At 61.5% G+C, this 140894-nt stretch overlaps 1 protein-coding gene across 1 annotated transcript; it reads right to left on the bottom strand.

Annotated features, from left to right (window-relative positions):
* Positions 1–64610: 64610 nt before the first annotated feature.
* Positions 64611–137059, bottom strand: FGFR2 (fibroblast growth factor receptor 2). Its single transcript, XM_081104822.1, has 18 exons — positions 136929–137059; positions 132034–132296; positions 117081–117347; positions 115473–115547; positions 106378–106547; positions 97658–97781; positions 88347–88537; positions 87010–87157; positions 83211–83407; positions 77095–77246; positions 74512–74633; positions 73157–73267; positions 72383–72573; positions 70710–70832; positions 69924–69994; positions 69000–69137; positions 68117–68222; positions 64611–64915 (listed from the first exon to the last, which is right to left on the bottom strand). Exons 2-18 carry the CDS (start codon positions 132194–132196, stop codon positions 64751–64753), a joined length of 2514 nt encoding a protein of 837 aa, XP_080960948.1. The 5' UTR covers positions 132197–132296; positions 136929–137059; the 3' UTR covers positions 64611–64750.
* Between the last annotated feature and the right edge of the window lie 3835 nt (positions 137060–140894).

Raw genomic sequence — 140894 nt, 5'->3', positions numbered from 1 at the left:
TTGGGGTGAAGGACCAGCCCGGCTCCAGCTCCTGTCATTTCCTGGGGCGGCCTTTGCCGCCTTCGAGAAAACACCTCTGGGGGTTGAGGTCGCCTCCTTGCAGGTTTTCATAGCTGGCCCGCCCCACCTGCCTGCCTGCCCACAGCAGACGCAGACACGGCCGAGATTCCTGTGAAAACATACAAACATGGCACCCCCTCCCCTCCCCCTGCAAAGCCCAGACCTCACGGTGCCCTGCGAGGCCCACGACCAGTGCCGCCCAGTCTCCCCCTTCCACCCCCTCCACCCACTCGATGCTTTTCTGTCTCATCCAGTCTTCCAGGCCTGTCCCTGCCGGGGGACCTCATCCAGGCCCGACCCTCTGAGGGGACCCCTCCAGCCGGGCCCTCTGAGGGGACCTCCTCCAGCCGAACCCTCCGAGGGGGCCCCTCCAGCCGGGCCCTCTGCTGGGAGCGCTGCCCCGAGCTCAGCGCAGGGCTGGGCCCCACCAGTTTGGGTCTCAGCCGGACGTCACCGCCTCTGAGGTGCCGAGCCCTGGGTCGACCAGATGACCGTCCCCAACTCTCCACTCGCGGTAACAGGGCCAGACGTCCGCATTCTTGCCAGGAGTTGGCTCAGTGCCTCTCCCCAAGGCAGAGCAAGGACTTCCCGCCACGGATGTCAGCCACCGCGTGGCTCTGGCCGGTGGAGCCGGGTGGGTGACGGGCCAGGTGTGAGCTGAGGCCTGAGGGCCAGGCCGGTTCCCACCTGCTCTGCTGCGACCCCGTTAGTCTGCTGGGAAGAAGACGCTCAGGCGATCACGGGTCCAAGTGCATGAGGAACCCGTACGTAAGGGAGACGCCACAGAGCCAACCCCTGCTGCTCGTCCGCCCTTCACTGCTGCTCGTCCGCCCGGAAGGTCCCTCGGGAGCAGCCCCCGGCTCAGGGGGGCACTTCGTCCCCATTAGTGTGTCCACTCCTCACGTGGTTGTCATTCACCTGCTTATTCCTCTTCCTTCTGCGACATTAAGCTTCCAGGCGCTGCATCCTGAACCCCTGATCGGCGCCTCCTGCACGTTAGACCCTCGATAAATACTCATTAAATGGAAAAATGAAACCCCAGGGTTGGAAGGATTCGTATGTTTTCCGATCTGAAGACCTAAGCTCTCTAAAGCAATTCTTAAAAATATGTTTTTATTGATTTTAGAGAGAAAGAGGAAAGGAGAGAGAGAAACATCGATGTGAGAGAGACACATCGATTGGTTGCCTCCCCCATGTGCCCCGACTAGGGCCGGGGGATTGAGCCTGCAACCAAGGTACGTGCCCTCAACCCCTCGACCGGAACAGCACCCAGGACCCTTCAGTCCAAGGGCTGATGCTCTACCCACTGAGCCAAACTGGCCAGGGCCAGGAAGCCCATCTTAACCCTAAATAAGCAACAACTGGAAAGTGTTCAGCCATGGAACCCCGTGCCCTGCCTTCTGAGTGGCTGGTCTGCTTGCTGTGTGGTGAGCGAGGAGTGAGGGAAGGTGGTGTCTGGTGGCTTGGACCAGAGTGGTGCTGGCAGATACGGAGACAACACACCATCACTGTTTAGAAGCCAAACTGGGCCTGGTTAGCATGGCTCAGGGGTTGAGCATCGACCCAGGAACCAGGAGGTCAGGGTTCGGTTCCCGGTCAGAGCACAGGCCCGGGTTGCGGGCTTGAACCCCCGTAGTGGGGTGTGCGGGAGGCAGCCGATCCATGATTCTCTCTCATCGTTGATGTTTCTCTCTCTCTCCCCCCCATCCCTTCCTATTTCTCTAAAAATCAATGGAAAACATATTAAAAATTAAAAGAAGCCGAACGGGTGCTGAACTAGATCCGGGTGGAGAGAACAGCGAGCTCCCAGCGCCGGCGCGTGTGCTGAAGTAGAAGCGCTGCTCCCTGAGGTGGGAGCACCAGGAGGACAGGCTCGGGGCGTGGAGATCCGGCGGACCAGCCGCATCTGGGTTTCCTGCGGGGGATCCGGGGAGACGCCACGGGGACACCAGATCCGCGGCTGAAAGGCCGTCTGATGGAAGAAGGGGTGACTCAGAGGCCCAGGTGGCGAGCCTGGCCCAGGGGTGAAGGAGGCGTGACCTTGAGCAGCCATGTGACCTTGGTCTATGTGACCTTGAGCATGCCATGTGACCTTGAGCATGCCATGTGACCTTGGGCAGAGCCATGTGACCTTGAGCACGCCATGTGACCTTGAGCAAACCATGTGACCTTGAGCACACCACGTGACCTTGAGCAGCCATGTGACCTTGAGCAGCCGTGTAACCTTGAGCAGCCGTGTGACCTTGAGCAGCCGTGTGACCTTGAGCAGCCGTGTGACCTTGAGCCAGCTGCTGAACTTCTCTGAGCCCTCGAGCCCTGAGAGTGAGCTGAGGACAGCTTCCCAGGCCAGGCAGCTCCCTCCCAGGCTCCACTGTCTGTTGCTGCATCTCTCACAGCACTGCCCACAGCCTGGACTTGCTTTATTGCTTGTTACCAATTGGATGCCATCTTCCGTATTTCCACGTTGGTGAAGACATGCGTGCAGACAAGTGCTGCCCTACTCTTAAAGCTACAGCCGTGTCAGCCAACTGCACACCGACACGCAGCCTCGGGGCGGGGAGACCGCGGGGAGGGGTGGGGACTGTGGCTCTGGGGGAGCACAGGCTCTGGGAGGCCCACAGCTGCTAGATCTTTGGATATTTCAAGAGAAACTACAAAGCCAAGTTTTTATCTTAAAGATCTTTTTTTCTGTTGACTCAGAAAATATTTAAACAGCAGCTAAACCAAGCAGAGTGCGCACAGGGGAGGTGAGGCCGGCCACACGGGCCACACGGAGAAAGAATTCTAAACGCACTCGTGTTCCGTTCGACGGGAGTCCGAGGACCTGAACCCCCATTCATCCTGAGGCACCCACAGGCAGGGACACCAGTGCCCTCTGACCGCTCACAGGGCGCAGTTCGGGGATCCCTCTCCTCAAACCCCCCGAGGCGCCTGTCCAGGCACAGGCTGCTCCGAGGGAAAGTACAGGAGCGCGTCCGGCGTCTGCGTGTCCGGCTGCAGGCATGCACCTCAGAGGAAGCCCGCTCCCGGAGTCGGCGCTGCAGGCGTCCGCCGGGCCCAGGGGGGACCGCCGGAGGAGTGCCCAGGCCTCGCTGCCCCTCAGGACGGCGGTCGTTCCTCACTGTCCCCGACGGCGGCCGTGAGCTCCGCGAGCAGGCGGTTTCTGTGCGGCTCCCACGCAAACGCTTGTCGTTTCTCAGCGGGAGTTTTGTTTAGATTTAGGTCCCGGAGACCAGCCCGCGAAAGCCCTCCCAGAGGGGGCGGCAGGGGGAGCCCATCAAGGCCGCGGCCGGCCTGGAGAGCAGCAAAGGCCCGTAATGTGTTTTGTTTGGACCCGTCGTCCTCCCCGATAAGGAGGCCCCCGAGGTCCGGGCCCTCACTGCTCCCCTCGGCCCCTCCCCTCGGCGATGCTGAGACAATGCCCCTTTCAGGCCGCACAGCCTGAGTGAGCCACACGCGGCCGCCGGGCCAGGACGGGGCACCAAGCCGCCAGGACACGGCGGGGCTTTGTCGCCCGCTGCCCGCTGCCCGCTGCCCGCGGGAGGCCCGATGGCCAGTTCACTGAGCTCATGTGCCCGCTGTTCTCTGCTCCCAAAGGAGGGGTGCTGCCTGTGGCTGCAGTACCTCTGCACCCCCTCCCCCACCCCCCCACCAGGAACTCTGCAACTTGCAGTTTTGTTTCTGTTAATTCTCACCTGAGGATATTTTTCTTTTCTTTTCTTTTTAATTATTTTTATTGATTTCAGGGAAGAAGGGAGAGGGAGAGCGAGACAGAAACCTCAGTGATGAGAGAATCATGGATCAGCTGCCTCCTGCACGCTCCCTACTGGGGATCGAGCCCGCAACCCGGGCCTGTGCCCTGACCAGGGATCGAACCAGTGACCTCCTGGTTCCTAGGTTGATGCTCAACGACCGAGCCAGGACGGCCGGGCAGCACCCAGTATGTCAATCACGCCTCAGGTCAAAGCACAGCAGGGGCTGGGAGCCCGCTCTGCCCCCAGCTCCCACGTGGCCACACACAGGCACCTGCAAGCCCAGGGCAGGAGTTGCTTCCTGTCAATCCTCACCCGAGGGTATTTTTCCATTGAGTTTTAGAGAGAGTGGAAGGGAGGGAGGGGAAGAGAGAGAAACATCGATGTGACAGAGACACATCAATTGGTTGCCTCCCACATGTGCCCCGACCAGGACCCAGATCGAACCTGCAACCCAGGTACATGCCCTTGACGGGAATCAAACCGGAGACCCTCTGGTGTGCAGGCCGACGCTCTAACCACTGAGCACACGGGCCAGGGCCCGAGCAGACACTTTCCCCAGAACCCTGCGCCCTCCGAGTCTGGGGTTTGGCTGGTTTTTAGTGACTATGTCTTGTCCGTGACCGAGGTCATAGTCAACCCAAGACCCCACTGGGATTGTTTTCCAAGCTGCCTCCAAACACCACTCCTCCTCGGGAAATGCAGCTGGGATTACAAATCTGACGTTAATAAGAGAGAGAAGGATCCCAACAGGAAGACGCCAGGAGCCGCAGGTGTTGGAAGAATCAGCAATCGAGGGGGCGGGAGGTGCCCTGGGCTTATTTTTCTCCGCGACTTTCCCTCCAAATCCCACCTGCTTCGGGCTGTCAGCAAACAAACGTGCTTCCGGGGCCTCAGCGCACCCGGACTCGCTGCTGGGAAGCAGGAAATGGGTCGATGGGGAGCAGACCTCCTGCTCCAGTCGCCGCCCTCGGCGCGTCCCCACTGAGCCCCCGGAAATAGACTTCTATGTCCCCCAGGAAAGACCCGGCACCCACAGTCCTAGGCAAATTCTGAGCAGATCTAAATCAGAATATCCTTTTGAGCCCGGCCGGCATGGCTCAGGGGCGGAGTGCCAACCTAGGACCCAGGAGGTCATGGTTCAACTCCTGGTCAGGGCACAGGCCCGGGTTGGGGGCTCCATCCCCAGTGGGGGGCGTGGGCGATGGGGCAAACAGCAGAGGACGAACGCGCAGGCGCCTCGCGTCCGTGCCGTGGCGGCTGCACTGAGCACGGAGCCGGTGAACTGGCTCCAGGAACACGATCAGGAGGAGAGCGTGGGTCAGAGTGCCCCATGCGGGCGGGTCGAGCACCAGCAGCACCGCCATGAAGGCCATGAAGCCCCCGCCGGGGGAGCCTGTCGGGCGGCCACCTGGACAGCGGCTGGGCCCGAGCCGGCCACCAGGTGGGACTGTTTCTTTCTTTCTCTTAAATATATTTTTATTGATGTCAGAGAAGAAGGGAGAGGGAGACAGAGATAGAAACATCGATGAGAGAGAATCACGGATCGGCTGCCCCCTGCACGCCCCCCATGGGGGATGAGCCCACAACCGGGGCTTGTGCCCCGACCGGGAATCGAACCCTGACCCCCTGGGTCATAGGTTGACGCTCAGCCACAGAGCCACGTGGCCGGGCTGTGTTCTTGGTTGTGGTTTTCCATCTGCTGTTGCCACACTTTACGAGAACCCTCTGTATTGATTCATCTCCTTAAACGCCGGCAAGTCGTCCAGCTAACGTGGCTGCTTCGAGCTCTCCAGTTTCTTACTATTAGTTCCACATTTTTAACTCGCGACAGCCTGGCCCACCAGGCATTCGAATTACGGACGATGAGCACGTGGAACAAACATTTATTTTATCTCTAATTATCCGGGTAGTTGGTGTTCTCCGGGGAGAGGCTGGGGGCGGGGCGGGGCGGGCAGGGGAGGGGGCAGCTGCTGCCGCCAGGGCCCTCACCCCGACAGGGGCTGCCCTGCCCTGAGCTGGCCAGAGCTCTGGGTTCGTTCGGGGGCCGTAACCCGACACGGCTAGTTTCTTCTCACGCGGGAGGGATTGTCACCCTGAGGAGGGCGAGGCGCTGACCCGTGTGATTCGGAGCCGGGAGGGGAGGGGCCGTGGGACGCGCGCTTCGCCCTCCACCCCCAGAGGCTGCAGGCAGGACGGGCCCCGGGCGGAACGAAGACGGCCGTGGGCCTTCTCTGCGGGAGGAATCGTCCTCTCGGGGGGGCGCCGGCTCAGCGGCCGGGCTCCAGGCCGATCCTCTTCTGGGAGACAAATGGGTCTTCCTCTCCCCGGGCGCCTGTGGCCGTCGCTGGGCCCCGTGGGAGGCGGCCCGTGGAGGCCCGCGTGGCTCAGGGGCGGAGTGCCAACCTAGGACCCAGGTGGCCCGTGGAGGGGGAACGTCAGGCGTGTGGGAGCCGCGACTCGGTCCTGGGGACAGGGAGGTGATGGCCTTCGGTCCCGCGGACGCCCCTGTCCGAAGCTGGTGCTGCCCTCGGCGTCGCCAGGAAGAAGCTCCAGAACGTCTCTCCTCCTCGTCTCGTCTCCGCCGTCCTCCGTGCGACCTCGGCCCCTTCCCCAGGTCTCGGTGCAGCTGCCACCCTCGGGGGGGTCAGCCACGCCCAGGCCACAGCCCTGCTCCCGACAGGAGGAGCCGCACGCCCTCTGCCCTCTGCCCTCTGCCCTCTGCCCTCCTGCGGCAACTTCTCCTGGCCACGGGCGCATCCCGGCTCCCAGGCCCGCGTCTGTCAGTGGCCCGGAGCGCGTGCCCTTCCCGCGTCACCGAGGAAACCCCCCAGGAGGCAGCGCAGCTCGGAGCAGACGGGCCTTGGATGCGTGTGTCTCCCTTCTCTCCCGCCGCTGTCATCCAACGAGCTTCTCCCTTTTCCCAATCTCAGTTGTTTTCGTAGCGAAGAGCATGTCCTTTACTCCTTTTCGTGTCCAGCAGGAAGCCCAGGGCACACGATGTCTGAGGAAGGAATTAAAGAATGATAACGAGCTAATGAATTTATTTGGTGAATATTTACTGAGAACCTGCTCTGCACCTAGGAATCGGGGAGACGCGCTGAACGAGACGGCGATGGCGGTGCTCCCAGGGAGCTGAAGCCTGAGGGGGTGGGGGCGGGGGTGGGGGCGGGGGTGGGGGTGGGGGAGGGGCAGCAGGCAGGCCAGCGCACAGGCACGGCCCTGGGTGGCACTGCTTCCTACAGCGGTCAGAGGTGGGCGGGTGGACGGAAGGACGGGTGAAGGAAAGGAGAGCAAATGAGAATTTCTGAAGGAAGTTCTAAAAGGACCCACAAGTCACCCCATTTGGGCCCAAGCCAATAAACCATAAACCTGGATGTCACAGGCTCGCGTCCAGCGATTGCTGACACTGTCACACCGATCGCTGCTTCTCAAGACTCACAGTTCATACCAAAGCCTTTCAGAAGCCACGGACTGGGCCCGCTCTCTCTCTATATATACATGTTCTTATTGATTTCAGAGAAGAAGGGGAGAGAGAGAAGCATCAGTGATGAGAGGGAATCATGGATCGGCTGCCTCCTGCACGCCCCACACTGGGGATGGAGCCCGCAACCCGGGCCGGTGCCCTGACCAGGAATCGAACCCTGACCTCCTGGTTCACAGGTTGATGCTCAGCCCCTGAGCCCCGCCGGCCGGGCAGGGCCTGGTCTTGATGCCGCCTGCTTTGCTGCTCTTCCTGCTGCCACGCTGGTGCCAGCCGCCAGCCGCCCGCTGCTGTGGCCTTTGGCCAGCCTTCCAAGTGCCCTCCTACGCCCCAGACCCTCTCTAAGGCCCCAAAGCCGTTCCCCCACACCAGCCAGTCTGAGCAACGTGGGTAACCCTCCCCTGCCCCCCAAAAAATGCTTTGGAGATGACACTTCCTGGGTGTCAACCGGCTCCCCCACTTGGCGCTGAGTCCTCAGATGATGGAGGGGAAGCCACTGCCAGGGGAGAGCTTACGTCTTACAACTCCCCACGGATCGCAGCCCCGATGACAGGAGAAGAGCTTTGTTTTATTTTTAAATAAAAGAAGTGCCTTTTAAGTCCAGGGTTTCCAAGTGCTCTCAGCACGTGGCCCATTTCAGCCTCCTTGTAAGGGCTTCGTCGGGGAGGACACGTGAGGGCCGGGAGCGGCTGGTGTCCTTGGCGGACCCACGGCAGGACGACCGGCACGCCCACCCCTCCGACCCGTCCGAGGCCAAGGAGCCCACCTGCTTCCTTTCTGCCCGTGACCCTGCGTGGTCCATGCTCAGGGCCTGGCTCATACCCCACGCCCTCGCTCAGGAACCCCAGGGCAGCTAATGCGAGCAGCCGCACCCACACAGGCCACCGTCTCTGCCCACTCACCCGAGGCCCACACTTCGCTGTTTGCCCCCAAAATGCCCTCATTCATCTTTGCCCAGTGAAAGGCCGCCTCCCTGTCTTTCTCCTTTTTTTTCATGTATTTTTATCGATTTCATTGAGAAAAGGAGAGGGAGAGAGAGAAACATCCATGATGACAGAGTCATTGATCAGCTGCCTCCTGCATGTCCCACACGGGCGCTCGAGCCCACAACCCAGGCCTGTGCCCCGACCGGGAATCGAACTGTGACCTCCTGGTTCCTAGGTCGGTGCTCGACCCCTGAGCCCCGCCGGCCGGGCCACCCCTCTCAGTGGCTAGCTCCACGGCCATCCTCGCTACGCGTCTCGACCCCCCCAGTCATGAGCGCGTTGCCCTTGTGCCGGGTTTGTTGTGCTGACGATGCGGCGGATTCCTATCTGCTCTGCAGCGACATCACTCATCCTGTGCCTGCGATTGTCAGTCAGAACCTGTGCCCCGCAGCCTTGGTATCGAGGGAGCTGCGCTTATGCAGGAGGCAGCCAGTCGGCGATCAGTGATGAGTGAATGAATGAGTGAGTGAGTGAATGCATGAGTGAGTGAGTGAATGACTGAGTGAGTGAATGAATGAGTGAGTGAGGGAATGAGTGAGTGAGGGAATGAGTGAGTAAGGGAATGAGTGAGTGAGTGAGTGAGGGAATGAGTGAGTGAGGGAATGAGTGAGTAAGGGAATGAGTGAGTGAGGGAGTGAGTGAGGGAATGAGTGAGTGAGGGAATGAGTGAGTGAGTGAGTGAGGGAATGAGTGAGTGAGGGAATGAGTGAGTGAGTCAGTTTGGGGAGGACTCGTCTTTGACATGAGTTTCCTCTATGCGTAAATCTATGCAGACGAGGAAATTAATTTTTTTCCGTCTGTGGAGTTTAATTGTTCGTCTCCGGAGCCCGGGTTTCTATTAAAGCACCTTTCAGAAGTCCCCAGGCTCAGTTAATAAGACTAACGGAGCTCTGGCCTCCACCATCGCTCTCCTGTAATGGAATGTTCTGAAAGTGCCTTTCTTCCTCCGTCACTTTTCTTCACACAAAATGGCTGGTTTTACTTTAAAAGTTCTTTATATATATATATATATATTAATTGATTTTAGAGAAAGAGAGAGAGAGAGATAGAAACATCAATGATGACAGAGAATCATGGACCAGCTGCCTCCTGCAGGCCCCCCACTGGGCATCGAGCCTGCAACGCGGGCCTGTGCCAGGACCTGCTGGTTCCTAGGTCGATGCTCAGCCCCTGAGCCACGCCGGCCAGGGAACTGCTTTTATTTTCTATCAGTAACTTTAAACACCCGGAACCACTGGCTCTGAGACAAAACCAGACTGTCCTAGCGATCTCCCGTCTCAGAGGCAGGGACCCGCTCTCACGCGGTCGCCTGTAATTAGGAGGTTTCCAGTGAGCTGGCTACTTGGCAGCTGGTAGTGGGAGATGCGAATGTATTTTGCTTCTGAAAATTGAGGCCAGGTGAGCTAATTATTCATTTGCATTCGGGATTCAAGTCCCAGCGGCTCCCCCGGGCCAGCGTCAGAGGCAGTGACGCATTCCTCACAGAAGGAGCAATTAAGGACCAGGGAGCGGTTTCAGAAAGATGAACGCCCACACGCTGGTCCACAGCGCGAGCAGCGGGCATGACACCGCACCTGCCGCCGTATTGAAACAGGGGCGCTCCGGCTGCCCCTACATTGGTTCTGAGGACACAAAATCTTCTCCTACGAAAAAGTCTCTTTGAAAAAAGAAATTAGCCCGGCTGGTGTGGCTCAGTGGTTGAGCGTTGAGCCAGGAGGTCACAGTTCAATTCCCGATCAGGGCACATGCCCAGGTTGCAGGCTCCATCCCATGTGCGGTGTGCAGGAGGCAGCCGATCCATGATCCTCTCTCATCATGGATGTTTCTATCTCTCTCCTCTCTGAAACCAATCTATATATATAAAAGCCTAAGCAGCCGTCCGACCATTGGACCGTCCGACCGGTAGCTATGACGTGCACTGACCACCAGGGGCAGACACTCAACGCAGGAGCCACGGTGACTGGGCAGCTGGGGTTCTCGGGTGACACACCCGGAACCAGAGAGGAGGGAGCCGGGTTCCAGGGTGTGTCACCCGAGAACCACCCTCTCGCAATCCAGGACCCCTGGGGGGATGTCAGAGAGCCGGTTTCGGCCCGATCCCCACAGGCCAGGCCGAGGGACCCCACTGGTGCATGAATCCATGCACTGGGCCTCTAGTAAGAATATATTTTAAGAGAATTTTAAGAAAAAGAAGACACACTTGGCCCACTGTCCCTGGGCATCGGGAACGCCTGCGTGTTGACTGGGAAACGCTGAGACGTGCAGAAGGGCTCGGTGATAATTAACACGCTTTCTAAGTTTCCAAGAGAAACTGTGAGCACACAGCTGGGGTGTCACACACATGTGGACGTTGGCGCAGAAGTGCCCTCCCTGGGGTCTGTTTACTTCCTGGACTTTATGGCGCGCTGGAAGCTCAGTGTGGAGCTGGCCGCGCCCCTGGCGCCCGGGAGGCAGCGCGTGAGGCCGTCCGTGGGGAGGGAGGCCGTCAATGCCCCGATTGTAACTACGGACCCAAGATGGAGGCGGAGCTGCTATTTTTATTATTATTATTTCAGAGAAGGGAGAGGGACAGGAAAATAGAAACAACAAGGATGGGAGAGAATCATGGACTGGCTGCCTCCTGCACGCCCCACCCTGGGGATCGAGCCCGCAACCGGGGCCTGTGCCCCAATGGGGAATTGAACTATGACCTCCTGGTTCCTAGGTCGTTCCCTGGGCCAGGCCGGGCCAGGCTGAGCTCTGAGAAAGCCGGAGGCTGGTTTTAAAGGTTGCATTCTTCATGGACGACTGTGTTTCTAGCCCACTGTGACCACTGGCTCCCTGGTCGATAATCCCGTCACCTCTGCTGCTGGCAGGTCAACATTCCCCCCGATACTGCCCTCGGTGCCAGCCGATCGAACCCAAGGCTTTGCTCTCCGTTCGGTGATTGTCGCCAGTCGCCACAATGGATGCCCACCAACACGTCGGACCCTCTGCGTGGGGAGAGCTTCCAATGGGCTCAGACTCGCAGGCCCTGCCTGAGTAATGCCAGGTTCCCAACAAAAACATCACCCCCCACCCCAGCGGCCTCCTCCTCTCTGAGGGGCACCTCGCCCCCCGAGAAAAAAGAGGACAGAAGAGATCGCTCTGCCGCCAGTCTTTCCAGAGCCGTTCGAAGGCCCCGAGAGGGTGGCACCAGAGGCAGGCCTCGGGTTTCGGGGACAGGCGTGCGCCTCACAGACACGGGTCTCTGCGTCTCGGCTTCTCCCGGGGAAACCGCAATTGCAGGGAAACGGCCCCGCGTTCGCCGAGTTCAATGTGGGAGCAATTACGCGGCTGGCGGCGGAGGAGGGTCTCGAGGCCCGAGGCCCGTGGGTCGGGATTAAGTAAGCGTGTCCGTTGGAGTTACCCTGAGGGCTTGGGCCGCTCTCGGGGCCGCCTGCCCGGTGCTGCCGCGGCTGCGGGACCAGCGTTTCCCGCTGACAAGCCCGGTCCACCCCGGCCACAGGCGCACGGGACACCTTCGGAATAAAGATCTGTTTACAGCCCGGCCGGCGGGGCTCAGGGATTGAGTGTCAACCTGGGAACCAGGAGGTCAGGGCTCGATTCCCGGTCAGGGCACACGCCCGGGTTGCGGGCCTGGTCCCCAGTGGGGGGCGTGCAGGAGGCAGCCGGTCCATGATCCTCTCTCATCATGGATGTTTCTCTCTCTCTCTCCCTCTCCCTTCCTCTCTGAGATCAATAAAAATGGATTTAATACTTTCAACAATAAAGAGTTAAAATCAGTTTACAGAGAGCATTTCCACATACCTGCGCGCGCGCGCACACACATGCACACACACACACACACGCACACATTGCGAAAGCCACTCCGAAGTCATCTCGGACGGGATGATTATGAAATGCTCTCAGGTCTCAGGAAATAACTGGGAAATTGCTTTCCTGTATCACGTTTACGAAGATGGTGCCGTCGCACACGGGGGAGGGAAGGTACGGCGGTGACCTGAGCGAGGACGAACGGCCCCGACCGGCCGAGGCTGCCGCTCCCTTTGGGTCTCATCGGGGCCAGAGAAGGGACAAGACGCCTGGAGCAGGACGAGGCCAGACGGCCATTTTCTTTTCTTTTTTAAAAAAATTGATCTCAGAGAGGAAGCGAGAGAAAGGGCGAGACAGAAACATCAATGATGAGCGAGAATCATGGATCGGCTGCCTCCTGCACACCCCCCACTGGGGATGAGCCTGCCACCTGGGCCTGTGCCCTGACTGGGAATCGAACCCGGGACCCATTAGTGCCCGGGCCGGCGCTCTACCCACTGAGCCACGCCGGCGAGGGCCAGAGGGCCATTTTCAAGAACAATACGTCTATGTTTAAGGTCCTAATTCTCGTGGGAACAGCAGGGATTCCCTCTCTCTAGAGCCCCCACCTGCCCATAATCTAGACCAGGAGCCTCCCAGGCCCACAACATATGAGCAGAAGCATAGATGCCACCCGTCTCCTGCCGCTCCCACTCGGCGGCTCCCGACCTGGGAGGGAGAGGCTGCATGTGATGGACACGGCGGGGGAGCCACGCTGGGAAGGGGCATGCTCCCAGCCTGAGAAACGGCGGGGAAATCAGCCGTTTTCTTCTCATTGGAACCAGCCGCGATACGGAGTTCGGAAATCCACCGATCCCATACGTTCACCCGTGTGTCCCAGGGCCTCAGCCCGCCGGTCTGATGTCACAGTGACCTGTGAGCAGAAGGCCCCCAGGGAAATGGATGCTGTGGCTACAAAGGAGAGCAGTGCGTACAGAGCAGAAAAACGCCTGAGAGCAAGATAATGTCCCAAAAGAGGAAGGTACTTTTTTAGGCAGAGAGAGAGGCAGGTGCGCAGGTGGGTAGATGGTGGCTGGGTGGCTGGGTGAACGATAGAAAGAAAATTACATAGACGACCTACTATCACCTGTTAGAGAGAGAGAGAGAGAGAGAGAGAGAAAGAGAGAGCTGCCCGGCCGGCGGGGCTCAGGGGTTGAGTGTCAACCTACGAACCAGGAGGTCAGGGTTCGATTCCCGGTCAGGGCACGGGCCCGGGTTGCAGGCTCGATGCCCAGTGGAGGGCGTGCAGGAGGCAGCCGGTCCATGATTCTCTCTCATCATTGATGTTTCTCTCTCTTTATTCCTCTCTGAAATCAATAAAAATATATATATTTTTTAAAAAAACAGAGATTTCAGCCTAAAGACAACAAATCAGCTTCCCCTTTTCCCCAAATTCCCTGCTATCCAGCCCTGCAACCCTCCCCCCGAATCTCCCTGAAGCACAGCCTGGAGCGTCCTGGGGTCCCCCCATCCCCACCCCCACCCCGATGGCACCGCGCTGTCCACATTAACACCTCGCTCTGCGTGCAGCTCGGCACTGTAGCAACACCAAAACACTCCAATTCACGCATGAAGTCATTTGAAGACATTTCTTTCCACGGGAGCGTTTAAAAACAGTCGCTGAAAAGCCCTTTTCTCTCTTAAAAGGATCGTCTTCCCCCGCCCACCCCAGGCAGGCGGCTGACTGTCACAGTGTCAGCGACCCCTCGTAGGAGCGTGGCTGAGGCAAGGACTGATTCTCTCCTGAGTCTCGATTTCACTGCGTGCGTAAAACCTGCTATGATTTTTAATAAAATCTCGGGCCACTGTGACCGCAAATGAGTCGTGTCCTATTTCTAAAGGGAGCCCCGTGTGAGGGCCAGTTCTGGGGAATCGTAACAGTGTGACCTCCCGGCCAGCGCGGCTCAGAGGCTGAGAACCGACCTGGGACCCAGGCGGTCAGGGTTCCAGTCCCGGTCAGGGGCCAGGCCCGGGTTATGGGCTGGATCCCCAGTGGGGGGCGTGCGGGAGGCAGCCGATCCATGATTCTCTCATCACCGATGCTTCTATCTCTCTCCCTCTCCCTTCCTCTCTGAAAGGCTGACTCCTTTTAAACTTTATCAGAAAAGCGTTTCAACGTCCTATCCGCCAGGAGTAGAACCTAATTCAGATGCCACTTGGTCGCCGTTCCATCTCATAATTGAGTGACTGTCCATCAGCGAGAGCACGTCCTCCGACCCCAGAAACCACTTCCCGCTGTGCCGCCAGCCAGACCCAGGCCCGACCACAGGACAAAACAGGTGCACTGAGACCCCCGACCCAGGCCTCTTGCCAGTAAGTGGATCAGGAGAGTTGAACGGAGGCGTTTACGTGTCAGGGGACGCCGTTGCGCCAGGACTGATGCTAGAACGTTCCAGGTAGGAGCCAAAGAGCAAGGCGGTCCTTTGCTCCATCGAAAGGAAATGGAGTTCGTTCCTCCCAGCAGATTCATGACAAAGAACTGGCAGCTCCCTGGGCCACGGGCCACTCAGCTCCAAGGGCAGGGCCTGTCCCCCTTCCACTGGCCCCTCCCTTGGTCACTAGTGCTGGGAGGAGAGAGCCTAGCACACGCACAGAAGTGGGTCCACAGACAGACGCGCCCGACAGACTGCCCAGCCTCAGAGGGAAGGCGGGGGTTTGTGGGGGGATCAACCAGCGAACTGGTACTCATACAGGCATCACCCACGGACCAGACAACAGGGTGGTGAAGGCCGAGGGCGGGGGGTAGAGGGGGGTGGGGAGAGGTCAATGGGGGGAGGGGGACATATGTGATACTTCCAACAATAAAGATTTTAAAAGATAAAAGATAAAAGTAAAATACGAGGCTGTGGCTCCCTAAGACCAGCACTGCAGCCGCGGTCCCCATCGGTCCGCGTGACAACACGCACTGCACGTCCTCGGAGGCCCGGGAAACGGGATTGTACCTGGTGCTCAGAGAGAGAGAGAGAGAGAGAGAGAGAGAGAGAGAGAGAGAGAGAGGAGAACAGCTCAAGCAGCCATCGTGTGGGAGTGCAGGCTCCACGCGTGCACCGGGGCGGGCTGCATGTTGCATAACCCCCAGGACAAGAGCACCAGCTGGGACTCCTGGCCTGAGATGTGAGAGGAACCCAAACAAGAAATGCTGAGGTTCAGAACGGGGCCCCCCACTCTCCTCCTGTCACCCTTGAGCCGCTGCTTCCCGTTCTGGCCCAGCCCTGCAGAGCACACCGGGCGCCGTTCCCACAGCCCTGCCCGCCCGCCGCCCGCCTGCCCGCCCGCCCGCCGCCGGGAGCCGGAGAGCCCCTTGTGCAATCCCAGCTCCGTGTGCAAACCCAGAGATCTAGATAAAGGTCAGGTGATGCCTCGGAGCCCGGTGTGACCTGCGGGAGACCTTTCGGGCGCCCCCAGCCCTGTGCCCGGCCTCTGCCCGCTCCCCGCGCAGCGAGGACCTGGACGGGTCTGAGCTGACACCACCCCTTGGACTCCCGCGGGCCCAGCTCACAGGAATTCTCCATTCGCAGGACGTCTGCTCCTACACGGCTCCCGTTCTAGGGGGTGGAGGGGTGTGGGGGTGACAAACAGCATCGGGCTGATAGAGACTCGCGTGTTAGAGCGCTGAGCTCAGGCCCTCACAGCCGGGTCGTCCCCACACGGGGTCGGATTTGACCTCCCACCGCCGGGAGGCTGGGAGGGTCATTATCACCCTGTTACAAAGGAGCAAAGTGAGGCTTGAAGCTGTTAAAAATGATTCACCAACACCCGGCCGGCGTGGCTCAGTGGCTGAGCCATGACCCATGAACCAGGAGGTCAGGGTTCGATTCCCGGGCAGGGCACAGGCCCAGTTGTGGGCTCCATCCCCAGTCGGGGGCGTGCAGGAGGCGGCCGATCAGTGACTCTCTCCTCTCCCTCTCCTTTCCTCTCTCGGAAATCAATAAAAAATACACATTTTTTTAAAAAGAAAGCATAGGCGACAGTAGATGTAAGAAGATGTGAGATAAGCTGTGGGGCAGGACTCCTTTCCCGCCCTGCTGTGTCCTTGCACCTGGAGCCGCCTCCCCTCCCCCTCGCTCACACGCTCACGTCGAGGACTTAGGTCAAAGGCGGGAGCAGTCTGGGGGGCGTCTGGCCTGGGTTCCAATCTTAGCTCTGCCTTTAGCCGTTACGCGATCCGCAGCAAGTCCCCTTCCTGAGACTCAGTTTGCTCACCTATACAATGGGCACAATCACTGTTTCTAAGAATTCAACTAGCAGATCCAAAACCCACTGAGCACACACTGTTCTCCTTCGCAGGGTTCTTTTCCCGCTGAGTTAACAGCCGATGCCCACATCACGCCGCGTGCTGACGGCTGCCTTTATCTTCCTCAGCCGTGGGTTTGCAATTTTGGTCTGGACTCTGCCTTCAGACCGCTCCCCCTCCCCCCTCTCCCTCCCTCTCCCCCTCCCCTTCCCTCCCCCACCCGGGGCAGGTGGCCCTCTCTGCATCAGCAGAGTAAGGCTAATGGGCGGCAGGAGGGACATGAAAGGAAAGAATGCATGAGCGAGGAAAGGAATTAATGAAAGCTTCCGCCCTGACCCCCAGTGCCCGCACACAGTAGGTGCTTAATAAATACTTTCTGTGCTAACGGGATTGACACTGAAATCCCATGGACGAGAGATCCCCGGAGGAGAGGGGGCAGAGCCGTGGGTTCTGAAGGCTGGTGAGCCAACCCCAGCAGAATGGGGGGGGGGGGCGGGGGAGGGCAGGAAGGGCAGGGGCAGAATGGGTTCTGGAAACTTCTTCACACAGGGTAAGGGTGGGTGACGAAAGTGCCTCCAGGGGCCCCACACACGCGTGGTCTGTGCCGTCACGCGGGGCCGCAGCGGCAGGCCCACACCTGGTTCCAGGCCGCGCTGTGGGCACCTGGGAATCCCCGACGCTTCCCCGCCCTCACCCGGGACCGCAGACCCCGCCAGCGGCGCTGACGCTGCAGCAGAGCCGCCCCACGTACCCCATGCGACCCTGGCCCCGGAGGGAGCACGTGCAGCGACGTCATCCTCCGAAATGAAACCACGGCTCTGGGGGCGGGGGAGGGGCCACTGACCAGGGAAGGAAAGCGATCTGGGTCTGATTTTCCCGGGGAGCCCCCTCATGCAGGAATGCGGGGTGCACCGGGCGACAGCCGAGCTCGTCCTGCAAGCCGGGCACATCCCTGCTGGGGGAACAAGCCGCAGGGCTCCTCAGCTGGTGATGTTCCAAGAGCGTTAACAAGAAGCCACCCTCTGGCCAGTTGGCTCAGTGGGTAGGGAGTCGCCCTGAGAACGGAGGGGTCCCGGGCTTGGTTCCGGTCAAAGGCACAGGCCTGGGTTGCAGCTCCATCCCCAGTGGGGTGGGGGGCCTGCAAGAGGCAGCGATGGATTCTTTCTCATCATTGATGTTTCTATCTCCCTCTCCCTCTCCCTTCCTCTTGGGAAGCAATAAGAATAAACAAAAATATTTTTAAAAATATTTGAAGGGTCCCGTTTCAATTCTGGCCAAGGGCACGTACCTCAGGTTTTGGCTCGATCCCTGGTCGGGGCGCATGTGGGAGGCCACCCAGCGAAGTGTCTCTCTCACAGCGACGTCTCTCTCTCGCTCTGTCTCGCCCCCTCCCTTCCACTCGCTCTAAAAATCGATGGGAAAACCCTCGGGGGAGACTGACAGCAACAACAAAAGCCACTGAGGGCCACGCAGAGACCGGGCCCGGAGGAGTTAGCGTCTCCCCGCCGCCCGAGAGGGTTCACGGGAACCAAACACACAGACGACAGCGAGGGGCCGCTCGGCTCGCTGTGTAAACACGGCTGACGTGGCGCCTGGAACTCCCGAAAACCTTACATTTTATGCTCAGAGGGCACCCCCGCCCCCGCCGCGACGGCACACGCTTCCCTTCTCTAAATCAGCAGCGAGGGGCGGCGCGATGAACAGATTCCACCCTCTGTTCAGCTTTTCCACCGCGGCCTCGCGGGCCAGATGGCACCGAGCAATTGCGAGTAAGTCAATACATCTGGCGACATTCCTGACATGACACGTCGGCCGGCGACGGCCAGGCCCACACAAAGCCCCTTTTCAGAGCGTGTTCCCTGGGACTTGTCTGCCATAAGCAGAACCTAATGTGTGAAAACAAAATAAAATAGAGCCTTTCACCGCCCGGCGCTGGGTTCTCGTTTTCGCTGCCCGTGCTCACGCGAGGCTCCCCCGTCCTGCTCGCTCCTGCGCGGACCGAGGCCCGTTCCCGCCCCGCGGGCTCCCCGCCCCGGCACTGGAACCTGGAACCGGGAGGAGCTCAAAGCCCACGACCACGACCCCATTGGTTTTGGGGCCACAAGCTCCAAGCTCATCCAGCAAATTATCTGGAGAAAAGGGCCAGTGGGAGGGGAGAGCCGCGGAAGGACTGGGAGCCGCCCGACGCCGATCTCTCACCAGCAGAGTCTACGAGGTCGGCCCCGTGAGTGACCTCTGACCTGCAATTGGACAAGGACCTGTTAGGGAGCTGCCGGCGAGACCACAGAGACCAAGGGGAGACGGTTAGGGAAACAGGGGTCTGCCTGCACCGAGGGGTTTGCAAAAAATCACCGCCCACAACCGTTCAGGCAGGTCCGCCGGCTCAGCCCGTTCACAGCCCCATCCTCCGTGAGTCCCAGCCTGGCGTGAGAGTGGCCATCTGGTCGACTTCCTCAGCCAACTCTTCGTCATAATTCCACTGAACTGAAATGTGCAGAGTGCCGACCTGGAGACAGAAATAAGATAGCGTCGCTTCTCGTCTCCGCAGCTCACAGTCCAGGAGGAGACAGATGAGAAACAGGAGAACAAAGGAAGAGCCGGCCGGTGTGGCTCAGGGGTTGATCGTAGACCTATGAACCAGGAGGTCAGGGTTCGATTCCCGGTCAGGGCACAGGCCTGGGTTTCAGGCTCCATCCCCAGTGTGGGGCGCGCAGGAGGCAGCTGATCAATGATTCCCTCTCATCATGGATATTTCTCTCTCTCCTCTCCCTCTCTCTAAAAATACACACACACACACACATATAAATGTAAATATATATATATATATATGGAGAGAGAGAGAGAGAGAGAGAGAGCGAGAGAGAGAACTGGCACCTCGTAGGCAGAGTCCCGAAATGCCCTAAACATCCCCCCATGTACAGACAGGTCCCACATGGGGCCCCACATGCCAGCAGAGGCGACCCTCGGGAACCCTGCTGTGAGCGGGAGACGGGGGCATGGAAGATTTCATCGGAGGAGAGAGAGGCTGCAAAAATTCTCGATCGTAACCTAGGATGTGAGACTCCTCACGGGTCACCCCGAAACGCTAGCTCGCCGGGGAGAACATTTGTTCTCCGTCTGGAAGAGACTCGACAGATCTTGGTGCCGCATTCCCACCCCGCCCGTCCCCAAGCACAGCTCCCCCGCCCCCCACCAAGGCCCCACGCCCCGGAGCGGCAGCCAGCGTGGCATCGCCTCCGCTCTCCGCCCCACTGGCGTGTTCCTCTGGCAGACGCGGCTCAGCTTCTCGATTCTAAGTGACATTTGAGTTCCACTCGGGTTGTCAGACTGTTGGAGCTGTGACTGGCAGGGGACGCCTGGCTCTGGGGATGGACCGGGAGGCCCTGGTGGTGAGTCACAGGCAGGAAACCTGTCCCCAGGGTAGAAGGAGTAAAAAATTCTGGCCACCGCCAGGCCCGTCCACTCCGCTCAGAAAAAGAAGGTTAAAGCCGCCCTGGCCAGTGTGGCTCAGCAGATAGAGCGTCAGCCTGAGGACCAAGGGGTCCCGGGTTCGATTCCAGTCAAGGGCACGTTCCTCGGTTGCAGGCTCCTCCCCGTCCCAGGTCCTGATCAGAGCGCCTGCAGGAGGCAGCCCCTCGATGTGTTTCTCTCACACACATGCTTCTCTCTCTCTTCCCCTCTCTCTTCCCCTCTCCCTAAAAAATAAAAAAATAATAATAAATCAATGGAAGAATATCGTCAGGTGAGGACTGAAAACCAAGAGGCCGGAGCCACTCTGAACAGCGTCAGGACCAGCGATGCGCTCTTCCTTCCTTCGGGAACACGCAGGCTTAGGCGCGTCCGGCGCCCGAGACCCGTTCGTCACGGAGGCAACGTGAGCAGCGCCTTTCGCATCCTGCTCGCGAGCCTCCTTCTGCGGCTCTCCACTTCCTCCCGGCCGTCCACGCTCCGCTCTCCGCGGGACCCTCTCCTGCTGACTTCCCGCCGTCACACACAGGGGACGCGTCCTCCTCCTCCTCGCGAAGGCCTTGCTCTGCAGCTGTTGCTTCGTCACTTTACGTCGATGCGCCTACCAACCACAGCCCCGTCATAAAGGCCTTAAAAGAAGCAGGCGTCCCCGGCTGTGTCTCCATCTGGTCACGGCCCCCATTTCATGCCCTTCCCCCCCACACACACACCCCTGTCTGGCTGTGAAAGGGTTAAGCTCTCTGCAGAGCCCAGATTTGTTGTATTAATATGAAGCGCTTCTCTCTTTGAAGTCAAACACTGGAAGAATTTACGAAGGCCTAGTTAGCATCCGAGCGCTAAATGGAAACCATATTCAGGGTCCTCGCCGTCAGGAGTCCTCGCCGTGGGAGACTGGTCCCGGGTCCCGGGTCCCGCACCAGCGACGCTGCGGTGTAAACACAGGGTTGCGGCTCCTCACGTTTAACAAGGAGCCGGGATGCTATTTGAAAGTCAAACGGGCAAGATGTGAAGTGTTTCCGTTTTGATTTTGCTAAACGCACGTTCCCGCCATTCATTCCATCCGTCGTATCGTCCTGGAGGTTGGTTTCGAGGCCGCCGCACACACTCCCAGTCCACAGGGCCAACGGTGGCAGAACTCGCGTGGGGAGCAGCGTGTCCACACCTCTAGCGTGGAGATGTGCGTCCGCACACTCCACGCGCCCAGAGGCCTCCGCCATGGACGGCCTCTCGCATGCCCCGGGGCTCGTCACAGCCGCACGGAACAACCAGACTGTCCCTCGGGGAGCGTTCGGTAAACGAGCTAAATCTCAGTCATATAATTGAATTCCATTCGGCAACTAAAATGAACTCTCTGGATTTACATGCATCGGCGCCTTTCCGATCGAATGTAAAAGCATATGCATGTTCTAACCACTGCTCACGGGTACACCAGGGGTTAGAAACACACAAACAGACATAAGAACAACAATCACCAAGTCCCAGAGGTAGACGGGTGGTCTGGAGGCACTGAGCAATAGTACTGACAATATTAATATCAAAAATAAGTGACATGGCCGGAACCGGTTTGGCTCAGTGGATAGAGCGTCGGCCTGCGGACTAAAGGGTCCCAGGTTCGATCCCGGTCAAGGGCATGTACCTGGGTTTCGGGCACATCCCCAGTGGGAGTGTGCAGGAGGCAGCTGATCGATGTTTCTCTCTCATTGATGTTTCTGACTATCTCTCTCCCTTCCTCTCTGTAAAAAATCAATAAAGTATATTTAAAAAAAAAAATAAAAAAATAAGTGACATGGCCCAGGCTGGTGTGGCCCAGGGGTTAGAGCGTCGGCCCACACACCAAGCGGTCTCAGGTTTAATTCCTGGTCAAGGGCACGTACCTGGGTTGTAGGTTCCATCCCCAGCCCTGGGGCACGTTTGGGAGGCAACCAATCAATGTGTCTCTCACATCAGTGTTTCTCTCTCTCTCTCTCTCTCTCTCTCTCTCTCTCTCTCTCTCTCTCTTTAAAAAAAAAAGAAAAGAAAAAAGAGCAATGGGGAAAGTATCCTGGGGAAGGATTCACACAAAGTGGCATTGACGTCAAGTGTCGACGAAGAGCGGGTGGCGGAGGACTGGCCTCCCCCATGTCTGGTAGGTTCTCTCTTTGAAACGGGTCTGAAGCGAGTTTGGTGGTGCTCACTTTTGATGTTGGTGTGTTCCTAACTGTTTTGTTGTTTTCTGTGCTCTGATATCTTTTAAAGGGAATAATAAAGTTTTCAAGTGTTTGAAAGCTCAAACCACAGCCAAGTTTTGGAAATTAAATGCGGCTCTTATACCAGCTGAGAGCAACAAGAATGTCTCTACTGATGACAACTTCTACTCCCCCAGCCCCCTTGGCCCTAGTCCCCTCCTGCACACCCCTGCCCCCCGCCCCACGCTCACACACACACACACACACACACACACACACGGGATCGAGCCTGCAGCCTGGGTGTGGGCCCTGACTGGGAATCAAACTGTGACCTTCTGGTTCATAGGTCAACGCTCAACCACTGAGCCACCCCAGCTGGGTCCTCCTTTGACTTTTTAAAACCTGAGTGAGCAAAACCCCCTCCGTGGGTGCAGGACTGTGGTCCTGACCTGTGGGCACAGTCCTCGGTGAGCTCAGAAAGAGAATCGTGGATCGGCTGCCTCCTGCAGGCCACACACTAGGGATGGAGTCTACAACCCGGGCCTGTGCCCTGACCGGGAATCGAACTGTGACCTCCTGGTTCATAGGTCGACGCTCAACCACGGAGCCCGCCGGCCGGGCATTCCTGTGCTGTCAGAACCGCAGGGCCCCAAACCCAAGCCCCCTCCAGCCGGAGCGTAAAGGGAAGAGCGGTCACCTGGGGGGGGGGGGGGCGGAGCTGGAGGAAAGGGCTGGACTGCGTTGGTTGAGATGACCCTGAGCCCCAGTGTCTGACTCGATGCAGGTTTTGCCTGTGGACTAACTTTAGAACCTCACCCCCTTCTGAGACGCGGCCCCCCTCTTACCTGAGTGCCCCTCCCCTGGACCTCGGGCCCCTAGCGGACAGGGATGAGTCCTTCGTCTCTAAGTCCCCACGGATCTCAGCCCTTGAAAGTGCCTAACAGCCTCGGTGCCTCCTGCCGAGCAGGGGTCAGACATAAGCCTCTCAGCGAGAGCTGTACCCCACGTAACTCATCAATAGAGACGGCCTACGGGCACTGGATGACAGGCACTCTGATCAGAACAGGACCAATTTCCTAACATTCCCAAGTCCGACATTGCACTTGTTGCCTGTGTCATCCTATCTAGAACTACAACTTCTTTTTTAATTATTACTGACTTTATTTTTAGAGGGGGGGGGAGGAGGAGGAGGAGGAGGAGGAGGAGGGAGGGAGAGAGAGAGAGAGGGAGAGAGGTTGACTTGCTGTTCCGCTTATCGATGCACTCACTGGTTGACTCGTGTGTGCCTTGACCGGGGATCGAACCCACAACCTTGGCCTGTCAGGACGATGCTCTCCCCAGCTGAGCCACCGGGCCAGGCGGAAAGTACAACTTTTGACCAACACCCGAGGAAGCCTGGTGCTGGGGCCTCCTTGGAAGGTTTCAAACCAGGTTCTCACCTCCCTGCCACCGGCCCCTAAAGCCGCGTCCTCAGCTCCAGTTAATTACAAAAGGAAATGAGCTGCCGGCCGTTTCAAAGGACAAAACGGAAAATTGGGAAAGATCGATATCAAGGCGGCAGCGCTGCCACAGCCGTAAATAAAGACGCCTGTCACGGCCCATTAACCATGCGGGTCCCTCGGAACCGGCGTTGTTTGAAGGGGCCTCGTCCTGAGCAGCCAAAGGGCCGCCCTGGACTTTTCACTGTCTGGGCTGCTGGGGGGTCGGGCGGGGGGGTGGGGGGAGCCCTGCCGAGGCCTGAGCAGGTGCCTAGTTGGTCGGAGAGCTCCCGTCCCACCTGCACGTGCAGGTGCCTCGTGGTTAGACTCCCCGACTCCCCGACTGACTCCCCGAGAGAACCGGCTCCACCTGACAGGCCCCGCAGGGGGGGCGCCACAGCCCCAGGCCCCCCCCTACCCCCCCGCACCCCGCCTGGAATTTAGAAAACAAAACACGGGGCGGCGGGGGAGCCTGGCTCCTGGGAAGTCCCGCAGCCTCACCCCCACCATCCGTCCCGCAGCCGAGCCTCAGACCCGCTTCCTGGGCGGGTCCGGCTCGCTGCTCCCAGGGGGTCCGTGGCCGGCCGCATGGGCCTCGCCGGGAGCTGGTGGAAACGCAGGCCCTGCCCAGACCCAGACCCGCTAAGCACGGCCTGCGGGGTGACAGGACTCCGCGTGATCTGCAGACACGTTAGATGGAGAAGCGTGAGCCCCGCCCGTGTTTCCAGTGGACGCCCAGGCTCCAGCCCAAGGCGCCTCCGGGACTCGGGGGAGGTGCAGGCACCGGTTTAAAGACAAACACGCACATATGCTGCCTGGAAGCTGGTCAGTCCGGGCAAGTGTGTGCCGAATGCCTGCACGGACGATGTCCCCGACCACGCCCTCGGTTCCTGACCACGCCCTCAGCCCCTGACTCCACCCTCAGTCCCTAACTCCGCCCTCAGTCCCCGACCACGCCCTCGATTCCTGACCACGCCCTCAGCCCCTGACTCCGCCCTCAGCCCCTGACTCCGCCCTCAGTCCCTGACTCCGCCCTGAGCCCCTGACTCCGCCCTCAGCCCCTGACTCCGCCCTCAGTCCCTGACTCCGCCCTGAGCCCCTGACTCCGCCCTCAGCCCCTGACTCCGCCCTCAGCCCCTGACTCCGCCCTCAGCCCCTGACTCCGCCCTCAGTCCCTAACTCTGCCCTCAGCCCCTGACTCCGCCCTCAGCCCCTGACTCCGCCCTCAGCCCATGACTCCGCCCTCAGCCCCTAACCACGCCCTCAGGCCCCGACTCCGCCTCTGCCTGGTCCCTGATGTCATGGAGGAGGGAGCAGAGGAGGATTAGGAGGCTGAGAAGGGCCTTAACGAGCGGTGGCTTTCAAGGGCGGAGATCGGGTTTCCTTCGCCTTTTTTCCTGTTTAATTCAATGTGTTGGGCTGACATTGGTTAATGTGATCAGCAGGGTGCAGGTGTGGGTTTCTGTTACAAGACCCGTGTGTTGCTGTGGAACATGTGTTCTTAGATCGATTCATAGCCCCGACCTGGGCTGACTGTTCAAAACAAAACCAAACCTCAAGTCCTCCCTGTCTCCCGGGGACTGGGCTGCCCTCTGCCTCAGTTTCTCACCTTGTTGTTCACGCCAAGGCCCTTCCCGCCAAACCGGGGTTTATGCTAATGAGACCTCCTGGTGGGCCCCCCTCCCCCATAGCTTCCCAAGGGGCTGGGGGCCGGAAGAGCCGCCCTGCCCCGAGAGGGGCGAGGACCCCAACCCCCTTGATAACGGTGCTTGAAAAAACAATGTACAACAAAGAGGTACCGTTAACTCGGAAACTGAAGCGACTTGCACTTCTAACGCTAAAATCCTCCCTGTACCTGGTGACTAGCAGCCTTGCTCGGCGATCGCTTTGCTGGGCACAGGAATTCAAAGCGGTGTTGGCAGGCGCTTTGCTGGGTTGGACCACCAGGAGGCGCCGACGCCAACCCGAGACGCAGCGATGAGCTGCTGCTGCTGCCCCGGGGGTGGCCTGCTCCCTCTTCCCTCGGGGTCCCCCCCTTTTATCGACTGTGCATGGTGGCCCATGAGCCTAACCTGACCCTTTTTCCCCTCTTCCTTTATTGATTTTGAGAGAGAGAGAAACATCCATGATGAGAGAGAATCACGGATCAGCTGCCTCCTGCACGCCCCACACTGGGGATGGAGCCCGCAACCCAGGCCTGTGCCCTGACCGGGAATCGAACCCTGACCTCCTGGCTCATAGGTTGATGCTCAACCACTGAGCCACACAGGCCGAGCTTGATTTTTGTTTTTTAAACTCAGAAACTTGAGTGCTCACTGCTCACCTCAGACCTACTAGTGAGTCCGGATCCCCAGGTCTGGGATCGGATGATGAACATTTTTTTAAAAAACTCTACAGATTTTCCAATCACGATGGGATAACAGTGCTGGACTCAGCATCTCACCTGCAGCAACCACAAACCCAGACCAAGTGTACGAAACACAGAGATGGCGACGCCAGGCAGCAGGCCCTGAAGGAAAGCCGCCCCAAGAAGCAGGAAACGCACAGGCTCACCTTGTGATTGCCTGGAGAGAGTTTGCAGGAGGGGACGCCAGGAGGGGAAACTGAGGCAGGGCTTTGTGGACTCTCTGATTGCAGATACGGAGCTGGCAGTGTAGGAAGACCAGACAGACACAGTCTGTAGGACAGAGGGGAGTGAACTGTGCAGAGAAAACGCCCCGAGATCTGCGAGAGCCCCCTCCACAGATCCCGCAGGGCGCCAACCAGTTCACGTGGGGGAGAAACCCCCCCAGGTCAGGGAAAGAAACATTCACAGGATCAGCAAAAACCTGGCCTTCAGCCCGGCCAGCGTGGCTCCGGGATTGGGTGTCAACCTATGAACCAGGAGGTCAGGGTTGGATTCCCGGTCAGGGCACAGGCCTGGTTGCTGGCTCCATCCCCTGTGGGGGGCGTGCAGGAGGCATCCGATCAGTGATTCTCTCTCATCGTTGATGTTTCTAATTCTCTCTCCCTCTCCCTTCCTCTCTGAAATCAAGAAAAACATATTTAAAACACACACACACACACACACACACACAGCCGGCCCTCACGCATCTTGCCGAGTCCTCGGGCCGTCCCCTCAGCCGGGCGGTGCCGAGCCCAGAACAAGCCCCGCTCCGGGCAGCCTCACAGATCGTAACTGCAGCCTCCGGCTCCCTGAACTGCAGCCCAGAGCAGAGCTGGGCATGTTCCTGGAACACAGACACGCAGCACCTAACAAGGTAAAGTCTCCGCGTCTGGCGCCCCATCAAAGGCTACCAGGCGCACCCGGCCCCGGAGGAGGAGGAGAGTCGGGCCGTTGAAACTGACCCAGAACTGACAGAACCCAGAACTGACCTTAAATCAGCTGTTACGGCCTCGCAGACACGGGAGGGAGAGCTCACTAGAGACAGCGAGATCTGTTTGAAAGTCCCCAGTTAAATGTCGACACCGGGCGAGACGGACGGCAGGTTAGACACGGCAGGAGAAAAAAATTAGTAAACTTAAAACATAGCAACAGAAATATCCCAAATAAAACGCACTGAAAAAAAAAAAAAAAAGGAATCAAAGTCACCAGCGCATCACATGCTTCATGAAAACTGGAAGTCCACAACCCAAGGAGGCGAAGGCCACAGAACCCCGCGCAGAAACAAACCACACCGCGTCACCTCCGAGCCAAGTGGCTTAAAATCAGCGGCAGAGAGAAAACCTTAACGCCCGTCCCAGAGGACCTGGCCGTGTGGCCAGTGGCTGGGCATCACGCTGGGCACCAAAGCGCTGCCGGCTGATTCCCGGTCGGGGCACAGGCCCGGGGTGTGGGCTCGGTCCCCGGGGGGGGCGTCAGGAGGCAGCCGACCCCTGATTCTCTCTCATCATCGGTGCTTCTACCTCTCGCTCGCTCCTCCTTCCTCTCTGAAATCAATAAAAATATATTTTTTAATGGGGTGTTTTTATTTTCAAAAAGCGTCCCTGACTGCACATGGCCGGGAGCCCAGAGACACCCCAATACCCTCCCCTGTCCCTCTTGGGGAGCAGCTGGCCTCCTTGGGTGTCCCTCCCCGTCAAACACAGCCCACCCCCAACAGGTAACGCCACAGGGTTCTGGGGCTCAGCAACCCCCCCCAACCCCCCCACCCCCACCCCGGCCCAAGAAAAGCAGGAGGAGTGGGCGTGTTGCCCAAGATTGGAAAGCGCCGCAGATAAGCTCGAGCGAAACAAAGAGGCCCCTGTCCCGGCTGCTGCGTCCCACAGGCTGAAGGTGGGGAGATGCTAGGAGAGGCGGGGTCATCTTACAGGATCGTGCCCTTTCACTTAAGTGGCTCCTGGGACCCGGGCCCGGACGGCGCAGGACCGGCTCTGGGAGGAGAAACACAAAGAGTGACAACCGCTGCCCGCGGCGGCGAGGACTGGAACCTTGTCCCATCGCCTCTCCCGGCTGTGCTGCCAGGCACCTGCCTCGCAACCCGCAGGACCGCCCGACAGGGACGGAGCGACCCCACCCCATGCTCCCGGCTCAAAACCAGGCACACGGAGCCCTGCCAGTGTGGCTCAGTGGATAGAGCGTCGGCCTGTGGACTACAGGGTCCCGGGTTCGATTCCGGTCAAGGGCACAGGCCCGGGTTGCGGGCTCCATCTCCAGTGTGGGGCGTGCAGGAGGCAGCTGATCCATGATTCTCTCTCATCGTTGATGTTTCTCTCTCTCCCTCTCCTTTCCTCTCTGAAATCAATAAAAACATATTTAAAAAAACAAAACACAACAGGCCCATAGATCAGCGGCAGAGCAAGGCCAGAACAAGCGCATGCACAGACGGCCCATCAACTGCGACACAGGAGGCAAGGGCACGCGGGGACACAGGAGGCAAGGGCACGCGGGGACACAGGAGGCAAGGGCACGCGGGGACACAGGAGGCAAGGGCACGCGGGGACACAGCCGCTTCCACGTGCGGTGCCGGGAACGGAGCAGCTGCCCGCGAGGGAACGAACCGGAACCACCTCTTACTCCAAAGGTAAACCCAGCGTGCAGGGAAGGCTGGCGGGTGGGACCTGAGGCCGTGAAACCATTAGAGGAAAACACCGACGCACGTTCTCTGGTGTCAGTCTGAGCGATCGTGTCGTGAACAGTCTCCGCAGACGCGGGCTACAAAAGCAAAAATAAACAAACGGGGCCTCATCAAACTGCAAAGCCTGTGCACAGCGATGGAAACCGCCGACAGCACAGACAGGCAAGCTCCTGGCTGGGCGGAGATCAGGGCCAATTATACATTCATTGGGGATTAAGAGCCAAAATACACCACGGACTCACACAACTCGATGGAGAAACCAGCCCAATTAAAAGACAGGGCAGAGGACTTACCTGAATAGACATTTTCTCCCAACAAGACGGACAGATGGCCAACAGGCCCCTGAAAGACGCTCCACATCACTAAGTATCAGGAGAACGCAGATCAAAGCCCCAGCGAGACATCACCTCACGCCTGTCGGAACGGACGGCCACAAAGGCCATAAACAGCGAGTGTTGGCAACACCGGGGAAAAGGGAGCCCCGTGCGCGGCCGGTGAGAGTGCGGACGGTGCCACCGCGGCGGGAAACAGTGCGGAGGCTCCTCAAGAATTAAAAATAGGACTGCCATCCCCCCCGGCAATCCCAAAGCCAGGCATTTAGCTCCAGAAAATGGAAACACAAATTCAGACAGACACACGCCCACCCATGTTCATCTCGGCTCTGTTTACAACAGCCAGGATCTGGAAGCAGCTAAGTGTCCACCGACAGATGAATAAAGAAGTTGTGGTCAGCCCAGCTGGTGTGGCTCAGTGGTTGAGCATCGACCTATGAACCAGGAGGTCAGGGGTCGATTCCCGGTCAGGGCACAGGCCCGGGTTGTGGGCTCCATCCCCAGTGTGGGGCGTGCAGGAGGCAGCCGATCCGTGATTCTCTCTCATCATTGATGTGTCTATCTCTCTCTCCCCCTCCCTTCCTCTATGAAATCAAGAAAAACACATTTTTTTTTTTTTAAAGGCGCTTGTGGTCATATATTCAATGAAATGTTTCCCAGCCATAAGAAAGAGTGGAATCTTGCCACCTGAACAGAATGGATGCACCGGAGGGTACGGTGCTAAGTGAAGTACGTCAGACCGGGACAGGCCAGCACCCTGTGACGTCACTTAGATCGTCACCGAAAAGTCAAAGCAAACAATCAGCATGGACTCAGAGACACAGGAACAGCCTGGCGGGTACCGGAGGGGGAAGAGTTGGGGGCAAGGGAATAGGGGATTCCGAGGCACAGATTCCATTTTAAAACAATATAGAGAAGCCATGGGGATGTCAGGTACAGCACAGGGAGTATAATCAATAATAACATTGGAATAACTTTGTACGGTGACAGACGGTACCTAGGTGTACCCTGGGGATCGCGCTGTATTGTGCATAAATACTGAGTCCCAACGGGAATGCCTGAAACAAGCAGGGTATTGTATGTCAGTTACGTGCCAACTTAAAAAAAACAAAACACCAACGAATTCTGGCTCCTGGTTTCCGGGAGTTCTAACGGTGCACCCTCCGCAGCCCAGAGCACCCCACCAGCCCACCCCCACCCCCCGATACCCCGTCAGCTCCCCACACCGGCCACAGCCCTCCTGGGGCCGCGTCTGAGCTACGTCTCTGAGGTGTGCTGAGGGGTGTCCTCCCTGGGCAGGGGAGGGGGGCACAGCACAGCCTCCGCCAGGGGAGGGAGCAGATGCAGGGGATGTGGATCCATAAGGGCTCCCTGTCCTGTCCCCGGGAGGACGGCCAGAGTAAGAGTGAAAGCAGGACCCCTTCCCCGAGTATGTGACACCAGCCACAAGCACCAGGAAGGCCTCCAGACAGACTCCCAGCCAAGGGGCCCAGGAAAACCTGAGGCCCACGAGGGGACGAGCGAAGGGGGGGAAGGAGTGGAAAAGAGGCCACAAAGGAGATGAGAGTCATGTGACCTCAGGGAAAGGCTCTTCCTTCAGGGCTGTGGCCCCCAAGCGAGGTCTCTGACACCAGCAGCCAGCAACACCAAGAAACTCCTTAGAAATCGGACCACAGACACCTAACGGGACTGCTGCCATGGATGCCAGGATACGACCAGAAAGTAACTCTAACCCTAACACAAACCTGAATCATAAAACTAAACCTACTTGTAAATATAACCATAACCCTAACCCTAACCCTAACCCTAACCCTAACCCTAACCCTAAACCTAACCTTAACCCTAACCCTAAACCTAACCCTACCCTAACCCTAACCCTAACCCTAACCCTAACCCTAACCCTAAACCTAACCTTAACCCTAACCCTAAACCTAACCCTACCCTAACCCTAACCCTAACCCTAACCCTAACCCTAACCCTACCCTAACCCTAACCCTAACCCTACCCTAAACCTAACCCTACCCTAAACCAAACGCTAACCCTAAACCTAAACCTATCCCTAAACCTAACCATATACCTAAACCTAACACTAGCCCTAACCCTAACCCTAACCCTAGCCCTAGCCCTAGCCCTAAACCAAACCCTAACAGTATCCCTAACTCGAGCCGTAACCCTAACCCTAACACTAAACCTAGGCCTTGCCCTAACCCTAACCCTAGCCCTAGCCCTAACACTAACCCTAACAGTAACCCTAACCCTAAACCTAACCCTAACCCTAGCCCTAAACCAAAACCTAACCCTAAACCTAGCCCTAACCCTAAACCTAACCCTAACCCTAGCCCTAGCCCTAACCCTAACCCTAGCCCTAGCCCTAACACTAACCCTAACACTAACCCTTACCCTAAACCTAACCCTAACCCTAGTCCTAAACCTAAACCTAACCCTAAACCTAGCCCTAACCCTAACCCTAACCCTAACCCTAACCCTAGCCCTAACCCTAACCCTAACCCTAGCCCTAAACCTAAACCTAACCCTAAACCTAGCCCTAACCCTAAACCTAACCCTAACCCTAGCCCTAGCCCTAACCCTAACCCTAGTCCTAGCCCTAACACTAACCCTAACCCTAAACCTAACCCTAACCCTAGTCCTAAACCTAAACCTAACCCTAAACCTAGCCCTAACCCTAACCCTAACCCTAACCCTAACCCTAGCCCTAACCCTAAACCTAGCCCTAAACCTAAACCTAACCCTAAACCTAGCCCTAACCCTAAACCTAACCCTAACCCTAGCCCTAGCCCTAACCCTAACCCTAGCCCTAGCCCTAACACTAACCCTAACACTAACCCTAACCCTAAACCTAACCCTAACCCTAGTCCTAAACCTAAACCAAACCCTAAACCTAGCCCTAACCCTAACCCTAACCCTAACCCTAACCCTAGCCCTAACCCTAACCCTAACCCTAGCCCTAAACCTAAACCTAACCCTAAACCTAGCCCTAACCCTAACCCTAACCCTAACCCTAGCCCTAACACTAACACTAGCCCTAGCCCTAACCCTAGCCCTAACCCTAACCCTAACACTAGCCCTAACCCTAACCCTAAACCTAAGTCTAACCCTAGCCCTAACCCTAACCCTAACCCTAACCCTAACCCTAAACCCTAACCCTAAACCCTAACCCTAACCCTAGCCCAAACCCTAACCCTAACCCTAGCCCTAGCCCTAGACCTAACCCTAGCCCTAAGCCTAACCCTAACCCTAACCCTAACCCTAGCCCTAACCCTAACCCTAACCCTAATCCTAACCCTAACCCTAACCCTAGCCGTAACCCTAACCCTAACCCTAACCCTAACCCTAGCCCAAACCCTAACCCTAACCCTAGCCCTAGCCCTAACCCTAACCCTAACCCTAACCCTAACCCTAACCCTAGCCCTAGCCCTAACCCTAGTGCCCTCTGTGCAAGTCTGAGCAGGGCCCTGGTTCTCGACTGGCCCACACGTTGGAATCACCTGGGGCTTGAAAGCCCAGCCCAGGGATGCCCGGCTCTCCGACTGGAAGGGTCAGGGGTGCGCCCTGGGCATCCTGCCTGGCTCTGTGGCCGGTACAGGAGCTTCTGAGACACGCCCTCGCCGCCTCCCCTGGACGGAAGGAACCAGAACCCCCAGGACTGAGACGGTCGGTTCTAATGAGCACCTTCCGCCCACGTGACCCTAACTTCCTGCCTTGCAGAACCATTACTTTGGAAATTTGCCCAAGAGATCGTTTCTCCGGAGCTTTGCCAAACAGACCTCGCCTCCCCACACGGCTCCCAGCCTTCAGCCAGCATGGCCGTCCTCCATCAGCTCGAAGGCCCTCCCGTGCCCCAGGCGGGTCCCTGGAAACCACAGGAACCGCGAGGGAAGGCAGCGAGACGTCGGCCCGTTTTCAAGGGGGAGCAGGGGGAGGAGGAGGAGAGCTGAGCTGCGTGTGGTTGGGTTTTTACTGCAACGAGGGAGGGAAACCAGGTGAGCGGGAGGGACCTCTGGAAACACGCAGGGAGCCGGCCGGGGAACAGCAAGCCGTTGGCCTTCCCACGCCCCCCCTGGCCCACTTATCCCGGGAGGCTGAGCAAACAGTTTGTTTTGTCTTTGAAAAGGGGTGTAGACATCCATCACCAGGGGAAAGAATGAAGGCGCCCTGAGCCAGCTGAGCCACTTCCAACAACGACCGAGGCCAAAACCCGCGGGCAGGGCAGGCGCCATCCGAGAGCCACGGGGAGGTTAACCTGTGAGTAGCCGCCAGCCCAGCCGGGAGGCAGGGGGACCCCCAGGGGCAGGTGGAGGCGCCTGGAGCGCCGGCTCCCGGACCAGGTGGAAGCCGCCAGCGATGGGAGCCCTCTTCTGGGCGCAGTGCTGGGCCCACCACCTGATAAACAGGAGGCCTTTTTAAAAATACGTTTTCATTCATTTCAGAGAGGAAGGGAGAGGGAGAGAGAGAAACATCAGTGATGAGAGAGAATCACGGATCGGCTGCCTCCTGCACGCCCCCCACTGGGGATGGAGCCTGTAACCCAGGCACCTGCCCTGACCTGTAATCGAACCCTGACCTCCTGGTTCATAGGTCGACCTCAACCCCTGAGCCACACTGGCCGTGCGGTAACCAGGAGTGCTGTCATGACTTGTTTACACGTCGCCCTGTGAGACCACAGGCTCCAGAGGGGCTGGGACTAGGCCCACCTGGCTCCTGGCTCCCAGCATCCGGCCTGGGACCCCCTGGCCGGTGACCCTACAAGGCCGTGTCTGAGGCCTTGTGTGAACAGCCTGCCCTTTCCAGGGGACCCAGGCGGTACCTAACCTTCTGCGTGGGCCTCGGAAACCCAGCTCCGCCCACAGCCACCGGTGGAGTCACGGCGCCTACGAACACCCGTCGGCCAGGAGCCTGGAGCTGGGCCTGGTCTGGAAATCAGGACTTGAGGGAGGAACAAAGGGATGGAGATGAGGTCGTGACCACGCGTCAGCCCTCGCCCCATCAGGGTGTCCTTGTGGGGGACAGAAAAGGCCCCCCAGGGACACAGAGGAGGCCCAGGAAGACGGAAGCAGAGGCTGGGGTGATGCGGCCACAAGCCAACGAGTGCTGGCGGCCCCGGGAGCTGGAGGTGGCGAGGAAGATCCTCCGGAGCCTCCAGAGGGAGCCCGTCCGCCCTGGCCCCGACGGCCGGCTTCCCGCTGCCAGGACTGCGTGCGAATGCATTTCTGTGTGTGAGCCGTCCCGTGGGTGGGATTTGTCACGGCTTCTGGGGTTTAATGCTCCCAGCAACCCCAGTTCACAGGGCAGGGCGGGGGGGGGGGGAGCGAGGAGCGAGGGGTGTCCCTCAAGGTGACACCGGGGCCGGATCCAAGCGTCACTGCCCTCCTACCCCCATGGACTCAATTCCAGACCGTGCAGCCCGGCCGTGTGGCTCAGTGGTGAGCGTCGGCCTAGAAACCGGGAGGTCAGGGTTCGATTCCCAGTCGGGGCCAGGCCCAGGTTGTGAGTTCCATCCCCAGTGGGGGGCCTGCAGGAGGCGGCCGATCGATGGTTCTCTCTCATCATGGATGTTTCTCTCTCTCCCTCTTCCTTCCTCTCTGACATCAATAAAAAAAAATTTTTTTAAAGAGCCCGTGCCACGCAGCAAGACGGCCGATGGCACCCGCCGAGACGGGAGCCCCCCAGACGCCCGGCCGAGCGCGGGCAGGCAAGGACGACGCTAACCCGCGGTGACAGGCCCCCTCCGGCAGCCTGGCCCAGACGCCGCCGCGGACGGGGGCGTTTATCAGGAAAACCTCACCTTCGCAACTACAAAGGCCGGAGAGACAGGCGCGTAATGGGAAGGGGCACATGAAAGGGAGAGACACATGTGCAAACCATAACGTGCTGCTTCTGCCTGGAGGAGAGGGGAAAATCGCCGCATTCTTCTGGAGTCGGCGGCTCCCGGTTCTGTTCCAAGACGAGAGGAGAAGGCTACTTGCACCGACACAGGCGTGTTCAGAGCTTAAGAAGGCGGAACGCAGAGGAGACATAAAGCCCGCCCGCCCCGCCCGCCCTCATCCCGCGGGCACGCTCCCCGCTCCCCGCTCCCCGCTCCCCGCTCCCCGCTCCCCGCTCCCCGAGGAGCGTTTAAAGCCGCGGCGCATCGCGGGAGCCGGGCTCCGTGCTGGGGATTCCTCTTTCCCGTCCCCGGAACAGAACACACTTCACCCACAAACCACAGCCCTCCTGGGCCCTGAGCTTGTCTCTCGGGATCTTAGAGCTCCTGACATTTGATGGAGGAAAAAAGACAAACTAATCGTGGTGGGAAGAGCCCGCCCCTCGGTCCCCCTGTCCGATCACGGACTCGGGGAGCCCCCAGTCAGCATTCGGGATAACGGGGCGGCCGGCCCCCCGCTGCCTCCGCTCAGTCCAGCTCCCGCCACAGGCAACTGGGGAAACGGGTACTTTCAAACGTCTATTTAAACGGCAGCTCCGGCCCCGCCGGTAGCTCAGGGGTTGAACCAGGAGTCACGGTTGGAGTCCCGGTTGGGCACAGCCCGGGTTACAGGCTCCACCCCAGTGGGGGGCGACCAGGAGGCAGCCGGTCCATGGTTCTCGCTCATCGTTGATGTTTCTCTCTCTCTCTCTTTCTCTCTCTTCCTCTCCCTTCCTCTCTGAAATCTATAAAAATGTATTTTTTTTCAAAACAAGGCCGCGGACCCCAGCGCTCGCTGTCCTGCTGCCCAGCCGTCCCCACATGTGGGTGAGTCTCCCCTCGCGGTCACAGGACGGCTGCCGAAGCTCCGAACATCGCACCCTCGAGTGAGCGCCCATCCGCGCAGGAAGGAAAGGGCGGGAGCGGCCGGCTTCCTCCTCTCTGCCTCTTATCAGGAAGGAGCATCCCAATCACACACCAGCTCCCATTAACCCGGGACTGGGGACGCGGCCCCCAGCGCCCTCACCGGCAGAGGGCGGGTCCCACGCGGGCGTGGACTAAGCTTGTCCGGACGGAACGGGGGAGAGGGGCTCTGGGGAGGCCTCTGCCATCGGGGGCTCGTGCGCCCACCTTCGGGAAACAGGACCAACACGCCAGGCGGCGGCTCCCGGCTTCCCCCACGCCCAGCTCAGCGAGCGTCTTGGCCCTTAAATTAAAATAAGATCCGACTAAGCCAGAGGCAAAGGCACGGACGGCAGGAACTATATTGGGATTCCCTGGAGCCGGAGGAGGTGAGCAAAAGCCGGGGCTGGGCCCGGCCGGCGCACAATCTCATCCGCGCCCGTGGCAAGGAATTCTAAAAATACAGCCTTCTGACAGCCCTGTTTAAACAGCAAACTGCACACGTGGAGCCCGCTCCCTCCTGCCACGGAGCCTCCCGGGACGAGAAAGGATTGGCAGCCGCATTGCGTTGGCGGGACCCGGGGCGGAGACCGGGCGGTGCTGGGGTCAGCGTTGCCCAGCCTGGCCTCTGGCCTCAGGTTCCTGTCGGTAACAGGAGGGTATGAGGACGTCGCCCTCAGGGGGAGTGGCCAGCGACGCACGTCAGCTTGGCCGTTCCCCACGATCAGGCTCTTGGGTCACGATCGGGAGCCGCCAGCCATGAGGTGCAGGTGGGCAGGCGGGCGCCTCCCTACGACATCCCCCCAGCCACAGTGAGGACCAGGCCCAGGCTCAGCGCAGCCCCAGACGCCGGTCACAAACGCTGGTCAGCAAACGGCACGAGGCGGCCACACGCCTGCTCCGTAAGCACGAGGACGTCTCAGGGGTCCCCCCCTTCTCAAAGGGGCTACAGTCCCACGGGCATGGACCGTCATGTCACTCAAGGTCGTCACTCCAGGTCAAGGTCACTCCAGGTCGACGTCACGGTGTTCGTGCGTGGGCACAGGCAGCCAGAACCCTCCACAGCACGGCTGGACACGGCGGGTTCGGACCCCGGCCCGGGCACCACTGCCAGGGGCACGGTGTTTGCCCCGTGAGGTGAGGGCAGTGCCCTCGTCGGCTCCAGCCCTGGTTTGCTGGGAGGTAACGGCGGTGAAGCCTGCAGCGCCGCCTGGGAGAGCGCCCTTCACAGCAACATCGCAAATACCAGCCGACCCCCGGGTGTCTCAAGCGGAGCATGGCGGTCCCCAGAGCGTGGCTGTGACTGCCCAGCCCACACACTCACAGACCAGGCCAGCGACGGCGAACCTTTGAGCTCGGCGTGCCGGCGTTTTGAAAAACCCTAACTTCACTCTGGGGCCGTGTCACACATACAAATTTTTTGATCTTTGCAACCATAGTAAAACAAAGACTTATATTTTTGATATTTATTTTATATATTTAAATGCCATTTAACAAAGAAAAACCAACCAAACAAACGAGTTCGCGTGTCACCTCTGACACGCGTGTCATAGGTTCGCCATCACTGGTCTAAACTGTGGCGTTTTATTTATTTATTTTTATTGATTTCAGAGAGGAAGGGAGAGGGAGAGAGAGAGATAGAGAAAGATCAATGATGAGAGAGAATCACGGGTCAGCTGAGGCAGGGAGCAGGTGGGCAGGCTGATCCCACGGGCGCTGAGCTGATGGGCAGGTGGAGAGACACACAAGGCCGCCCCCCCCCAACCCCCCGGAACCGTCAGAAGCTCCAACTGCGTCAGCGCTGAGGCCTGGAAACCGCTGACCCAGCGGCGGCCGCAGCCCTCGATCCGCCTCGTTGGGAACCGGCTTTTCAGCAAAACCTCCCGGACTCACTGGTCTCTGAACAGCGTCCAGCCCCTTTCTCCCTCTTTCCATTCAAAGAATTTCCAACCCATTTCCTTCTGCAAACACCTCTGAACGGGGGCATGTGTGGGTAGCATGCTGGTGGCCATGCTTCTGGGTGGTGTGCGTGTGTGTGTGTGCGTGTGTGTGTGCGCGCGCACGCGTTTAATATGACGCCTGTCCTGTTTCCGTGCTTGAAGCAACCTTTTACGGGCATGAGCACGCAGCCAAGTCCCAGCTGGCAGTCCTGCGAGCAGCCGGCCCCGCGCTGTGCCCGCCGCCAATTCTGCTCCAGCAGAAACACCGCTTTGTACTGCGGCCTGAGCTTTGGGGCGAAAGCAGGAATTTTCTGACCCACAGGCAGCCTCAGAGCCACGGCGCCAAACTGGTTGGTTGTCTTTCTGGGGGAGGGGGAGAGAGAGAGAGAGAGAGAGAGAGAGAGAGAGAGAGAGAGAGAGAGAGAGAGGGAGTTCCGATGGCCAAAAAACAGTCTGGGCCCCAAATACTCGTTGTTAAAAGGACTTAGATAACCAGGGTTCCCGTTGTAACAGCTCTGGCCAGGGCTGTGGAGCCTCTGGCCAGTGGTCGTGCCGAGAATCATTCCAGTTCGAGCTGAGACAGACGGCAGACTCTTAGGACCGCAGTGTGGCCCCTGGGGAGAGAGGGGGGCAGAGAGCAGGAGGGGCCGGAGGGCGCTGGGTGCTGGCGTTCCCCGACTTCTCGACCGGGTGAGCTGACACCACAGCCCAGGGTTCCCTTTGTGGACGGCTGTGTGCTCTGTGCACATTCCTCTGTTATCTGTTTTACTTAAATTTTTTTGAAGTTTCTTTAGACCAGCCAGTGTGGCTCCGGAGTTGAACATCGAGCTATGATCCAGGAGGTCACAGCTCGATTCCTGGTGGCAGAGGGACCGAAACATCAGTGACGAGAGAGAATCACGGATCGGCCGCCTCCCGCACGCCCCCCACTGGGGATCGAGCTCACAACCTGGGCCTGGGCCCCGACCGGGAATCAGGCCGTGACCTCCTGGCTCACAGGTGGACGCTCAACCACAGCCACGCCGGCCGGCCCACGTTGGCCTTTATTTGCACATTAATTCAGCTTTGTTACGGGGCTCCAGTCCCCCAAAACGTCAGGCCAACAGACCCCAGGAGCTCACTCCTGACGCCCACAGAGCCAGGCACCCGGCCCTGACCTGGGCTCCCACACTCACACGCTGGCGGCTGATTCCACGCTCTGCCTTCCTGCCAACGAGACCCACAGCCCTGTCCCGCCGGCCTCGGCCCAGGGGGAAGCTCAGCCGTCCCACCGACCTTTCTCTCGTGGGGGCTCTCAGGGTTAAACCCAAACAGAGCTGCCCGTCCACCTGCCGAGACGTATTATCCATTTAAGTCCACGTCGGCCCGACACCAGGTCGCGAGCAGCCGGTCTCGCCAGACGCCGTGCAGACCCAGACTCGGCGGCTTTGGCAGCGCCGACGGGGAGGAACACCGCTTTCGCCAGTGCTGCCCGGACGAAGCGACCACGGGGCGCCTGCTTCCTACACTCGAGCGGCTGGGGAGTGCGCCGAGAAGCTGGGCCGGCCCCTCGTGGACAGCGAGGAAGCTCGCTCCCCGTCTCGCCTTTCGGGGCAAAGGTAACCTCTGACCAGAGCGCCCGCCCGGCACCACGCCCCGTGGTCCTCGCCACCGAGCGCGTGATGTGCAAGGACGGTGCTTGCAGAGGGGGTGTCGCACGGCAGGCGTGGCTACCGGTCCCACCCGGAAGCCCCCGGCCGTGTCCCACACACAGCCCAGCGACGGGGCCACCTGGATCCCAGCACCCTCTACCCTCCTCCACGCCTGCTGGAGCCGCAGAGGCCGGAACCTAAAACCACGTCCCCAGACTCCCCGGACACGAGGACTCCAGGGGTGATTGAGTCTCAGCCAATCAGATGCAAACAAGTGTGACTGGAAGGTGGAAGCGGGCGAACGTCACTTGTGTGGACTGTCCCTACCCGTCAGCGTGGCCTTGCAGCTGGTCAGCTCCCGGCAACGGGACCGGGGTCAGAAGGCAGAGTGTGGGGCACCGTTTCGCTGCCGTGGAGCTAGTGGAAGCCAGGGCGGCCTCCTGCTCAGGGGGCCTCTGACGGCCCGTGTCTGTGGCTCCTTTGCATGGAAGAACCCGTGTGGCCGGGCCGACGTGGTTCAGTGGTTGGCATGGCTCAGGGGTTGAGCGTCGACCTAGGAACCAGGAGGTCACGGTTCAATTCCCCATCGGGGCACATGCCTGGGGTTGCAGCTCAGTCCCCAGCGGGGCCGTGCAGGAGGCAGGCGATCCATGCATCTCTCTCATCATGGATGTGCCTCTCTCCCTCTCCCTTCCTCTCTGACTTGGTGCCGGCGGGCACTCTGGGGTCTGGGCCTCGTCCCGGATGGTCAGCCTGGATCCTGTTTCCTCCGCCTTCCCGGCGAGTCTGTGAGCCACTTCACACGGAGAAAACCAGAGCAAGGCCCCCGGGTTAAGCGCACGAGTTGATTCTGTTCTCGGCCACGGGAATGGGAGGGTCGCGCTGCGAGGAGGCCTCGCCCGAGTCGCTCGGCTCCACTGCGCCCTCCACCAGCCGGAGACCCAAGCAGCCTGCCCAGAGCCCGGTGCCCTCCCTGCTCAGCGAAGAGGCGGCCGCGGGGACGCAGGGCACGAGGAAGGAGGCGCCAGCGGTCCCTACCCACCGGGCCCTCTGAAACCCGGCCCCAGGAGACCGCCCACTGCTCCCACAGCCCCTCCAGGTGAGCCTGGTCATCGTCCGCACCTGATGCAGCGTTCTCAGCTTCCGGGCTCCCCGGACACCCCTGCCGTCCTCGGGTAAGCAGGCTTCTTCCACCTTTGACCCCGGCCTGTTCCCGTCATGGACAGCCTTCCCACCGCCCTCCCTCCCCCGAGGCCGGTCCCCGGGTGCCCGCCTCCTCGCACCCCTGGCTTCTCCTCGCGTCTGCCTTGTGCTCCACTCCCGTCAGCCACGGCGGCCTTCACCCCAGATTCAGGCTTTTCTCCCTCAGACGGCCGCTGCCCTTCCTTCTCGCTCGCCCGTCCGTGGCCCCAAGGTCTCCATCCACTCGCCCTCTGACCCAGTCACTCCCCGTCCACACACACACACACCCACACACACAGACACACACACACACACACACACACCCCCCCACACACACACACACAGACACACACACACACACACAGACACACACACAGAGACACACACACACACACACCCCCCCACACACACACAGACTCTTTCTCCATCTTCTTCTTTCCCTCCATTTCAACTTGGGTTGCTGAGTTCTTCAAACTCCCTCTATCAGCATGCTACGTTCCTCTCCCACCTCCCAGCTCCCAGCTCCCAGCTCCCAGCTCCCAGCTCCCAGCTCCCAGCTCCCAGCTCCCACCTCCCAGCTCCCAGCTCCCACCTCCCACCTCCCACCTCCCACCTCCCACCTCCCACCTCCCACCTCCCACCTCCCAACCTCCCACCTCCCACCTCCCACCTCCCACCTCCCACCTCCCACCTCCCAGCTCCCAGCTCCCACCTCCCACCTCCCACCTCCCAACCTCCCACCTCCCACCTCCCACCTCCCACCTCCCACCTCCCACCTCCCAGCTCCCAGCTCCCACCTCCCACCTCCCACCTCCCAACCTCCCACCTCCCACCTCCCAACCTCCCACCTCCCACCTCCCAACCTCCCACCTCCCACCTCCCAACCTCCCACCTCCCACCTCCCACCTCCCACCTCCCAACCTCCCACCTCCCAACCTCCCACCTCCCACCTCCCAACCTCCCACCTCCCACCTCCCACCTCCCACCTCCCACCTCCCACCTCCCACGGGTGAGACTTAAATGTTGGCTCCACTCTCCGCCCCACAGCACCCAGGCGACCGCGCGTCTTGGCGTCAGTGGCACGCGGAGCAGGTTGGTGCCACCGTGAAGACACACCCACCAGCACCGCCCAGAGGGTGGGCACAGGGCAGGGAGGCCGGAAGGAGACGGAGGGTCCGGCCTCCCTGGTGAGTGAAAGCCCCGGAACCTGTATGTTCCTGAGATGGATCAGAGAAACGGCATGGAGCCTCTCCCGGCAACAGGAGGGTCCGTGCTCAGCATGGGGCGGGGGGGGGGGGCAGCTCCAACCAAGTCAGCGCTTCACGCTTCACGCTGTGCCCGCCTGGCCCTGGCCCGGGAGAGGGGCGCTGTCTGGGGGAGATAAGGCGGAGCCTGAGAGAGTGGAGATAGAGCAGGAGCAGAGGAGGGAGAGGCTGGAGGGAGAGGCTGGAGGGAGAGGCTGGAGGGAGAGGCTGGGGGGAGAGGCTGGAAGGAGAGGCTGGAGGGGGAGGCTGGAGGGAGAGGCTGGAGGGGGAGGCTGGAGGGGGAGGCTGGAGGGGGAGGCTGGAGGGAGAGGCTGGGGGGAGAGGCTGGAAGGAGAGGCTGGAGGGGGAGGCTGGAGGGAGAGGCTGGAGGGGGAGGCTGGAGGGGGAGGCTGGAGGGGGAGGCTGGAGGGGGAGGCTGGAGGGAGAGGCTGGAGGGGGAGGCTGGAGGGAGAGGCTGGAGGGAGGGCGGCGTGAAGGCCACAAAGGCCAGTCTTACCCCAAACCCAGGGCCTCCGCCCAGGCCGAGGACAGAGCGGACCAGGGGGAGGAGCAGATGCCGGACCCCCCATTGCCAACCTCAGCAGGGTGAGCCTGGCGGGCGTCCCTGAGCGGCAGGAGAAATCGGGGCGGGAATGGGGCCCCCACTCATTGTCACGTGGGCAGGCAACGCGCCCCAGCCTCGGCTTCCTCCCGGTCACTCGTGGGGATGGGCGGTGACGAGAGCGCGACAGGGACAGACGCAGCTTACGGACGGCTCCTCGGGGTTGACGATGTGACTCCGTTTCAGACGCGTGGACCAGGCCCCGCTGCCCCCCCCCCCCCACGCCCCGTCTGGAGAGGCGTCTGTCCGTCCTCCCTCCCAGAGGCGCGGGGCTGAGTGCCACCCAGGCCTGCGCAGCTGCTGCCTTTCCTCCCGGCCCTTTGCTGTCAAACGTCCCCCGCAGGCAGGACGGACACTCAGACACCACCCGTCCCCGAGGCTCCATCGATTACGTGTATTTACCCGAACTCGAACACTGCCCATTTAACCAACAAACAACACAAAGCCGACCTGCAGCGTCCCCGCCGGACAAACCATCCCAGCAATCACCCCCTCTCCTCGGGACACAGCCACACGCGCGGCTCCCGGCAACTCCCACGCGCTGCCGGCGGGGCTGGAGCTCTGGGCCGGCCGCCCCGAGACGAGACGCGGAAAATCCACGAAAAAGCAGGAGCCCGGCCGCCAGCTCCCGGGGAGCAGAGCGGACTGGGCGGCGTATCTGGGGGCCGGCACCCTGCCCCCCGGCTCCCCGCCAACCCCAGTGTCAGCAGACAGCTCCGTGGCGCCTCCTCGGCCTCTCCGGGCTCTTTTCCTCCAATTTTGTTTTGTGTTGGTTTTTAGCAAATTTTTTAGAAACTATATTTTTCTTGATTTCAGAGAGGAAGGGGGAGGGAGAGAGAAACATCAATGATGAGCGAGAATCAGGGGTCGGCTGCCTCCTGCACGGCCCCCCTGGGGATCGAGCCGGTGCCCCAATCGGGAACCGAACCGTGACCTCCTGGCTCATAGGTCAACGCAGCGCTCAACCACTGAGCCACGTGGGCTGGGCGGTTTGCTAGCAATTTTTAAAATTTTATTTAATTTTATTTTTTTTTAACAAACCTGTACTATTCCACTAGGACTTTTTTTTGCAACTGAGGTTTGGCCATTTTTCCTAACGTTCAGAAGCAACTGGAGCAAGAATGCCGACCGCACACGCTGCTGGCAGCCCGGGGTGGATTCCACGGCCTCGCTCGGCTGCCCACGGAGGCTCTGACGCGCCTGACACCCTCTGTTCGCACCAGGGCCCTGCTCCCGGGCTCCCGTGCGGGTCAGGCGGCTGCTTGCCTCCGTGTGTCAGGCTGGATTTCCAGAGCGTCCTCGAAACGGCCCGCCTTGTCTAAAAAGCCTCCAGCGTCGCCATCGACGCCAAAACTGCCGTGAGTGGAAGGGCCGGTTCCTTGGCTATTTCTGAGAAACAAAACGGGGCGACGGAATGAGAACTGGCGCAGGGAAGTTAAAGCGCGTGCTCAGGCCGAGGAAGCCGGAGGCCGAGCTGCCCGCCAGGCCCCAGCGTGAGCATCCTGGTCCTGCCCCGCCCTGCGGGGACCCAGCCCGGAACCCGGCCTCCGGACCACCCTGTGCTGATTGGGTGGCACGGGTTGCTTAGCAACCCACAGGCCCATTACATTTGGCTTTCAAATGCCAACATCTGCACCGCGTTGCAGGTATAATTTTTAATTCAAACTCTTATGGCTTCAGACAGAGGAGAAAATGTCTCTTTTTTTTAATAACACACTAGAGGCCCAGTGCATGAATTCTTGCACCAGTGGGGTCCCTTGGCCTGGCCTGTGGGATCGGCCAAAGCCAGCTCTCTGAGATCCCCTCCGAGGGGTCCTGGATTGCCAGAGGGCACAGGCCAGGCTGAGGGACCCCCCTGGGGCACGATCAAGGCCAGCGAGGGACACGGGAGGGCTCCAGGGCATGTCCGGCCCATCTCGCTCAGTCCCGATTGGCTGGGCCCCAGCAGCAAGCTAACCTACCAGTTGGAGCGTCTGCCCCTTGGTGGTGAGCGCCTTAGCATATCATTAGTATATTAGGCTTTTATTATATTAGATTTTTTATTGTGAGAAATGTTTTTTTAAAGAAATAAAACAATATTTATTGCCTTATATACAATCCCCCTCCCCCAGCCCAGACAATTCATGACTCAGGAGGCTGCCCCTCACAGCTCCGTGTCTAAAGCCCAGCGGAGACGCGGCCTCGCCTCGGTCCAGTTTCTTTTTTGAGGAGAGATGCGTCGAAAAGGGGAAGGAAGGGGACAGTCCTTCAGGGGTCCGGAGGAAAGGCAGGAACCGGGCATTCCATTTTCAGTGTAAGTAGGAAGGCATTAGAACAGAGCAGAAAGTAGTTCAGTCTCCCTTCTGCTGAAAAGACGGGTATTGCGCTTGGATCCAAGTTTCAGCCCAAGTCAGATAAGAACCTGGATGTGTGTCTTTAAACAGAAAAGGCTCCTATTGAATTTTTAGGGAGGGAGGGAGGGAGGGAGAGAGTTAGATGGAAGCATCGATGAGGGAGAAGCAGTGATCGGCCGCCTCCTGCACGCCCCCCACAGGGGATCAAGCCTGCACACCGGGCGTGTGCCCCGACCGGCAGTCAAACGGTGACCTCCTGGCTCATGGGTCGATGTGCAACCACTGAGCCACACCAGCCAGGCAGGAGATGTGTCCTGACAGCGGTCCCAGGATGGGGCCTTGTTCTTCATGAGGCCCTGTCTGCTACATCTGATGAGCCCACCACTGCTACCTTCCCCCCAAAATAACTCACCTGCACCCCCAAACGAAATCAGAGAAGCCAGCCAGCAGAGGAACTCAGGCCCGACACGGACTCAGGAGTTACCGGCGTGACCTCCGCGCGGCCAGCACGCTCTCCGATCGCGGCCTCCGATAGCGGCCTCACGCAGGTGCCGGGCCTGCCTGGGCCTGACAGGCCTTGGCAATTGCCGCTTCCAGCCCTGCCAGGTCCGAGCTGATACCCGGCGTGTTGTTTGTGACGGTGTAACAGGACCCCAGGGAAGTCAGATTTGCAAAGAATGAGGGCAAGTCCAGAACAAGTTTCTTTTAAAAACTCCAAATGCTCTGCAGCCATGCTATCCTCCCCGGCCGGCCGGGGCGAACGCGTGCGCCTGCGCTCCCCGCTGCACTGCGGTCAGGTTACCTGCGGGCAGCAAGGAAGCCCTGATCGCTGCAGCAGGACACAGGGGCCGGGGGGCTGAGCGAGGAGAGGAACGGGGTCTCGGCCAGGGCGGGGTCCCCTTCACGGGCGACGTCTGCAGCTGCGCTGAACCAGGCCTCTGGCAGGAAAAGGGTGCCAGGTGCTCCGACAGGACAAACACACCAGCACACATTCCTGCCCGCCCGCCCGCTCCTGGCTCCGCCGCTGGGGTTCCTGGCCCCTGGTTTTGCCTGGGATCTGATTACTGTTATCTCTGCTTGCATAACTACAAATGTTAGCGTTCCTGCTCAACTGATACGGCTCTGTTTTACCAACACAAAGGGAGGCTGTATGCACACTTGCCCTCTCCCCAGAAGGGCTGCTTAAACGAAGGGAAAAAAGAGAGAGAAGAAAAGAGAGAAGAGAAGGGGGGGCTGGGAACCCGAGGGCAGGCCTGCTGAATGGGCCTTTCAGAAAGAATGATGGGCGAGGTTGTGTGTGCACGTATGCGTGTGTGTGCGCACACATGTGTGCTTGTGTGCTTTGTGTGTGCACGTGTGCGCATGTGCATGTGTGTGCACACGTGTGCTTGTGTGTGTGGGGGGGGCACACGCTTGCTTAACAGGCTGCAAAGCTCAGGATTGAAATCCGTTCACTGGGCATCACCTCAGAACCACGATGATTTATTTTGCTGGTTCTTCTCCAAACACGGGCTTTCTCCTGACTCCCTGCAATTGTCCGGGGCCCCAGCCTTCCACACGGAGGCACAGACTTCTGCCGAGAGCAGGTCTGGTTCAAGACAAACAAGGGCTCGGCCATAAATAAGACAGCGGCATATCCTTGGCCTCCGACGCGCCTCCTCTGCCCAGACGGCAGACATTCTCTCCGTCCAAAACGGAGGGAACAATCCTGCAGCCGCCCCCACCCCAAGCTCATAAGGTGTGGGCATGAGCCCTCCCGGCTCTATCCGCCCCCCCTGTCCCGCCTGGGGGCTGGGTCCCCTGGGGGCTGGGTCCCCTGGGGGAGGCGGAGCACAAGGGGGGAGGCAGGTGGAGGCTCGGCTCACGGTCAGGACAAGCAGTGCTGCTGCTTTATTCTCCGTGCCACCCCAGGCGGAAGCCCCACCTTCCTCCCGATGGCATCAAAGTCCCGAGGCCCCGAGGCCCCGAGGCCGAGGCCGGGGTGGGAGGCAGCCGGGGAGGGGCGGCCCCCTCGGCTCCCCCGAGGGCCTGTGCCTAATGTTCGGAGACGGAACTCACATCCCACAAAATCGAGGGCTTTAGGGTGCGTTTCAGGGTTTAGTCTATTTGTCAAGTTGTGCTGTCACCACCCCCAAGTCCGGCCGGTTTCACCGCCTCCCAGGAGACCGCCTGCACCACCCCTTCGGATTCTGCTTTCTGAGGAAGGTGCCCATCTGTCAGCCTCCAGCTCCACACAAATTACGTTTGCCCCGGTTCCGAGGCCTCCTGCCCAGCGGCTCCCCAGCCCTTCTACCCCAGCCCAGCCCCCAGAGCCCAGCCCCCAGAGCCCAGCCCCCAGAGCCCAGCGCGGGCAGGGGGTGGGGGTGGGGAGGCGGCGCCCCACCTGCCGGGAGGCCCCTGACCCTAATCCCACCTCCTCCCCGGCCTCTCCAGGTCCCAGGGCCCTATCGCTTCATCTGTTTCTCCTTTCAAACTCAAAAGGCAAGAATTCGCTTCCTTTGTTGCCTGAATGGCCTCCCTTCCCTGAGGCCGGGAAGAGAAAGCATCAAAGGTGACAAAACAGAAAATAATCCTCCAGGCTTCCCTCACCCAGTCACACGTCCATAGGCAGCCGCACAGCTGGGGGCTCAGGCGCTTGGGGTCATCGGCCGGGTACCCCTCGGATCGAGGGGGTGCCAGGGCAATGCCAGGTGACCTTGTGCAGGGACCCCCCCAGGAGAGAAAAGGCCTGCCCCCCTCCCCCCACCCCCCCACTGCTGAGGGGCTGAGATGGGAGCCCAGTTTGCATCACCCACGGGTCAGGCCCTGCGTTCTGTCTCCCAGGAAGTCCTGGACTTGGGGTCACCTGTTTACGTTCTCACTCACCCCATGAACCCCCCAGGTCACCAAGCTTCATGCCAACCCTCCCTGGGCTCTAATCGCCCTCCGGGGCTGCCACTCGATGTGTGTTTTTATTTGATTTCATCTGATTAAAAAGGTTAATCCATGGATGGGGCACAAAATTGCCCAGAAGCCCGCCAGGTGGCCGAGGCCGGGCACGGGCACCACGCCTTGCTCCCCGGGAAGGAGCCGGTCCCGGTGGAGGGGCAAAGGTCAGAAAGGGCAGGTGTGCCCTGGCTGGTGTGGCTCAGAGGGTAGCGTGTCGGCCTGTGGACTGAAGGGCCCCGGGTTGTGGGCTTGATCCCATGCGGGGCGGGCAGGAGGCAGCCAATCCATGATTCTCTCTCATCATTGACGCGTCTCTCTCTCTGCCTTCCTCTCTGAAATCAACAAAAATATATTGAAAGAAAGAAAGAAAGAAAGAAAGAAAGAAAGAAAGAAAGAAAGAGCAGCCCTGGGGTTGGAGCCAGCACAGGTGCCCGGTGGCGGCGATGGTGATGGCGGGGACGATGGAGGTGTCTGCCACTTGCTGGCAGTGGCTGTGGAGCGTCCAGACCGGGCTGTGTTTACTTCTTTTTCATTTTTTTTCAATGCCCTGTGGTTCATTTTTATTTATTTATTTGTTTGTTTGTTTATGTTTGATCATCTTTCACCTAAGGATTTTTTCCATTGATTTTTAGCGAGTGAAAGGGAGGGGAAGAGACAGAGAGAAACACATCGACTGGTTGCCTCCCACACGCGCCTGACCAGGGCCAGGGATCCAGCCTGCATCCGCGGTACCTGCCCTCGACGGGAATGAAACCCTGGACCCCTCAGTCCGAGGTCGGGCGCTCTAGCCACTGAGCCACCCCGGCCAGGGCTGTGTTACTCCCCGTCCCCGTTCTATCGGGGAGGCCCTGTTACGATCCCCAGGATGCAGACAAGAATGACCCGTCGGGAGGTTAGGCGTTTGAGCAGGTGCAGCCCCTGCAACCAGGCACGGAGGGAGCAGGGCGTGTGCCTGCCTCTGGCCGAGCGCCTCGCTCTTGACCGCTGCTCTGCATCTCCTCACTCACCCGGAGCCAAGACTGGGCCGCCCTCCGGGTCCCGGGCAGGGAGGCCCTTCCGACCGTGTCTCTCAGCTCAGGACAGAGGTCGGCTGCCTGGTTTTCTTGGGGAGACTGAGGGTTTAGGGCCTCAAAAGCCACCACCTGCAAATCTCGAGGGAAAAGGAACCCTACCTCACACCATATCACCAAACGAATGCCCGCTGGCCAAAGGTGAAGGGATACAGTGGAATAATAAAAGTACCAGGGAAAGAATACGACAGTATTGGAATGGGAACGGCTGTTACAAGCAGCCACCTCACCCCTGAAGCCTTAAGAGGAGAGAGCGAAGCACATCCTGAGTCACGCTGAGCACGTGACAGACGCCATCCTCGCTTGATTTATAAAAACATCTCCAACAGAACAAAACAAGACCAATGATCCAACGGAAATGACAGGCAACGGCTATGAAAAGTCCACAGCAAAGACATCACAAGAGGCTCTGAACACGTTAAAGGGTGCACCACTGCGCTCACAATAAGAACATGCCAAGTGAAAGCTCTCCATGCGGTTGGCAAAGGTCTACGGGACCAGCACGGATGTGGGGACACAGCCCCAGGCAGGGCCGGCGGACGTGCGGCCATCGGCCTCCAGGGAGAGCAGCGGGCCAGTCCATCTTCATCCCGAGATTCCACCTCTAGGAATCTTCCTACAGATAGCGCCCAGACAGGAGGTGTTACATCAAGAACATTCACTGTATTATTGGTTTTGCAGTAAAAGATGGGAAGGGACCCGGACATCGGACTGAAAAACTGGCCAAATCAACTCTAGACCAGAATGCTATGCAGCCATTTATGAGGGTCCGAAAGAATGAAGTTGGCTTATTACTCACACGATCTGCAAAAATTAAACCAGTGGATCAAAGAACTAAATGCAAGAGCTACAACAATTCATCTCTTTTTTTAAAATACGTTTTTATTGATTTTCAGAGCGGAGGGGAAAGGGAGAGAGAAACATCAATGATGAGAATCATGGATCGGCTGCCTCCTGCACGCCCCGCACTGGGGATGGAGCCCGCAACCCGGGCCTGTGCCCTGGCGGGGAACCGAACCGTGACCTCCTGGTTCCTAGGTCGATGCTCAGCCCCTGAGCCACGCCGTCCGGGCAATAATTAACCTCTTAAAAGAAAACACAGGAGTCCATTTTTATTACCTTCGGTTTGGCAATAGGTTCTTAGATATAACGCCAAACGCACACGCAACAAAAGAAAAAAATGGACTTCAACAATATTAAAAGCTTTTGCATCTCAAAGAATATTTATTATCCAGGAAGCGAAGAGACAGCTCCTGGGAGGCGGAGAAGAGACTGCAAGCCCTGTGGTGACGAGGGCGCGGTGTGCAGACACGTGAAGAACTCGCAGGCCGGTTACACACGGCGAGAGGCTGGGCAGCCGGGTCTCCAGAGACACAGACGGCCGACCAGCTCGGCGGGAGCCTCCGCATCATTAGTGGTTAGAGAGGCAAACCAGCGCCGGGGACCCGCCGCCCCAGGGCCGCTCCAGCCGGCACAACGCCGATGCCGAAAGCTGGGGACCCCGCGCGGCTGGTGGGAATGGGGATGCCGGGTGTTGGAGAGCAGGGTGACGGGTCCTGAAAGTGTAAAACAGAGTCGCCGTGTGGCCCAGCGTGCGACTCCTGGTGTACATCGTGTTCAGAATAAACCCTGCAGCCCTGGCCGGTGTGGCTCAGTGGCTAGAGTGTCGGCCTGTGGACTGAAGGGTTCTGGGTTCGATTCCCGGTCAGGGCACAGGCCTGGGTTGGGGGCTGGATCCCCAGTGTGGGGCGAGCAGGAGGCAGCTGGTCCGTGATTCTCTCTCATCATGGATGTTTCTGTCTCTCCCTCTCCCTTCCTCTCTGAAATCAATTTTTAAAAAACAGATTAAATTGTTTCTTTTAAGACATGCATGCGCCAGGTAGAAGATGAGAGAGCTACTCTGACACCCCGTGAAGTCACACCGTCAGCCCAGACAGGACGGGATCAGCGGGAGATCCCCCCCCCCCCCACCCAGCCGGGAGAGCGAGGCTTAAAGCCAGAGGCGCCAAGCAGCCGGGTGGAGGGGGTTGGGGGGGGGGGCCCACAGAGCAGCACCGGCAGGTCTGGTCGGAGAGGCTTCTCTCCTCAATGGTTAACCCAGCCCCGACCCGCAGGAATCCTGGGCGCCTATTGTGCACCTGGGGACTCGCGGCCCTAATGGCTCCTAATCTGGGTTTCAGGGCGCAGCCTCCCAGCTCCACATGCCCCGGCTTATCGGCAGCAGGAGCCTCTGGTTTATGATCTGGAAGCAAAGCCCAGACCGTCTCCAGCTTATCGGAGCCCAAGGGGCGTTGCTCGCCAGCCCGATGCTCCCCTCTGAGCCCTCCCGGCCCCCCTCTCCCCCCACCCCTTCCTCCCTCCCGGCCACAGCGGGGCCTTCCCGCCCAGCCAGGCTCCTGCGGAGATAACACTAGGACTCATTTAGGTCAATGATTAAGTGGAAAGTTATACTATTACCAATTAAGTTTGAGCAAAGAGAGAACAACAACAAAAAACCCCATGCATTCCTCGGGAGGTCAGGGCCGGCCCTGTCCCCACACTCAGCCCCGCACCCCCACCCCCCCACCCCCAAGGCGGAGTCCCAGGGAAGCCCCGAGAACCCCACCCCCTCCTTCGGGGGCTCCGCTTTCAGCCAGAACAAGGGCGCACTGTCTCCGCAGCTTATCTGGGAGCCGCGTGCCCACTGGGCTGTGCAGAGCCCTCCAGGGTCAGCGCATTTCCCAGGACGGGACGCCAGCCCCGGGGCCGGGGGGGGGGGGGGGGGGTGGGGGGGGGGGAGGAGGAGGAGGAGGAGGAGGAGGAGGAGGAGGAGGAGGCCGGAGAGGAGGAGGCGGGAGGAGGTGGCCACACCGAGATCGCTGTTAGTGGCAGCACTCAGGTGCGCAGGCCGGTGACAGCTCTGAAGGTTCCAGCAGCGATGGCGGGAAGGCTTGTCGGGCACCTGGTGCCAAAGGCCTCGCCGGTGCCTCCCCAGGTGGCTCTCTTCTCACCTGAGCCCACCCTGTGCTCCCAGGTCCCCAAGGCCCAAGGAGGCAACCACAGTTCTGTCCTCCCGACCTGGCTTGTTTAAGAGACGATGGGGGCCTGGCTGGTTTGGCTCAGTGGATAGAGCGTCGGCCTGCAGACCGAAGGGTCCCGGGTTCGATTCCGGTCAAGGGCACGTACCTCGGCTGCAGGCTCCTCCCTGCCCAGCCATGGTCAGGGCACGTGCAGGAGGCAACCAATCCATGTGTTTCTCTTACATCATGTTTCTGTCTGTCTTTTCCTCTCTCTTCCACTCTCTCTAAAAATTCAATGGGAAAATATCCTCAGGTGAGGATAAAGGGAGGGAGGGAGGGAGGGAATGAAAGGCTCGGCCCGTGTGGCTCAGGGGTTGAGCATCGACCCAGGAACCCGGAGGTCAGGTTGGATCCCCGTCAGGGCACGTGCCCAGGCTGCGGGCTTGACCCCCAGTGTGGGGCGTGCAGGAGGCAGCCGACATGATTCTCTTTCACCGTTGATGTTTCTATCTCCCCCCATCTCCCTTCCACTCTGAAGTCAATAATAAAAAAAAAATAAGATCTTTAAGAATAAATAAATAAAAGAAGATTGGGGGGGGGCGGTCATTGCAAACCGAAGCTTGGCCGCCTGAGTCCGTGAGGGACTGAGAGTGCGCACCGGGGCCAGCCCCGCCCGCCGGCACCGACGCCCCCTCCCCGTTGGGTCCAGGAAGCCCCAGCGCCTGGAGAGATGGGCCCAGACAGAACCCTCGCTTCCTGCGCGAGGAGCTAATAGGGCCCATTATCCCCGATGCTGGGCGGTGGTTCTCAAGCAATTAAACAGCCGGGAGTCTCTCCAACCGCCTCTAATTACCAGTCTCACGCGGAATTACACCCTCAAATCCCCCTGATGCTACTGTAGACTCGGAGCCGGGGAGACAACGGGAAGGATCCCTAGAGAACGCCTCCGTGGGGCCTGGGGCTGGGGGCGGGGCCTGGAGCTGAGGGCGGGGTCATGGGGCTGAGGGCGGGGCGTGGGGCTGAGGGCGGGGTCATGGGGCTGGGGGCGGGGCGTGGGGCTGAGGGCGGGGGTGTGGGGCGGGGCGTGGGGCAGGGCCTGAGGTTGGGGGCGTGGCCTGGGGCTGAGGGTGGGGCGTGGGGCTGAGAGCAGGGCCTGGGGCCGGGGGCGGGGCCTGGGGCTGGGGGCGGGGCCTGGGGCGGGGGCGGGGCGGGTACAGTTTCCCTGGCATGATCATGGCAGTGCTTCAGGCGTTTCCAGGGGACATCCCAGCCCCAAACCCCGAAGAGCCCTGGCGGAGGCCCAGACCTGCAGGGATGTTTTGTTTCGCTGGAGAGCAGTGTCAGGGCTACAGAGTTACGTGTAACCTTGTCCGTCCCTCTATTATTTCCCCTCCTATCAACACCCGCATCGGTGCGTTCATTTGTTACAACTGATGCACTGATCTGGATACATTGCTGTTATTATTGTAATCCTCACCCCAGGATATTTTTCCTCTGATCTTTTTAGAGGGAGGGGGAGGGTGGGAGCGAAGGGGGAGGGGGAGAGAGAGAGACATCGATTGGTTGCGTTTTACACTCGCCCCAGCAGGGGCCAGGATGAACCTGCACCGAGGTATGTGCCCTTGGCTGGGAATCGAACCCGCAACCCTTCAGACTGCGGGCTGGCAGTCCAACTGCTGAGCCAGACTGCCCAGGGCCGGGTGCATTATGATTCACTGAAGTCCGCTCACATTATAATCCACCCCTGGGAGGTACATTCTGTGAGTCTTAGCAAGTGGATGGCGACATGTGTCCACCATCACAGACTCGCATAAACTGGTCTCACTGCCCGGAGCGTCCCCTGGCCCCACCTACTCACCCCACCTCCCCCAACAGGCAGCATTTGGATTCCCAAGTGCATATTTCTTCTTTTTTCCCCTTGAAAATAAATGGTGGTGACTCCTTCAGGCCATCGGATCACCAGGACGCTGTGTGGGCCAGAGCACAGTCACGCCCGGTGCCGTGGCGTGGACAGCACGAATGCCCACTGGACCGCAGCAGCCTCCGCCAGGAGCCCGCGGCAGAGCCTGCCTCCACGCTGCCCGTGGTCCAGCCCGCACGCTCCCCGACGGCTGATGGGTGGCGGCCGCCTGGGCCCCAGCAGCCCGGGCTTCATCGGAAGGTCTAATGATCACGTTATGCTTTTAGTACACAGACTGGAGGCCCAGCGCGCACGAAATCGTGTGCAGTTCGGGTCCTAGGCCTCGCCTGGCCTCCGTCGCATGGCCTCTGCCACCCTGAGACGCTACATGAAGCTCCCCGCCCAGGATGCCCCGCAAGGCTCACGGCCCCTCGACGGCTCCACAAGGCTCCCCCTGCCCCTCGACGGCTCCATGAAGCTGCTGCCACCCCGCGAAGCTCACCACTGGACGCTCCACGAAATTACCCCGCCCCACCACTGCTCCGTGAGGCTCCCCCCGCCCCGCCACTGCTCCGCAAAACTCACTGCCGCCTGGATGACTGCTCCCTGAGCTCAGGGCCACCCAGCGAAGGAGCCCTCCACCGCCACTCAGCAATCCCCAGTCCTGCCCTGCTGCCAGCCCCCCTCATGGTGAGCGGCTCGGGGGGCCGGGGAGGGGGGGACCGAGAGGTGCTCCATGCACTTCATGGTGACCGGGCGCCCGTTCGGACGTGACGGCACCTAGCTCTTTATATACATTAGGATAGCAGTGGTTCTCAAAGTTTGGCCCAGGCACCCCTGAGGTCCCTGAGACCTTTTCAGGGTCTGGTGGGTTCGAAATGATTTTCGTAACAGGACTAAAAAGTGATTTGCCTTTTCCACTGATTGTCTTAAACGTACACAGCGGAGGTTTCCAGAGCCTCCGTGATCCGTGGTCTCAGACGTGGACGGACCACACAAGCGGACACAGGAATCCAGCGGACGTTAGGCACACAACAGAGAGTTTTGCAAAATGTGAAGCGACGCCACGTCTCTCTATTTTTTTGTTTTGGAAAATCTAGTTAGGTTTTATTTAGAAAGGCAGATGTTTTATATGCAACGGCTTTTTTATTTTCTGTGAAATAAGTCCTTTCATGTTTTTCCCAGTTTTAATTTCTAACATGATGGATATCGATAGACACAACCCACATTAACAAACGCTTGTTGGAGCCCTCCATCATTCTGAAGAACGTAAAGGAGTCCCGAGACCAAAGAGTTGGAGGATTGCTGATTTATAGCCAAAGATTGGAGTCAGACCTGGTTGGAAACCCAAGTCAGCCATTGGGATGAGTTATTTACTGCCCCTCCGCCCCCCGAACCCCCCCCCCAACACATACACAGAGCCTCGCTTCTTTATCTGTGCAACGGTGATGATAATGTTTGCTTTATGAGGTGGTTGCAAAGATTAACGAGCTGGCGTACGAAAGAGCACCCACGTGTCCCTGGCGTGGGCCGAGGGCAGCAGCGGGGGGGGGGGGGGGATTTAACGCTTGGCGCCCACTGGCTCACAGGGTCCTGCTGGGGGGGGAGCAGCAGTGATCACGCGGGCCTCCCCGGGCGGCGGGATATTTTTCCACTGAGTTTATTTACTTTAATTATTATTATTTTTTGTTAACCCTCACCCGAGGATATTTTTCCATTGATTTTTAGGGAGAGTCGGGGAGAGAGGGAGAGACAGAGAGAAACATCGATGTGCGAGAAACACATCGATTTCCTCCTGCACACGCCCCGACCAGCACCCGGGCCAGGGAGGAGCCTGGACCAAGGTATGTGCCCTTGACCGGGATCGAACCTGGGACCCTTCGAAATGCAGGCTGACACTCTATCCACTGAGCCAAACTGGCTAGGGCTTTCTATTGATTTTTAGAGAGCGTGGAAGGGAGGGGGAGACGGAGAGTGAGAGACACAGTGATTGGCTGCCTCCCGCATGTGCCCTCACCGAGGCCAGGGACCGAGCCTGCAATCCAGGCACGTGTCCTTAACTGGAATCGAACCCAGACCCTTTGGTGTGCGGGCCAACTCTCTAACCACTGAGCCAAACCGGCCAGGGCAGGACTATTTTTCAAATGGACCATATCAAGGGGCCATGGGATCATAAGAGCTAGTACCTGCTCAGTATTCTGAGGCTCACCCAGGACTTTTGTACAGAGACTCTTTTATTCAATTCTCAGATCCTTGGAGGGAGACAGGCATCAGAATTCTACCCATTTCACAGATCAGCAAACTGAGTCTTAGGGAAGTTCGGTAGTGGCCCAGTGGGAGAGCTGGGCTGGGACTTCAAGCTCAAACCTAAGTCCTGCCATGGCCGCCCCACTTGCCCCATTCTACCTCCACAAAGCGTAACGCCCACTTCTGATGGTTTTGTGACCCCAGAGTGATAAAGCATTTCTGGCAGGTGCTACGTGAGAGTTCGCCTGGAAACGCCGGGGTCCACTGGAGAGAGGACACATTCGTCATTTATCCCTACTGTGTGCAGGGTGCCTGTGCCGAGCGCTCCCCCCCCCACGCCCCCCCGCCCGCCCCCCCAGCCCTGGGCAGAGCCTCCGGGAGACCGAGCTCCGGTCCTGAGGCCCCTCAGCTGTCGCTGTGGCTGACCCTGCCCCTCTGGACCTCTTTCCTCGTCCCTAAAACAGGCGCGTTTGGGGGCCTGGGGCCCGGGTGGGGGTGGGAATGCACCGAGAGCCCCCAGCACGGGGCCGGGAGCCGGCAGGAGCCTGGGGGCGGGAGGGGGAGGGTCGGTGGCTGTTTCCATGCCTCCAACGAGGACCTCCCTCCCCTCCCTCTCCTCAAGCGAGTCCGCTTCCATCTGATTCTCGCGCCTGAAATCACCGAGGGCTCGGTCGCACGAAACACCACGTCGCCAAGACGCCGTCTGGGCCCCTTTGGAAAAAGCGCTTCTTTTTCTGACTTCAAACAAGGAGCCGTTTGCCAAACCGAAATAGCACGTAAGCCTTCGAACCCACAGATCCGAGTGCATCTAATCCCAGGACACGGGCAGGAGAGCGAGTGTGTGTGGGGGTTGGGGGGGCGGTGAGTCAGAGATTCCACCCCGCGGAGGGGCCCTAATATGGCCGGGGGAGCCGCGGAGGACGGAGCATGCCCGCCGCCAGACTGGAGCCACCGCTCTGGCCGGCAACCAGCGCCCCCACCTGCCCCCACGTACACGGAGCAGGGCCTTGGGGTGCAGCCAACACGCGGAGCCCAGGTCCGAGGGCAGGAGCAGTCGGGAGACCAACAGCTGGACCCCAGGCAGGAGGGCGAGCGCCTTTCTCCCGCTGCCCCGGCCTCGGCCGCGGTGGACCCGCCTTCTCGGAGCCTGGTCCTGGCGACCCCACGGCCCCGCGTGCGAGCACGGCCGACACCGAGTCTGTGACGCGGGACGTGGACACGTGAGGACGAGGCAGGCTCCACCCCCACAGACTCAGACAGAGCCCCGGGCGCCCCCTCTCCCTCCCCGGCGCCCCGTGTGGGCCGGCACAGGCACAGGTGCCGAGACTCAGGGGTCATCAGCCCTCTCTCCTCCCGCTGGCACCTGAGGCAGCGCCCCCCGCCCCCCGAAAGGCCCCCACTTGCAGGCCATGAGACCCAGCGGCCACTCTCAGGTCCTCCCCCCCCCCGCCCCCCCCCGCCCAGGGCTCGCTCCGCCTCAGGCCCGGCGTCCGTCTCCCCACCTGACCCCACGGCTGTGCTTCTGCAGGGCTCCTCAGCCACGCGGCCCCTCCACCCTCCACCCTCCCCCCTCCACAGCCCTCCCAGAGCCAGGCACCTGGAGACGGTCTTCTCTTCCCCTCCGAGGGCTGTTCGCTCCGAGCCGGGCGGCGGGAGGCACAGGCTGGCGATGCTGAGACCCTGCAGGGCTCCCGCCCGCGGGGTGTGCACTGGCCGGGCCAGGACGTGGCCCCGGTGCCCATGGCTCGGCCGTGGCCCTGGGTCTGCGCAGGGGCGGCTGCTTCCTGGCCCAGGCCGGTCCGTTCTGCTCCCGTGCGCTCAGGACCCCGCACACCTGTGCCCGCTTCCCGCCTCCCGGCAGGCCTCGGGGCGGCAGGTGCAGGCAAGAGCCCGAGGGTCGAGGGCCCCGGGGGGAGGCCCAGCTGGTGGAGGTCCGGCTCCTGGACTCCGCGGGGGCTGTGTCCCCACAGGGAGGCAGCGGGAGGCGCCGGCCTGGCCCTGAGCCGTGGCCCTCAGAGGCCCGAGGGCCCGGGAGACGGGGTAGCGCCCAGCCCCGGGTGGTGGTCACTGGGAAAGTCCAGTCCAGTTGGACAACGTGGTGGACACACGACCCGGACAAAGGCCAGAGGGGAGGGAAGGGCCGCGAGGACTCACCGTGTCCCCCAAACTCGGACGGGACCACGTTTACTTAATTTCTAACGTGACGGGTATCGATAGACACAACCCACGTTAACAAAAGCGTTTGGGGGCCTCCATCACCCTGAAGAACGTAAAGGAGCCCTGAGACCAGAGCGGGAGGATTGCGGGTTGACAGCCGAAGGTTGGAGTCCGACCAGCAGCACCGGCGGCCTCACAAGGAGAGGAGAGAGCCGGCCCCATGGCTCTGATTGAACCAGGAACCAGGAACCAGGAGGCCAGGGCTCGAGGGGGGCCGGGCACATGCCGGGTGGCGGGCTCCTTCCCCAGTGCGGGGCGTGCGAGAGGCGTGAGGATGCTGGTGGCCAGGGCTCCGCAATGGAACTGCCCAGGCTCAGGGGGCCCCCGGGCAGTGGTGGGCCAGGGAGGGCAGCGTGGGGGGGCGGACGCTCCGGGTCCAATCTCAGCCCCTCAAATGCAGCCACACGACAGCAGGGCGCTCGCTACACAAAAGCAGCTGGGCGTCCGTTCCCCAAGTCCCACGCACCCCGCCCCCCCCGGCCCACGCCAGAGCCTCGACGCCCCCTCCCCCAGTGGCAGGCGTGCACCTTGCAGGCCCGGAGCAGCTCGGACTCTTTCTGAGAGGCACCTGGTCGCGGGAGAGCTTAAGTAACCAGGAGGCCCTACGGGTGAGGCCGCCAGGAGACTTCTAAATGTTCTTATTGTTCTGAGAGGCGGCGACAGCCGGTCGACAAGGGGCTGTGTGCACACACGCAGCCACAGGCCCTGCCCGCTGCCCGCCGGCTCGGGTTCCCCTGGGCCCACAGGTGCCGTGTAAAGCAGGTCGGCCAACACGCGTCCCTTCCGGGGTCACCACGGCACCCGCCTGCCCCTCCCCCTCCCCGCTCTGGAAAGGGTCTAGGCTCCCCCCTCCCCCCCCCCGCCACCCCCTCCCCCTCACCTGCCAGAGGCTGGGCCGGCCCAGAGCAGCCAGAACGGGTTCCCAGGGTCTGCTTCCTCTCATGTCTCCTGCACTTGACTGAACTCACCTGCTTTCAGGTCAGAAAAATAAGGGTTTCGTGCTTGATGGGCCTGAAACCCCGTCTGGAAGACACGGGAGACGCTGAAACCAGATCCCAGCGTGCTCCTGGGGCCCCGCTCCCCGCGTGCTCACTGCCTGTGCCGTTTTCTCCGGGTCCGTGTGCGGGTGGGGGCGGGACCTGCGTGTGGACTGATGGAGCAGCTGGCCCGGGCCCTGCCAGCCTCCAGCAGCCCGACCCGTGGGGACGATCCCCCTGCAGCTGTTTTGTTGTTGCTTCTCCTCCGAGGATGTCTCCACTGATTCTTAGAGCGTGGGAGGGAGGGCGAGGCAGAGAGAAACGTCCACGTGAGAGAGACACATCGATGGGTTGCCTCCTGCACGCGCCCCAGCCAGGGCTCAGGCCGGTGAGGAGCCTGCAACCGAGGTACGTGCCCTTGACCGGAATCAAACCTGGGACCCTAAAGTCTGCAGGCCTGTGTGCTATCCACTGAGCCACCTGGCCAGGACTGGCTGCCGTTACGATGACGTTAACTCAGTCGCGCAGAGTCCTGTGTCCAGGGGAGACGGCGGCCCCCACGTGCCCTGTCCCGGGACTGCCCACCTTTTCCACGGCACCTCCATGTGTGCAAGACACGGGAGCGACAGGAAATAAAACCGGGCCCGCGTGACCGCGCCACGAGCCCTCTGCCCTGAGCCCGGGCGCCTGCCCACCTGCCCCCAGGCTCGAGGTGCCCGCCCATCTGCCCTGACCCCAGTGTGCCCACCCTGCCAGGCTCAGGAGGGTGACAGTGCGAGGTGCCTCCCCACCCCCTCCACCCCGTCGCTGGGGGAGGTCAGCTTTACTTCCTGCCAAACAAGCACCCCTCAGCTCCGCCTCAGCCGCGCGCCCCCTCCCTCGGGGGAGCCGCGTGTTTGTTCAGCCTCAGCGGGCGGGTCTCTGCGGCAACCTGGTCTGGCAGCGCCGGGCGTGTCGCTACACGGCGTCCCGTCGGGGGAGACACGGCGCCAGGAGGGCCCGTTCAGACACGTCACTGAGAGCATCCTCAAAGGATCAACACCCCACGGGCCCGCGGCACCACCTTCTGTGCCCATCACGCCCGCCGCCTCCCCTGCAGGCACCCACTCCTGACAGCGTCCCCACCTTCAGGGCTTGGGTCTGCGCCTGTCCCCACCCCACGCCACCTGTCGGGGCCTGACCCGGCCGGCACAGGGCCTGACCCCGCTCCCTCAGCCGGGGTCGCCGGCTGCTGGCAAAGGGCAATCGAGTGGGACATTCTCAGCCGTCGTGGGCCAGGCGGTCCCTGTCGCAATCACATAACACAATCCCTGGTGCACAGTGCACAGTGGACGCCGGCCGAGCGCCCAGACACCTTCCCTCATGGCCCCTGAGACCTTCACGGGCCACCAGATGGACCTTTCGTCTTTTCTTTCAACCTTTAAACATGTACAAGCTGCCCGGCCGGCGTGGCTCAGGGGTTGAGCATCGACCTACGAGCCAGGAGGTCACAGTTCGATTCCCGGTCGGGGCACAGGCCCGGGTGGCCGGCTCGATCCCCGGTGTGGGGCCTGCAGGAGGCAGCTGATCCATGATCCTCTCTCATTGACGATTCTCTCCCCCACCCCTTCCTCTCTCTGAAATAATTAGAAATATATTAAATAAATAAATGAAAGTGTTGAATCGTCCCGTAAAGCTTTCACAGGCACCGCCTGGCAGTGTTTACAGGGCAAACCTTGTTTAAAAAGGGGGCGTAACAGGTCGAATGCCATAAACATAACTTTACGGTTTTAAAACACTTTGAGCCTCATTTTCACGGACTTAAAACATAGAAATGCCTTTGGTGTGAGGTGGGGGCGGACGTGACCCCAGTGGGTCTCACGGGGTCTGGCCCCTCCCAGAGCGGAGGACACTGACCTCTATCCGGGTCCCCAGCGCCCGCTGGGCTCCTGAGTGGTCGACACTGACTGTCCCGTGTCCGCTGTCCCCGGCAGCACCTGTGTGACCCCCCCAGGACTGGGGGGCAACTTCAAGGACCCCCACACACCCCCACCCCCGCAACCCCAAGGAAAAGAGGACGCAGAAGGGCCCTTCTAGGTGTCACTCGGGCCGGCAGCTCTGCCTCCCTGCCAGCCGCGTCGCTTCCAGGCTTCCTGGGGACGAGACGCGAGAGAAGAGAAACGTTGCGTTCAGCTCTGAAAACATCCCCACGCGGACGAGGAGGCTCCAAGTGTGAGCACAAGTAACGGCGTTCAGCCCCGCAGCCCGCTCACGCTCACACGCACACTCACACACACGCACACCCATGCACGCTCACACACACGCTCACACACATGCTCACACACGCACACTCACACACTCGCATGCATGCTCACACGCACGCTCACACACGCACACATGCATGTGCTCACACGCACACTCGCATGCATGCTCACACTCTCACACTCACGCACACACACACGCTCGGGCTCACACTCACACACTCGCGCTCACACTCGCGCTCACACTCATGCTCCCCAGGCTTTCTCGGAAGGAAGCTGGGGTGTAGGGTCGGGTCGCGCTCACGCTGCCAGCCAGGAATCGCTCGCCTTCACGTGCCCGGGCTCCGCTCCCTTTTCTCGGCCACGAGGACTGAGACACGGGACCGAGCCCCCCACACGTCGGCTCCATGCGGCTCCGCTGAGCCCCCGGGCTGGCGAGGCCACACGCTAAGAGCCAGCGCCAGGCCCATAACCGCGTGGCGTCTTGTTCTGGGAAATCCCAGTCGGTGGGAGGATGCAGCTTTGATCCAGGGTCCGAATGGCACCTCAGCTACCAAGTCTTAGGCAGACGTTTCACCCCAGAGGACGAGGCTGCGATAAACGCGGACAGCCGGCCACACGGACGGGGACATCGGGACCCCGGCATCGCTGGTGCGTGTCAAGGGTGCCACCGCCGAGGAAAGCAGACCCTCACGAGGTGAAACAGGAACCCGCCGGCCGAGCAGGCCTGCAGGGCGGGGGACAGACCCCCGGGAGGAGGCAAGCTGTGTCCACACACAAACCTGTCCCTGGCCCGGCCGGCGTGGCTCCGTGGGTGAGCGTCGACCTTGGAACCAGGAGGTCAGAGTTTAATTCCGTCGGGGCACAGGCCCGGGTTGCAGGCTTGATCCCCAGTGGGGGGCCTGCAGGAGGCAGCCGATCCATGATTCCCTCTCATCATTGATGTTTCTCTCTCCCTCTCCCCCAAATCAATAAAAATACATTTTTTAAAAAAACTTGCACATGAATGTTCACAGCAGCTCTATCCCTAACGGCCAAGAAGTGGACGCAGCCCAAACGCCCAGCAGCAACAAACGTCCAATCCACACAACGGAGCGCGAATCGGCAGCAGGAGGAAGGAGGTCCTGGGAGAAGTGGCCACGAGGGCAGATCTCAGACACGAGGCCACGTGACAGAAGCCAGACCCAACCCGCGCACGCGACTCCGTCTGCGTAAACGGCAGCCGGGTGGTGGCCAGGGCGGGGGTGGGGGGGTCCTTGGGGTGCTTGCTAACTGGTACAGGGCTCTTTTGGGGTGAAAGGCCCCTGAATCAGGTGGCGGGGATGGTTGCACAGCCTCGTGGGTACACTGAGAACATCATCACAGACGCACATTCGTAAAAGGAAACAGAGAGAACGCCTGCAGCGGAGCCGCCCCTGTGGCCCCCGGGTCCGCCCGAGGTGGTGGAACCGGCTTCAGGGTCGAGAGGAAGGTCCAGACAGATCCACGAGGTGCCACGTCCCAGCGGCAGGAGCTCAACAGTCTGATTCGGCCGCGATCTCGATGGTCGTTTCTCCGGGCGCCGCGATCTCGACGGCCGCCGCCTGGCTGACTCGACGGTTTCCCAGGCAGGGGGCCCGGGGAACCTCAAGCTCCCGCCTGTGAGCGCAGAGCCCTCGCACCACCTGCCCAGGCCCCGCACACGGAGCCGCGAGGAGACCGACCTCTTGTTCCCAGCACTGGAGGCCGGGCCCCGTGTAGCCCCGACCGGCTGCCGAGGGTCCCCCTGCACCCCCAGGTGTCCACTTCCTGTGGGCCCCGACCTTCCCGCAGGAGGGATGCTCCACCCCCCTGCACACCCGCCCCCCTCCTGCAGCTTGAAAAGCCCTGCCCCTCACCACCCCCACCTGGTCCTCGGGGAGCCGGGAGCCCAGGAAGGAGATGGTGTCCTGCAGCCTGTGAGGAACCCACCTCCCTGGGGCCCCCGTGTCCTGGGCACCGGCCCGGGCCACCCCGCCCGCAGGTCCCTGTTTGTAACAAACCCGACCCGCCACGCCGCCTCCTGCCCCAGCGAACCGCACCGGCCCCCCTCCGAGCCCAGGAAACCACCGGGCGAGACACGAGTGTAAAAAAATAAGCTGCGTGACATTTATTTTGTCTTGTTAACGTTAATATCTGTAGAGACATTTTTATTGTCAGTATAAAAATTAACAGGTTTTATTAAATACTTTCCCCAAGGCCCTGGCACATACATGTACAGTCAGTGTATTCTGCATGCGCGGCGACCGCAGCGTGAGGGGCGTTTCGGAAGCAAAACACAGTCCTTTCGCACGGGACCCTCGGCGGGAAGTTCGCTTCCTCTGCCGCCGGAACCGGCCGGACCCGCCAGTGAGGCCCGCCAGGAGCCGCCGGGAGCCACCCCTTAACACGATGGAGGGGACCCCAAACTCTCAGCGGGAGAACCGGCGTCTCCGTTCCCCACGGTGAGTCATGGAGACCCTGAGAGCTGCTCTGCCGCCCACGAACCTGGAGCCGCTACCCAAATCCCCGACGAGAACACAGGCCGATCCGACGACTGCGCCGCGGGCAGGGCCGCCGGGAGGCGAGGCTGGGCGAGGGCAGCTGTTTGAGGAGCTGGTCCCACTGGCCTGGCAGGTGCAGGGAGTGGCCACGGGGACCCATGACCAAGCCGCCCATCAACACCCTCGCCCGAGCCCCGGCTCCAGCAGGCGGTTCGACAGCCCCGACGGCAGAGCTCGCACCCCGAACCTCGCCGCCCCCACCACTCAGATCTGCCATCAGTTCTCTTTTCAAGGGACCCGGCCACCAGCTACGTCGGAGCAGCCAGTCAACTCGCCCGCATAGAAATGCCACTTAAATTAGAAACAAAAAAACTATAAATGATTAATTGTTTTGTATATTACCAATCCATTAATAAATTAATGTTTTATACCATTTTCCCTGAAAGCAAAAGTACCTCCCACCGCTGCTCGGTGAAAATTAGGAAACTCCGGGTAAGAACAGCATTTAGCAAATAGCTATTTTTTTTTTAAAAAAAAAGATAAGACCGATTTTCCAGGTGCACTGCGACATCCATTTAAAATCAATACAAAAAATAATTCCTTGTAAATATATAATATATATTTATACATAATTTGCGTCTATGTACATACACCCAGCACCTCTGTGCCCCCCGTGCCCTGTGCGTGCGCCGCCTCCCCTGCTCCCCTTCTTACAACATTCACCACGAGGCCGGACGCGCGTCTGTCTCCTGAGTCCGGCTGGCCCACAGCCGGCCCGGCGGGTGGCGGGCGGCGGGCGTGCGGTCCCACCGCGGCCGTCCGTGGCCCCGGAAACGTCCCTCTTCCCCTGGCGAAGACGACAGGTTTCCGACGGTGTCACCTTTACACGCCTGCCGCCGGCTCTCCCAACGACGCGCCCTCCGGTCCATATGTACAGTCGGAGACACAGCTCCGGAGGAGGCCCCGCTCCGTGCGGCCAGGCTCCCGCGCCGCCCGCCTGCCGGGAGGGGCGGACACACGCCCGCTCAGGTGTCCACGCTGCCGCTGACAGGCGGGTACTGCGGGAGGCAGGGCTCGTAGGGCATGGGGTCCGGGGAGAAGACGGAGTCGTCCCCCGACGAGCAGGAGCTCCTGGTGTCGGGGTAGCTGGGCGAGTACTGCTCGAGGGGCTGGCTGAGGTCCAGGTACTCCTGAGGGGAGGACAGAGACCTGTTACTTCTGTTGTTGTTTTTAAAGATATTCATACTGATGTCAGAGAGGAAGGGAGAGGGAGAGAGAGAAACATCCATGATGAGAGAGAATCACGGATCGGCTGCCTCCTGCACGCCCCCCACTGGGGATCGAGTCCGCAACCCGGGCCTGTGCCCTTGACCGGGAATCGAACCCGGGACCTTCCAGTCTGCCGGCCGGCGCTCTATCCACTGAGCCACACCAGCCGGGACAAGAGAGTCGTTTATCTCCTCGGGTTGGGTACCCAGTGAGGACGCCGGAGGGGCTGCCCAGGCCCAGGTGCTCCTGAGAGAAGGGACGAGAGGCCTTCTATTCAAACACAGGCTCTCGAGAGGCTGGCCCGGGAGCTGGGACGGGACAGGGCACCCTTGAAGGGATGAGAGCCAGCCGCCAGCCGTGCTCCCTGCCCCACCCCACCCCCGGCTGCACAGCAACCTCCTGGCCGCAGCCCCGTCCCCTCTAGGCTGCCGGCCCTCGACTTTGTGTACAGCCGTCACCGGTAGACGCTGACCCGTGGGGAACGGCGAGCCCAGCTGGGCTGCAGGCGCTCGGCCCAAGGACTTGCTCACTCTCCTCTCTGTCCCCTCTCGGGCGCACGGGGCTCAAATTCTAGCCCAGCCCGGCGTGTGGCTCAGGGGTTGAGCGTCAACCTATGAACCATGAGTTCAGGGTTCGATTCCTGGTCTGGGCACAGGCCCGGGTTGTGGGCTGGATTCCCAGGGCAGGGCGTGCAGGAGGCAGCCGACCCGTGATTCTCGCTCATCATTGATGTTTCTTTCTCTCTCTCTCTCTCTCTCTCTCTCTCTCTCTCTCTCTCTCTCTCTCCTTCTCTGACATAAAAAATTTGAGCCCAGCACAATGACAGGGTATAGATGTGGGTCCCCTCTAAGAGGTCCAGGCCATGCACATTCGCTTAACGAATTTCGTTCTATGCCTGTAGTTTCTGGGATAATGTAGGGGGAGCGTGTCTTCACTCGGGGGGATCTCACAGACGTCACTCATGCGCTCGGACCCTCTCTGCCTTCGAAACGCACACAGGGTCCCCCAGACCTCGGGCGGACGCGTGGACATGACATCCACAATGGACCGTCGAGGACAGCTTAGGAAAACAAGTCCTGAAGGTTTACAACGCAAAAGGCTGGTCGCCCCCTGCGGCCAAGGGCGGGCAGGACCCACCGCGGCCGCGATGGCCGGGGACCTGAGAGCGGTTTTACCATTTTTTAAACGGCGAGAGAAAAAGTAAAATCAACAAAAAGACGAAGAATAGCTCATGGCGTCCTGGCCCGTTTGGCTCAGTGGACAGAGCGTGAGCTGCGGGCTGAAGGGTCCCGGGTTCGATTCTGGTCAAGGGCATGCACCCTGGTTGCAGGCTCCTCCCTGGCCCGGGCCCTGGCGGGGTGTGTGCAGGAGGCAACCAATCAATGAGTCTCTCTCACATCGATGTTTCTCTCTCTCTGTCTCTCCCCATCCCTTCCACTCTCTCTAAAAATCAATGGAAAAATATCCTCAGGTGAGGATTAACCAAAAAAATGTTTTTAAAACATGTCTCACGGCTTTAAAATGATATAAAATGACATGTGAGGGTCCATCCAGCTTCCCCAGAACACGGACACGCGTGTCGATTGACGCGGCGTCTGTGGCTGCTTCTGGGTCCCAGGCAGAGCGGAGCTGTGGCGACAAAGACCACGTGGCCCCATGTGGACTCCTACTGCCCCCTTTCCGCCCTGAAACTAGGGAGAGACCCCTGAACAGGAGCCCCGGGCCCCACTGCCTCCTGGGGCGGCGCATGGGGCGTCGCTCCCACACCCGGAGCCAGGGCCCCCCTCCCCCCGTCCTACGCTGAGAGGCGGCGAGAAGTGCAGACACAGCACAGCAGCCTGTCGGGTTGTCAGAAGGGAGCCCACAGAATGCTGGCGGCTGAACATTGAAAAGACAACCCCCCCCCCCCCCACCGCCAGGGCTGGCGAGAGCGAGTCCCATCCGACCGGGCTGCGGCCGCCCCCACAGCCTCCGGGTAACCACCCGGGGGAAGAAGCCGCCACATCAAGCCCGCGCTTTGCTGACGACAATAAAAGTGAAACTTCGTCTTAAATGGAACCGTTTCCCGGAGCATCTGGCAGTGATTTTCAGACGGGAAGAGACTCGGGTTCTGTAGCCGCAGCTTCACCAGGCGCTGCTGTGGCCTCGGCCCGCACGGCCCACGTGAAATGCAAACATGACACGCAGCCCTGAGCCTGGCCATCCGCTCGCTGAGCTGGAGGCTCCGTGACTTCCCAGCCGTCCACGCGCGGCTCTGAGGGGGAAGCCGCGCGTCCCGATCCCACGCCCGGGGCTGAGGCACTGACACGAAACACCACTTGGGGGAGAAGAGGCCGCCCCGCGGCCCCTGCAGGGCACCCGCCCTCCCTGAAGCGCAGCCTCTCCCCTCCCGGCCAGTCAGACGCCCCGACAAGGTGCTGGCTTGTTTCTTAATCGCTCTGAAGCCATGGCCTGTATTATTCAAACATTTAAATCTATTATTTTCTTTCTCAACTCAGACAATGAGGGGCCATGGGCACCGATTCTACGTATTTTCTAGAAAATAAGTATTTTAGCAAAAGGTGCCGGTTTTCCCTTAAACATCCTAGTGGTCACTCGTTATGACACGGTGTGGACATGTATGTGCACACGGATGAGGCCGCGAGCCACACGCCCCGCCAGGCGGGGTCCGGGAGGGACTGACGGTTCCTGTGTTGTCTGAAGCGGGAAGGGCGGGGCCTCCATGCATCACGCCCATCGGGACCTGAGCATCAGCAGCTCGCACCCCGGTTACCAGAATCCACACACATGCATGCACACACACACACATGCATGCACACACACATGCACACGCACACACATGTATACATGCACACGCACGCACACACGCCCCGGGCCCAGCGCCGGAACACCATGGTGACGGGCGGCTCGTGCAGGGCCCGCAGGCTCTGCTTGTGTGAGTCAGACGCTCACCACGCAGCTGAGCAAAACCAGGACCTGGGAGAGCACAGGTGAACCTGCTGACCCCTGCCTGACCCCTGCCTGACCCCTGGCCTGATGATGGACGGCCGCGCACTCGGACAGGGCAGGTGTGTTTACAGCGCGGAGCGCCAGGCCAGGAGCCGGGCACGAGGGCGCCTCACCTCGTTGGTGGTGAGCGTGAGCACTCGGTCCAGGTCCTCCACCAGCTGCTTGAAGGTCGGCCGCTGCGAGGGCACGGCGTGCCAGCAGTCCCTCATCATCATGTACCTGCGGAGAGGCGCCGCCGCGTGAGCCCCCGAAACGGCGCCCACAGCCCTCAGCCCTCAGCCCTCAGCCCTCAGCCCTCAGGGCCGGTCCGCCCGCTCTCAGCCAATCCCAGGGGAGGGCGGGCCAGACACGTCACAAACACCACCCTGCCCCCGCGTGGACAGGTCTCTCCTGGTTTTACAGCCACATCGAAACGCTAAGGAAGGCTCTGGCCACGTTCAATTCTCTGCACGCCAGTGCGGGTCGAGCCGCAGGCAACTGGAGACGACTAGTTCCCTGGCTGAGGGAATGTGGCCGATGTCAAACCACAGCAGCAGTTGGCACGGTCCCAGAGGGGCTGCTGGTCCCAGGAGCACCGGCCTCCACGCGCTGCGCCGGGGCCGGGGACGAGCGCTGAGGGGAGGCCGGGCTGGTCCCCTGGCCCTGTGCTCAGCCGGGCAGCCCTGTGGCTTCCTAGCGTGTGCGTGTGCATGTGCGTGTGCGTGTGCGTGTGCGTGTGCATGAGGGGGCAGGTCTATCTTCCCGCCACTCTGAGGAGCGTCAGCGGCAAAGCCCAGCACACGGCCCACGTCACTCAGGAAGCGGAGCCCTGGCCGGGCAGCCCGACGCCCCGACTGAAAGCTGGCTGCCTGCACCCCAGATGCTGCTCTCTACCGGACAGGCCTGCGGCCGGGTGGAATCTGTCTCCCTCTGGGGGGGAGCCTGGGGCTGGAGCGGGGAGCCCGGGATGGAGGGGGGCCGGGACAGGGTGGAGAGCTCAGGCAGATGCCCCCTTACAGCTCGTTGGTGCAGTTGGCCGGCTTGTCCATCCTGTGCCCCTCCTTCAGCAGCTTGAACAGCTCCTCCACGGGGATCCCCGGGTAGGGCGAGCCCCCGAGGGTGAAGATCTCCCACATCAGCACCCCGAAGGACCAGCTGCGCAAGGAGAGAGCGAGGTGACTCACCGCCGGCCCAGGCCGCCCGCATGCCCGTCCGGATAAACGCCCAGCGGCCGGTGCCTCCTGCAGCCCCCACGTGCCCTCCTGCCCCCAGCATCTCAGGAACAGGACGTGGGGTTCCCAGGGAACCCCGCCGACGGCGGACGGTGGTGGCCAAGCGCCACCTTCTCTCCTCGGGGGAGGTTTGGGATGGTTGAGTGTTTTCCTTCCGTCGCTCTCAACCTTATTCGTCTTCAGTGCGGTGTTTGCAACACGAAGATCTCCACTCCTGGGCCCGCCCCCCCACTCTGCCGGCCACGTGACCGCCCAGGGCTGCGACCTGCCCGGATGGGCAGCGGGCAACACGCGGCCAGCGAGCTGCCCCCCAAGGCTCAGAGGCCGGGCTGCCGCGGAGCCCACAGGGCACGGAGGCTCCCGCCTCAGCCACCAAGGGGGCCGCTGCGGGGGAGGCGGTTCAGGCAGCAGGACCCGGACGTCTCCCGGGCCCGTTCACACCTTCGGCGAGGGAGCCGAGACCACGCCGGCAGCTGGGCCATGAGACCGCGGCTCCGAGCTGCACATCGTGAGTGAAGTCGGGGGCAGGGGCACTCGGAAGCCGGGCCGATTAGCAACAGCCACGGTTACCGGCCTCCTAAGGCCGTCCTGTGTGCGGCCGCCTCCAGCAGCTTCCCTGAACGTGTGGCACGCAGCGGGCGCCGAGGAAGGCGCGGCGCGTACACCGGTTTGCAACTGACGCGGGGGAAGCGGGGAAGGGATCACTTACACGTCACTCTGATGCGTGTACACGCGATCGAAAAGGGCCTCCGGAGCCATCCACTTGACGGGAAGCCGCCCCTGCGCGTGCGGGAGGAAGGAAACACCCACACATTGGAACCCGTTTACACGCAACGGGGACTACACGCAACGGGGACTACACGCAACGGGGAATACACGCAACGGGGACTACACGCAACGGGGACTACACGCAACGGGGACTACACGCAACGGGGACTACACGCAACGGGGACTACACGCAATGGGGACTACACGCAACGGGACTACACGCAACGGGGACTATACACAACGGGGACTACACGCAACGGGGACTACACGCAACAAAGACTACACACAACGGGGACTACACGCAACGGGGACTACACGCAACGGGGAATACACGCAACGGGGACTACACGCAACGGGGACTACACGCAATGACAGGGTGCGGATTCGGAAACACTGAAAGGTCGTCTGCGTGGACCCTCGGGGCTGTGGGCCTCCCTGACCAGCGTCTGGAGGGAAAGGCGACCAGAAGCTCCGGGCCCTGCCGGGGGCTCGGAAGTCTGGACCCAGAGCCCAGGAGGGCGAGAGGCCGCCGACTCTCCGTGCCCAGGAGGCTCGCCCCACGACCCACTAACACGTCGCCGTGGGGAAGCGTGTGAGGAGCCAGACAAAGACGAGGCCCAGGGGCCGGAGGAAGGCGCCCCGTCCGGGTCTCCAGCGCGGAGCACCCATCGTTCCTTCTGGAACGTTCCGGGCCACGCCCCCTCCCCCAGCGGCTGCCTGCACTCACGTTCGTGGTCTTCTTGTAGTAGTCGATGTTGTTGATGTCTCTGGCCAGCCCGAAGTCGGCTATTTTCATCACGTTGTTCTCCGTCACCAGGACGTTTCTGGCTGCTAGGTCTCGGTGGATACACTGAAACGAGAGGAAGACACCCGTTCAGGAGGCTTCAGGCCTGAAAAAGAAACAGACTCACTTCTTGTAACATCTGAAGCCGAACACTCGCCTCCTTTGCAGTTAAAAGTGAGCATATGAGGCCCTTTCGAGAGCGCCGGCCGGCCGCGCCCGCGTTCTCTGCTGCGGCTGACGGCACCGCGCCCCTCACCTGGCTCCGCGCTGACCACCCGTCTCTCCTCCGCGCACCGGCTTGCGGCCGCCACCGCCAGACCCAGAGGCGCTGGCCGAGCGCCCGCATCACGGGCCTCCGCCCCCTGGCCACTCCTCCAACATCCGACCCGTCCCGCCCGCCCGCCCACAGCCGCGACCAAACGGCGATTAGAAAGCAGCCAGCGAAGCTCTGGGAGGAATGAGTCAGAAATTCCCTTCTGTCCCCCCGCCCCGCATTCTCTTCCTTCCGTGGACCCTGGAGGGGGCTGAGCTCAGACCAGGGAGGGCAGGGAGCCCCGAGCGCCTGTGCCGGCCCAGGGTTAGGAGGCCTCTTCACAGTGAACCCCAAGGCCTGGGCCCAGCTCCCCAGGTGGAGAGCTCCCGCCGACACCAGCTCGGAGCGTCTGGCTGGCGTGTGGTCAGTGGGACCCGCGCCCCACGCGCTGGGCTCCGGCCACACATCAGGGCTCGGAGCAGAAACACCAGGACATGACCTCCAGCCTCTGACCTCCACCCTCTTCTCTGCGAGAGCCAATCCAGCCCCCACACACACACCCCAAAGCCGGTGACCCGACCAGGGCTGCCTCGCTCGGTGGGACTGGCAGGGCCATGACCCAGCCTGCCCCGGTGCCGGCAGGGCCACGCCAGCCAAAAGCCTCTCTTCCTTGGGGGCCGGGCGAGTCCCGAGGTGACACCAGGCTCCAGGCAGGTAGGTTAGACTCACCTGAGCCCCAGGAGGTCGCCGTGCAGCCCCCCCTCACCCCCACCCCAGGTGCGGGCTCAATGGCCCCAGGACACCTGGGCACCTGGCTAGCTGCTCCCCGAATAACTCGGATGCTTTGAGTTCCACTGCAGGCGGCATTCCTGGAATGCAGGGCTCCCGGGGTGGGGGGGGGACCCTGCCTGCTCCCCCCATGGGGGCCCCTTGCTAGTCAGTCCGACAATAAACCCCGAGGAAACCCAGGACTCTGACTCAGCACCTCCCCATGATCTCCATTTCCAGCCTCTACACCGTAAACACGACACCGAAAGCCCACGTCCAAACCCCCACCGACCCTGAAACAAGCAAGGCCCACCCACCATCAGAGCTAAAGGCAGTGTGCCCGCTCCCGGCCCTGGCCACCGCCTCCGGGACGGCCACGCCCCCGGGCTCAGGGCAGGCGGCTCTGCTCATCTCACGTCCCCAAAGGTCCCGTGAGGGGCTGCGCGGGCTGTTGACCCCAACGTGATGGACGCCACCAGACTCCCCGGTCACGAGACAGGGCAGGGCCCGGCAGCAAAGGCAGGCCCGGCGCCTGCTTCCCTCCCGTCCAGCGGAACCCGCCCCCCCTCGCCCAGGAGCACGCGGCCGCACTCGCCTTCTGGGAGGCCAGGTACTCCATGCCCCGGGCCAGCTGGTAGGTGCAGGACACCAGGTCCTTGAATGTCATCTGCTCCTCGGGCACGTGGTTGATGTCGTAGGAGTACTCCATCCCGGGCGGCCGCCGCGCCCGCAGGTACTCCCGGAGGTTGCCCTTGGCGGCGTACTCCACGATGACGTAGAGGGGCCCTGGGGGGACAGACAAGCTCCCTCAGACGGAAGGGTTCCGGGTTCGGTGCCGGTCAAGGGCACGTACTCGATCCCTGCACCCGAGGTCACAGGTCGAGGCGCATGCAGGAGGCAAACAACCCATGTGTCTCTCTCACATCGATGTTTCTCTCCGGCTCTCCTCCCCCCTCCACTCCCTCTAAAAAGCTATGGGAAAATAGCCTTGGGCCAGGAAAAGAAAGTATTTTTTAAACAAAAAACCTGGCGTCCTCAACCCCCACCTTCACAGGACACGTCAGCCAAAGCTGAGGGCCTGACTCTGAGAACCTTCTCCCGGCGCACCCGTCATAGAAGCCCCAGGGGTCAGCCGTTCCCCAGCTCCGTGGGGGGGCGCCCCTCATCCCAGGCCCTGCAGGCCCCTCATCCGCAGTCACCCAGCGCCCACCTCCCCCCAGGCCCCGACCCCTGGCCCAGGGACACCACCCTCAGGGGACTGTAAACAGAGCCTCCTACATGCATGTGAGGTGCCCGGGAGCACGTCCCCCATCCCTGCCCCCCAGTGAGGCCGCCACGGCTGCCAACGGGGTGCGAGCGCCCCACGCACCGTCCTGCGTGCAGGCGCCCAGCAGGTTGATGATGTTCTTGTGCTTCCCGATCATCTTCATCATCTCCATCTCGGACACCAGGTCGGAGAGGTCCTTCTCCGTGGCGTCATCTGCGAACGTCAGGGCGTTAAACCCATCCCACGCCTCCCACGGTGGGGGTGGGGGGGAGCCTGGGCTCTGCCACGGCCACGCGGGTATTTACAACATCGTCCCGTTGACATAACTCACTGAATAGAAGCTAATGTGCTATGGCCCAGCCGGCTCAGTGGTTGAGCATCGACCTATGATCCACGAGGATGAACCACGAGGCCGATCAGGGCACAGGCCCGGGTTGTGGGCTCGATCCCTGCTGTGGGGCGTGCAGGAGGCGGCCGATCAGTGATTCTCTCTCATCATTGATGTCTCTCTCTCTCTCTCTCTCTCTCTCTCTCTCTCTCTCTCTCTTTCTCCCTTCCTCCCTCCCTCCCTCCCTCTCCTGTCTTCTCTGAAATCAATTTAAAAAATACTTCTTAGAAAATTTATGTTGCTATGAAAAAGCCCCTAGATGTATTGCATTTGGAGCCCGCCTGTGACCACCTTGGCAGGGCCAGACCCAATGATGGCCGGCCCTCGGGCCGGACGCTCCCCACCCTGCACCCTCGGCTGCGCGGGGAGCTGCCCAGCGCTGGGCTCAAGGTTCAAACAGCATGAGATTGAGTGTCAGAGCCAGAGGGGACTCCCCCACCTTCCTGCCCTTGTGGGTCGGGGGCAAAGGCCCCGGCGGGAACAAACTGCCCGCCCGCGTCCAACGGCCAATGTGGGGTCAGAGGTCAGGACGGGCGTGGATTTAGGCCGCTCGGGCCGAGGCCGGCTCGCTTCCAGCCGAGCTCGCAAATGTGCGGCTTCACTTTGACAAAACTGGCTTTTCGTTTTTATTATTTTTTTGAATCCTCATCAGAGGATACTTTTTCTGTTGATTTCTAGAAAGTGGGGGGGGGGGGGCAGAGGGAGAAACATCGATGCGAGAGACACATCAACTGGCTGCCTCCCGCACGTGGAACTTGCAACAGAGGTACCGCCCTTGACTGGGAATCGAACCCGGGACCCCGCCCTTGACTGGGAATCGAACCCGGGACCCTTGGGTCTACAGGCCGACGCTCTAACCACTGAGCAACCAGCCGGGCAAACTGAGCCAAACTGGCTTTTTTTAAAAAGCGCACACAGCTCAGGATAAACCGTCTCCGAGATGCTGATTCATCCTGCAAACCCCTCACCCCCGAGGTCAGCTATGTGCCCTCTGACCCCCTTCACGTGAGACCAAAGGAACTTTCTCAACAAGGCGTCCCCCCGCCCCCCGCCCCCGGCCCCCACTCACCTTTCAGCATCTTCACGGCCACGGTGACCGCCTCCTTGGGCTTGTCCTTGTCGACTCCCACGGCCTCAGCCATGACCACTTGCCCGAAGCAGCCTTCCCCCAGGGGCTTGCCCAGCGTCAGCCTGCGTGGGGACGGGGATTAGCACCGGCACCAGGCGGCGGGGGCGGCCAGGAAAGGCCAGGACCCAGCAGAGCCGGCTTCCGGCCCGAGCGCGGGCGCTGATCGTATGGAACTAACGCGACGGCCACGGGCCGGGTGTCCTAGTGACGCCGTGGAGACTGTCACGCGGGGACGGCTATTAAGTTCCACATTCGGGCTCCGGTCTGTTTTCCTGACGGAAGGGACCCTGGCCACAGGCGGCCCTAAGAGCCGGCAAAGGGGGGCTCGTTACTACACGCCCGTCATTCAGAATATCCCCGAGAAAGCCTGCAAGCCCACTGCTTCCTTCTTCGTCTCCAGGAAGCGATGTCTTTAAAGTCGCAGTTATTCAAACACCAATGGGTTTTACACTCACATTCTGGGGCCAAGACACAGGCTCTGAATCTTAAATGTATTTCAAGGAATCTAATTTTTCAATAAAAGGAAAAAAAATCTAAAAATTGGGGGGGAGGGAGGAATTTTTTTTTTTATTTTTTTTTTTACATAACAGCCTGGAAAGCCGTATGACGACTCAAAATTATCATGAAGACAGTCCAGAGCGAGCACAGCAAACTAAATTCTCAGCTTGGAAGCGCTGGGCACGTCCTACTAACGCCCACATCTTGTCCCTGGGCCTCCGAGAAGCCACAGGACGAAGCCGTGTCTGAAACACGTGTGACCGTGGCTTCTCACGCACACGCAGTGCGGGACCCGGCGTAGAGAGCGTGTTTGTGGCGGCACAGCCTGGCGTGCAGAAGCCAGGCCAGGGCCCAGGGCGACGGACGCTGCGCTGAGGTCACTCCGCTTCTACGCTGAACTGAAATTAAATTTAATGTCTTGGCAGAAAATAAACATTTGCGTTGGAAAAAGGGCTAATTTATGTCCCAGCGCCGGCCACCCCGGGCGTAACAATCCTCCCTTTGTGCAGCCCCTGCCTCCGTCTCACAGCGGCTCTCAATGCCTTCATTCACGGGCCGCGCTCCGCCCTCGCCGGGCTCCGTCCTGTTTTGAAAGGTTTAGCGCTCAGACTTTCCACACACGGGCCCGGGCGGGAGCGGGCCGCTCGCACCGACAGGCCCGCCCTGGCGACGGCGGCGTCACGGGTGGCAAAGCCACGCTGGGCCCGAGCTGCGAATTCTCACCATCTGGTCCCAGCTGCCCACCGGCCCTTTAATCCTGCCAGACCTGAGGCCCTGACCCTAACTGTCCCCTGTACCTGGGCCCCTGAGCATTAAAGAGAAAAAACCAACATGATACAGAAAAATGTTAGTTACATGCAAACAGGTGGTTAGAATAAGACGGAACTTGGAGACATTGTAGAAAATAGGTCTACCTTTCATCTCGCGCCAATATTCCACCTTCGTGTGGAAATTACCGAAACATCGGGACAGCGGACTGGAAGGGTTAAGGTCTGTGGTCCAGGGCTCCCAGGTCACCCACACGAAGGGAATCGAAGGGCGACGCGCTCGTGGGAGCCAAGAGCCAGGCTCCGTCCCTGAGGGCTGCCCCTGACCTGCTCGTACGGGAACCACGTCCAGAGCATCAGGCATCAGGCATCAGGCACCGCCCGCAAGGTGGCCGGCCTCTGGCGGGCAGGGCAAGGATGCGGGTCCCGCCCCACAAAGCCCAGGACCAGAGCAGGAGCGACCCGCGCCCAGCAATGCCGTCAGCAGAGCCCGGGTGGCCGCCCTCGGATGGAGCCCGCCTGGGGCATCCCTATGTCATCCAACCAGGAGAACATTGGGAATCACGGGAAACGGTGCCGTATCGGAAGCTTTTCAGCCCGAAGGGGCACTAACCCCCAGAAGCAGTAACACTGGATAACGCCTCTTTTTCTGTTTAATCCTCACCCGAGAGTATGTTTCCATTGATATAGCGAGAGTGGAAGAGGGAGGGAAAGACAGAGAGAAATATCGATGTCCTGCATCTCCCCAACCAGGGCCCGGGCCGGGGAGGAGCCTGCAACCGTGGTAGGTGCCCTGACCGCAATCGAACCCGGGACCCTGCGGTCTGCAGGCCGACGCTCTATCCACTGAGCCACACCGGCCAGGGCTGGATAAAGATTCTTAAGACGACACAGTCTACACCCAATTTCTCCAAAGACGTGGACCACAGAGCAGCCTGTTCCATAACCGGAGGGCAGGACAGAGGACTTCTTCCTGGACGGGGCACTCCCGCTCCTGCTGCACTGGACGGGGACTGAACTGCCCGCGAGTTAATGAGAAAAAGAAAAAGCTGACGACGAGGCACCAGCTCGAGTGGGGACCAGCCTGGCTGAGTGGCTCCTCAGAACCACAACCTCACTCACTCCTGCCGGCGTCGCGACTGCAAGATCGTGCAAGTGAGGGTCACGCTCTTGACACGCTCCGTGTCCACCCAGCACCCCTCCTTCCCGAGCCTCCGTCCAGCCTCCGTCCAGCGGACGTGCCCCCCGAGGTACTCACTTGTCTCTGGGGAACTCCCACTTGGGGTCCTCGGGCAGCTCGTACTCCGAGACGCCCGCCAGCATGGGGGTGTCCGCCGCGGACGACAGGCGGGTGGTGATCCGCACCAGGGGGGTGTTGGAGTTCATGGAGGAGCTGGACTCGGCCGACACCTGGATACAAAACCCAGAGACACAGGTGTAACCCTGGCCCCCCCTGAGGGGGCTGGGGGCCGGCCAGAGCCCAGCCGGACCGTCAGCCCTCAGGAAGGGAGACACGAGGGGCTGGACACGGTCACTCCTTCAAGACCCAAACCACCGACTCAACGCCCCTGCCCTCCCGCCTACGGGGGCCTCAATCGCATCCGAATCCCGTGTCCCTAGGGCAGGAGTCCACACGTGGGTGCGCATGCTGCTTCCAACACGACTTGTCCTGCCCTCACCCCAGGACAGTCGCCGAGGACGGGAGACAGCCCCACGGACGTCACTGCTCCGGTATCGCCTGCCCCCGGCCCCAGGACTGCTCTCCCCGCAGCCCAGCCCAGACCAGGGGTCAACGTGGTGGTTCAGACAATCAGCTCTTGGATGGGTTTTGTGTTGTTGATATGTCATGCCGTGACCTGGCCGGTGTGGCTCAGTGGATAGAGCGTCGGCCTGCAGACCACAGGGTCCCGGGTTCGATTCCGGTCAGGGGATGTACCTGTTGCAGGCTCCTCCCTGGCCTGAGCCCTGGTCGGGTGTGGGCAGGAGGCAACTAATCCATGTGTTTCTCTCACATCCATGCTCCTCTCTGCCTTCCCCTCTCTTCCTCTCTCTCTAAAGATCAGGGGAAAACACCCTCGGGTGAGGATTAACCGAAAAAGAAAGAAAAATGTCAAGAGCATCGCCCGGAACTGGCTTGAGGGAGGATCTGAACTGGAAAGGCTTCCCCGCAGCGCCAGGGCCTGTACTCAAGGTCACCTCGGGCCCGGGCGGGAAGGGGGGGGGGTGCTGCTCCGCCCCAGAACGCCCAGGCCCGGGAAGGGGGGGGGGGGGTTCCCCGCCCCAGGCCTGGGAACGCCCAGGCCTTCCATCCGGGGAATCGAGGGCCTCTGGTCAACTTCGGTTTCAGAAACTAGAGCCTTGAAGACGCGGGACGAAGAGTCAGGAGAAAGAGAAACACACCTTTACCCACCATCACCTGGGAAGGCCCCTCGCCTTCCTGGGAGCGCACGGCTTCGCGGAGGCGTCTCCCCGGCCCTCACCCGTGTCGGCCACGGCTGAAAACCGCTCGTTTCTTAAACACAGCCCTTCCCCGAGCTGGGCTCCATGAGGGTCCGTGCACGGCCCCCTGAAGGCCCCCTCTGGGGACCACACACCCCCCGGTCCAATCAGGGGCTGCCTGGTCCGCCCACCCCCCACCCCCCACCGTCAGCCACGACCAAGGCTTTGGCCAAGACAGTGGGACCATGGGGTTCAACGTGACCCGGCAGAGCGGCTCCCCGCCCACCTCGTCCTGCCCCCGGCACACCTGCCCAGGTCAGCCGTCCTCCCTCTGTGCCCACCAACCCCGTCCACGGCAAGGAGCAAAGGCGGGGCCAGGAGAGCGAACTGATGGCCAAGTGTCACAGTGGACAGAGCGCCGGACTGTGGACGGAAGAGCCCAGGTTCCATTCCCCCAGGGGCACACTTGGCTGCAGGCTCGATCCCTGACCCAGGTCGGGGTGCGTGCAGGGGGCAACCAATCCGTGTCTCCTCACATCGATGTCTCTCTCTCCCCCTCTCCCCTCTACTCTCTAAAAATCAATGGAAGAATATCCTCGGATGAGGCTTAAAATTTTTTAAAAGCTTCGCCGTGTTGGAGGAGGATTAGGAGTTGAGGGCGGGGCAGAGCATGTCTCCTCCAGGCCGTTTACGTGTCGTCGCCAGGCCTGCTTCTCCCCGAACCCGGAGACGGATCTGGCCGCGTCGGGGGATCGCTTCTTTCCTTCTTGGCCCCAAAGCACCTCCTCCTGTCAGACGCCCGGGCCAACCCCAGGGCTTCCTGTGTGTCTCACTGAGAAGATGCCCTTGATGGTGGTGACTACGTTATTCATAAACAGCAACGCTGACACGCTAACACGCTAACACACGCCTTCCCACACGGACCCTGTGGCGCAGGTGTGTGAGCTGCGTGTCCACGGCCCCCCTTCCCGGATCTCTCCGCCATAAATCAGGCTTTTAATGAAATGCGCTTTCCGTGTATTTCCAGAGCCCATATGGGGGATTAAGCAAGGAAGTGGGTTTTTTCTTCTCTCTTTAAGGGGTCACCAAGACACCGTGTTATCTCCTTCTACCGGGTTAGGAGGAGCAGCCGGCGGGCACCTCACAGGGCACAGGGCGGAGATGCCAGGGCTGGGGGCGGGGTGTCTGTGTGTTTATTCCTGAGGACGCAACACCCCCGGCCACACAGGCCCCCGAAACCCTGGCTCGGGCCGAGAATCTCCGTTCGCCACCCAGAGCGTGCGGCCTCCCAGAGGCCGAGAGGACACGGCCAAGCGGGCGGAGGGCGCGGCGCCCACACGGGAGGGCAGGTTTCCCGCGAAGCCGCCCGGCCACTCGCTGCCCAAGTGCCTCTGCACCCAGAGCTCCCGTGGCCGGGGAGGGGGGCCGGGGCGTCCAGGGTGAGGCTTCGGGGTGAGTGAGTGAAGGTCTGACCACGTGCAGCCGCCAACGGGAAGTGACCGCTCTGTCCGCCGTGACGTCGTCAAGACGCGCCCGGCCTGGCGGGAAGAGGCCCCACCCTGCACGCGCCGTCCCACCGACCGGACGGACACGCCCCGGCCACAGTCCCAGCTGCGAGGCGGGCAGTGAGCCTGGAGCCCTGGCCGCTCGGCTCCGTGGACAGAGCGTCGGCCGCGGCCGGAAGGGCCCATCGGGCGTCTCAAAGCCTCCTGGGAAGTAAACGCAGCTGGACGTTCCCCCCTGGCACCGGAGGAAAGGCTTTTGGGGGGAAGAGGCCGACATGTCTGACGAGTGTCAGTGCGTCCAGGACAAGCTGGTGACCGTCAAGCAGGAAACTCAACAGGACCGGTTCCAACAGCCACCGCTGAGCTCAGGGTGCATGGGGGAGGGGCGGGGGCGGGCCAAGCAGGTAAGTTCAGGCTCCACCAGGATGCACCCTGTGGGGAGGGGGAGGGGGAGGAGGAGGGGGGGAAGAGGGGGGGAGGGGCAAAGGCCTCCTGAAAGGTGGCCTCGGAAAGGCCCAGCGACAGGCTGTCCGCAGGCATCCGGTTACAGGCTCACCTGCCCAGGTGAAGGCACGCCTGGCATCCCGGTGGAATGTTCTCTTTCATCAACGCATCTGCCGGCCTCTCTGGGGCCTTCATTCCGGCTCCAGGCCAACAACCTCGGTCCCAGACGCCTGACAGGCACCCCCCACCCCGCGGGCCGAGCTCAGGGACCAGCGCTCCTCACCAGGAACCGCGCAGCCCAGCGGACGGCCGCGAGGGGCTGAGCGGGCAACATGCCCCCAAACCAATCAGTCTCCCCGACATTTATCCTCCGGGGACTGGCACTTGCCCGCCTTCCTCTGCTTTCTTATCCCGACTCCCCGACCTACGCAACGGGCGACCCCATTTCAAATGGACCCTCCACCGCCCGTCGCCTCAGGGCCAGTGGGGAAGGTGACAGGCCGTGTCCTCCCGGGGTGAGACCAGGCACTCGGAGACCAGAAGAAAAGAGGAAGGAGGGAGGGAGAGGGCGGGGGAGGGGCCCTCGAGGGGGGTGGGGTGGCCGTAGGTGGAGACAGACCGAAGGCAGGCCAGCGGCCAGCGGCGAGAAATGAAGCCGACAACTAGGGTCCAGTCGGGTTGAAGGGCGCCTGCCCCTTCACAGGAAGTAAAACAGTTGCAGAAAAAAGATGATGAAATAATTACGGGCGCTGGCTGAGCGGCACCGAGCGACAGGGGTCCTCCGGGGGGGCGCCCGTTAGAAAAGGGGGGCCCGGCAGCACGGCTCAGGGCGGAGCATCGACCTGTGAACCGGAGCTCAGGGTGCGATTCCGGTTCGATCCCGTCAGGGCACAGGCCCGGGTTGCGGGCTCGATCCCCCGTGTGGGGCGTGCAGGAGGCAGCCGGTCCATGACTCTCTCATCGTGAATGTCTCTCTCTCTTCCTCTCCCTTCCTCTCTGACATCAATAAAAATATATTTTAAAAAAATAAAGAAAAGCAGAAGAGAGGTGGGAGCACCACCCTGTCACCTGCCCAAGCCCAGCCTCTCCTGCTGACGCGCAGGAACAGCGCGGGGGGGGGGGGGGGGGGGCGGGGGAGCGGGAGGGTCCCCGAAGGGCACTGGCCAGCAGTCCTGAGGGCTGAGCTCTCCCTGCGGGTCGGTGCTGCCGTGGCCGTGGACGTGGCCGGAGACAGCAGAGGTGTCACTGAGAACAACGCCTTCCTTCTCGGGGGCCCAGCAGACGCCCCCCCTCGCTCTCCGTGCAGCCTGAGCGCTCCCCGCACCTCACACGCCAAACCCTCCCTCGGCCCCAGGGGGAAAGGCCTGCTGGCGACGCCTTCAGAGCTGGGAGCACGGAGCGGCCCTGGGAGGAGAGCGGCCAGGCCCCGCCAGGCCCCGCGGCCTCGGCCAGAACGTGTCACGGCACCTTCGGTCCTGGGAGGCGCCCGGCTGGACCGACCTCTGCAGAACCGGAGGCCTCGCTTCCATGGCAGACGCCTGGCTCCACTCCCGGCCTCGACAAGCCCCCCGTGACCTCTGTGACCTCTGCCAACACACCCTGACCCAGGGCCAGGGCACGGGCCATGTGACTCGTTTCAAAAACAATTACCTTTATTGGAACCAAGTTCCAAGTGATTCAGGAAACAGTGTGCACGGACATCTGTCCGTCCGCCCGCCCGCCTCTCGGACACGGAGGAAGAGATGAGGGCTGCCTGTCGCCAGGGCACAGGGCCCGCTCGGCCCCACCTCCCCCCTCTCCCCAGAGCAGCACTAGGCCCACCAGGGCTCGGCCAGCACGCGGGACCCACGGACGCCCCCGCACAAGGTGACCGACAGCCTGGTGCCTGGTCAGCAGAGAAACCACGCCAGCCCCAAACCCACGGCCACACCCTGACCGACTCCAGTCACCACACACACGCGCGCACACACGCATACACACGCGCACGCATACACACACATACACACACGTGCACGCATGCACGCGCGTGCACACATATACACACAAACACACACGCATACACACGCGCGCGCATACACACACGCACGCATACACACACATACACACACGCATACACACACGCACGCGCACACACGCACATACACACGCGCACGCATACACACGATTCTATTTTAGGGACCGGAGCAGGGGAGCCAAAGCTCCGTCTGGAAAGACATCACGGCCGGTTTAAATCAAGCAGTAGCTCAACTGCACCTCGGGGACCCAGGTTTCTGACCTCAATTCAGAGAAAATAAGTCCAGTCCCGGCCGGTATGGCTCAGTGGATAGAGCGTCGGCCTGTGGACCCAAGGGTCCCGGGTTCGATTCCTGTCCAGGGCACGCACTTCGGTTGCAGGCTCCTCCCTGGCCGGGCCCTGGTCGGGCTGCGTGCGGGAGGCAGCCCATCAACGTGTCCCTCACATCGAGGTTTCTCTGTCTCTCCCTCTTCCTCCCTCTCTCTCTAAAATCAATGGAAAAATATCCTCGGGGGAGGATTCAAAAATAAAATAAGTTGACGGGAACGACAGTCCCTCCCTTTCCAACCAGGGGCATTGTTAGCCTGTTTTCCCCCAAAAAAGCAAGACCATTCGATCACAGGGACAAAGTAGCCTGAGCCTCAGAGAGACGCCACCGAGTGTCATCAAACTCGCAGCCCTGCCCCCCGCACCCCCTGCCCCCCGCACCCCCCTGCCCGGTGCCCCTCGTCCTGCTGATGAGCTCCGCGAGCCTCGCCCTCTCGCGCTCCCCTGCCCTGGGAGCTCGACGCCGTGGACCCATCGGACGCGTTGGGTTTACCTCTCCGTGCTCCCCACACTGACTGGACGGCCACAGGCCGACCGCTCGCACTGGCAGCCCCTGGGAGCTGGGCGTCGGGCGGAGGGGAAGGGGGGCTGAGGAGCGGCTGGCGCGCAGTAGGTTCTGCAAACTCTCCATCTACTTTCTGTTACCTGTCTGCGCAGGGGGATGCGCTTGGAGAGCTTGTGCACGGCGGGCGGGCTGCTGAAGTCCGGCTTCTTGGCCGAGGCCTTCATGCGGCACACGACGACCGTCACCACCATGCAGGCGATGAGGAACACGCCGATGCAGTAGATGGCGATCTCCAGGTAGTCGGGGGCCGCGGGCAGCTCCTTCTCCCGCACGGGCGCTGGGCGGGCGCGGGAGGGGGGTAAGCAGGCGCAGTTAGGAGCTGGACGGAGGCGTCCGGGCACAGCTGGAGGCAGCGGGCATTCACAGGACGGGCCTCCCGATGGAGCCCCCAACGCGGCCGGGCTGCCCGGGCCCTGCGCCTGCCACGCCCCTCGCTCTGCCACCAGGGCCCGGGCGCCACTCCTCCCTGCCACCCAGCGGTCGAGGGCCGGCTGCCACCTTGCACGGAGGGCAGACTGGACTCTGAGACCTGGCACATGGGGGCAGAGCAGGCCGGGCCCGCACCCACAGGAAGGGCTGTGCTCCGTGGGCTCCCCATGCAGACTGAGTCCTCGGATACGGACGAGGCCCACTGGGTGTCTGCAGGGACCGTGCCCGTCTGAGGGGGACGAGCTCACCCACAGGGAGGCGGGGAGGGGGCTCAGATGCGCCCAGGTCCGTGTGAAACGGAGTAGAGACGCACCGGGCAGGCTGGCCGGCCCCAAAAGGGGTCCAATTCCTTAGCGCAGCGCCGCTCGTTACTCTACTCGAGAAGCAAATGCGTTTAACACGCAGGCGGGCTGGCTCCTGACGCAGAAGCATCGTCTGCGTGCCACAAACGGTCGCGGTGATGGTCCTTAATCAATCACCAGCACAAGTTCTTTGCCCTCGGGAGCTGGCTCAGTGAATAGAGCGTCGGCCTGTGGACCAAAGGGCCCCGGGCTCGATTCCGGTCAAGGGAATGTACCTCGGGTGCAGGCTCCTCCCCAGCCTGGGCCCTGGTCAGGGTGCGTGCAGGAGGCAACCCACCAACGTGACATCGATGCTTCTCCCTGTCTTTCTCTCTCTCTTCCACTCTCTCTGAAAACCAACGGGAAAATATCCTCAGGTGAGGATTCACACATCAAAATAATAGCAAGGGTAACAACACCCATGACCGGGGTTCGTGTATCTGGTTATACCGATACATACTACAGCTTTTAAAGGAAAAACAGAAGTGGTATTGCGTGTGCGTCCCCGTGTAATTACTCAGGTGAGCACGTTCTTGTGTCTGTTCCAATAGCGTGTGCTGCCTCCTTGGGCCTCGATGGCGGACCTGCGAGCAGGGATCTGCACAGCGCTGTCCTGGGACGCGTTCTCGGTTAGTGCTCCGCGCTGCGGGGCAGGCTGGTTAGGGCGGGCCCACCGGGCGCCCGTGGCGCGCAGGGCGGCGAGGACAAGCAAGCTCGACGCCCGAGGCCTCGCTGCTCGCAGCAAACGCTCAGAGCAGGTTCCCGGTGCCAGGGGACACGAGTGCAATGGTATGACCTGAAGCTCACGTTTTCATCAGAAAAATGCTCGCAAGACAGTCAACACGCTCAGCCGCACGGCGTCACGTGGAGCGATCCCCTCCCCCTACCGGGTGTGGCACGGGCATGCAGGCGGCACCGTAGGCCGACAAGGAGGCACTGGCAACGTCGTGGAACGTAGGCCAGCAGCAGCACAGTCACCACGGAAAGGACAGGAGCAGGCGGGGACTCTAGCTCGTCTGACCCGACAGACACTGTGCTCAGGGTCAGACGGCAGCGAGGAGGCAGCTGACAGGGCAGAAGCAGCATCGAGCGAGAGGCAAGCGCATGCTCCGCGGGGAATCAGACGGAAAGCCCCTCCCAGGGTCACATGCAGGGAGCCACCGAGCCCCGAGGCGGGCACCACACCGCTTCTGTGCACCCACACGCGGCGCCTCACCCGGGCGCCCCGACACCCGCTGTCTGTCCACGTCTCGTTGAAAAGGGAACGTGGAGCCAACGGACAGAGCAAAACGGAGTTAAAAATGAGAACAGCAAACTGCTCTGCGTGCCACCAAGGAACTTCCACGCCTCAAGGGACGCGGGATGGGGGGCGACTTTCCACGTCGACTCCGTGACCCACGGAGAACGTGAGGTCCCCTGGGGGGCGGGAGACGCGTCACGTGACCGTGCACGTGCGCATGGGGCCTCCCTGGACGTGAGTTTCCCAGGCCACGGCTTCTATCCTGGGGGGCGGGGGGCGTGGACATGCTCCCAGCCTTTCTGCAAAGACGCAAGGGGCCGTCTCTGAGGACAGAAGCGTGTTGACTCCATAGCACCCAACCAGGAAGGGGGACCACGCCCAGGACACCCAGTCGAGGCGGGAGCAGGCGGTATGTACCTGGCAGGACTGTCAACCATGCAGAGTGAAAGGAGATGCCGATAGAGTTACCCGCCAAGCACGTGTACTCCCCCGCATCCTCAAAAGTTACATTCCGAATATAGAGCACCTCAATCTCCTTGTCCGTGGTGTTTACCCCGGCAGCCTAGAAGACAGGGAGCGAGAGAGAAGGTAGACGACACAGGACCGGGGCGGAGGGGCCTGGGCCCGGAGGCGGCGCGGGGCCCGGCGGGGCGGCCGTGCGGGATCCGGCTGCAGCCCGTCCACAGAGCCCACGACCAGAGACAGCGACAGGAGCGGCCACCGCGCAGGCCCGTCACCACACCAGCGTCACCCCGGAGGTGCCTGCAGACACATGGACACAGCAGCCCACGGGCGCGCTCCTGGCTCGGCTCCACTTGGGGGGGGAGGGGTCCCCACACGTGTGCACCCCTTGTCCACCTGGGGCGTCCTTCTGTGGGCTGCAGACTCCCGCCTCGAGGAGAGGGTGGGCCTGTCTCGATGGCTGGGGTGCAGAGCGGAACTCCACAGGCACGTCCAAGGGGACGCCTCGCACGTCCTTCCGGCCTCTGGGGACCAGCCAGGAGGTCACCTGGCTGCCAGGCTCGGTCACTGGGACGCGAGTCAACCACCTTGACCTCCACAGCGTGGAAACGAAATGGAAGGAAAAGCTCCATCTTGGCAGCAAAACAACTGGGCTTTTTTGCTCCCTTTTTTATCTACGCATTTGAATGTGAGTCATGGCGGACGACAGAAGCCACCTGCTGCCTTCAGGAGCTCCCCAGGACATTCACGAAGGGGGCTGCCTCTGGTCGGGGACAGCAAGGTCCAGGGCACCGAGGTCAGGACAATAAGGTCCAGGGCACCGAGGTCAGGACAAGGTCAGGACAAGGTCAGGACAATAAGGTCCAGGGCACCGAGGTCAGGACAAGGTCAGGACAAGGTCAGGACACCAAGGTCAGGCTACCGAGGTCAAGGGCAGCATCTCACAAGATCAGTTATGCAACCAAAGAAACGATGCCCGTCGGACAGACGACACCGAGCCCATATTTCTCTAAAAATCAGGGGCCGGAGGAGGTGTGACTTCAGTGGATCCGCGAGGCCACGCCATCCACGGGCACCCAGGTATGCGTTTCAAACGGCGTTTATGTGCCGCGATGAGGGGGTCTGTGCAGCCTACACACGATGCCCCAGAAGGAACGAACGATTTAAAACCCGGGGTGGGGGGGCCTTCGGAAGGAGCCAGAGCGGGCGCCGCGAGCACCGTGGGCGCGTTCCATGGCTGCCGGCACCCGCCAGCCGCGTCACCCAGGAAAGATGGTTACGAACACCCCGAGGCCACAGAGGATCCTAGAAGCTGCCTGCCGGCTCCCAAAGCACCAAGTCCTTTCAGCGTCTACATCCGCCTTCTTAAAACACAAACAAAGAAGGAAAAACCGGAAGCGTCGTTACCTTGCTGCTTGGGCAGGACCGTGAGCCAGGCGGACTGGTTGGCCTGCCCTATGTAATTGGAGACCTTACACATATACTCCCCCGCGTCCGCCTCCGTCACATTGAACAGAGCCAGCACCTCTGCATTGGAACTATTTATCCCCGAGTGCTGGAACAGACAGAGAACAGCGTCGGCTGGGCCCCGCGTCCCCCACCCACCCCGGCCACAGCCTCCGGCGTCGCCGCCACCGCGGGGCCGGGCCCCGGGAGAACAGCGCCGTCCACGGCGGGCGACGGGAGAGGGACCCGCTGCAGAGGGCGACGCCCGGGGGGCCCCCGTTTCCCAGCTCTCTGACCCTGAGTGGTCTCCGCTGGAGAGGGCACCCGGGGGTGCAGTTCTCGGGGGACCCCGCTGTGGCCTTGTCTGCGAGCAGCTCCGTGCGGGAGAGAACGGGGGGCCAGGCTTAGGGCGCCGCCCGCCCCGACAGCAGGAGGATCGACAGCATCGAGAGGCCGATGCTGCCGCGGGGACTGCGGGGAGCAGGCCGAAGTGCAGGGAGAAAGGGCCCCACATTTCGTGGGCGCAGAACCGGCTTCTACGGTTCGCTGTCTGCCCAGCTGGTGTGGCTCAGTGGATGGCGCGCTGGCCTGCGGACTGAACGGTCCCGGGTTCGGTTCCAGTCCAGGGCACAGGCCCGGGGTTGGGGGCTTGATCCCCAGTGTGGGGCGTGCAGGAGGCGCCGATCCATGATTCTCTCTCATCATGGATGTTTCTCTCTCTCCCCCTCTCCCTTCCTCTCTGAAATCAATAAAAATATATTTAAAAAATAAAATAAAATAAAATATAAAGTTTACTGTCTAAACCGCATGTGAATGAATTTCCACGGCAAAGGGTCTTTCTAAGAAGGAGAATCTAAATGGTCTCTAAAAGGTGGCTGCGAACACGGGACCCCAATGTCACATGAAAGGAAAACATCAGCGTAAGAGTAACATCAGTCCCACCCCCAGGGGTTAAAAAGCTCTTTCTGGCAACCCCTCCCCTCCCCCCCCACCCACCCACTCGGTGCAGCCGCCCTGCACGGGGATGATCTCGGGGTCCCCACCCTTACAGACGGGCAGCTGAGCTGAAACGTCTCCCCAAAGACCTCAGGCTAATAAATGACTGAACTTCTCTGACTCCCACTTCAGGGGTTCCCCCCGCCCCCAAATCCCTTCTGGTTTTGACTAGGGAGCTAACTCCCCAACACTCTCTGTACTGGCCCGACAGGAGAATCATGCCTCAAATTCAACAGGAAACCCAAGCACCGTGGCCGGGCCCTCCAGGCCCGTGGGGCGGCTCCGGCCGCAGGAGTCCTCACCTTCAGCACCTTGAGGTAGGGCAGCCCGTCGGGCCCGTACTTGCTGCCGTTCTTCTCCACGTGCTTGATCCACTGGATGTGGGGCTGGGCGTCGCTGTACACTTTGCAGACGAACTCCACGTCGCCCCCGACCACCGTGGAGGCGTTGGCGGGCAGCCCGGCCTGGAGGATGGGCCGGTGCGGGGACCGCTCTGGGGGGGGGGGGGGGGGGGGGGGAGACGGGTAAGTCAGTTGTGCTGCCCAGACGGCTGCCTGTGAACTGGAGCCAGAAAGGTCTCAAGTCTGTTGGCCGAGTCCCTGGAAATCACAGGGCTGCCCAACCCTGAACAAAAGGGGCTTCAAGGGCGCGGCGAGAGGGCGGCCCTCGTGCAAAGGAGACGCGCTCAGAGCACGGAGGAAAGAGCTTGTTGGGCTGAAGGCTGCTGTCTGTCCGCGGCCACCCAAGGGAAAGGGGCTGCGTTTACCGTGACGACGAGAGGCGCCCGGCCAGGGCACAGGTGCCCGTCCCCCGTCCCACGGGGCAATGTCGGACGCGCACCTCGAGCGTGAGCCCAGCATCACGGGCAGGTGACCCCTGTCCCGCCACCCCGACTCTGAAATGGCCCACACACGGGTCGCCCCACACACCCCGAGACGCTCTGAGAAGACCTTCCTCGCTTGTTTTTAAAGAAAACAAACAGAAAGCTGAAGCCCAGGGTCACGGCCGCACTGAAGGCACGAACGGGGTTCTCTCCTGGCGCCGGCACGGCCTCCATTCGAGCCCCTTTGTTCCTCCAGCCGCTGCCTTGGTAAACACGAGGGGCTGCTGTGTCCAGGGGCCGATGCACAGGAAGTACTAGATGGCGAACCTCTGCCCGCGAACTCATTGTTTTGGTTGATTTTTCTTTGTTCAATGGCATTTAAATAGATAAAATAAATATCAAAAATACAAGTCTTTGTTTTACTGTGGTTGCGAAGATCAAAACATTTCTGTGTGTGACCCGGCACCAGAGTTGAGTCAGGGTTTTTCAAACGCTGGCTCGCCGCGCTCAGAAGGTTCGCCGTCACTGCCCCGCGCCCTGGCTCACTCAGAGGTGGCACCGGGAAGCAGCACACCGTGAAGAGACACCAGCGCCACGGCCGGGCAGGGCTTACACTGTCTTTCTTATTTATTTTCTTGTAAAAATATCTTTTTATCGATTTCAGAGAGAGGGAGGGAGAGGGAGAAAGAGAGAGGATCATCCGTGATGAGAGAGAATCACAGGTCGGCTGCCTCCTGCACGCCCCCCACTGGGGATGGAGCCCACAACCCGGGCCTGGGCCCTGACCGGGAATCGAACCCTGACCTCCGGGTTCCTAGGTCGATGCTCAGCCCCTGAGCCGCGCCGGCCGGGCTCGACTGTCTTAAAAGAGGCCCCATCCGGGGGGGGCTGGCAGCCGCTCCCATCTCCCTTGCCTCACGTCTCTAGGGAAAAGGTTATCAACAAGGACGCCCCTCCTGTCTCGGGCCTGGAGAGCCCCCCCTCCCACTCAGAGGTGGGTGAGCATCTGAACACAAGGGTCCCCAAGAAGCGGTGACAGACCCGCCTGCTGGGAGTCTTGGCCACAGGCACTGGGATGACAAACTCACTGGACCTCCCTCCGTGGCACCCGAGTCGAGAGCCACCACACACCCAGCCCCACTGTCCGCAGGTACTGCCCCCTCCACCCCACCCCACCCCACCCCCCGCCACCTGCAGGGAGCGGCCTCCCCTGCCGCCCTCCCCCCGGGGGGGCACCCCGTCTCTCAACGCCACTCACACAGCTGCCGGGGGACAGGCGGTCCCGCCCGGGGCCTCCCCAGGCGTCAGGGCCCTGGGCCCGGCTGGGAGCAGACACTGAACAAGAGGATCTCAGCCTCTCCCTCTGAGCCGTTCTGATTAAAACGTCATTGAGTGGAGGCTGCTGGACAAGAGCAAGTTGATGTGAAAACTTTTTAAACACCCGGCCAGTGTGGCTCAGCGGTTGAGTGTCGACCCAGAAACCAGGAGGTCACCGGCTCGATTCCCGGCCGGGGCACAGGCCCGGGTTGCGGGATTGGTGCCCAGTGTGGGGCGTGCAGGAGGCAGCCGGTCCGTGATGTTTCTCTCTCATAGATGTTTCTACCTCTCTCTCCCTCTCCCTTCCTCTCTCTCTAGAAAAATCCATAAAAACATATTTACAAACAAATAAATAAAAACCTTAAAAAAAAAAGAAAAAAGAAATCGCACGAGAGGTTCCTCTCAGCACACGCGTGCCAGGACCTGCCAGCACGTCTCAGGCACCTGCCCGCGTTTCCCGGTGGAAACAGGCTGCTGAGCCCCCCCAAGAAGTCACTCATTTGCCCCAATATCATCCCCCAGACAGGCTGCGCCGAGGACCCAGAACACGAGGCTCCTAAACTGGGGGGGCAGGAGGTTGCAAAGCTGGGAGCCCCTCCAGCACCCGCAGACACCCTCCCGCTCTGGCCAACGCATCGCGGTGGAGGTGACGGGTGGTGGTGGTGGTGGTGAGCCTCCCGGGCAGGCCTGGCAGCGGCTGGCGCCACGGGGACCCGCTCACGGCCGGCGGGGGTGGAGGTCGGGGAACCCCGACCTGGCCCGGCCCCAGAGCTACGTCCACGCACACCCACCTCCGGGCTGGAGACGGCCAGCTGAGCGTAAGCCCACCTCCTCGCACCTGCCCCTGTGGGGCCGTGGCCTCCCTCCCTCCCGCCGAGACGCGCGCGGGGCTCGGTTTCCCACCTCTGCGCCCTGTTTGGGTGTTCGAGGGCCAATGTTTCCCGCGGCCCCAAACACCGATGCTGAGACACAAAGGGACTCTACAGTCTTACACGTCCGTCGGCCAGGTCAGCGGAACCTCAGCCCCCTCGTCTCCCTTACACAAGCTTTTTCTCATAAATCTTTTCACAAGCAAACATTGTGCGCGGCGCCCGGCCCGGGCCGGGAACAATGGGCGCTTTCACGGGCCCGGCACCCCCGGCCGCGCCAGGCCGCGGCGGGCGCTGACTCACCGGGCAGCCGGCAGGCCCGCGCCAGGACCCGGCGCTGGTGGCTGTGGTCTGCGGGCCGCGGGCTCCGCGATGAAGTGACGGCTCTCCGACTGTTTCTTTAAAAAACACGGCGTCGGGTCGTGCTGCTCTCGCCCAGGACAGCGTGCCGGCGGCTCACTCGCGCCCGAGCGCAGCCTCTCCACTCCCCTCGCTTCTGCAAACACCCCCCACCCCGGCCCCCGCCCCGGCCTTTCTCACGTCGGGCCCAGGGAGGTGAGCGGACCCTCTGTAACGGGAACCCGCCCGCGCCCAGCCCGACAGCTGCCTCGGGAGAGAGCGAACCCCGGAGAATGTCCCGGAATGTTTCCAAACAGCCAGGAGGCCTCGGGTTTCGTTTCTCCACATCAGGCTTTGATTTCCGTTGCAACCTCGCTCTCTGCCCCGAACGTCTTGGACAAGGTCCCGGGTGCCAGCATCTGCACGGGGAGGGCACCTCCCCCCTCCTCCTCCCCCACGCCCCCCGGCACCTCCCGCCAGGCGCCATCAGACCCTCCACCGGCGATCACTCCCCGGGGAGGACAGCGACCGGCTCCCGTGCTAACTTCCGAAAAACCGGGGTGAACACCGGGAGCAGTCGGCAGCTGGGGGAGCGGCCGGGCAGCAGGTCCCGCAGACGCGAGCAGGGCAGGCGGCCCCCGCAGCTGGGCACAGGGGCCGGGGTGGCCACAGGGCAGGGACGGGGCACGAAGGTCCTCCAGCAGCTCAGGTGCCCCCAGGACCCCACAAGGCCCTGAGCAGGACGGACCCCTCCGTCTGCAATGCTGTGGGGCAGCCGATAGAAAGGCTGCTCAGGGGCTCTGGCTGGTGTGGCTCAGTGGATAGAGCAGCGGCCCTCGGACTGAAGGGTTCCGGGTTCGATTCCGGTCAAGGGCATGTGCCTCGGTTGCAGGTTCCCCGGCCCTGGTCAGGGTGCTTGCAGGAGGCAACCAATCGAGTGTCTCTCTCACATCGATGTTTCTCTCTCTGTCCCTCTCCCTTCTCCTCTCTCTAAAAATCAATGGAAAAATATCCTGGGATTGAGGATTAACAACAACAAAAAGAAAGAAGGGAAGGGAAGGGAAGGAGGGAAGGAGGGAAGGAGGGAAGGAAGGAAGGAAGGAAGGAAGGAAGGAAGGAAGGAAGGAAGGAAGGAAAGGGAAGGGAAGGGAAGGAAGGAAGGAAAAGGAAAGGAAGGGAGGGAGGAAAGGAAAGGAGGGAGGGAGGGAGGAAGATTGCTCGGGAAGTTCTCTCCGGACGAGGAGAAGCCGCAGCTCGCTCGCCTCTCGTTCCTCTCCCGGTAACGAACATCCCACTGTCTCCACCAGGATCCACGGGGTTAGGGGAGGCCCTGCTCCGCGTGCTCGCCGCTCAGATGTTACAGAAAACGGCTTCCTCCCTACAGGGCGCGAGGTGAGTACGTGGCCGACAGATGGGCCGACGGGCGCCTCCCCTGTGTCTCTACTGTGGTTATTGAAATAGGAAGATTCTGGGCTCTGCGGGGTCAGATGCGGGGCCGTGGCCCGAGGGGGTGGGAGCAGAGGTTCCGAGGCCCCGTGTGAATTCCAGACGGAGGCGGCGGGAAAGCAGCCGGAGGGCGCGGCCGCGATGGGACAGTTGGCTGCACGGCTGGAATGAGGTTCCACCGACTACACACAGAGGGAACAGGCCGAGGGGCTGGGAACAGCGCTCTCCCCGCGGCCCCCCCTCCTGGCGCCCCCCTCCCTGCACCCCATCTCTCCTCGCGCCCCCTCCCTCCTTGCGACCCCTCCTCCCTGCGCCCCCTCAATCCCTGTCAAGGGCTCCAGTGAAGCCACTTTGCTGAAGCAGGAAGCCCAGCTGCTAGGAGTCTAAATATCGAGACGGATTCACTCTCAAGTCCTGGAGAGAGAGAGAGAGAGAGAGAGAGAGAGAGAGAGAGAGAGAGAGGCAGACAGAGAGAAATGCCCGAGTGACAGGGAATAAACTGGTGAACTGGCCGCTGAGACTCTGGAACGTGCCGTCGGAGGCAGGAACGGGTTTGCTCGCGAAGATCTGAGCGTCGGCTCGGACGTGACAGGCCCCACGCCGCCCCACGCGGAGAGCCTGGTGTGCGGGCCGGGCGACCACGCTCCCAGGGCCGGGAGGGGACCAGGCTCTGAAGTGACACCGTGAACTGCCAGGCCCCGGCCCCGGGGGCTGGTTTCCGCCGACAGCGGTCTCCTAACGACTTCTCCCGAAACACACGGCCGCGAAGCGCCGACTCCCGGCGGCTCTCCCCACCGGGCAGTCCGATCGCCGCGCCCCGCGTGGATCCGGCACCAGCCCGCCCCCTCCCGGGCGCCCGTCCATCCACGGAGCGGGAGAGGCCTGCCGACCTGTCCTGACGTCAAACCAACGTTGGGTCCCGTCGCCCAACCCGGCCGTGGCTTCGCAGCTCGAGGGGCTGCAGAGAGGAGCCCGCGTGGCTGGAGGGCGAGGGAGAGCCACCAGGTTCCTTCTCCGGCCCTTTCCTGCCCTGGGAGCAGGCGGTGGCTGCCTCTGTCGCGTGAACTGAACGGGCCCCGTGAGGCGCGGGTAGAGGGAGGCCCCACAGCCCTGGGGCCCAAGGAGCCCAGCCGCCCGCTGAAGGCCTCGCCGTAAGGACAGGGGCGGTCCCGGCCTCGCGGGCTCTGCGGCTGCGCCCACGGGCAGGCTGAAGCCGGGCTCTCGGTCCTGGCTCCCCGGGCCGTCTCCCTCCCCAGAGGCCAGGCTGGGGTGACCAGGCGCGCCCGGCCGGCGGGCTCAGGGGCTGAGCGCCAGCCTGTGAACCAGGAGGTCACGATCCGATTCCGGTCGGCGCACAGGCCAGGGGGCGTGCAGGAGGCGGCCGAGCCAGGATTCTCTCTCCTCATTGATGTTTCTCTCTCGCCCTCTCCCTTCCTCCGAGATCAGTAAAAACATATTTAAAAACAAACAAAAACAGGCCACCATTTCCTCGTTTCCTTGACTGCTGCTTTGTTCCAAGAGAGGCTCCAACGTTCCGCTCGGGGATCACACTGGGGCCTCTGTCTCCGGGGCAGAGGCAGCCGGGACGCAGTTTACGCAACTTCTCCTTCTCCCTGGACGGGCTGCCCGCTCCGTGCCAGTGCCCCCCCCCCCGCAGGCCCCCCTCCCGCACGCACACCTGAGGGCCGGGGGCTCCTGCACGCCCCCCACTGGGGATCGAGCCCGCACCCCGGGCCTGGGCCCTGACCGGGAACCGAACCCTGACCTCCTGGTTCCTAGGTCGACGCTCAACCACTGAGCCACCCGGCCAGGCAGGGGGCCTTTTTCTGATGCTACTGAGTCCCAGCGCCTTCGCTTTCGAGACGTAAGGATCCTGAACCCAAACGTTAAAGGACGGATCCGAGGGAGCAGCCCTGAGCGGCAGCCCTCCCCCCCCCCCATCCAGCGCTCGGCCCCCCACAGACACGCGAGGGCCAGGCTCACAGCCCGGAGCCCCTCCCCGCGGGGAGCTGTGTGCTGTCACCCCAATCCCCGAGACGGGAACCTCCCGCCCACTTCCCCCTGCAAGCGAGCGGCTGGAAGGAACGGCGCCGATTAGCGAGGATCCGTGAGCTCCTAATGGAGCAGCTCCTCACACACAACACGGCCGTTTCATGCCAGGACACGGACGTCGCCCGCAGGACACGGACGTCGCCCGCAGGACACGGACGTCGCCCGCAGGACACGGACGTCAACCACAGGACACGGACGTCGCCCGCAGGACACGGCCATTTCATGCCAGGACACGGATGTCGCCCGCAGGACACGGACGTCGCCCGCAGGACACGGACGTCGCCTGCAGGACACGGATGTCACCCACAGGACGGGGACGGGGATGCCTTTGCTGAGGAAGAACTTCCATCACAAGGTCCCCCGCCTGAGGCTTCGTCACGTCTGCACCGCGACCTCCGAGGCACAGCAGCAAACCAAACACCACCCGGCGGTGTGCCTCCGTGTAAGCGTCACCCGTGAACCAGGAGGTCAGGGTTCGATTCCCGGTCCCAGCACAGGCCCACGTGGCAGGATCCATCCCCAGTGGGGGATGCGCAGGAGGCAGCCGCTCCACGATTCTCTCATCCCTGATGCTTCTCTCTCCCTCTCCCATCCTCTCTGACATCAATAAGAATATATTTTAAAACAATAAAAATAAAAACCTCGGAGAATGTGCGCTCTCCCTGGTTCAGCCTCATTTCCTGTGAGAGAGGCCGTGATCACACAGCCACGCACTCAGCGCGGACCCGCGGGCACCAGCCTGTCCCCATTCGGGCCTCAATCCGTGTGCCCAGGAGCCAAGGTGCCCGGAGCACCGGCTGCCGCCCAGCGCGTTTGTCTACACGAGGCCCCTTGGCGGCTCCGTGCTCACGTCATTGGTGCTTTTCTTGGCCTACGACGCGCCGGGCGAGCTCCCGGCCGGTGCGGTGACATCATCGGGCCTTTCCCGCGTGACCCCGCAGGCTCGGCGCCCCGCACACCGCACCCCTGACCCACGGCCGGGAGCCGCGGGAGCCGCACAGCTCAGACTCAGCAGCCGCTCAACCCGGGCCTCCGCTCGCGGCCTCGGAGACGCGCGGCCCCAGAGCCTCCCCCGAGGGCGGCGGGGCAGGGGCTCCTCGATGTTCCACTTAACTCAGCCCACGCCTGTGCTGGCTGGGGTGGCCAGGCCGGGGCTCCCCACGCCTGGAACGGCCCCCACCCCCCTACGCGGGCACCCCGGCCGGTCCCCGAGGAGCCGCGATCCCCCCAAACCGCCCAGCACCCTCGTTCTCGCCCCACAGTGACCGGCTCACGCTCGGGGGGAGGCATTTAGAACGTGTCGCCCCAAATCGTCTCCTTAAATAGAAACGCTTTCATGTCCAGCTCAGGGCGCGGAGCCCCAGAGTGGAATCCAAGCCCCAGGCCCCCTGAACTCTCCGTGTACGGGACACGAACACCAAAATGAACGTCCGCCACTCGCCTCTCACACGTGAGGGTTCAGCGAATATCTGAACACGGTGATGACCTCCAGACTCGCCCCATAAACGTCTCTGTGAGGAAAGAGAGCTCCAGGCTCAGCCTCCCGTGAGCATCACCGGACCCGGGTACCGGAGGCCACCGAGCAGGGAAATGTTACAACGGCCCCTCCTTCCTCCCTGAAGACTGACACGGAAAGAACGGCCGCTCGATGCTTTCGAAGGCAGAGCGTCTCATGGACTTAACTGACGTTCACGCGATAGAAAATGAGAACGGTTTTCTGGTCACTTCTCAGCTCACCCAAAACGTCAATTACCCAAATCTGTGTCACGTGGTTCATCGCTTCGGGGAGTTCTCATGGCTCTCAGGGCAAGTCCAAGACCGGGGGGTCTCCCTCTTGGGGGGGTGTCTGTTCTACACATGGGGGGGGTGGGCGCGGGTTCGAGGCGTCACAACGGGAAAAGCCCTTTGACGACATGAGTCCAGGGGGGCTCTGGGTGAGGCCTCAGCAGCTGTCAGCACCCTGCCCATCGCTTGGAGGGACAGCCCGATGAGCCCAACGCAGGACCCCGGGCAGGTGGCGACAGTGAGAGTCAGGAGGGACGACGAGACGGGAAACATGGCTTCTACCGGGAAAGGGACACCCAGCCGGCGTCCCCGCGGCAGGAGGCCGGTCCCATCGCCCCGTGCTCCGCGCTGTGGGTGCTCACGCAGAGGAACACCCGTTCTCCGTCACTGACGGCAAAGCCCCGCACAGGCACGGCGGGGGAAACGGGAGCTCCCCGGACAACAGGCCACACGGTCTGAAGACATTTCATTAAAATAGCACTTTGATCAGAAGGGACTGAGCCCGGCCGGCGTGGCTCAGTGGTGAGCGTCGACCTAGGAACCAGGAGGTCAGGGTTCATTCCCGGTCAGGGCTCAGGCCCGGGTTGTGGGTTCGATCCCCAGTGGGGGACCTGCAGGAGGCAGCAGATCCATGGTTCTCTCTCATCATTGTTCCTCTCTCTCGCTCCCTCTCCCGCCCTCTCTGAAATCAGTAAAAATATGTATAAAAATAAAGGGAAACACGTCTCTCCTGCAGCGTCCCTGTCCCCTCCCCTCACAGCCGGCGTTTCTCAGAGCGAGCTCAGCCCCGGGCGCGTGGGCCGGTTTCACACCAGGTCCGTCTCGTACGGGGCGACGCTCGGCCGAGAGCCGCCCGCAAAACGCACGAAACCGGGCTCAGAAGGAAACAGGCCCCGTCCCCCGACAGGAGAGCCCGCCCCGGGTGACGGCTCGGGTTCAGGAAGAGCGAGAGCCCGGCCCCCGCAGCCGGGGAGCGACTCACCCACGACGTCGAGGTGGTAGGTGTGGTTGATGGAGCCGCACGCGTTCTCCACCACGCAGGTGTAGTTGCCTTTGTCGGAAGGGACCACGCTCTCCATGATCAGGCTCCAGTGCTGGCTGCGGACCTGCAAGGGCAGAGCGGAGGCGGTCGGTCAGCCCGCGGCCTCGGCACAGAGCGCCCGGCACTGGGCTCTTGATTTAAGTAGTCGGGGGGTCGGGGGGGGGGGCGCTGAGGAAGGTCAGGGTCTCCTAAAGCTGCCCGGCCGGCGTGGCTCAGGGGCTGAGCATCGACCGAGGAACCAGGAGGTCAGGGTGCGATTCCCGGTCGGGGCACAGGCCCGGTTGTGGGCTCCATCCCCAGTGGGGGGTGTGCAGGAGGCAGCCAGTCCATGATCCTCTCATCATGGATGTTTCTCTCCCTCCCTCTCCCTTCCTCTCTGGAATCAGTAAAAATATATCAAACAAAGAAAAAGCATCTCCTGAATTCGAGCTGCCCTCATGCGAGCACGCAGACAGTGGCAAACGGGAGCAACGGTCGTGGTGGTGAATGGTGAGCAGCGGGCACGTGTGTTCGGACGCCCAGGCGTGTGGGCGTGAGTCACTGTCACAGGTCCCAGGGCCCCCTGAGTCGGGGCCCCGAGCGCCACCTGCAGTGCCCGTGCCTAGGGACGGTGCACCCCCAGCTGGCCCCAGGGCACCCAGGAAGCGTCCAGGGCGCCCGAGCCACCTGCACGCCAGGCACGGCCCTGAGCCCCCTCCCTCCGCTGATGTGGCTCCCCCAGGCCTCCCATTTCCCCCACGTCCCCCAACAGGGTCTGGAAGCCTCCAGAACATTCCGCTCTCCTCGCTGGCGGGAGCGGAAGAGATGCTCCTGCTCCTGAGAAACAGACGCAGAATCCAAACCCGGAGCCGGAGCCGTGGCGCCGAGGCACTTGCGGCCCACACCCCACGGCCCACACCCCACGGCCCACACCCCACGGCCCACACCCCGTGGCTCACACCCCGTGGCCCACACCCCGTGGCCCACACCCCGCGGCCCACTCCCAGCGGCCCACACCCCGCGGCCCACTCCCTGCGGCTCACTCCCCACGGCTCACACCCCACGGCCCACACCCCGTGGCCCACTCCCCGCGGCACACACCCCACGGCCCACACCCCGTGGCTCACACCCCGTCGCCTACTCCCCGCGGCTCACACCCCGTGGCCCACTCCCCGCGGCTCACTCCCCACGGCCCACACCTCGTGGCCCACACCCCGCGGCCCACACCCCGTGGCCCACTCCCCATGGCTCACACCCCACGGCCAACTCCCCGCGGCCCACTCCCCGCGGCTCACTCCCCATGGCTCACACCCCACGGCCCACACCCCGTGGCCCACACCCCGCAGCTGACACCCCGCGGCCCACACCCCAAGAGCCTCAGAGACGACACACGTGGGAAGCACGTCGCCACGCTCCTGCCCACGGGCGTCCACATGCAAACAGACTGCTCCCTGCTGCTCCCCCCACTTTCACACACGTGAACAGACTCACGAGGACCCAGTGCACCCCCAGGTCAGGCTCCAGCGCGTCTCTCCCTCCCACAGCGTCTCTCCCTCCCACAGCGTCTCTCCCTCCCACATCGGCGCTGAGCCTGGGACCAGGGATGGTGGAGGAACAGCAGGAAGATAACTGCAGGCGGCTCCTCTCACCCCTCTTTCAGGAATGGGGACTGGCCTGCGTGGCCCCCCGAACACGTCCTGCCTCCGTCACTGATGCAGGGCCACACCCGCAGATCCACAGGAGCCACGGGCAGGTTAGGGCTGGGCCGGAGGGCACAGTCAGCTCATCCGCCTCCCGTGTCAAGGCGGCTGTCGGCTTAGAGAGGCAGCGGCAGCCGGGGTGCGGCTCTGAGGGCACTGCCACCCGAGAACGCTTCTCACGCAGGGTCAGCGCTGCACACGCCACGCTGCACGCGCCACGCTGCACGCGCCACTGCGGCGCACACCACGCTGCATGCGCCACGCTGCACATGTCTCTGCTGCACACGCCACACTGCACACGCCACACTGCACATGCCACTGCTGCACACGCCACTGCTGCGCACGCCATGCTGCACACGCCATGCTGCACATGTCTCTGCTGCACACACCACTGCTGCACGCGCTGACGCCGAGGTCAAAAGGAAGATCCGCTCACCACCAAGTCTTAGGAAGGACCAGGGGCTGAAGGCTGGACTCTGCCTTTTTTTTTTTTTTAAATAGACTCTGATTGATTTCAGAGAGGAAGGGAGAGGGAGAGGGAGATAGAAGCATCAGTGAGAGAGAATCATTGACCGGCTGCCTCCTGCACACCCCCTACTGGGGATGGAGCCCGCAACCCGGGCCTGTGCCCTTGACCAAAATCGAACCCAGGACCTTGCAGTCTGCAGGCCAACACACTATCCACTGAGCCAAACTGGCGAGGGTTTTGTTTGTTTTTCTCTTTTAATAACAGCTTTATTAAAATATAAATTAACATACCATATGAATCAGCCATTGAAGTTGTACAATTCAATGAGTTTTGGTATGTTATTATTTTTTAAAACTATGGTAACTATATATAACAAAATTTACTACTTTAACCGTCCTTTAGAAATTTTAAAATTATCTTTTAATCTTTATTGTTGAAAGGGTTACAGGTGTCCCCTTCCCCCACTGACCGCTTATAGCCGCCCCCACAGCCCTACTGCCTGGCCCCATGGGTGGTGCACACAAGGTCTGGGGTTGATCTCTCTCCACCCACCCTCCCCCACCCTCGCCGCAGTCCGCAGTCCATTCGCTGCTTCCATGTCTCTGGATCTACTTTTGTTCATCCGTTTATGTTGTTCGTTAGATTCCACATACGAGTGAGATCCTGGGACACTTGTCTTTCTCTCACTGGCCTATTTCACTCAGCGTCATGCTCCCCAGGTCCCTGCAGGCTGCCCGCAGGGTAAGGGATCCTCCTCTTTGCAGCTGCACAGCATTCCATGGTGTGACTCTCCACAGCTCTTACCCACGCGTCTGCTGACGGGCACTCGGCTGTTTCCAGATCTCAGCTCTTGTACACGGTGCTGGGATGAGCATGGGGCACATGTTCGTTCTGATGGGGTTTCAGATTCCAGGATATCGTCCCAGAAGGGGGGTTGCTGGGTCAGAGGGCAGTGCCACGTTCCATTTTCTGAGGAGACGCCGCGCTGTTTCCCAGGGGCTGGCAGCCTGCGTCCCCCGCAGCAGCGCACAGCCCGAGGGTCCCCTTTTCCCCGCATCCTCGCCGAAGGCCGGCCTCTTCTCCACAAAACCACCAGCAACGCACACAGACGGGGTCCGAGCCGCCGGACACGGAGCCCCGCCCCTGCCTGGCCGAGGACACTGCCCGGGGCCCCACCTCGCGGGGCTGATGACGGACAGGCTCGCTCACCCCGCAGGTGATGTGAACGCAGTGAAACGGATCCGGAGGCCTCGGACCGACAGCCGAGCGGGTCTGCGCTCTGGGCTGGGGGACACCCCCCTCGGGTCCCGGCTGGGCCACAGCCTTGCAGCCGGACCACAGCGAGAGGCGAGGTCCCTCCCAGGCTGCCGGCACCTCCTGCAGGAAGCACTGCGGCTGCTCTGACGGAGAAGAGGCGGCGCCGACTTTCCCAGGACGATTGAAACGACCCAGCCCGGCCGGCGGGGCTCAGGGGCCGAGCGTCGACCTAGGAACCAGGAGGTCAGGGTTCGATTCCCGGTCGGGGCACAGGCCCGGGTTGCGGGCGCGATCCCCCATGTGGGGCGTGCAGGAGGCAGCCGATCAGTGATTCTCTCTGGTCATTGATGTTTTTCTCTCTCTCCCTTCCTCTCTGAAATCAATAAAAATATTTTTTAAAAGATAAATAAATAAAAATAAAACTCTGCCTAAATCCCAGCCCCCGGCTGCCGACCTGGAGCTGCCGGCCCAGAGCATGAGGCAGCGGGGCCAGCGCCCTGGCTCAGCTCCTGGCGAACGGCCCCAGCGAGACCCGCCCTCCCCCAAAGCTCTCGGGGTGCCAGGGAGGGGACTCCCCCGGCTCTGAGCAGCCAGTCCTGGGGAGGGCGACTCGGGGTGAAGCCACAGGCCCGGCGTCACCAAGCCCGTAATCCCGCACACGGCCCTGCTGTAAACACAGGTCTCTGAGCCCCTGCTCAGATGTCGCTCCCGTGAGCCCTTAATCGTGGCCAAGGCCCGTTTCTGGACGCCATCCAACCCGCCGATGTCTTTCCAGAGCCGGGATCCAGGCTGGGCACACGGCGTGTTCCCAACGGAGCTGAACCCCAACAGGCAGGAGGCACACCTGCGGCCAGCAGGCCACGGCCACGGCTAACCCGGCCCCGGGGCGGCCAGTCTCCCGGGCCGTGGCGATCCCTGCTCACGGCACCGGCCCTGACACCAACTTCCTGGAGACGCCACAGGTATTATAAAATCATACGTTCCCACGGATCAGCGCTTTCAGCACGAGACGCACACTGACCCCGGGCTCTGCCCTACAGAAACCCCGGTGCTGGGTCAACGCTGCCCCAAGGGGCGATGTCTGGCCTCGCACCTGCAGCTCCCGCCACGCCTCACACACCAACCCAGACCCACGCGCCGTGGCACTGCCCACGTGGTGCCCTCGGCCACCAGCAGGGGGGCTGCGTGGTCATGCGGGAGGGGTCCCCCCAACAGTCGTGGCTTCACGAGAAGCTACAAACAGTAACTCCCTGAAGGCGGGGAGCGGAGGCACGCGGACGTGGGGGGTGTTTTGTGGGCTTTGGGGGGTTTTGTTTTTGGTTGTTGTTAATTCACTCCAGGACATTTTTCCATTGATTTTTAGAGAGAGGCCAGGGGAGGCAGGAGACAGAGAGAAACATCGATGCGAGACACACATTGGTTGGCTGCCTCCTGTACGCACCCCGACCGGGGCCAGGGATCGAGCCCGCAACCGAGGACGGGCCCTTGACCGGAATCGAACCCGGGACCCTTCAGTCTGCAGGCCGACGCTCTCCACTGAGCCGCCCCGGCCAGGGCTGTGCTGTTTTCTCAATATTCTGTTTCCACCCCCAAGTCAGTGTAGCCACCGTTCCCACAAAAACGTACACTCCACACCAACGTTCTGTCTGAAGCCCCCGGCTCTCTGGTTTTCCTGCCAGTTTGGGCCCAGGCGGGCACAGCAGCTTCGTGCACGGAGGAGGAGATGCAAACCGTCATCAAAGACGAGGCCTTTGTGCCCAGCCAGCATGGCTCAGTGGTGAGCGCCGACCTATGAACCAGGGGGTCCCAGTTCAATTCCTGGTCAGGGCACAGGCCCGGGTTGTGGGCTCCATCCCCAGGGTGGGGCGTGCAGGAGGCAGCCGATCCGTGATTCCCTCTCATCACTGATGTTTCTGTCTCTCTCCCTTCCTCTCTGCTCTTCCCTGAAATCAATACAAAATATATTTTTTAAAATGAGGCATTCGTATGTTCCCACCTGGTGAGATATCACGTTATTGATAAATGGAAAACCAGTGGCTGAATACAAACATGAGCACTCATGACCCCCTGTGTCAAGTTACACGCGTGCACAGCCCCACGGGTGTGCAGAAGCCTGGATCCATGTGCACGGCCCTATACACACGGCTAAAACCAGGAAGAAAAGGTACTAAATGGTTAGCAACAGTTTACATAACAAAGTGGTAGGGTTACAAATATTACTTTCTTCTCCTCTTCACTTTTCAAATTTAAACAGGAATCTTGCGCACACATGTGCACACACACACCCCAAAAATAAATGACGTGAACCAGCTTCTTGGGCCTCCCGTGCCCCCCCCTCGCCCCCCCTCCCCCACCCCCGCCTCCCTCGCCTACATGACTGTCCTGCAGACCTGTCGCCTGGCAGAAACTCGAGCCACAGGGACGAGGGACCCTGCAGCAGCCAACACGTGCGCCTCTCCCCGCCCTGCCCGTGGCCCAATCTCCGTGGAATCGTGCCCTGCGGTTCATCTGCAGGAGCAGACGGAGCGGATGGGGCTGAAGACCTGGCTAGTTCCAGGCTCTCAGGGCTGACACTTCGAGGCCGAACAAAGCCACTGGAGCCCGAACCCTCGTCCTGCGAGACAGAAACCGGATTCCGCAAGCACCCCACACCCGTCGCCACGGAGACAAGAGGCGGCTCAGACAGGTTTCTCGGAATCCTCATCGCCTCGATCCTCCCGGGCGCCCATCACCCCCTCCCCCAGCTACCTCCAGGGGACAAGTGGGAATGCGGGTTTCGTTTAGGATGATGACACCAAAACACAAAGGTGAAAGGTCAAAGTTTGGCTTCCCCGTGGCACAAAAAGCCCAGACATTTCCCAAGAGCCAGGTGTGTGATAGATAAGCAGAGGCAAACACGCAGGAGCCGGGAGACACGCAGGCTGTGCGCCAGGCGGCTGTGCCAACAAACACGCCGACTCCCCTCCACCACCGGCCGATGCACAGGGGACAGCCCCCCTCAACCTCGGCCATCACCACGGCACCCCACAAACCGCTGCTCAACACAGACCAAGTGCTGCCAGGACGCACGAACGCCCGCGGCCCGGCCACGCCCCCGGGGGCCCCAGGCCACCCCTCCGGGACGCGGGTGCGTGAACGGGGTGACACGTGTCAAGGGCTGGGCATTTACGGCTGCAGATGGGAGCCAACACCCGTTTAACCTTAAACACCAAGACGTTTGCTTTGCAGGAGGTGCCCACGGAGCAGGGCTGGGCGAGCCGGGTCCTCGGGGCGCGAGAGCTCCCCTCCGCTCCGCTCCCAGCCCCGATCGCCCGGGACGCGGGCGTGAGCGCGGACGGCCGTGCCCTGCAGATGCTCGGAGAGGAACCGGGGGCAGAGTGCCAGCCGGGCACCACCTGCCTTTTGAATTTAACTCTGAGAATCTCAAGACCTGCCCAGTGGGTGTGGCTCAGCGGCCGATGCCGTCAGGGCGCAGGCCCAGGTGTGGCTCGGGCCCTGGAGGAGGGTGTGTGGGGGCAGCGATGGACGTTTCTCACGTAGATGTTTCTCTCTGCCCCTCTGCCTTCCTCTCTCTCTAGAAAAGCCGATTAGAAAACCTTTAAAAAAAGAAAATGGTGTTTTATGCTGCCTTTTCCCGGAGGCGGCGTCAGGCGGCCTCTCTCGTTCTCGTGCGGCCGGCGCGTGGCGTGAGCGATGGCTCTGGGGACGCCCTTGCCCTCGGTGCCTGAGCGTCACCCAGGAGTGAGCTGGGGACGGAGCCGTGTGTTAATGACCTCGGGCGCCGCTGGCTCGGCCGCTTGAAGTGTCATAACTGTTCCGCGTCCACGAACGCTCAGCCTGTGAAGGAGCCTCCGTCGCGGTGACGCTCGAGGCCGGTTTCCGGCTGGAGGGACCCATGTTCACGACGACCATCGACCTGCTCGCTCTTAGAGAAACAGACACTTGCATGGATCTCGGGCGGCCACGGCCTCCCTCCCGGACGGGCACAGGCCTGGGGCGGGCCTAACCGCGAGGGGGGCTCATGCTCTCGGGGACCACGTTCCCCAGGGGATGGAGGTCTCCGTCTCCCCCTGGCCAGTCCCAGCAGCCTCCGGTGCCCCGTGAGGTTTGTTTCCGCTCCCCGACGCGGAACGTCCAACTCCTCTGTGGCGAAGCCCCAACTGCACCCAGGCCGACTGCCTCTGCCTTCGACGGGGTGACCCCCAGGCCGCTCACCCCACCGGCCACAGCCTCTGCCCCGGAGAAGGCCCAGCCCGGCACGAAACGCCCCCTGGGCCCTGCCAGCCAGCACGCCCTGTCCCACAGGGCACAACCCCTGCCTGTGCCTGGCCAGGAATCGAACCGTGACTTCCTGGTTCCTAGGTCGGCACTCAGCCCCTGAGCCAGGCCAGCCGGGCACCATACACTTGAAAGTCCTCCCTCTCCATACGGAATTACTTGGAGATTCTGCATCGCTCCCTCTGAGCCACCCTTCCTCCAGGCTCAGCTGGGATCCTCGTCTCCCTACCCCGAGTCTCCCCAGGAGCCGACATCACACCTCCTGCAGGGCCCAGGGCCGCGCGCCTCTGACCAGGAGTCCCCGCGAGCTGGGCCTGAGCTTCACCCGGCGCCCAGGACGGCGCCCTGGCACCATTCGCTGAACGGACGGGCGGGGGCCTGGCGGCCTCTACAGGCACCTTCCAGGGATGGCTGGCCATTGCACCCCGGGGCGCGAGGGTGAGACTCACTGCACACAGGCCAGGGGTGGGCGGCCGAGTCCTCGAGGACGGAGGACAGCAGGTCGCCGCATTTCGTGACAGTCCATGCGCCAGGCCCCGTCCAGGCTCATGCAACCCTGCTCGCGCCCAGCCCATCGGCCGCAGTCTGGGTTTATAGACCATAAAGCGTGTAGGAAACAGACTCTCAACTTTCGGCCCTTCCGCTGCTACACTCGCTTCCCGTGACGCACAGCGCGAACGGGGCTGCCCTTCGGAGTCGCAGGCGCAAACGGGCTGCCCTTCGGAGTCGCAGGCGCGGACGGGCTGCCCTTCGGAGTCACAGGCGCGAATGGGGCTGCCCTTCGGAGTCGCAGGCGCGGACGGGCTGCCCTTCGGAGTCGCAGGCGCGGCCGGGCTCACGGCAGCAAACACGGAAACGACCCGTGACGATGGCGCCAGCTTCTTCCCGTTCCCGCCCGTTCCCGTGAGCTCCCGGCGCCCCACAAAACGAATAATTAAAAACAGCGCGAGACCCCCGATGTGGAGAGCGCGTCGTACCTTATACCCTCCGATGCGGTGCTCCTGCCTGAACTCCTTCCCGTTCTTCAGCCACCGCATGGTGGGCGTGGGGTTCCCGCCGGCCGGGCAGCGGAACTTGACGGTGTTGGCGGCGGGCACGGCGTGCAAGCGCTTCTCCATTTTCTCGGTGCTGGTCCAGTAGGGCGCTCCTGTGGGGACACACGGGCAGTGTGGGCGGCAGCCTCTCCCCTCCGCCCGCCCCCGAGGGCGCGGCCATTGCCGTGTGCGCGCGCGGGCGGAGGTTGGCGAAGCGGGGGCGAGAGCCACGTTAGGAGAGACCAGCTGAGGTCGCCGGAGAGGACGGGCGTGGGTTTCCTGGTTTCTTATTTTTTCGGTGAAGCCTCACCCAGGATGCTTCCCGTTGGCTTTTAGCGAGAGCGGAAGGGAGAGGGCGGGACAGAGAAACACGGACGTGAGAGACACAATTCTCCCGCCACGTCGAGCTGGCCGCTCAGCAGGCAGCGGCGGGGACCGTGATCTGTAAAGCTGTCCCCTCCAAGTCCTCGGGGGGCGGTTTTAAACTCGAGGAGGCGGGGGGTTTGTAAATTTGCCAAAAGAGGGACGTATTCTCTGCCCAGAGTCACGGCGTCCCCCCCGCCAACCCTCGCGCCACCGACAACGGCTCGGCCACCGACCGTGAGGAGCACAAGAAAGCGATTACAACCTGACCTGAGGAAGGCAGCCCTCGGGGGCCACACCCTCGGGGGCCACACCCTCGGGGGCCACACCCTCGGGGGCCACACCCTCGGGGCCACACCCTCGGGGCCGCTCCGTGTGGCTCTGTGAGTGACCACAAAGCCGCGTCCTCTCCTCCCACATGAAGGAACCAGCAGGCAGGGCTGCCCCGCCCCGGGCAGGACTGTGATGCTCCCGAAAATGCCGCCCGGTGGACTCTCACAGAGGCGCTGGGAGGGGGCCCTGTGCCTCCCTTGCTGGGCTGAGCGGCCGGGGGCTGCGCCCACACGGGCATCACCCAGGGGCCTGGCGGGCAGCCTGGCGGCAGGACCTTCGTGGTGGCACCTGAGGAGCGACTGAGGGACCAGGGGAAAGAGCCCGGGGGCGTCCTGGCAGGTGGCCACTCCCCGGGGGGCCCCTCCATCGCCACGGCTGCCCCTGAGAGCGGGCCCGTGCAGACCAGACACACGGCCGCCGTGCAGCCAGCTGGGCGCCTCCCCGCGAAAGGCGCAGACCCACGGTGGCGGCACCTCCTCAACACGCCACCACAGGCTCGAACCCTGGACTCACATTCTCTCTCCGCCGGACCCGGTAAGCCGTGACTCAACAGAAAGGGCTGTCGAGCCGTTTCCGAGGCTCCCTGTGCCCGGGACGCCCGCCCCCTCCGGTGGGTCATGAGGCCTCCCTTGAAGACGGCAGCGCAGGGATTTTTTTAAATTTTTTTTTTATTGATGTCAGAGAGGAAGGGGGAGAGAGATCGAAGCATCAATGACGGGAGAGAATCATGCATCGGCTGCCTCCTGCACGCCCCCCACTGGGGATGGAGCCCGCTGACTGGGAACCGAACCCAGACCTCCTGGTTCACGTGCAACCACTGAGCCGCACTGGCCAGGCCTCAAGGAGGTTTTAATGAGCCAGATGCCGAAGGGAGGAATTATTTTCTTATTTGACAACGGCTCTTCGGGGACAAGCTGGCTTTGGGGAAGCCCGCAGAACCTGGAGGGAGAGACGCGATTGCGTGTAGGAGAAGGCCCGCGTCCTCCGCTAACTCTGCCGGCCTCACCATGTCAGCGGCCTGGGCGCAGGGAGGAGCCAGGGCTCCCCAAACACAGGGCAGCAGGTGAGAAACGGACAGGCTGCCGGCCCGCCCCTCGACCAGGGAGCCTCCTCTCTCCGAGGCTGGGGACACGCTCATGACTTTCATCTGAGACGGCAGCTCATGGCCTGCGAACCGGAGGTGCCCAGGCAGGCGCTCGGGACAGGTGTCTGCGTCGCGCTGCCCGAGGGAAATGCAGGCGTCCGCGCCGCACACCCCCTGGCGGAGCCTGCGGACGGTGGGGCTGGGGGAGAGCCAAGAGGAGGGGCTGTGAGACGAACCCCGACGGCACACCGGAGGGTTCTACTGCGTCGGGTTGGCCCGGACGACAGGCACGGCCCCTCGGCTCCGACCTCTCGACCTCCGACCTCCGACCTCCGATCCCCGGTGGAATCTGTGGCTGCAGAGCGAGGCCCTCGGGCACGAAACACTAACAAGGAGCTTAAAGGAGCCGCGAGGCCGCAGAGGTGCAGCCGCCTGCCCAGCGTGGCTCCTGCCCGACAGTCACTCCACGCAGTAACAGTGCAGAGCCTGACTCCACGGCCCAGAGGCTCCTCGCCACCCCCACAGGAGCTCCCCTCCGGTCCCCTCCGCGCAGGCTTCCTCCACACCTGCACCCCAGCAAAGGGCGCCACCCTCCCCACCCCCCGGCCGCCCTCTGAACTCTCCCATGGTAACTGAGTCAGAAGTTCAAGATTTACGTGCGCTGTGGGCACTGGTGACTGCCAACTGCATTTTTATTGATGCAAAAATAAAAAAACACGGCCCGTTTCAGCCCCTAGATTAAGTCTCCCAAACTCCCTAAAGCTCCACGGAGGCCTGTGCCTAAGTCTATAATCAGGGCCTTTAAACCTATCACTAATCGCGACCTCTGAGGGCTTTGCGCCTGCGTGGAGGGCTGTCCCCGAGGCCCCGCCCCACCATCATCTGTTTTCAGTTTTCCATGAACTAAGAGAAATACTCCAACAAAACACGGGATGGAGTGAGGTGTGATTGGGGGGGGGGGGGGGGCGGGTGCTTTAGTTGAGGAATCTCATTCAAACAAGGAACTTGCTGACAGTGAGACATTCAATGAGAAAAACATTAAAACGAATCGGGCCAGTTACCCCCAGTAAATGCCAGAGGCCACTGGGAGGTCGACCAGCTGCCCCGTGGGAGCTCCCAGGATCCTGCACCTAACTGGCTGGCTCAGGGGCTGACCGTCGACCTAGGACCCAGGAGGTCAGCCATCGATTCCCGGTCGGGGCACAGGCCCGGGTTTCAGGCTCGATCCCCAGTGGGGGGCGTGCAGGAGGCAGCGGGTCCATGATTCTCTCTCATCATTGACGTTTCTCTCTCCCTCCCTCTCTCTTCCTCTCTGACGTCAATAAAAATATATTTTAAAAAAGAAAAGAAAAGAAAACCCTGCGATTGCTGGCGAGGCTGTGCCCAGCGGAGCCGGCGGAGGAAGAGCCGGTCAGCGGAGCCTCGGGCGGCAGCAGGACGGCTGGTGGTGGGAGAAGGGCGGGGAGCGTTTCGTTTCACAGAAGAATTTCAGAGTCTAAGGAAGCCTGTGGAATGCGGCTGTGTTTTGTTGTTTTCAATTCTTAGAAACGTAAACGTAACTAAGAACCATTTACCGAGGAATCATCGCCACCACATGCAGGTCCCCATCAGAGCAAAGGTGTCTCTACACCAGCCGTGGGCAAACTACAGCCCGCGAGCCGGATCCGGCCCGTTTGAAATGAATAAAACTATTGAAAAAAAGACCGTACCCTTTTATGTAATGATGTTTACTTTGAATTTATATTAGTTCACACAAACACTCCATCCATGCTTTTGTTCCGGCCTCCGGTCCAGTTTAAGAACCCATTGTGGCCCTCGAGTCAAAAAGTTTGCCCACCCCTGGTCTACACTGTTGTCAGCAGATCCATCACCGACAGGAGTTCGAGATCTCGGGCCAAGAACCTTCCTTTCCCCGAGTTACGTCCAAAACACACGGCCTTGCTCCCTGGCACAGGCACGGGCATCGGCCACAGGTCCCAACAGGCATGGAACCAAAACAGACACCCCCTTGCCTCTCCTCACGTGGCAGAAGGAGCCGCGTCGCCGCAGGGATCTCGCTGCAGCGGCCTCGCTCCCCACCTGACCCCGTGTCCATCGTGATCTTCCCGAGAACAGAGCCTCGAGCTCCTCAGAAACAACCGCTGACCACACGGTGGAGGCGGGGACACTCGCTCCCCGAAGACGGACACTCATGTGTCCTCATCTGCTGCCAGGGGACCCGTCCAGACCCAGAACAAGGCCACGTCATGCCTTCCCACACTGACGTACACGGAACCTTCCGAAGCCCGAAGCCGGGACGCATTCTGAAAACCAGCATCTGAAACGGCCCTTTCTGCCCCAAGGTTAGGCAGATGGGCGTGTGAGCAGCGGCACTTCCTGGCAGCCCAGCCGGTGATGACATCACAGGGCTGTTCGGCGCAGGGAAACGCCAGCGCGGGTGAGACGTGAGGTCCCCGGCGAGTCAGCTGCTGTAGTCCGACCCGAGAGTGCCCTTCCCACCTGAGACGGAGGAACCTGGCCAAGAGGGTGGGGGAGTCAGGCCGATCCCCTCGGCCAGGGCAGGGGCTCCGCAGCCTGGGTCTCCACGGCGACAGAGGCCGCGGGTTCACGCGGGTCTATGGTCAGTGCCCGGGACGCCCCGAGGAAGGACCGGGTGGCACATGGCTCGCTGCAGCTGAGAAGATGCTGGTGGCTCTGCGTCTCTGAGAAAGGGTCCCGCCCAGAGCCCACGTGCGGCAGGAATGCCGTGGCCCTGCTCCTCTCCTCACCGAGACGCCTGTGTCGGATGAGATCCCTGAGAGAAGCAGCTGGAGCCGGGAACCCCACAGAACACTCCCTCCGCGCCCTCCGGAGCGGCCTGCGGGGCGAGGCGGGTCTGAGGCACGCGGTAACAGACCCGAAGTAAGACCCGAGCCCGATCCGAGAAACCTGGCGGCTCAGGGGGCTTAGGGGAAGCCAGGGCACCGGCCCGGGAGCCCGCTTCTGACCCGGTTCCGTTTGAGGAGGGAGCAGTGAGGACCGGCCTGAATGATGCCCGTCAGGCCGGCAGAGGTCAAACCCGGCCTGGACGGGGCACACCCCCGTGTCGGGGCCCCAACGGAACCTGCCTCCCCGTGTTTTTGACGGTTCGTTCTGCCCTGTGCCAGGCTTTCTAGGGTCTGAGAAGAACCGACCGCGCAGATAAGCCTGCTTCTTTTCATAGTTAACCATCAAAACTAATGCAACAGCAATCCAGCCAACGGCAGAGGGAAAAATAACCTGAGTACATAGGGTGTCCCCCAAAAACACAGACATGGACATTTTTTAATAGCTCGGCTGACGTTTCTTTCCTTTCAGTTTAACCTGCCGGAATGGATAATTATTCACCCTGTGGATACACCTTGGGGGACACCCCGGATTTTCAGGCCGTAGACACAGACCTGAGAGCCACCCGCCCAGAGAGAAAGAACTCGGGGAAGCCCAGCCCGTCCCCGTCAGCACAGGGTCGGGGACCCGTTTGCGAACTTCCCGGGAGAGGGACTCTCAGACGCACCCGCCTGGCATTTCCGGACGCTCCGGAGGGGCCCGAGGAATCAAACTGGACGCGCGGTGGCTCCCGGGGCTGAAAGGCGAAGAACTCGGTGCTTCTACAATTTCCCCTATGAATCCGGTCAGGCCGTGGGCATCCGAGTGGCCGGCGTTGTTTTAATGGCACATCCCCTCCCCACCTTGCCCGCTGCCCTGGCCGTGGCATTCCTCCGCCCACACAGGCCGCAGCGGCGTCCTCTCCCGCCCGGCTCACCTGGAATCAGAGCGGCCTAATCACACCCACAGATGGCAGAGGCCGCGGGGCCGGGAGGAGCCGCTATCGCGTAAATCACCTCTCGGGTTTCAGGGCACCGTCAGCGGTGGCTCCCGGCAGCGCTATCTCCCGGTGCAGCTGACACCAGCCCCTAATCACCGCAGAGCCCCTGGTTCAGGGCAGAGTTGGTGTCATTCGAGAGCTAATTACAAAGAACCCCGGTGGCAAGGCGAAGGTGAGGCGATTCATTCAACGAGGGCTGGCACTCACGAGAAGGAGCATGCCACTCACAGCCCATCTATTCTACCCGGCACTGGGCACTGAGCACAGCACTGAGTACTGGGCACTGGGCACTGGGCGGGGACTGGACAGTGGAGCTGGCGTTCAGGATCAAAACCCGGAGGTCTGCCCTGACGGGTGTGGCTCAGTGGTTAGAGCGTCGGCTTGCAGACCAAAGGATCTCAGGTTTGATTCCAGTCAAGGGCACGAACCTCGGTTGCAGGCTCCTCCCCAGCCCGGGCCCTGGTCAGGGTGCCAGTGGGAGGCAACCCATTGATGTTTCTCTCACATCGATGTCTCTCTCACTGTTTCCCTTGCTCTTCACTCTCCCTAAAAATCAATGGAAATATCCTCAGTTGAGGATTTAAAAAGAGAGAAGGAGAAAACCCAGAGGTCTGGCCGGTAGCCCTGTGACTCAGACAGGGATCCGCTCACCCAGCCTGCTTGTTACGTAAGCTCCACCTTGCTGCTACATGTTATTACTTCCCAAGTCTCGGATTAGCACACTGATCGTACGGGTAGGCCTGGTACGGATCGCCAGGGCAACGCCACCAGAACCGGGCTGGCAGAAGCAGGTGTCCCCCAACCAGTAGCCATGACACCCCCATGCGGGCACTGCTTCAGAGCCGGCCTGCTCACCCCGCCCCCACCACCCCTGGGCACTGGCTGAGGAGCTGTGATCGGACAGGCAGCAGGCCCACAGCTGAATCCAGCCTCGCCTTTTGCTCCCTGATCAACGCATTTCCACTCAATAAAGCGGGAAAAACTCTTCTCTCCGCCCCATCGGGTTGTGGGGTGGGGGGAGGGCGCTGACGGAGCCGGCAGCCCCGACAGGACAGACCTCATCGCCGAGGCCACCGCGTCTTTCGCTGCCTCCCCTGCCGGAGCCAGAGGGCTCATGGGAAGCGGAGATGTTCTCCGAGCCCAGGCTTTGCTATTAACTACAACGACCTCATTAGCAGCGGGTGCGGGTCAGAGGAGAGCGCTCACGCACCATCACCGCTGTCCTGTGAGCAGCACCCCTCACCGGGAGCCCATCTGGGAGACCTGTGCCTGGGAACCCTGGAGCCAGAGGTTCTCACTCGTGAGGGCACCCGAGTCCCCCCCGCCCCGAGTTTCTCTCCAGCGGGTCTGGGCGGGCCCAGGAATGCTCATTCCCACAAGTTCTCGGTGACGCTGATGCGAGAGCCACGCCCAAACCTGCTCGAGCCAGGAAGGAACGTCTGTCAAAACCAAAGCACCCCCTTTCTGCCCACGCGGCCGGGAGACGGGGAGAAACCCAGGGCCCTGCACCCGACAGAGCATGTCTCCTCTTCCCCTGAAGAGCCCTGGCCCGTCTGAGTCGCGATTGTCTCTAAGGCCTTGCTCAGGTTTATTCGACGACTAACACCCTTTGGAGGAAACGCGGGATATAAATCCACACGACAAAGGCCGGAGACGGACAAACAGTCACCCTGGGAACCTCCCGGCTGTGCTATTGGGGAACGCAGCTAACTCTAGATTTTATCTTCTTTACTGAACACTCCCAGGAGCTTCTCTGAGCATTGTACAAATACGAACTCATTGAATCCTCGAGGAAAGTCCGTCGGGTGTCGTTATCGTTCCCATGTGACAGCTGAAGACACTGAGGCACCGAATCGGAGGACCTGCCGGGCGCCCGACTCCGAAGAGGTGGCCGAGGGCCTGAACCAGGCTGTCCGCTCCGGCGGCCACGCTCTCGCTCACCCGCCCAGGCCTCCGCGGCCGATGCTTGGGAGTCCCTGCCTTCCACAGCAAGCGGCTCTCACGGGCCTTTTCTCCCGGCGACCTAAGGCGCACTGTCCTCCCTCTGCACAGCACGCAGGGCGTTTAAAAGCCATTAAGGCCCTGGCTGGTTTGGCTCAGTGGATAGAGCATCGGCCTGCGGACTGAAGGGCCCTGGGTTCGATTCGGGTCGAGGGCATGTACTTTGGTTGCGGGCACATCCCCAGTAGGGAGTGTGCAGGAGGCAGCTGATCGATGTTTCTCTCATCGATGTTTCTAACTCTCTATCCCTCTCCCTTCCTCTCTGTAAAAAATCAATAAAATATATTAAAATAAAATAAAAAAGCCATTAAGATGCCTCAGCACCACCCAGGTCATTCCTTTTCTTTTCCTTTTCTTTTTTATTGATCTCAGAGAGGAAGGGTGAGGGAGAGAGAGAGAAACATCCATGATGAGAGAGAATCATGGGTGGGCTGCCTCCTGCACGCCCCCCACTGGGGATGATGAGCCCACAACCCGGGCCTGTGCCCGACCGGGATCGAACTGGGGCCTCCTGGTTCCTGGGTCGATGCTCAGCCCCTGAGCCGCCCTGGCCGGGCCCAGACCACCCTCTGTGATGGGGCCACCCTCAACCTTGCAGGATGGCTGAGCAGCGCCTCTGGCCTCTACCCACACCACCCCCTCCCCTGTGCGGCCCCCACACCACCCCCTCCCCTGTGGGCAGCACCTTTGGCCTCTACCCACACCACCCCTCCCCCGTACGGCCCCCACACCACCTCCCCTCCCCTGTACGGCCCCCACACCACCCCCTCCCCTGTACGGCCCCCAAACCACCCCCTCCCCTGTACGGCCCCCACACCACCCCCTCCCCTGTACGGTCCCCACACCACCCCCTCCCCTGTGGGCAGCACCTTTGGCCTCTACCCACACCACCCCCTCCCCCGTACAGCCCCCACACCACCCCTCCCCCGTACGGCCCCCACACCACCTCCCCTCCCCTGTACGGCCCCCACACCCCCTCCCCTGTACGGCCCCCACACCACCCCCTCCCCTGTACGGCCCCCAAACCACCCCCTCCCCTGTACGGCCCCCACACCCCCTCCCCTGTACGGCCCCCACACGTGGCCCATGGCCCCCAGGGGAGCGGAGAAGGCGAGGCCCCACCGTGGAGGCCGTGGGGCCAGCCAAGCACCAGCCGCCGTGACAGAGAAACCCAGGCCGCGGGCGAGTGCGCGACGCCAAAGGGACAGAGGAAACCGAGAGAAGTCACCGAGCTTCCGGGAGAGCGGCCCACGGGCCGGAAAGAAAGACAGACAGTGAGGAGGTGGGCAGTGAGACTGGTTTATTCGCAGGTTCGAGAGCCAGGAGAGCAGACACAGCGGAGAGGGGGGCGGCGGCGCGAAGCAGCGGCAGAAGGCGGCGGGCCGGCGCTCCTCGCGGGGCCGCGTTACTTACTCTTGTGGCTGTTCTCGCTGGCCACGTCCTCGGAGCCGTCCGCGTCGTCCTCGTCGTCCCCGGAGGAGATGGCATCTGCACGCGAGAGAACAACCCAGGTGGTGTCGGTGCCGAGCCGAGGCGCCGTCCCCGCGACGCGGCCCGAGGGGCAGGGACGCCGCCCACTGGGGGCCGTGGCGCCGCGACCCGGGACGCGTGAGGGCGAGGCGTCTCCACGGCCCTGCTGCTCTCTCCCGGGGCCGGTCGTGCCCCCCGGCCCCCCGGACCTCCTGCTCTCGCACCAGTGACACGCGTGGAAACTGGGCCTGGGCAGCTGGATCTTGACGCTCCAAATGGTATTCGCGTCCCCAGCAAATTCACCGACTCCCTCAACCCACAGACGCTTCCCAGCAAAGCCCGGCAGCGCTCCGGGCCCCCCAGGAAGGGGTTCGTCCCTAGACACGCAGCCTCCCTGGGGCCTTCGCCCGTTCCCTGACGTTCTGAAAACAGAACTTGGTTTTTTTTATTTTTTAAATATATTTTCATTGATGTCAGAGAGGAAGGGAAAGGAAGAGAGAGAGAGAGAAACATCAATGATGAGAGAGAATCATGGATCGGCTGCCTCCTGCACGCCCCACACTGGGGATCGAGCCGCAACCCAGGCCTGTGCCCTGACCGGGAATCGAACCCGGGACCCTTCAGTCCGCAGGCCAACGCGCTACTCACTGAGCCGAACCGGCTGGGGCTGAAAACAGAACTTTAAATCGGCCATGGAGCAGGCCTCGCAGCCCATCCCCCCTCTCACCCCCCCCCCTACTCACTGCAGGAGAGACACTCAAAGTTTGAGAAAATGAACCCCAAAACATCAGCATCCAAATTTCAATCCTGTGTTCAAAATGCCAAGGATGCCGTTGGGGGGCTGGGGGGTGGGGGGTTGGGGGGTGGGGGGATGGGGGGATGGGGGGGCAGGGGCTTCCTTCTGTAAAAGCGTGCTGTCTCCCAAGAAAAGCGTCACTTGGCACGAGAGAATCCAGTCCTGTTGCTGTGAATCCTCACCTGAGGATATTTTTCCTTTGATTTTTAATGAGTGGAAGGAGGGAGGGAGACACACCGATGGGCTGCCTCCCGCACGCGCCCGGACCAGGGCACGGGATCAAACCCGGGACGCTTCAGTCCACGGGCCCACGCTCTAACCACTGAGCAGCACCGGACAGGATGAGCATCCGTCGTTTCTAATGACCAGCCTCCCTGGTCCCCAGAAAGAATTTCCAAAGCAGGCGACGAGCCGCACGGAAGCTCTGTGCCCGATCCACGGCAGGTCCCACCGCGGCGCGACTGGCCCATAAAACGTTACCCAGAGCCCGTGGGCCGTGTGGCTCAGGGGTGAGCGTCGACCTGGGAACCAGGAGGTCAGGGTGCGATGCCCGGTCGGGGCACAGGCCTGGGTTGCGGCTCCATCCCCAGTGTGGGCCGTGCAGGAGGCAGCCGATCCATGATGCTCTCTCATCATGGATGTTTCTCTCTCTCCCTCTCCCTCTCTCTCTGAAATCGATAGAAATAAATAAACTTTTAAATTTTACGCAGAAAACGCTACGGAGAAGAGACAGCAGGGGCCCGAGGCCCACTCACCTGTGACATTCACCATGAAGTAGCCAGTCTCACTGTCCACTGTCCTAGCAGCCGTACACGCATAGAGGCCAGAGTCTCTGGGTGTGGCGCCCTTTATCTGCAAGTACTCCCCAATCAGCACTGTCCTATTGTTGGGCCCCAAGTGCACCCCATCCTTAGTCCAACTGATCCGAGCGGCATCTCTCAGCCGGCAGCGCAACTCTAGCGACTCCCCGGGCGCGGCCACATACACGTCGGGCTGGGAGATTTGGTATTTGGTTGGCGGCTCTGCAGAGGGCGGGAGAGGAGGCGGAGACAGTGGAGAGGAGGCGGAGGGAGGAAGAGGAGGAGGAGGAAGAGGAGAGAACGTCCAACACGGTCAGTGGAGGCCCCGTATTCCCGGGAGAGCAGGTCTCATTGGCAAAGGGCCCCAGCAGGCTGGCCTCTCCCTGCCACCCCAGGAGCCAGCACCCCTAGGAGCCAGCACCCTCAGAAGCCAGGACCCCAGGAGCCAGCACCCCCATAAGCCAGGACCCCAGGAGCCAGCACCCCCAGGAGCCAGCACCCCAGGAGCCAGCACCCCTAGGAGCCAGCACCCCCAGGAGCCAGGACCCCCAGGAGCCAGCACCCCCAGGAGCCAGGACCCCAGGAGCTAGCACCCCAGGAGCCGGCACCCCTAGGAGCCAGGACCCCCAGGAGCCAGCACCCCAGGAGCCAGCACCCCCAGGAGCCAGCACCCTAGGAGCCAGCACCCCCAGGATCCAGCACCCTAGGAGCCAGCACCCTAGGAGTCAGCACCCTAGGAGCCAGCACCCCCAGGAGCCAGGACCCCAGAAGCTAGCACCCCAGGAGCCAGCACCCCAGGAGCCAGCACAGGGCCCTCAGGCAGAGCTGAGGGTCCGAAGCAGGAACCCGAGGGAGACCTACAGAAGCTGCCCCACAGTGACCATCACCACAGGCCCGGCCAGAACCCAAGACCCAGCGCGGACGGACATTGGACAAGGACGTTGGACAAGGACATGCCACCCACAGCCTGCATGCACTGTAACCCGGAGATTGCACTCACATGGCACTTCCTATGTGAGAACGTGTGTTTAACCAACACTTCCATTCAACACAACTGATGGCCGTGTCCACACGCACACACGCGCGCACACGCGCAGTCACACACACACACATACACACGCACACACATACACACGCACACACCCCTATTCGCTGTGCTAGACTTTGTTGTCTCGGAGCCCAGCTTCTGAACACCCTCAGGCCCCAGACCAGCCGTGGGCAAACTACGGCCCTCGGGCCGGATCCTCCCGTTTGAAATGAATAAAACTAAAAAAAAAAAAGACCGTACCCTTTTATGGAATGATGTTTACTTTGAATTTATATTAGTTCACACACACACTCCATCCATGCTTTGGTTCCGGCCTCCGGGCCAGTTTAAGAACCCACTGTGGCCCTCGAGTCAAAGTTTGCCCACCGCTGCCCCAGACGCTGACGGGTCCGTCGTGAAGCTGCCGCCTGGGTTCCCACGAGCTCCCAGGCTCCTGGGACCTGGCTGGACCGAAGGAGGGAGTCTGTGCTGGGCGGGCAGCCGGGCCGTTTCTCTCAACACGATAAAAGCCTAGAGCCCCGAAGGCCAGAAGCACAAAGCAAAACGCCCCGGACGGCGAGAGGCGGTCTCCCTGGAGCCTCACCGGACCCCGACCCGAAGCCGGACCCTGACCCCGGCCGCCGCCAGCCTGCCCGACACGCCACGCGGGAAGCTGGCCCCTCCCCGCCCACCTCTGCACGCCGGCTCCAGCCGCTCGGCCTCTGCCTGTGCTCCCCTGCGGCTCCTCCCCTGGTCCTGCCTCCCTGCTAAGGCCCCCCACCCGCCCCCCACCCGCCCCCCACCCGCCCCCTACGAGGCTGCCCTAACACCAAGTCCCTGCTGTGTCCTCTCTCCATTGACGTTCCCATCTCTCGCTCCCTCTCCCACCCTCTCTAAAATCAATAAAAACCTATTAAATACATAAATAAGATAAAATAGCAGGATGAGGCGGGGCCCCCCGGCAGCCGGTCAGAAAATGAGGGGAGTCACCTGCGATGACCTGGTGCAGCGAGCGCCTGCCCTGAGCTGGGGCCCCGCCCCCTCCCCCCTAAAATCTCCTCAGGCCTTTGTTCCTGGGGGGCTGATGGGGGGCTGAACGGCTCCGACTGGGAGGAGAAGGAGCCTGAGGCGGCTCAGGGTGGGAGAGGTCATGACCTCAGTCCGGTGTGACATCACACTGATGTCCCCAGCTGTAAGCTGTACGCATCGACCGCTCGGGAGACAGACTCTGGCTGCGTGAGGGGCTCTCGTGGGGCCCAGAGAACCTGGGTTTTCGGGGTTCCATCCCACCGTCCCGCCAGGTGCCCCGCGACGTCACCTCGGACGAGGGCTGAGCAGGGAGCGACTCCGGTGACTCTCGGCGGCCACACCAGCGCCAGCAGAGCTCGCGGTCCCTTTACGATGTTTGCCTACGAGCTTCTGCCGTGTGGTGTTTGAATGGCGCCCGAGTGCAAACAGAGGACAGATGGGACGCCCGCGACCCGCCCGGTCCAAGGCTCCGTGGGGCGCGGACGACAGATTTAAACTGCGAGGGGAGAAGGCAGTCGGGCCGGCGGGCACCTCCGGGCATCGCATTCCACACACGGAGCCGCGGCACAGCTTCCATCCAGTTGGCATCAAAACTTACCCACCGGAGGAGAGAAGGGGCCCGGCCGGCCGGCTCCGTGGCTGAGCGTCGACCATGAGCCAGGAGGTCACGGCTCGATTCCCGGGTGCGAGCTCAACCCCCAGGAGGCAGTCGATCCATGATTCTCTCTCATCCGGGATGTTTCTCCCTCCCTCTCCCTTCCTCTCTAAAATCAATAAAAAAAATTTTTTTTAAAAAAGGAGATAAAGGCACTGATGCCCCCACAATCCTGTCAGAAGGGACGCCTGGGCGCGCCCTGGCTCGGGGCCCCCCAGATGGAGCGGGTGTTCCCGCTCAGACACCCAAAGCTTCGCCGTGACAAGAACAGACGTGCAGAGAACAAAACCCTGGCGGCGCACGGCGGCGCACGGCGGCTTCGACGGAGAACACGCCTGCTCTTCGTGCGGGAGGGGGACACCGCGCTCCGCACACACAGAACACGGACGCCCCCACCAAGAGCGTCGCCGGCAGGAGGACGGACAGAAGGGCGCCGGGCAGCCGGCCGGGAGCCAGTGGGTTGGAGAGTTGGCCCCATCTGCCGAGGCTGCAGGTTTGAGCCCGGTCGGGGCGCACACAGGTCGGGGCGCACACAGGTCGGGGCGCACACAGGTCGGGGCGCACACAGGAGTCCCCAGTGGCTGCCTGGGTCAGTGTGCACGCCGTGGGGAGCAGGACTGGCTCCCGGAGGCCCTTCGCCCTCGGGAGCCTCCTCACCTGTCCCAGGTGGCGCCCCTGTGGATGCTCAGAGCTCCACCGGCCAGTCCTTCCTGGACATTCCGATCCCCCCACCTCTGCAGCTCCCCTCCTCCCTGCCAGCGCCACTCAAGTCCCTGCTTGCAGGCTCCCATTTCTACCTGCCCTTCCCGCCCGAGGGAACGGCACCTGGACGCCTACAGAGCTGCCCCTCCTCCCGCTGCCTCTGGCTGGAGTCAGCTTAGAATCAACACGCTCCCCGTCCGCCCGGAGCCCCTCTTCCCCGCTGCCTCCCATCCCACCTGCCCCACAGCCCCTCCCCCATTGATTCCACCTCAAAAGACAGCCAGGCAAGGCCCACTCCACACCTCCACCCTCTCTGCAAATGCCCTCTGCCCGCCCCTAACCCATGGGTCCAGCAGGGACCACCCGAGTGATCTTCTGAAAAGCAAATCTAACCTCCACTTAAAAAAAAAAAAAGAAAGAAAAGAAAAGAAGCCAGACCAGTGTGGCTCAGTGGTTGACCGTCGACCTAGGAAGTCAGGAGTTCGATTCCCGGTCAGGGCACAGGCCCAGGTTGTGGGCTGGATCCCCCGTGTGGGGCCTGCAGGAGGCAGCCGGTCCATGATTCTCTCTTGTCATTGATGTCTCTCTCTCCCTCTCCCTCTCCCTTCCTCTCTGAAATCAATAAAAATATTTTTCCAAAAGGAGAAGAAAGAAAAGGGGACAGACCCCTCCACCCCGACAGGTAGAACCAAGGAGCGTTCCCCCCATTAAGGCCCGACCCCTGCCCACCCGCCGGCTCACGCCCTGGGCTGCCTGTCCACACAGGCACGTGCCCTCGACTGGCATCTCCTGTGCGATGCTCGGCCCGGCAAGCTCCTACTCAGCCTTCAAAGCCCAGCTCAAACACCACTTCCTCCGAAAACCCCGGTGCCCTCTCGGACCGACGCCTGTGCCCGTCTCCACGGCCTGGCCTGGCTCTCCACCTACAACACACGCAGCCAGACTGTCTTCTTCCCTCAACGCCCCCCTGCCCCCCGAGAGTTCCCGAGGGGTCAGGGCAGGCATCAGGCCTGATTTTGCGTAAAGGCCACCTGGACGGCCTGTGGAAACACGGCTTGCACGGTCTCTGGGTCGGGAGGAGTGGGGTGCGCCCGGGGTCCGGAGTCCCACAGGTTCCCAGGTAACGCCGAGGTGGGGTCCCAGGGCCCCACTGGGAGGCCGGCTCCAGGACCCCGACAGGCGTCTGCGATGGACCGTGTCTGCCTGGCAGGCCCCTGCACATCCCGAACCTCCGAGTCCTGGTTTACAGCTCAGGCTACAGGATCGCCTGCTGCCGGCCAAGGTCACCTCAAGGACAAGCCGCAGGCTGCCGGGGAGGGCCTTTGGGGAGCACCCCTCACCTCGGCCGGGGCCCCTGTGTCCTGGGGGGCAGGCAGGCCGGCCCCTCCTTGGTTACAGATTAATAACTGATCGGCAGGCTGTTTTTTTCCAACCTCACAGGAACCTCAATCTGCATTCCTCTGACTGTAAAGCAGGGTTTTCTTTCAAGTGAGCAAATCTGTCCCGTCAGATACGCCAGTCACCGGCGTGGGGCCTTCTGGCACGTGCCCAAGAACCAGCGTCCAGGGCCTGTGAGAGTCGACGCCTCCCACACCTGCCCGATCCCTGTAGCCAGGACGAGGCCAGCAGCTTGTAGGAGAACCACCTGCTGTTGACCGTCCAGCAGAGGCGGCCACGGTAACCCCCAGGATTCCCTTCACAACAGGATCCCAGCAGGACTGGGGTGACTGATCACAGCCCCACAGCATGCTGGGAATACCCCTGAGCCCCAAACCCCAAAGAGGAGGGGGCCTCACATAGCTCACAGGCTCAGGACCTGGGTGACAGCCAGTGGGGTGCACGGCCTGCTTTCTGGAGAGGGAGCCCCAAGCCAGCAGTCGGACCCCAAACCAAAGGCACGTTTCAGGGTCACTCGCCTTCCCTCACTCGTCACCTGCGGCTCCTGGAAGCGGCTGGGCTGCCGGGACCGGGATCAGCCCCCCCCCCCCGCCCCCAACAGGGCCGTCAGCAGCCGTAAGGATGACGCTCCGCGGACCCATCTGCCCGACGCACCCCTTCAGGTCCGTCCACATCCAAATCCTCTGACTTCTCCCCAGGCCCCTGGGACAGGCCCTCCCTCTTGAGTCAGAACTTTCTGAACAAACGAAAACGAGGCTTTTTAAAGTCGCTCCGGACGAAGACGAGGAAAAGTCAGGGGGGCGGGGTCAGGAGTCAGTGGGGAGGGCCAGGCAGCCTCCCGGCTCGAGCTCGGAGGAGGACTCGGGGCGCATTGTTCAGCAAGTTTACTTAAAGGGCTCGGCCTCTGCTCGCCCAGCAGGACCCCGTCCCAGCCCTGCTCCGAGCCGCAGATGTGGCCCCACCCCCGCCCCGCAGCGTCCTGTCCCGGCCACTGGCAAACGCAGGGACAGCAGCTGGGGGCTGAGAAGCAGATGGTGCTGCTCATTTGAATGGGTTTGATCCCCAGCTCGGCCCTGCGAGTCCGGGCCTGGCCGGCTGAGCCCCCAGCCGTGGCCGGAGGGTCCACAGAGGCAGCCCAGTGACCTCCCCAGAGGTGTCCCCTCCTCGGGCGGAGGGAGGGCCGGTCCCAGGCGGGGGGGGGGGGGGGGGGGCGGGGGGGGGAGGGGGGCACGGGGATCGCTTTCCTCCGGTGATTTGCAGAGAAAAGAAAAATTACCCCCAGGGGAATCCTCAGCCCAGGACCAAAACCGCATTAATTCAGGAAATTCCAAATTAAGATAGGCGCCACCAGGGTCAACCTTTCTCCCTCGAAGCCGCGCATTTGCATAGAGGTAACCGCTGCAGAAACAAACAAACTTTGCCGAGTTTGCCTCTAGCCCCCAGCAAGCCCCTCCCAACCCGGCTGGGAGCCTCCGCTCCAGACCTAGAAGGGCTGCCGGCTCCCGTGGCTCCATGGCTCCCCTGGACCGGCTCTTCTGAAACCAGGACCGCACCCCTCTCCATGACAGGCCTCCCTCCGAGAGCGGAGCTAAATCACCGCCCAGGTCCACCGGCTCCCTGGCCACCTCCTGCCTCCTCCAGGCCTGGCTCCGTGCTTGAGCGCGGACCTAGGAGCCAGGAGCTCAGGGCCCGTGCCCAGGTTGCGGGCTCCATCCCATGTGGGGCGTGCAGGAGGCAGCCAGTCCATGAATCTCTCTCATCATTGACGTTTCTGCCTCTCTCCCCTCCTCTCCCTTCCTCTCTGAAATCGATGCAAAAATAATTTTTTAAAGAGAAAGAACCTGCAGCCGCAGAGGAGGGTCAGGGAGCAGACTAGGCCTGCCCGGGGCGCCCTCCCTGCCACACCTCCCAGGGTGGGGGCTGAGGGTGGGGAGGGGCCCGCCTCCCGAAGGTTTGCTTTACAAATGGGCTCTTCTCCCCCGGGGACCCCTTCCTGGCGCCAGAGGAAGTGTGGGTGTAGCTGCCTCTGCCCTTTCCTTCTTGGAATTTTTCCCCCTTTCTGTGTTTTCTGGCCTCGGCCCCGACCCTGGGAAGGCCAGGCCAGGCCGGCGTGCGTCATCTCCTTGGTGGCCGGCCGCGGAGCCCCGGGTGCACGTCTGTGCAGGTGGCCGCGACCCCCCTCGAGTCGGAAGCGCTGGGGGGAAGCTCCATGTGCCAGGAAAACTAACCCAGCCCGGCCGGTGTGGCTCAGTGGTCAGAGCACCGTCCTCGGACCAAAGGGTCCTGGGTTCGATTCCGGTCAAGGTTGCAGGCTCGATCCCCAAACCCGGTCAGGCTGGTGCGGGACGGAGCCCATCGATGTGTTTCTCTCACATCCATGTTTCTCTTTCTCTCTCTCAAAAAAAAAGAAAGAAGTATCCTTGGATAAGGATGAAAAAGAAGAAGACGGAAGAAAGAAAACTGGCAGTCACTGGGGCCCAGGGGCATCGGGACGGGACGGGGAAGCCGGGGGCGGAGGGGCGAACGGCGAGTCACTGGACCAGCGCCTTCCGGTCCCAAACGCCTGGGTCGCTGCCTGGGACTCAGCAGCCCCCGCTCCCTCCTGGCGCAGGGGACGGGCCTCTGACCCGGCGGCCTCAGGCCACTGGAGGCCCAGCCAGAGGATCGCAGAGCGGCGATGACCGGGCGGGCGTGTCTGCTGCCTGTGACTTCTCTTCAGGCAGCTTTAGGGGTTCCCCACCTTCCTGACGCCGCGGCCCGTTAACACAGCGCCTCATGCTGTTGTGACCCAACCACACAATTATTTCTGTGGCTACTTCATAACTGTCCTGCTGCTGCTGTGATGAATCGTCATGTAAATATCTGATAAGCAGGATGGTCTTAGGCGACCCCCGTGAAAGGGTCGCTCGACCGCCAAAGGGGTCGCGGCCCACAGGTTGAGAACTGCTGTTCTGGGCGAAGTGTTGTATCGACCACACCAGTGAGTCCACCCACCGCTCTCCTTCCTGCGTCTGTGGGTCCCCTGGAAGCTGTCTCCTGACCTCGTCACACACGCTCACCAAGACCTGAGATCTGTATGTCCCTGCCTCCTATTCAGACGGACATTCCCTGGTCGGACGAGGGGTTAGGGAAGCGAGTGTGCCCAGCGTGGCACCGGGACTCCGAGAGCTTTACTCTCGGAGGCGATTCCCCCGGGGGCAGTGGGCGTGGTCGCAGTGGCCGTCTGCCCTGGACAGAACGAGCGGCTCACACGCTCTGTGTGAGACCCCATCGTGGTGCTGGCTCCCCAGAACCCAAACGGCTGGAAACCGCCTGTTCCCTGACGGGCAGGGACGGGGGGGGGGGAGGGGGGGGGCGGGGGCGGGTCTGCCCAGGGAGGAAGGCTCCTTCCCGTGAAGGTGCGCAGGTGGAGGCGTGCCGTCACATCTGCGGAGCCGATGGGATCCTGCCAGCACCACCCGCCCGTGCGGCTGAGACTTTGGGTTCCTATCAGGCCCTGAAAAGGGGGCGCAATGGGTCAGAGCGAGGGGCGGGGGACAAAACACCCACCTGGGACACGGGCCTCTGTGACTCAGGAGGAGGCAGCCCCGGGCCTGCTGGGCTCTGAGACGTGCCAGCAGCTCACCCAGCTTGGCCTCGGGCTCCCCGCCCGGCCTCCCCCGAGACCCCCCAACCCATCGCGGCCGGGGCTGCACCTGGCTGGGGCGCCCTGGCTTCAGCAGGAGCCAGGGGCACTTTGTGGAGACTCCACAGCAGCCAGAAGGAAACACTCCCCGGGTGGGACAGGAGGTGGGCACCGCTTTGCCGGCTCGGCTCCAGGCCCCTGCTCAGGGCCGAGCCGAGTCCTGAGGGCCTGTCCCCCTCGGGTGGAAGGACCAGAAACCCCCGTCTTCGGAAGGCCGGCCCTTACGTAGCGGGCTGGACGTTCAGCTCCGGCCGCCTTCCACGCCGTCCCCGTCAGGTAAAAGGAACCCACGAAGGCGGAAACGCGGGGGAAGGAGGTGGGCCGGGTGTGGCCTGGTTAGCAACATCGAGGCTTTCGATGCCAGGAAGGCTGGCATCTGTGCGTCTCACCTGGATACAGCAAAAGGGTTTTAAAAAATGCTAACCCTGAGGCTAAAGCCATCCCCAGGAGAACCCGGTCACAGTACAGACACGGACAGGTACGCACAGCCACACACACACACACACACACACACGCACACACACACACACACAGACACACACCGGCTCAGAGGCAGTGGGGAAGGGTGGCCTACAAACCTTTCAAACAATAATTTCTGGGCCGGCCGGCGTGGCTCAGGGGTTGAGCGTCGACCTATGAACCAGGAGATCACGGTTCGATTCCCGGTCAGGGCACAGGCCCGGGTTTCGGGCTCGATCCCCAAGTGGGGGGCGTGCGGGAGGCAGCCGATCCATGATTCCCTCTCATCACTAATGTTTCTCTCTCTCTCTCTCTCTCTCTTTCTCTCTCTCTCTCTCTCTAATCAATATATAATAATAATAATTTCTGAGTTGCCTACCAGGACAAGTGACCCTGCTAAGAATCCACCCAGCACGGTGGGAAGCAGCACCCCAGCTGTGTTTCCCACTTAGACAAGCACACGGGCACCCCAAAACCGGGTTCCCACATTGTTCTTTTAAGGCTGAAGCGGAAGTGTGCCACGAAGCCACGCTCCGAGGAGAGAGGGGGCAGGCAGCCCGCTGGCGATGGCCCTGGATGCCTGAGCACCCACACGGGCTGCGGACGGGAGGGCTGCTGGAGACGTTTTACGGAGAACGTGAACATTAAACAAAACTGCTCCTGTTTAAACACCACCTCGGCTATTTCACAACCGTGTCATTATCCACGAGGTCCAATGCCAGAAACATCTCCGATGGGCTTGCTCTGGGTATCTGAATTCTCACCCTCAACTGGGTCGGGAGTACTCGGACGCCCTCTGTTGTGGCCTCGTGGGGGGCGGGGGGCGGGGCAGGGAGTCGATGCTCGATCTGGTTAAAAATAAATGGGCGAAGCGCACACCCAGCTGAATCTGGGTCAGAGGGAGCCGGGATCGAAAGTATACAAATACCGGTTTCTCCGGGCTTGCCAAGGTTTTGCTCTAGAAGTCACATTAAACACAGCTCTTTGTCTGCGAGTTGTGAAATACTTTATATACTAATAAAGAATGTGTGCCTCATTGTGTGTTTAACTGCACAAGCCTGCATTCGGCTTAATTGACCAAGAATAAGTCCTTGTTCCCGAGCTGGCGATCGGGTTACAGTCAGCTCTTAAATATTAACACTCGGACCGGGGAGCAGAGATGCAGATAATGCAGAACAGAAGATTGTGGTAAATCAGTCCCTCCTGGTATGCGGATCTATCCTTTTTTTCCTTCTCTTTTAACTTCCAATTAAATGCGTATGGCTGACATGACGGCATTTTTGATAGTCGGACGAAGGACGCCAACCGTACGGGAAGAGTCTGGCGGGGGGGGAGGGGGGGGGCTGGATCCCTCACTCAACCCCTCTGCTGAGCTGGGGACCAGCTCCCGTGGGTCCAGAACAGCATCAACTCTTAGACGGTTGTCCAAAAAACTGGTTAAAAACAACAACCACACACACACACACACACACACACACACAGGACTATCTTCCCTGTCGGTCGCTGCTCTCCAGAATCACACTTTGCGGAGGGTGGGAAAGTAATTAAAGGTTTGGGGTTGGAAAAGCCCTTTTATTTTAGCTCCTACTGGGCTGGTGTAAACAACGATGGCATTAATGTCAACAGTGACTTAATTAACCCGGAGGAGGTGACAACGTCGGGGAGAACTTGAAAGTAAGAGTGGCCTCCCCTCCCCCCGGGTCATCAAGCTTAACTGTCCTTTAAATAATGAGAATATTAATCCAGGGAACAGCCCTTGGCAGGACCCTCCCCCAGAGCTGAGCGCAGCCCTCCAGCTGGTCCCCGACAGGGAATGACCGATGGGCAATATGCATTTTTAATCCGGAATATTAACCATTACAATCTCCCGGCGACTGCTTCTTAGTCGGCGGAGTAGACCCAGCCCTACTGTGACCACGGAGACGACGGCAGAGGCCGCGATGGCACGGATGCGGCGGGCGAGCCGAGAAAAGCAGACGAGGACCCTCTCGGGTTAGGGCTCAGGCTCCTTCCTGGAACTTCGTCACATTTGTCCCTGGACAGTTTCCTCTGGTCGAGCCCAAGAGCGTTATCTACACTGAGCGTCCAGCTATCAAACCACGTCTTCGAGATAAGGCCCTTGTGCAATAGAAGGTCAAGGTTGAAGTTACTGTAGCCACAGTCACAGCTGCAGTACCAAGGGGGCCAGACGGGCAGCGATGGACACGCGGACGGGTCCGTGTCCACACACACACTCACACACACATACACACACTCACACACACGCACACACATACATGCATACACACACACGCATACACACACTCACGCACGCATACACACACATACACACGCACTCACACACGCATACACACACACGCACGTGCGCACGCACACGCACACTCACACACTCATACACACACGCACTCACACACACTCACACACACGCACTCACACATACGCACACACGCACACGCACTCTCACACACACTCACACACATACACACACACATACACTCACACACATGCACTCACACACATACACTCACACACACACTCATACACACACGCACTCACACACACTCACACACACGCGCGCACACGCACTCACACACGCACTCACACACACACGCGCACGCACTCACACACACATACACACACACATACACTCACACACATACACTCACACACACTCACACACATGCACTCACACACACACATACACTCACACTCACACACGCACACGCACACGCACACTCACACACACACGCACTCACACACACGCACTCACACACGCACTCACACACATACACACACACACATTCACACACATACACACACTCACACACACACACTCATGCACACACACACACACTCACACACAGACTTGGCGTGACGCGGCCTCCACGGGAGCTGCCTCAGGCAGTCGGGCTCTCCGTTGTCAAAAACTCTTTTCTCGTCTATCAGCAGATTTCCTTCCGAATAACCTCTGACACCAAAGCAAAACTCGTTCCAGGGAAGAACCCATCTCGGGGCTCCATCGGCTGCCATGAGCGCGCTAACAGGCCAGCCCAGCGGACGCCACAGAAGCAAACACAGCTCCTGGAGACGGGGAGGCTCTCCTCCAGGGTCTGCGATACATCCTCCGCGGCCACAGGACCCGCAGGCGCCCCGCCTGGCTCCCTGGGAGATGACGGGGGGGGGGGGGGGTAGATGCCAGGCCCTGTGCTAACTGCTCTTTAGGCTCCAACGGCCTTTTTCTTCCCATTGATGTTTTTAGAGGGAAAGGGAGGGAGGGAGGGGTGAAGAAAGGGAGGGGGAGGGGGGAGAGAGAGAGAGGGAGAGAGAGAGGGAGAGAGAGAGGGAGGGAGAGAGAGAATGGCTGCCTCCTACAAGCACACCAACCAGGGCTGGGGATTGAACCTGCAACCCAAGTATGCGCCCTTGACCGGAAATCGAACCCACAGCCCCTGGTGTTCGGGCCGACGCGCTAACCCCTGAGCCACCAACCAGGGCTCCGGCACCTTTCCAAGCAGGTAACCCGAAGGCTTCTGAGGAGGCTGACCTCATCTGACCTTCATGCCGGCCCTAAAGGTCATCTGACCAAACCCTCAGGCACAGAAAGACCAGCTGAGACCCAGGGGTTCCAGAGCCGTTTCCTCCTCCCACGAAGCCTTCTCCTTCCTTTAACCTCTCAGAGCCCTGAACACAAACTTCGCAGAAACATGAGCCCAGAAAGATGCCCAGAGGACACATGCGACACAGGACCCACAGGTTAGGGCGTTCCTGGGCCTCCCTGCCCCCCGCCCCCCATTCCGGGTGGGGGAGGCCTGCTCTCAACAACACAGGCTGGATCCGAGCTGTCGCACCAGGAGCCGCAGGGGTCCTCCCCTCCCGCCTCCCCCCTCCAGCAAGTACGCACACACACTCTAAACTTTCCTCGATAATTAAATGCGATACGAGGAGTCCGCCAGGACCGCTTTACGTTTTATGTTGGAATAAACTCCCCATAACGCTGCCCTGCGAGTCTAAATGGAAAAGGACAGCTTTTCCCTCACCGGGGCCGCGCTGGGCTCCCGCGGTCGAGTCCCAGCTCAGCGGCCTCCGTGGGCGCCAAGCCCCGCACTCCAGGGAACACCGGCAATTAGGGAAACATCCATTTTAATTATTAGCAAAATTAAAGGAGTCCAGGCCTGGCTTTCAGAAACCAGCAGCCTTTCGAGCCCTTTGGAAACATCAGCGCGGCCCTGGCTGGACAGCTCAGCCGCTGAGAGCATCGCCCCCACGCAGCAAGGTTCCGGTTCAGTCCCCAGTCTGGGCACAGCCAAGAAGCAACCAATGAAGGTATGAGCAAATGGAACAACAAATGGATGTCCCCCCCTCCCCCCCAAGTCAATCTTTATTTATTTATTTTTTAAATATATTTTTATTGATTTTGGAGAGGAAGGGAAAAGGAGAGAAAAACACCAATGACGAGAGAATCACCAATCGGCTGCCTCCTGCACGCCCCACACTGGGGATCGAGCCCGTAACCCAGGTCTGTGCCCTGACCGGGAATCGAACCCTGACCTCCTGGTTCATAGGTCGACGCTCAGGCACTGAGCCACGCCGGCCGGGCTCTAAAGTCGATTTTTTTAAAACGCATCACCCTTGCAAATTGCATTCATGCTGGTGTCACACGGAGGCAGTCCCATGGGTGTCGTAGCTACAACCTGGGACACCAACTCTTACCAGATTCCCTTCCCCAAGGCCTGGAGGCCCCCGTGAGGTCACCACACCTGCTCACTACAGCCTCCGCGTCAGGAAAGGGCGCTTCTCACTGGGGGTTCCCTGATGGCCTCCGGGTTAGAAAGCGGTCTGCCCTCTCTCTTCACAACCCACGCAGGGGGTCCTGGGAGTGGGGAGGGCCTCGCTCAGCGCTCCCACCTGGGACAGGACCGCAGCCTCCTCCCGCCCTGTCCTGGACGGGCTGCCCGGTCCTGGTCCAGCCTCGCGCTCAGGGGGCGCTCCCAGAGCCCTGAGCTGACCCCGCGGCCCCGGACGGAGCAGGCGGCAGGCGGGCTCCCGCAAGCAGGCTCATTAGGCGGCGATGAGAGCCGGGGCCTGCCGCCTTGTTCTCGCGTTTCCGCCCGAGAAACAGCCGGGCGCCGATATTCCCTGCCGACGACAGATCTCCACGCTGCACCGACCAGAGGGCCCGCTGAGCAACCCGCCTCCACCTGCGCTCTCGCGGGCCTTTCCGGTCCGTGTCCAGCCCACGCGGCCACCGCAGGCCCTGCGGGACCCGGAGGCCTCCGGGCGAGGCGCCAGGTAGCCCTGCTCTCCCAGCCGCCTACAGCGGGCGGGCGCTCGGCGCCACGAAACACGGCGGCTCACAGACACCTGACAAAACCCCACGCGGCCGGCCTCTGCGGCTGGGCTAGGAAGCTCGTTTCTGTTCTGAGACAATGAAAATAAAACGTCAGCATTTCAGACGTTGGCAACGTCCCTGAGCGGCTCCGAGCGCAATTCTGTTCATTGTGAGCGAGACTCTCCCTGGGATGGGAATGCCGCTGCCGGGAGCTGGGGGGGGTGGGGGGGGGGTGGGGATCGCAGGCCCCTACCCGGCTCTCCCCGGCGGTGGGGGAAAGTGAGCACCGGCCGCCCCCCCCACCCTGAAGCACAGAGAACCCCCACACACACCCCACCCCAGAAACCAGCAAACCGCACCTCTGCGCCTGCAGCCGGGCCCAGAGCCTGCGCTCCTAACCCCTGACCCCGGGTCAGGAGACCGGCTCCCTGGCCCTGAGACCCCTTTCCAACCTCTTCTTTCACCGCATAACCCGGGACACCGACTTCACAGAAGCTACGAACCCAGAGGACGTTTGCAAAACAGGACCCACAAGCGCAGCAGGTTCGGAACCGGCCGCGGCCCGAGCGCCACTTCCCCGGACAAACCCCCCACCGACCCGGCGCCCGAGATGCAAACACTCACCTTCCGGCTCCAGCGTGGTGTCCTGCACTAAACTGGAGGGCCGGGCCAGCGCCAGGGTTGCCATGGTGACCGCCAGCAGGCAGCCGACGCGGGCCCAGCTGACCAGGGCGGCGGTGCCGAGGCCCCGTCCTCTGCCGCATCCCCGCGTGGACGGCACTCCCATCTGCACACCGGCCCTGCGCGCATGGGCTGCCGGCGCCTCGGCCTGCGGCTGGGGAGACGCCGCGAGGGTCCCGCCGGTCCCGCCACGCGGGCTGCAGCCCCTGGAGGAGAGAGAGGCGGGTCAGTGCATGTCCCTGCGCCCGTTCCGGCCGGGTGGGCTCATGCTCACACCCAGTCGCCTCTCCAATGTGCCCAGTGTTTCTCCAGCGTCTGCACACGCCTTCCCTCCGCGCCTGGGGTCCCAGGCGCCCCCCCCCCGGGCAGGTGCACAGCCCCTCCTGGGGTCCCAGGCGCCCCCCCCCAGGCAGGTACACAGCCCCTCCTGGGGTCCCAGGCGCCCCGCCCCAGGCAGGTGCACAGCCCCTCCTGGGGTCCCAGGCGTCCTCCCCAGGCAGGTGCACAGCCCCTCCTGGGGTCCCAGGCGTCCCCCCCCAGGCAGGTGCACAGCCCCTCCTGGGGTCCCAGGCGTCCTCCCCAGGCAGGTGCACAGCCCCTCCTGGGGTCCCAGGTGTCCCCCCCCCCAGGCAGGTGCACAGCCCCTCCTGGGGTCCCAGGTGTCCCCCCCAGGCAGGTGCACAGCCCCTCCTGGGGTCCCAGGCGCCCCCCCCCAGGCAGGTGCACAGCCCCTCCTCGGGGTCCCAGGCGCCCCCCCAGGCAGGTGCACAGCCCCTCCTGGGGTCCCAGGCGCCCCCCCAGGCAGGTGCACAGCCCCTCCTGGGGTCCCAGGTGTCCCCCCCCCCAGGCAGGTCCTCAGCCCCTCCTGGGGTCCCAGGCGCCCCCCCAGGCAGGTCCTCAGCCCCTGGGGGGCTGGCCTTGGGAAAGGCATACTCTAGGAGACAGAGTCACCGTGCGCCCAGGACGCAGACCGTGCACCGCTTCTGTGAGGCCAAGAGTCGCCCCTCCCGTCCAGCATCGCCTCCCCACGGGGAAGGGAAGCAGGAGCCACGTGACCTCCGCCTCAAGGGCAACTGGGAAAGGGGGGGGGGTCCTCAGGTCGGCATAACCGCCCCTAAGTTCTCCCGGGCCCAGCAGGTCAGAAAGCTGAATCCTGCCCGACCGTGTGGCTCAGGGGCCAAGCATCGACCTAGGAACCAGGAGGTCAGGGTCTGATTCCCGGTCGGGGCACAGGCCCGGGTTGTGAGCTCGGTCCCCAGTGGGGGGCGTGCAGGAGGCAGCCGGTGCATGGTTCTCTCTCATGACTGATGTTTCCGTCGCTCTCTCCCTTCCTCTCTGACATCAATAAAGATATATTTAAGGGGAAAAACAAAGGAAGCTGAACCATGGAGGTGGAGGCGGCCGTAGGGACTTATTTCTTGGGAGCTGGCACGGAGCGGGGCGCTCAACACAGGAAGAATCCCAGGAAGCTCCCCAAAATTCCCGCCCGTGTACACTCGTCAGGATTCATTTTCCAGTGCAGAAGCGGCCACAGCCTGTCGCCAAGCAGCCACTCACGGCGCGGGAGCCGCAGTGCAATGTACTCAGAGCGGCCGATCTGAAAGCAACTCGGCCGGAACCCGTCCCCCCCCCCCCGGCGCCCGCCCCCGTGACCACGCAGCCGGGCCCAGCCAAGGCCTTCGCTGCCCCCAGCGGGCGAAACCGGGCCTGTGCCAACGGGACGCCCAGCCCAGGGGTGACTGATGATGACGATGTGTAAGTGGTGGACACGGTCGAGACCGGGCCTGGGGCCTGCAGGAGGCCGACCTACTGGCTGCCATTTCAGAGCAGAATGGGTCCCGGGGGCGCTCAGCGTCCTGTTGGGTTCCCCGCTCTGGTCCTAAGGCGAAGGGAATTTTCCAAGCTTCACGGACCCGCAGAACGGCACACACTGGCCCAGCCTCCTCCAGTGCAGAGCCGACATGCACAGACTTTGCGAATCTGGTTACAACAATCAGGCTCTGTGAACGCTATGAATGAACCACATTTCATAAGACTGGGGGTCGGGGGAGCGCCTACAGGTTTCATATAAAAATCCCTTAAACCCATGCCTTTTGCAAGCCCACTTGATGGTTCAAATTATGACGGGATTTCCACGCGGCCGGGGCCTCCCCAAAGCTTCCGCAGGGAAGCAGCTCCTTGTAGCCGGGACTGGAGGTTAAAACGGGTGAGAAAAAAGGAGGTGCTCCCATTCCCGGGGGGAAAAAGCCTGCTCTGGACAGCAGACCTGAAATGGTGTGATTCCCAGCAAAAGTGTGTGTGTGTGTGTGTGTGTGTGTGTGTGTGTGCATGTGTGTGAGTGCATATGTGAGTGTGCATGTGTGAGTGTGTGTGCGTGTGTGTGTGCATGTGTGTGAGTGTATGTGTGCGTGTGTGTGTATGTGTGCATGTGAGTGTGTGTGTGTGTGTGTGCACACACTGTGTTTACAGATAGCTTGCAGGATTTTCCCCCAACCTTTTCTTTCCTCTTAACGTTAAAAGCCTCCAGAGATAATTCCGTATCTATTTCCACACACATGTGGGAGGTAAGGAACACAAACATTCTCACTGATTTGCTCAGCAGAACGCCTGGGAATGTGCTGCCTCGGACAACTTTGCCAACAGCCTTCAGTCCCGGCAGATCTCAGCCCCAGCGGCTTCCCGCCGCCTCACCTGCCCGTCCCGCCCAGAGGGCCCTCCTGACTCTGAGCAAAGGAAGGTGGACAGTGACCACGGCTCAGTCCAGGCCACTCATTCATCCCGTCCAGACTGAACCCGAAACGCGACTTCTAGCCCCATTTCCAGGTCCACGCCACGGCAGCCCCCCTCAACCCCCTGGAGGTGGAGGACGAGGTGGCAGGTCTGCTCAGCTCCTCGCTGGAGGGGACAGAGGGGACGCAGGGGACGGAGGGGGACAGAGGGGACGCAGGGGACGCAGGGGATGGAGGGGACGCGGGGGACGGAGGGGACGCAGGGACGGGGCCTCCTAGGCAGGACCATTAGGGCCCGTCGGTGTTGGGAACACAGGCCCAGCAGGCCGCGGCTGCCACAATCCCGGCTTCCTGCCTTCAATACCATAATCCTTCCTGGAGTCTGAGGCCTCAGTGAAAGCGCGTGTTTATTTTCCCCCTTGAAAGGGAACTCTCTTCTCAGGGGGCAGGAGTTGTCACCCCCGTGATGGATGGCTCCTGGCGACCACCCGCTCCCTAGTCCATTCCCACCTCGGCACAAGCCTGCCCGCCCCCCCCAAGCAGGCCAAGGGGCCATGGGAGAGCCTGGCTGGGGGGTGGGCCCTACGGGTCTATGCTGGGCCCCCTCCAGGAACCAGAACATCCCCACACACCCCTGAGCTCCAAGGAGGCAAGCCAACCCGGCCCCCTTCATCGGCTCCCACCCCGGTAGCTGTCCGTCTGTCCGGCGCCCTCGCGGGGAGCCCTTCTGCGCTTTGTTCTTGGGTTTCGTATCAGGAACGTGAACAGTGCCCTGGGGGGAGGGGGTGCCCAGGTCCCCGGGGGCAGCTCTGTCTCCAGGCCCAGGCCTGGCTGGCACTGCCCTTCTCCCAGGGCTGAGCCGAGAGGTCGCTATCAAGGGGTCAGATGGGATGGGGCAGCGGGATGATGCCTCAAAAAACACCGAAACCTCAAAAAATACAAAACGCGGGCTGCCCGGGGCGCACAGCCCGCTCCCTGCCGCCTGTGAGCAGAGGCGGACCTGGGGCTCCGGAGCCGCGGCCAGCACCAGCCCGGTTCCGAGGCAGCATTTCTTCCATTTGTTTGCCTGGAATACCCCGTTCCCCTCCTCCCGCGCTGGAGAACGCGCAGAAATCTGCATTTTAATTGGCATTCCAGGGAAAGCGAGAGCGGCCTGATTGCGGCTCTATTCAAACTAACCGGGCTTTTCAGATGAAAATGAGTCCCGGCCCGAGGACCATTCGCAGGGATTTGGGGCCCCGGGGACAATGGGGCTTCAAACGTGGGTAGCGACTCGCCCCCAGCACAGCAGAGGTGCCCCGCGTGGGACGGCAGGTCCGCCGTGAAGGGCAGGGTTCCTGGGACCCGGGCGCGAGGAAGGCGGGCGCCGGGGAAGAGCCTGCGAGGCGCGGGCGGAGGGAGCCGTGGCCCCGGGCGGGCCCCGCGCTGGGAGGTCGGGGCCGGCGGATCCCCAGCCGCCGCCGCGGGAGGAACGAGCGCGCAAGTGGGAACTCGCCTGCGCTTTCGACATCGCCGCGCGCAGCGGCCGGGACGCCAACAGCCGGTGCAGGTCGCCCCCTAGCCCCGGGGGCGCGGCGGCGGAGGGACGCCGGGCACCGATCGCAGACCCGAAGCAGCCCCGTCCCCCGAGGGGCCGCCTCCCCCGCGCAGCGCCAAACCCCCGGCGACGCCGCCCGCCCCGCTCCAGCGGCTCCTTCCCGGGGACGGGCCCCCGCCGGGGTCTGGAGGGCACAGGGCAGGCGTCCCCGGGGCTTGGAACGAGGGACCCCGAAGATGCCCTCTGAGCGCAGACCTGCGGGCTGTGCCACCAGCCGGGCAGCCCCGCCTCGCCGCCGGCTCTGGGGTCGGAGGGTCGCGCCCGGCCGGGGGACCGCGCCCGCGGGGGTGTGACGGGGACGGGGCGGCAGCGCGGGCACCGATGTCCGCATCTGGCTGGAGGGGTGGCGGCCGCGCTTCCCCAACCCCAGCGGCCAGACGCACCCCGCTCCCCGTCCCCGAGGAGGGAGGGACCGGAGCAGCCTCGGCGCCCCGCTCCCCCGGCTCCGCCCGGGCTCCCGCGCGCCCGCTCCCCGCTGGCGAGGCTCCCGAGGCGCCCGGCGCGGCGATTACCTTGAATGGCAACGCTCCGCGGCGATCGGCTCGGTCCGCGCGCCCGGCTGGGTCGGGATGGAGGCGGAGGCGGAGGCGGAGGCGGAGACGAGTCGCGGGAAACTCCAACGGCGAACGAGAGGTCCCGGGGTCCCGGCCGGCGCCGAGGCTCCGAGCCTCACGCGCGCCGCGGGCTGCGGGGGGGCGCGGGCATGACGCCGCGGGCTGCGCTCGGACGCGGGGCGCGAGGGGAAGAAAGGACGCGGGCGCGGCGGGTCCTCCCCCAAACTTTGCTCGCCGCTCGCGGCGGCTCGGAGCGCGCAGGGGAGCGGCGGCCTCGGCGCGCGCGGGCCCCGCCGGCCCGGAGAGCAGTCGCCGCGCCGGGCCAGCTACGCGCGCAGACCTCGCGGCGCCCCAGCTTCGTGGCTCCGCACCCGCCGCCGTCGCCCGCCCGCCCGCTCGGCTCTGCGCGCCGCTCCCCGCTCCCCGCTCCCCGCCGCCGCCGCGCCCGCGCCGCCCCCCGCGGGTCACGCCCCCTGAAACCCGAGCCGTTTCCTGGACGGGGCGCCCGCTCCGCCAATCAGCGCCGCGCGCCCCGCCGCCCGGACCCCGCGCGGCTCCGGAGCCTCCGAGCGGCCGGAGCGGGGCGCCGGCGGGGAAGGCGAGGGGCCGGGCCGCGGTCGGACCCGGAGACGCCGCGGCCTCCCCCGCGCGGCCGGCCCGGCCCCTTCCATCCCGGAGGCGGACTGGCCTCCGCTGGCCGGGCGGTGGCGGGGCGTTGTTTCGTTTCAAGTCAGAAAACAAATGACAGGACGCCCCCCCCCGGCCCCCACGAGAGACCCAAATGCATCCACGCGGGTCGGAGGCAGGTCCTGCGAGTGCAGCGTGGGGCGGGGAGGGAGCCGCCCGGACGTGTCTGCAGGACGCGGCCTGTTCTGACCCCAAACAATAGCAACGCAAGCTGCAGCGAGTATTCATAGCGGCCCTGCGTGGGGCGGGCCTGCGTGGGGCGGGCACGCCCCCTGTGGAGTCACGGCCTCCGTTTCCGACGAGGAAAGTGAGGATGAGAGACCGGGACTTAGTCGGGCCACGCCGCCCGCCCCTGGCAGAGCCTGGCGTTGAATCTGACCCCCTAGGAAAAGCCAAGAAGAGGCTGTGTGGTCCCATATACGTGAGTTAATAAACAGGAATTAAAAAGATGTTAAAGACTCGATTCTGCTGCCAACAGCTGTGTGACCTTGAGCAAGTCCATTTCCCGCTCTGTATCCTAGGTTCTTCCACGGACTGCCAAGCTGTAACTCATTAAATTCTTCCATTTATCGTTTTCACTTGGCTGTGTCTATGGGGCAATTTTTTTTTTTTCAAGAGTTTTGCCAGAACCGGTTTGGCTCAGTGGATAGAGCATCGGCCTGCGGACACAAGGGTCCCGGGTTCGATTCCGGTTAAGGGCATGTACCTTGGTTGCGGGCACATCCCCAGTGGGGATGTGCAGGAGGCAGCTGATGGATGTTTCTGGCTCTCTATCCCTCTCCCTTCCTCTCTGTAAAAAATCAATAAAATATATTTTAAAAAAATTTAAAAAAGAGTTTTAATTGAGCCCTAGCCGGTTTGGCTCAGTGGATAGAGCGTCGGCCTGTGGACTGAAGGGTCCTGGGTTTGATTCCGGTTAAGGGCATGTACCTTGGTTTCGGGCACATCCCCGGTAAGGAAATCAGCAGGACGCGGCTGATTGATGTTTCTCTCTCATCGATGTTTCTAACTCTATCCCTCTCCATTCCTCTCTGTAAAAAAATCAATAAAATATATATATAAAAAATGAGTTTTAATTGATTTTGAGAGAGGGAGGAAAGGAGAGGGAGAGAGAGAAACACTGATGTGCTACTGGCACATGGATGGGCTGCCTCCTGCACACCCCCCACTGGGGATCAAACCATCAGCCTCTCTGTGCCTGGGGCCACCCTCACCGAGACACCCCGCCAGGGCCGTCATTTATTTTTTAATCGACTTTCTTTTCTCTGCCTCTCACTCACCCAGCACCATGTAGCCAGGCTTACATTCAAGGCTAACGTGCAGCTAAAACCCTTTCATGATGTTTCCTCCAAAAAGCTCATCAGAAGCCTCAGATGCTTCTGAGGCCTAAAGGTGGGGCAGTGAGACCCAATTGGGCCGGAAAACTGACCTTTCCCGCATTTAGAACCCCAGTCGACGTGGGTGCCCAGCATCCCACCGCTCACAACACTTACAACAGCATTTTCTCAAGGTGCCTCGTCGTCAGCAACCTCTCTTCTTCACAAGACATCATAGACAGCCGTTTATACAAATGACGTAAAAGCCAGGAGTATCAGGTCCACGGAAATGCTTCCAGCAAACCGGTAGGGAATTATACTTCGGAAATTTGACAGCAGGGCTGACAGCCTGATTCTCAAGCAACATGCCCGGCCTGCCTGCTGGGGGGGGGGGGGGGGGGGGGGGGGGGGGGAGGGTGTGGTTTTGGCCAAATCTTCTAACCTGAGTCAGGCCCAGACCTGTCATTCAGGACCCTTAGCCATCCACTCCCGCCTGGCTACCAAGACGTCTCAAGTTCTCAGACTCAGGGTCACAAAAAGAGATGTGAGTGTCTGCCTGTGGGAACAGAGGCTGGGCCTTGCGTTTTATATTCCCGGCCAGTGGGCAACTGGACAGATTCCGCTCCGTCCTGGGACAGCACACCCATCCGCCGTGGAGAAGGCTGTGAGCACATTCTCACATAAATTACCGGGGCAGGAAGCCCCGTCCCAGCACCCAGGCTCCCTGAATAGAAGGGCAGCCTTGCCCTGAAAATGACAAATCGCGTCCACTTGAATGTCCGTGCGCCGTCTGCAGACTTCATTCTGCGCAGGGATGGAGCGGAGTCCGTGGTTCAGGGCGCGAAGCCCACGGCAGAAAACTCCTCGGCTCTGAGGAAAGTAAAAGCACGTTTGGAATTTGAAAAGAGAAAAACAACAGCACAAACTAATTCTGTCCTCATGTTTAGGCGTCAAGGACCTCAGAGGGCCCGGGAGAGCACTCCCACCAGCCCGGCTTCTGAATGAGAACGTAATCTCTTTACAATTTCTTCTCGTCCCTCTTCCAGCGGCTGGGACCCTTGTGTCAATGGCCGGGGTGAATGGTGTTGCTAATAAGCCTATTAATGAGCCTCCTCCGCCGCGTGAATAGGGAACCAGGCCCCGATCGGCGGCGGAGGCTCAGGGCCGAGGGCAGAAAAGCCAGCGAGAACCAAAGGGGACAGTTTGAACTGAGCCGGGCCCAGGTTTCAGCCCGAGCCGCCAGACAAGGCCGCATTCATGAGCCCTCCACCCCCCACTGGAACCCTTTTCTTCACAACTTTCCCCTCTTTACAAACGTCCTGCCTCGTCACCTTTTTTTTTTTTTTTTTTTTTTTCAAAAGCCCCGGGACCCTGTCTCTTTTTCACTCGAGCGAGGGATGATGTGTCCATCAGTGGCTGGGGGGAAAGTGGGGACACCGACGAGGGACGGACTCTGTGAAAAGGTCACAATAAAGCAATTTTTTAAATTTTGTTAAGCAGTGGCACCCCCATAAGTTCAATTTAAAAGGTAACCATGAAAAGTAAGTGAGGACGGCAGAATGCCGTGGCCGGTCCCCCAATACGAATTGTGCCGCCAGCCCATGGCTCTGGGGGGAAGGGGAGAGGGTGGGGCCGCTGCCTCTCCCCCCTCAAGGACTGGAACTTCTCCTTTAAGAACGTGTTTTCTAATGGCTGGCCGGTCCTTCGCCCCCATAGAGAAGTTAGAAGAATAAAAGCTAATTAAGTGCTAATGCGCCTTCCAATGTGGTCCTGAGCCCTGCAGCCCCGTGAAGTTCAAGCCTAAAGCGCCATCTCAGTGATGCCCAGAGCGTAAGAGAAGCATCTGGAAGGAGAACGCGGGACAGTCCCAGGATCCTGGGCTCCGGGGGGGAAGGGAGGGGAGGGCCTGAGCCCCCCACAG

The sequence above is a fragment of the Myotis nattereri genome (genome assembly GCF_964212035.1).
Source record: "Myotis nattereri genome assembly, chromosome: 13".
NCBI classification, from domain to species: domain Eukaryota; kingdom Metazoa; phylum Chordata; class Mammalia; order Chiroptera; family Vespertilionidae; genus Myotis; species Myotis nattereri.
The sequence above is the reverse complement of the archived record's forward strand: the minus strand, read 5'-3'. Positions and strand labels throughout refer to the sequence as shown.

Excerpts from the sequence above, each read along its gene's own strand:
- FGFR2 (XM_081104822.1), bottom strand. The coding sequence starts at position 132,196 with ATGGGAGTGCCGTCCACGCGGGGATGCGGCAGAGGACGGGGCCTCGGC. Across the intron at positions 69,138-69,923 it reads TACACGCATCAGAGTGACGT|CTGGTCCTTCGGGGTGCTGA; the intron begins GTAAGTGATCCC and ends CTCCTTGCGCAG. Across the intron at positions 64,916-68,116 it reads TCACGCTCACCACCAACGAG|GAGTACCTGGACCTCAGCCA; the intron begins GTGAGGCGCCCT and ends TCCTCCCCTCAG.